General features: G+C 37.9%; 5 protein-coding genes across 5 annotated transcripts; 3 read left to right on the top strand and 2 right to left on the bottom strand.

Moving 5' to 3' along the window:
• The first annotated feature begins 31,924 nt into the window (after window positions 1-31,924).
• On the top strand, window positions 31,925-37,362 carry bet1 (Bet1 golgi vesicular membrane trafficking protein). Its single transcript, XM_036566444.1, has 4 exons — window positions 31,925-32,086; window positions 32,938-33,047; window positions 33,161-33,217; window positions 35,999-37,362. The coding sequence occupies exons 1-4, from the start codon at window positions 32,068-32,070 to the stop codon at window positions 36,152-36,154; spliced, it is 342 nt and encodes a 113-aa protein (XP_036422337.1). The 5' UTR covers window positions 31,925-32,067; the 3' UTR covers window positions 36,155-37,362.
• A 399-nt stretch (window positions 37,363-37,761) lies between these two features.
• On the bottom strand, window positions 37,762-54,462 carry zgc:85777 (uncharacterized protein LOC405871 homolog). Its single transcript, XM_036566443.1, has 9 exons — window positions 54,219-54,462; window positions 45,730-45,850; window positions 41,042-41,171; window positions 40,669-40,775; window positions 40,015-40,182; window positions 39,705-39,878; window positions 39,109-39,270; window positions 38,523-38,673; window positions 37,762-38,241 (listed from the first exon to the last, which is right to left on the bottom strand). Exons 1-9 carry the CDS (start codon window positions 54,441-54,443, stop codon window positions 38,151-38,153), a joined length of 1,329 nt encoding a protein of 442 aa, XP_036422336.1. The 5' UTR covers window positions 54,444-54,462; the 3' UTR covers window positions 37,762-38,150.
• A 1,450-nt stretch (window positions 54,463-55,912) lies between these two features.
• Window positions 55,913-56,508, bottom strand: gngt1 (guanine nucleotide binding protein (G protein), gamma transducing activity polypeptide 1). The gene is made up of 2 exons (XM_036566442.1): window positions 56,413-56,508; window positions 55,913-56,038 (listed from the first exon to the last, which is right to left on the bottom strand). The coding sequence occupies exons 1-2, from the start codon at window positions 56,506-56,508 to the stop codon at window positions 55,913-55,915; spliced, it is 222 nt and encodes a 73-aa protein (XP_036422335.1).
• Window positions 56,509-58,972: 2,464 nt separating this feature from the next.
• tfpi2 (tissue factor pathway inhibitor 2) lies at window positions 58,973-62,860 on the top strand. Its single transcript, XM_036566441.1, has 5 exons — window positions 58,973-59,170; window positions 59,363-59,533; window positions 61,165-61,344; window positions 62,028-62,201; window positions 62,315-62,860. Exons 1-5 carry the CDS (start codon window positions 59,098-59,100, stop codon window positions 62,374-62,376), a joined length of 660 nt encoding a protein of 219 aa, XP_036422334.1. The 5' UTR covers window positions 58,973-59,097; the 3' UTR covers window positions 62,377-62,860.
• A 14,039-nt stretch (window positions 62,861-76,899) lies between these two features.
• On the top strand, window positions 76,900-133,779 carry calcr (calcitonin receptor). The gene is made up of 16 exons (XM_036566440.1): window positions 76,900-77,185; window positions 114,220-114,285; window positions 117,933-118,095; window positions 118,678-118,785; window positions 120,576-120,679; window positions 120,885-121,047; window positions 121,222-121,332; window positions 121,558-121,670; window positions 122,082-122,173; window positions 125,329-125,455; window positions 128,713-128,866; window positions 129,799-129,859; window positions 129,955-130,021; window positions 130,428-130,646; window positions 130,747-130,788; window positions 133,507-133,779. The coding sequence occupies exons 2-16, from the start codon at window positions 114,241-114,243 to the stop codon at window positions 133,726-133,728; spliced, it is 1,791 nt and encodes a 596-aa protein (XP_036422333.1). The 5' UTR covers window positions 76,900-77,185; window positions 114,220-114,240; the 3' UTR covers window positions 133,729-133,779.
• The last annotated feature ends 10,400 nt before the right edge of the window (window positions 133,780-144,179 follow it).

The raw sequence follows: 144,179 nt of genomic DNA, 5'->3' as shown, positions 1-144,179 counted from the left end.
CATTTGTCAAAAGACAATATTTAATCAGATTTTTGTACATATATATTTCCTGGGCACTGCCTGCTGTTTATAGCATTTTGTTTTTCAAGTTGCGCTATTAATGCATATAAAGAAAGAGTTAATGCACAACACTTCTGGAACAAAACTAAGAAACATGAGGCCTTCAGCACCTCCCCCTATTCACAGGCTGTTCCCAAACGACTTCACCAGACAAGGGACGAGAAGGGAAAAATGAGACAATTTTTAGACTCAACACTTTTGACTTCAAAGAAAACTAGAAAAAGTACAATATAACTATAAATTATTATGAGTCCAACTAATTTCTATGAAATGTATTTTTGGGTTTACACATGAAGGGAATAAAATCAGCACATTCTAATAATAGTCAACCAGTCAATAGTATCCCATTTGATTAGAAAACATACAGTAATCATTACATTAAACATGTTGCTAATCTTGTTAATCTATGCAAAGCATTTTTCTCATTACCCGTTAAAAGCCTGTGGTGAAGCTATTGTGTGCAAATACTCAAAGCCCTGCTGCTCTCCAAAGGCTGTCTGCCCTTTTCTTCATGCTTCATGAGTGAGAGAGTAGCATCCTCTTCTGGTTAGAAACAGATCTGTGTTTAGGAGCAAAAGATCTGGAACAGCCATCTGCGCCAAACAGACTGCAGGAGGAATCCTTTTTTATGACTCTGTGGTGGATGATTGATCAGTAAAAGTATTTAACTCTCCATCGCTCTAAAACAGAGAGATAATGCCCAGAGTACAGTACTCTGAAAGGGGAAACCATTAAATCCAATGATAGACATTTTATTTGCTGTCCAAAATGACCAGTGAACTTTTAAATGTGATGTTGATAAATTGTAAAATAGCAGTAAATCCAAAAAAGTGGTAAATATTTGGGTATTTTTTTGCCTTATCATGTACCTCTCCACCAGTAATGCTTTTAAATATGTTTAGCCCAAAATCTCAAAACTATCGTAAAAAACAGTGTCGAAGGCATTATGTTTCTTACCATTCCATGCAATAGCTTTCTTTTAGCTTTTAGAGGCATTAAATACTTCAGACATCTGGTTCCTATCACCACTGCTGTGAACAATGGCCCTCGTTCTCCAATATTTTCCTCAGTTTTTCCTTAAATGTGTTCTTGAGAAAGGTCCTAAGAAAAAGTCTGCATCAGATTCTTGATGTGTTCTTAAACCGCAGAATTATTCGCACCTTTGTGCTCTTGAGTGTGTGTAGATTCTATTCTTACCTAAGAACAAATCCCAAATAAGAAAACACTGGTGAATCAGTCAGAATCTTTGTGAAAACTGTGTAAGTGGGTTTTAAGACAATTTATTTTCTTAAGAATGGTTGGTGAATGAGGCCCAATTTCTCTAGAAAGGCACATTTCCCATTAAAACAGTCTGAATGACCTTGTTTACATCTTAACAATTGAATGGTCAAATTAATGTCATTAAAAATAAAGGTGTCAGCAGGGCTTCTTTGGAGAGACACCACAGACAAACCTCTTTTTGTGCACTAAAAAGAACCTTCCAACAGATGAATTTGTCTTTGGAAAAAATCAAGTAAGGCCACTTAACTGAAAGGTTATAATGGGAACCAAACTTCAAATAACCTTTTACTGACACTTTCATTTTTAAGATTGTAGTGAAAACAGAGAAAAAAAAACGAGGCAGTTCTTTGATAGAAATTTATGTAGGTGTTGATTTTCGCATCTCTCTGATGATGCTATGTTAAATTATGGGTCAGTTTCTAAATGTATTAGGTCTAATTTTGGAGTAAGATACAAATGCTTTTTATTGTAATTCTGCATAATGAAATGGCTAAGATGCAAAGTCATTCAGAGTGGTTTGATGTGAAATGCACCATTCAATATAAACTTACCAAGTCAGAATTATTCATAGTGGTGATGATAAGAACCAGAGGTCTGACTCAGAAGACACTTGTAGGTTCACTGGTCATTTTGGATAGCAGATAAAATGACAAAATACATCTATATTTCACTCTGCAAGTTTCTCTATAGCTCACCATTTCACATTAAACCATTCTTTGTTTACGTCTTAATAGCTGAATTATGCAGATATTTTGAAAAATCTTTCCTCTTTAATCTGGGTCAGGGTCAGAGAAACTGGCCCTATATAAAGTACATTCTTGCTATGGTTCACTACAAGGGAATGCATCAGTGCTATCAAAGGCACTGGTGATGAAAAAAGCAAAAATAATGTAGTGTATCTGGTTAACTGTATCTATGACAAAGAACTGGAATAAATGCTTAGTTTGTAATGAAACTCCTTCCTAGAACATTCCATTACTGATCAGACCATAAACAAAAACTCTACAGTATAATAATGTACAATGAACACAATACAGTCATAACAGAACACATAATAATTCAAAACAGTCAGTGGTCATTTGTTTCATAAGTGGTCTCAAAGACGGTGGCGCTACTTCACCACTGGGTGGCACTCAGAGACAGGTCCTCAACTATGGAAAGAATGAAGACTGAAGTGAACTTTCCAGCTGCCATTTCAATATAAAAGCTGATGATCACTGATCAGGACGTATATGCTTTGCCCTCATAGCCATCATGTGTCCTTGGAAGATACAGCTACACATTGAACGTGTAGTCACTGACTGTGTCCATAATATGATCAACATGATTAACTCTGAATGCCCAGGGCCTGTTTTCTTCTCAGAGTAGGAGTGCTGATTTGGTATCTGCTTCTGTCAATAAAGTCATAATAAATAAGAAATGAATCTGATCCTAGATCAACCCCACCTACTCTGAGAAGCTTTGTGAAGATAGGCCTGGATCCTCTAATGTAAAAATAAAATAAAAAAATTACCATATAAATAAATATTTTGTAAAGATAAAATAAATATAGACTTATAAATTAATAAATAAATAACATACAACATATGTTCCTGTTTTTCAGTAACAGTAAATTATGCATGTATTATTTATTTTAGCTTTATTTCTGAATTTATTTTATTAATTTCTGTTCCATTTATAATATAACATATATATATATATTGTGGTGTTTGCCATGGGCTGCATCGCCAAGGGGGCTTTGGAGATGTGCCCATGAAAAGAGGCTCTTGGGAAGCACACGCTCCTAATGTGAGATGTATTTATGTGTTGTTTGTGAGTTACTATGTTGGGGTGTGGGTACAGTTAGTGTGGGTTAAGTGTCTGCCATAGTCCTATGGTTTGAGTTGATCTTCCCACAGAAGAATAATCAATACTTTAATAATTTATTCATAACAACATTCCGTTTTTAATTTATTTTTTAAATTCTGTTTTTATTTTAAGTTATTTTTGGCATATTCATTCTGCACCATAAATGTTATGGAAAGCTGATTTTTACACCAAAACAACATTTCTACAGCCTTTTTCATTCTTCACATGTTTTCAGAATACGACAATAAGGACGACTGTGTTATCGAATGTAAATGGGTTTGGAAGGACATCACATGGCGAACTTCAAATAACTAGCTTCAAAGGTACAAACAAAATCTTGCTTGAGGAGCAAAAACCCTGGAGAATTTGCATTTAATGAACCACATCTCCTTGATCACAGGCAGGTGGATGATCTGGACGCATAGCTGATTACACAAGGCTCTTCAAAAGAGACTCCTATACATAGCTACACATTTTGCACACAAATTTCCTTTCTGCACTGCAGCAAATCTGCAATGCACTGGGCATTCTGAGAAGCTGGCTTTTGTGGATGTTAATGAACCGGATGAATGGTTTAATCACAGCTAAGCTCAATGAAACAGCAGCTGGTGATAAAACGTACATGCCATGCTGATAGAAAGCATCTCTGGCCTAAACGAGGTCTCCCGAAGCCTCCCCCGGAGCTGCCAGAGCCTGATAACGTCATCAGACTCAGGGAGGAAGAAAGTAAATGTCAGTTTGAGCCCATCTCCATGAGAATCCAACCAGAGCCATGTCTGTGTGTGTGTGTGTGTGTGTGTGTGTGTGTGAGTGTGTGTGTGTAGCCAGACCTTTAAAGAATGCGGGTGCAGGTCTGGCCTCAGCTCTCTTTGTGAGTAACCAGGGCTTTGTGTGGAGGTGATTTCAGTTGGAAGACGTCTTGGATTCAGAAGGGCACGTCAAGTTCAAAGGCGTATGTTCCTTACAGCTTACTGTGATTCAGCTGTTGTCTTTCTAGAATGGAACACACTGTATTTCTTGATTGCCTAAACATATTTAGACAAACTGGGGTGCACTTAGTCTTTATTGTTTAATTCATAGCAAAAGCCTCCTCTTACAGATGTGTCATCATTTTCTCTTTGTTTTAAACATTTTGGGAAGGTTAAAGCATTTTGCAAAAAAAAAAAAAGGAAATGTGTTAGCAGGCTTCTGAACAGGAGTGTGTTACTTGCTTTGAAAATATGCAGAAAACAAAAACTGTAAAAAATAATCAAATGTCATTGCTACTGCATTCTGTAGATTAGCCATGGAGCTATTCAAAACTCAGTTCCTTTCAGTTTAACCTCAAACTAAATGTACCAACGTGAAAGCAAAATACATTTAAGTATTTTACTTTATAACATAAACTCTCCATTTTACAAAACTGTGGAAATCCACAGGAATTTTTAGAAACAGATTGTAGTGGAAGACATCTCAGCTACCTTGAGTGAAGGATCCACTTTGGCCCAAAGTGTCCCCAGAAATGGATATAAATGTTCATCACAGCTAATCATGACAAAACTGTTTCATTTTATTTAGTTATGTAATGGAGCAGTTGTATTAGAGGGCCCACGTCTGACATTTGTCTTACATATTATGTTTCTCCCAGATATCCACTTTCCATCCTCTTACAGTTAACATTACATTGTTTGTACCCTGATGTATGCAAAATGTACATTTGTGTTGTTTAAAAACCAATAGACATGACCCAAAATTATATCAAAAAAACTTTTTTATATCAATAGCCTATTCATTGAAAGTTAAGAAGTTTTTCCTTCTTCTGTATAGTACTTTGGATATAGAAGGTTTTGTTATGGCAGTGATGTGTTACTAAGCTCTGTTCTGATTGGTTGCCCTGTGTTGTGACTCATTCAAAAAGCAGTCTGGGCTGAAACATTCCTTACAACTTCAACATGAATAGGCAGAGCTAAACCGCTGTGGTCCAAAATATATCACTGCTTTCAAAACAAAACCTCGTACCTCCAAAATGGCAACTTTACAGGAGAAGGGAAAACATACTTCATCTTTAATGTAAGTCTGTATAACTAGATGTTTTTCCAACTCATTTTGGGCCTTTTCTTTTGGTCCATTTATCATTAAATTTATCCACAACGCAAAGGGAAACAGGCATTTTCAAATTATGTCAAAAACTGAATAACAATGACAAAAATGGAGATACGAGGTTTTGTTCCAACAACAACAGCGATATGTAACTGTTGTCTTTTGTGACATCACAAAAAACAAGAAATTCAAAACAGGCTGTCTTTGCTGCTTAGTTTCCATGGATGGGATGTCAGGAGTGTGGAGTAAATGATATATTTTGAAACATCTAGCAATGTTCACATACCGGTTTCCATGATATGAGCCCCTTAAGAATGAAGTGGCAGTGTTCAGTAGACTAGTCAAGGGACCGAAAACTCAATTCTTTTCACTCTGACCTTAAACCAGATTTACAAAACACAATGGCAGCATACAGTGTGTTTTATAATGAAACTCTTTATTCCACAAAACTGTGCAAATCCACATGGATTTATACTCCAATTGCACCTTGACTGAAACCATCTCACAGGACTACTGACATAAAAAACTCCACATTATTAATTGGCTCTGAAAAGCGTGCTTCTCCTCAGAGACACAAAACCTGTTTAGCATTGCTGTTTCAGGACGTCTCTCATCATTTTAAATGCGTTCAGTCATAATGTGATATTGGTGATTAATATAAAACACAACTCTTCACTTCATCATCTGAAAGCTACTGTTCGTGTGCTGTAATCATATTTTCAGCAGGGGGACAACATGATTGATGGAATGTGTTTACCTCTGTGTAGTCTCCTGCCTCACACCTTTCCTGCACACGCCACTACAGAGAATAAATGCCGATGTCATCTGCATACATCAGACTTGTAAATGGAGCAGGAGTACGTGACAGAGCTCATGAATAAAGATGAAATAAAGTGTCATCACTCTACGGAGTGACTCGAGGGAGACAAATCACAGATCAATACTCTTGAAGGACAGCAAGAGAAAGCCAAACTGAGACAGGGGATCGAGCATATGCTAATTCATTGAGACACTGAGATGTGTGGCCCCTGAAATTGTTATAGAGAAGCTTTTTGTATCTTACACTCAGGTGGACTCTTGTCTGGGATGAAATATTCTAGGATGATTCTACCTTTATATTACATGGAGATTCATTACACTTTTACACCCACATCTCATTTCTTACCCACATCCACTGGTTCTGTAAAGAATGATGCTTCTATGGCATCCCCCAAAAAATGTTTTTTTAGCTTAATTTTTAAGACTACTGTGCAAATGTCAAAGATGAAAAAGCAGAAAAAATATATTTAATGGAGAATTACACAGAAGCCTCAACAACTGATTACAATATTAACATGTTCAGTATTTAATATGTGCACCGTTTGCCTTTATTACAGCCTCTGTTCTTTTTGGCAGAGTTTCAAAGAAATCTGCAGGGATATTTTTCCACACCTCCAAAGTTCAGTCGTAGAATTTGGTTGCATTTTCTGCTTCTCACATTCCAAGTAGTCCCAAACACATTCAGTGATGTTGAGGTCTGGACTCATTGTTCTGAGAACACCAGCAGTTTCTTTGATATGCAAAAAAAAATCTTTTTGTCTGTTTTCTTTTCTCAGTAATGGCTTCTTGACAGCTACACATCCTTTCAGACTCATAGTGTTGAGTTGTCTTCTCACAGTGGAAGGATGGACAGAAACACCTGTGGATTTTTTCAGATCTCAAGAAAGAATGGAGCTTGATTTTTTCCTCTCCATCAAAGATAAAAGCTTTAAGTGCTGTTAATCTGAAAGTGACAGTTTTGGTGGTAAAATCCTAGAAATATTACATACTAAGGCTTATTTTTCAGTAAATACAGGGAGTTCAATGCAAACTGGCTGATCTAGTCCTAGGTTATAAAAGTGTGTAATAAAACTTTGGGCCTGCCAACAGGCCCTGGCCATTTAAGAGGTTAAGCATACATTGTCTTCAGAGAACAACCCTCTGCACACTGTTTATTTGTTGAATTTAACATATTGGGGAAGAAATAAAAATGAAGAAATTATGTACTAAAATCAACAAAACGTGTAACTTCACCAGGTTGTTCAAACTTTTGCAGGGTTTTTTTTTGATTACTGGTAATGGGGCTGGCACGTAATAGAACAATCCAAGTGCTCTTTCCACATGTGTACATGATTCAAATCACTGATTTTTTGAGAAGCACTTGGATTGCTATAATGTAATTATCCTGAGATGTTTTGAAACATGATGTTAAACTGAAATTTTGACATTTGATACAGGAAATCTTTAACAGCATTTCACTGCACTCGTGTTTGGTAATCAAGCTTCTTAGAAAGTATTTTGCTTTTTCAGAGTTGCTTCATTTAGATATTTCATACAAGATATGTGGTTCCAGATTTGTGTTTATAGTTTGGTTTATAATGTTCTCCTAATTCAGACCCAGACAAAAAATGCCACATTAAAAAACAACAAAAAATGTAAGTATATTTTCACAAAGTTTGAGACATTTTGAATTTGAACCTGAATTGGATTCAACTTCTCTTTCCAATCACAGACCCATCTCAAGCCTACCCTTTCTAGCTAAAGTAACGGAAAGAGTGGTTACTTCACAACTCCAGACCTTTCTCAGTGATAATGCACTCTATGTTCCAGGTCAATCTGGTTACTGTACATACCGCAGCACTGAGACAGCTCTTCTGTGTGAGGTTAATGATCTTCTCTCGTCTGCTGATAGTGGTTCTCTCAATATCCACCTTTTTCTTGACACTGTTAATCATGATATTTTTATTTCTCATCTTTTCTCTATTGTTATCACTGATACAGCCTTACAGTGGTTCAGGTTGTATCTTATAAACAGACAAATTTATCACATTATGTCCACACAAGTCCTCCATCTCTCCTGTTACATGTGGTGTTCCTCAGGGTTTGGTTTTTGGACCACTTCTTTTCCTAATCTACATCTTACCCATTGGCCAGATAAGTCATAGCCATGGCCTTAATTTTCACTACTATGCAGATGATATCTTAAGACCAGTTAAAAAATTGCAAGAATTTTCACTTTGCACTATTGGATATTAAGAAGGTTCTAAGTAGAGCTTCACAATGCTAAAAGAAGAAATAGCAGCAAAAGACAGAAGATTTTGAGCAGCCAATTTATTAAAAACAACAAGTTAACTGAAATAGGCTGTTCATCAGCTGATCAAAAGTTTAAGACCATGTCTCAAAAAAAAACGAAACCCCCCCAAAAAACAAAAATTGAAATGTCAAAAAAAGGACTCAGTAGTGAGTTGGTCCACCATTGTGGTTGATCACTTCAAACAATCGTTTAGGCATGCTTGATGCAAGTGTTTCCAGGAGGCTAGTGGGAATGTTGCTCCAGGTGTTGAAGATGGCTTCACGAAGGGTATCCACTGTCTGGAACTGATGTCCATTTTTGTAAACTTCCCTTGCCATCCATCCCCAAATGTTCTCAATCGGATTTAGATCTGGGGAACACGCAGGATGGTCCAAAAGAGTGACGTTATTCTCCTGGAAGAAGTCCTTTGTCAGTCGGGCATTGTGAACTGCAGCATTGTCCTGTTGAAAAACCCAGTCATTACCACACAGACGAGGGCCCTCCGTCATCAGGGATGCCCGCTGCAACATCTCCACATAGCCAGCTGCTGTTTGACGCCCCTGTACAACTTGAAGCTCCATTGTTCTATTGAAGGAAAAAGCACCCCAAATCATGATGGTGCCCCACTGTGCCATGTAGAAAACATCTCAGGTGGGATTTCCTTGTCATACCAGTAACGTTGGAAGCCATCAGGACCATCAAGGTTAAATTTTTTCTCATCAGAGAATAAAACTTTCTTCCACATTTCAGTGTCCTATGTTTGGTGCTCCCTTGCAAAGTCCAAACGGGCAATTTGTGGCGTTGAAGGACACGTGGCCTTTGAAGACGTTTTTTGTTTCTGAAGCCCTTCCCTTGCAGATGCCGTCTGATGGTTATTGAGCTGCAGTCAGCACCAGTAATGGCCTTAATTTGGCTCTTGCTCCTATTTCTTCTTTTAGCATTGTGAAGCTCTACTTAGAACCTTCTTGAGATCCAATAGTGCAAAGTGAAAATTCTTGCAATTTTTAACTGGTCTTAAGATTTTGATCAGTACATACTCCCACTCAGATTCCCCCCAATGTACTAACTGATTGTATTTCCGATTTACAGCTTTGGATGCATGACAACTTTTTCATGCTTAGCACTAACAAAATTTAAGTTTTAGTGGTTGGCTCTTAGTCTTCACTATTAAAAATTTTCCTATTTTTAGTATGAATAGTGTGCCTGTTAAGCCTGCACCTGTTGTCAGAAATCTTGTGGTGTTTTACTTGACCCATTACTCATTTTTGATCTATACATTAAGTCCCTCACTAAGACTGCATTCTTTCACCTGGGTCATGCCTTTATTCTGTCTTGTATTGATTACTGTCACTCCCTCTTCACTGGCCTCCCTGTAACGTCTATACAAAGGTTACAGTATATTCAGAACTCTTTAACTAGAGTTCTCACCCATACATACTCAGCTTACACCACCCCACTCTCTCTCACAGGCTACCAGTCCTGTCCAGTATAAAGTTCAAAATTTTACTTCTCACTTTCAAAGCCCTACATAACACTGCTCTCCTCAAACTCAGAAGGTAGGCCCTTCAGTGCCATGGCCCCCGATCTCTGGAACTCTCTTCTTCAATCTCTCCACTGCTCTTCTTTATCTACTTTCAAATCTGATATATATATATAGACTCTTTCATGAGCATTTCTCTTCCTCCTTTACTGCTTAGTCTTAGCTTCCTTTTTTGTGTGTGTTCTTTGATATGTAAAGTGACCTTGGGATTTTGAAATAATTATATATATATATATTATATTTTTTTATTTATTTATTTGATGCCAGCAACACATTCCAAAAAAAGTTGGGATGGGGGCATCTTTACCACTGTGCTGCATCACCTCTTCTTTAAACAACACTCTGTGAGCGTTTGGGAACCGAGAGGACCAATTGGTATAGTTTTGAAAGTGAAATGTTTTCTCATTCTTGCTTGATTTGTGATTTCAGCTGCTCAACAGCTCAGTTACCTTTGTCATGTTTTTTATTTCATAATGCGGCAAATATTTTCAACAGGTGACAGGTCTGGACTGCAGGCAGGTCAGTTTAGTACCTGGGCTCTTTTACTACAGAGCCATGCTGCTGTAATATGTGCAGAATGTGGTTTGACATTGTCTTGCTGAAATAAGCAAGGCCTCCCCTGATGGTAGCATATGTTGTTTTGGTAACATATGCTGCCATCCAGACGACATCTTTTTCAGGGAAGGCCTTGATTATTTCAGCAAGACAATGACAAATCACATTCTGCATGTATTACAACAGCATGGCTCTGTATTAAAAGAGTCCGCGTGCTAAACTGACCTGCCTGCAGTCCAGATCTGTCACCACTGAAAACATTTGGCGCATTATAAAATGAAAAATACAACAAAGGAAACTCTGAACTGTTGAGCAGCTGAAATCCTATATCAAACAAGAATGGGAAAACATTTTACTTTCAAAACTACAGCAGTTGGTCGCCTCAGTTCCTAAACGTTGTTAAAAGAAGAGGTGATGAAACACTGTGGTAAACATGCCCCCATCCCAACTTTTTTGAAATGTGTTGTTGGCATCAAATTCAAAATGGGCATATATTTTTCAAAAAACAATAACATTTCTCAGTTTTAACATTTGATAAGTTGTCTTTGAACAATTTTCAATTAAATATAGGGTTTAAATATTTGCAATCATTGCAATCTGTTTTTATTCACATTATGCACATTGTCCGAACTTTTTTTAGACACGGAGTTGTATGTTTAGGTTATTATTATCTTCAGAAATGCTTTAGTTTTATAATTTGGATAATATAATATAATCCTGGTAAAGATCTAAGGTCTGTATATTTAACTGTTTTTAAGTAGTTTTTTCACAGTTTGAACTAATTCAGTAGAACGGTTCATATCACTGGGTATAGTGCAGTACAGTATGTGAAACACTGAATAAAAATCACTGTGTTGATAGTTTTGATAGTATGTGTGTATTAAATGTAGCACTACTGGTTCTTTTTTCTGTTCCAACTTATCAAACATCAGATAAACAAAATATCATAATGCACGTTGAGTTCTGTGAATATATTGTGATGTTATGTTTTTGCTATACTGCCCACCCCTGACATGCTTACAGCTCTCACTGAGTCACCTGCAGGCTTGAATGTTGAAGAACTAATTAAAGAGTCAGTTAAGAAAGTTTAAACATGCTCAAAGTTCCAGCAAGATATTCTTGTTTTTAGCTTCATTTAGCCAAATTCACCTTCATGAACCAGCAAACAACCTGAGTGCATTTGTTCAGCATTGATACCAGTCTGTGGATTAATGTGCAAATAATCATGTGCCCCTCCATATTAAGCTTGCTTCTGTCCGTGCATCGCTCTGCTTCAAGCTTGACTACACAGAATTTAAATCAGCTAAGCTTAGCTAGAAATGCTTATGCATGTGATTAAACTGTGAAATAAACTTAAAATAACCTGCGCTGACAGCATGTCAGTGAAGAATAAGCTTTGCTCAAGTCAGCAGGGTGGGCTTAGAGACTGTTTTGTGTGTGGAACATCATGCATTGTGTTGCTTGTCACTGCTGCTGTAGAAGCGGCATCTTAATGGGATGATGTTGAGCCTGCGGTGGTATTAGCAAACAAAGTGATTAGCATGGCGAACACAGTGGTGAAAGCGTGCAGTGTAGGGTAAAGCTGTGATGATCATGGCCTGCAGGATGTGTTCCTGAAAACACATATGCTCACAGAAAGCAGAAGTGCCTCATGCCACCCTCCTCCTCCCCGTCCTTCACATCCTTACTTCACAGCTTTCCTCAAAGGAGTGAAGCACAAGAAAATCACAGCTGTGGGAGTCGAGTGCATCAGGAGCAGTACTGTTTGCTGCTCTTGATGATGAAAGTGATTTGGGATATGAGTTTCATGTCTGATCCATGACAGAAATACTAGGCTGCATTAGTGGTTCCCATTCCTGGCCCTGGAGTACCTCTTGCCCAGCGCATTTTAGCATTATCCTTCTCCCAACGAATCTACACCAACTAATCAAGCCCTTCCTGAGTTACAGCAGGAAAACAAAAATGTGCAGGGCAGGGGGTACTCAGACACCAGGGCTGGAAACCAGTGGGCTACATCTTTTTCTATCACATACATGTTGTTTCTGTTGGTTCAGAAAGGCTAAACTTATTTTGATGCAATGTACTGTGTAATCTGATTAAAGCTCACAAGATTGAATAAAATAAATGAAATTAACAGTAATTAACAGTGGTTGGTATAACATTACACCACCGTCCAGACTCGGGTTCAATTCCCTGCCCATGCAGGAACACCACTTTGTACCACTAAGAGTCCTTGGGTAAGACTTCTCATGCCACATTTGCCTACCTCTGAAACTTGCAAAATGTAATTCTACTGTGGAAGTTATCTGTTGGTAAAAACAATATTGAAAAAGAGGATTCACCTTGAGAACATCAAATATTTATTAGTGTTGTAGTACTCGAGTTCGGTCTCTGACTTAAAATAACAGTCTCTATCTTGATATCATTTACCCTCTGTCTTGTCTCTGTCTCAGATTTAGATCAGATATTGTGAGTAACTGGAGGTAGATCCCAGGTGTCTAGTTCAACCGAAAGGGCAGGTTTAAAAAACCTACTGTACACTGGGGACATTTAAAGAGGTTAAACAGTTATCTGTAGCTAATGTAGCCTATTGTTTAATATAAATCAATTTGTTTTTTCATTAAAAATAATTTTGGGATCGTTCCAGTATTCAGTGCCTATTTTTTGCTCTTGTAGTTTTGGCATATTTTGAACCATCAATGGCCAGTTGGAGTCATGGCAAAATGTTAAGTGAAAATAAAATAAAAACACAGCTGACCCACAGATTTGTTGATATTTTTTAATATGGCCCTTTTAATGGCTGAGTTTGACATCCCTGCTTTAGGTAGTGATTCTGAGCAAGTTTCAGAGAAGAAGGACAAAAAATACTATATTATGCTTCCAAAAGTTACAATGCAAAGTTGGACTAAGACTTGCGTTTTTTTAAAGTTATATTTTACAAAATGTATTAAAAAATGCATCATTATTTATTGGCATCTCTTGTAAAATGAATGATAATGAATGTACAATGAACTACAAACAAATTTAAGCTTTTTTACCCTTTCTTCTTCTTTATTTACATTTTTGATTTTTACATTTTTTTACATTTGATGTGTCCAGGTTTTGGTCTTGACTACAGCACTAATATTTATACAGTATAGATATATGTACACTATATGTCCAAAAAATTCAGAAACCCATTCATGCTTGGTACACAAAAATGAATAATAAAAAAACAGGAAATTAAAAAAAAACAGCAGTGAAGTATTAACTCAGTTAACATGGGCACACATAATGACACAATTTACTTACATTAATATCGCATACTGTACATGTCACATAGTTAATTTATGCAAATCCCATCAAAACTGACACAATATAACTGTAAATGTGCTGGCATATGAGTGACACAGTAAGCTGTGTATTTCCAACCACTGGATGTCTGCATTCAAATGTATGGGTTTGGAGAAAACTGTGTTAAATAATATTCAGTACAGCTTGTAGCACAGTGGGAGAAATGCAGACAGCTTTTGGCAGGTATTCTGATGCCGCATTGAGTTTGGGGACATGTGTGTCCCTTTTGATTTTCATGGAAGTTTTCCATTTCATCTTCAGGGCTAAGGATTAACCGTCAAAGACGAGAATGTGGCTGCACAGAAAGAAAATGCCAACAGAATCACGTTGGATTTTAAAGAAACTGGATTCAACTGTGTAGGGCAGCAATTCAACTCCACTGCCCATTCAATAGCACCTAGGCAAATCTGTCAGCACCTTGTCCATCGTACTGTACATCAGCCTCTGCTTGCGACATGACCACTGTGTAACCTCAGTGTCCCTCAGGATAAATTATTCTAAAAAGCTAAAGATATACATGGCCTTTCTACGATAAAATTCACTGAAGGCTGCACTGTTGATAAAGAACCACTCTGACCACTTTTTCAAACTGGAAAAATAGAAAAACTATACAATTCATTTCAGCTTCAGGCTGCAATTTGACTTAATTCAAATTCCTAAATGGGCAACATGATAGTTTTTAGTGCTGCAAAATAGAGAGTTCTTCATGTGGAAAACCTTATTAACTGTTTGTCCCTTACAGTATATAATTTGCAGAGATTTTCAAGCATAGCAGTAAGTGTTAAACGATTTGTATGGGCTGAATCGTTGTTGAATAAACAAGCTAAATAATAAAAACCTCGTGGTGCGTGACAGAATAATTTAAATTCAAATCCAGACAAAAAAAGAGTTAGTTGAGAGGTTTTGTGACTGTCTATTTGAGCGACATTAAGGCCTTTTCACAGGCCATTAAATGGTGGAAACTTTCATTGGGTTTCTTTTGAAAAGCAGACTGATACCGTAATGGTCTTAACAAAGCCTTATGGATTTCTTCATGTGAATGCAGAGCACAGAAGCTTGTGTAAGTTGGACATTGCTGGTCATACTGTGGTCAGTATGGCTCGTCAAATATCTGACTATGAAGCCCCAGTGTCACTGGGGTCACAGCTAAAAGACAGCATCATTTTCTTAGCTCATTGACCACTGTGTGTCATAACACCTTGTCAAATACACTCTATCACCCCCTAATACTGTTGAATAGGCAAAGATAATTTCATAAATGCTTTGTTTTCACATTTAGATGGAAAGATTATCTTAGAGAGCCTCTGATCCCCAATTAAAGTCAAAATGATCACCCATTAAAAAGATGAAAATGCCCAACTCTGACTACCGAGGGATAAATGACTCTCATTTTTTTTCCTAATCTCAGCTCAGCCATAAAGTGCATGCTGTGTTATGGTGAATATAAGAGCTGGCCATTTTTTCAAATAATTCTTTTTATAAATGAGAACAAGTACAAAAGCATGATGTACATCAACAACATGCTCTTCTTTTATTTTTCTTCCCCCTCTGTTTAACCCCGCTCGCCACCTCCCATTTACAAATAAAAGGTTTGGTTTGAGGTTAAGGTTGCCTGAAATATGTGAAAAACAAGCAAACAAATAAATACTAACAAAAATAAAGAAAAGTCATTAATAAGGAACATGGGGTACAATAATAATAATAGTAATCATTGTTATTATTACAATAATAATTGTTATGACAATAAATCAAGCTAGTCATCTAATGGTTCTAGGGATGTAACAATTCAATAAATCATATTTAATCAAATAATATTAAATCATACTGCAGTGTTGTATTGTGACCAGGGTTGGGAAGGTTTCTTTAAAAATGTACTTTGTTACAGATTACTGATCACCTATTAAAATGTGATCTGTAATGTCATCTAAAGGATTATTATATTAAAGTAACATAATCTGATTACTTTTCATTACTTTTGGATTACATGTCTTTTGAAGTCATATAATTTAATAAAGACAAAAGAAAAACATTACAGGAAGACTTTTTCAACAAGAATTTCACTTAATACAAGGCAAACAGGAACACTGTGCTTATGAAACAAAATGATAGATCATAGATGAATCAATTGTCTGTGCTTTATGTGAGCTATTTGTACATCCATTCGAAAATTGGGTTTTAAAATAAAGTGAGGAGCAGCTGAAGTTTAAGCGGAGTAACATATGGAAATATTTCAAACATAAAGGTGTATATTATTAGACTTAATATTGGTGTGTCGTATTTGGAATTTGATAATTGCATTTGTAGATGCTTCCCAAACTCTCAGCCTACAGAAATTATCTTGTACTGTGAGTTTAAAAAGGCAAAAACGATGTGGGAGCTGACTGTCTTAACTACAAACAGAGTTATGGAATAACTGAAATTTGGGAGGAAGACTAAGCCTGAAACCCCTCCTCCTTGAAATCTAATACCATTTAAACTGCCATCCCTACCCTCCCTTTACTGTGATGAAGTTTTCACAATCCCCATTTCCTCCCTGTTCCTCAGTCCTATCTGAGGGGGAGGTCCGCACTTCTAGCTCCAGGCAGAAGCCGTCCAGAACTCCAACTGAAGTTCTCAGAGTTCTCTCCCCTCCCTCAGTCAGTCTTCCCTCATTCCACTATATGTTGAGGGCAAGATCTGAAGTCACAACATGACGATAATTTACACATATTAACATTTGCACCCATAATCTGAAAGCTTTTAAGGAAAAAGAAATTAAAACTGATGTTTGCCACTCACAGGACTTTGCTTTCGTTCTACATCTCAGATCTTTTAGTTAATGTTAGCTCACTTCAGCATTCAAATCTGGCAAATGCTGAATAATAGATTTCCAGATCAGTCTGCTACTGTAGAATCAGGCGAGGTGGAAATCAGGTTAAAGGCCTGATTCAAATGTCTTCAGGAACATTCTAATCTCAGTCTCAGGAAGATGCAGATCTTAGTTCCGCCAAATAAGAATAAAACAGAAAATGTCCATAGATGTGGTTTGAATGTAATCCTGCTAGGGTGATTTGTTCTGTAACTGTAATGGAATGCAGTTACGTTTTCGTATCCTGATTACATAAAAGAATGTATTTCATTACTATTTAACTCTAATCATGGCCAGCATGTTAACTTGTGACTAGTGTGTTAGCTTGGAGCTAAAATATTATCTTGTGGTTAGAGAGTGTTAGACTGGGACGCTATAAAGAACAACTTTTGCTTCAAATGTTGAAGTCTGTATTGTATAATGTTGAAAGCTCTAATAAACTGAAAATGAAAACAAGATATTAACATAGAGCACATTTTCAGCCACGCATTGATTTTGCTGTTTCAAGAAATGTATCAAATCGAATTTTTAATACTGTCAAATTTTCGTTTTAAAAGCTCCATGGCACCCCTCATAGCGGTCAGTCAGGAAGAGGATATGATATGTCATCTGGAAGCCTTTAGTCAAGTGTAAGTGTATGCAGACTGGAAAAACACATTTCTTTCAGCTTCAGGCTGTCATTTTGATTTGATTTGAATGCTCAAAATGTGCAATTTAATAATTGTGAATGCTGTAAAATGTTACCTGTAAGCCTTTAGTCCAGGATAACAGTATGCGATGATTCAACATTTGATCTCACACATGACTGTCATGGATCAGCTGGACTCCACAGTGCTTTTCCTCACTATCATTTTATTAGATGGAGTGAATCCTTTTTGGGAAAACACATGAAAGTAGATTAGATTAGACAGCCTTTGACAGCCAGAGGAGATCTGCCATCTCCAGCTTCATTTCATCAGACACACTAGTTATGTCTGTCTTGAATAACAATGACTGTGACATTTTATTCTCAAGCAGTTGGCTTTTTGCTGTGTCTTACAGGTCAGAGGGACATTTATTTTAATATTTTTCTATTTAAGGTTCTCTTCAATATCAAGAAAGTTCATATTGACAAAGTGAAATTCTGCCTGATTCAATTGTTGAGATGTAAACAAAGTCATTCAGGGTGGTTTGATGTGAAATGCTGTGTTCTATAGAAACGTAACAAGTCAGAATTGTTCATGATGGTGGTGATAGGAACCAGATATCAGAAGCGACTAACGCCTCCGAAAGCCACCTCTCTGAGTTATTACATGAAATGGTTGCATTGTTTTACGCAGAGGTGAGTAAAGTAGCCAGGGCCCATACTTAAGGAAAAGTAGTGATACTTGAAAAAATAATGATGACTCCAGTAAAAGTCCAATCAAAAAACTGAAATCACTCAGGTTTTAATCAGTTGTATCTCAATGATATCACTTTAAAAAGTCATGTAAGTCAGTGAAGCTGAGGTAGTTGAGTTATTTCAATGAATTTAACAGAGTTGTCAGATTTACTTTATAAATATTTGTTTGGTCAGTGTAATATTCCCATTGGCTCCTGCATCAACTATTTGCATATTCTTTTACTGGTTTTAGTCACACTGTTTATGTTGCCCTGGCCTACATGCCGTCCTCCTACTTATAGTTAACTGCCAGGACACAGTGCTGTTGAAGGTAAATGCAAGTTACCATGTAACCTACTGCAATACTGAGCGTAATTCTGTGTCAGCTCAGTAACACAGCAATCAGATATCAAAATTATATAGAATGTGTTGAATATGGTCCTATAAAGAACTTCTTTGAAAAGGGTTCAACACATTCTCAATCAATCTGAAGTCATGATGCAAAGAACTCTTCAATCATGCAAAGGGTTCTTTGAGTGTTTGTGGTTCTATGTAGAACCTTTTTTACTAAAGAACCCTTAAAGAAACCATAATTTTTAAATGTGCATGATTAAAGGTTTTTTGCATTGTGAAATGGTCCTTCAGATTGATGGAGAATCTGCTGTAGATGGTTCTATCTAGAACCTTTTTGGAAAGGGCTCTATATAACACCAAAAATCGTTCTTCTGTTGTTACAAGCTTGACACTGTTACAAAAGCAGAGCCCTTTTTTGGAGCTACCTTTCCGAAAAGGTTCTAGATATAATCATCTACAGCACATTCTCCATCAATCTGAAGATTTCATGATGCAAAGAACTCTTTAATTATGCAAAGGCTTCGTTAAGCATTAATAGTTCTATATAGAACGATTTTCTTTACTAAAGAACTCTTGAAGAATCATCTTTTTAAAGAGTGTAACTTTGTCTTTTCAGTCAGAATAAAGTGCTACACAGGCTCAGGAGACCGTACATAATACCTGCACTAATGTTAGTTTAGATAGCTCCAGTGTTGGGGATTACTCAGAAAACGTAATGCGTTACAAGTTACTAATTATTTCTCTCACATTGCAGTGAAATCACTCATTACTTCTACATTACTCTGTACCAAACGTATCTCACTATATTGGCAGATAAACAATCTTCCAGGAGGTAAAATCTTAGAGTAGCCTATTCTTACAGCAGTTTCACAATTCAGAATGTGAAATAGTAGATATACCAACTAGATTTAAGATGATTTCACTTGCCAAGATATCATTTTCTGCAGTGTGTACAGCTGCATCACTATTTTTAAAAAATGTGCATTCGGGGGCCTCATTCCTGTCTTTTGCTCAGAGCACCAGAATGACTAAATCTGCTCCTGGTTGAATCTGAATTCTTCTGAATTTCTTCTTTTTGGGATTCTTTTGGTATAAATTAATATGTTAAAGTCCCAAAGTCAGAGATGTGACTAATCACAAAGCAGTACACACACTGTCATTAAGAAAACATAATGAAATTAAACACAAAAAAGAAATTAGTAAGTAAATATGAATGGCTAAATTGTCACTGAGGATTAAGTAGATTTTCTTACTAACTAACATACTTGAGTAGCAGTAACAGTATAATGATTTGATAATACTTAGGAAAGTACAAACTCATCAGTGTGTTACTTAAGTACATGTTCTTGAGTAAATGTAACTAGTTACTACCCACCTCTGGTTTTATCATAAGGTTAGTTTTCCAATAGTTTTGAGATAATGTTTTGGCCTTAATTATGCTTTTTTAATCCACTCATAGCAGACAGACACATGCAAGGTGTTATAAGGCAAAATAGTCCTCAAAAAAAAAATAAAAAAACAATTCAAACAACACAACATTACATATAAAAACATGTACACATACAAGTTCACTTCATTTTGGTTAGTAAATAAAATGTCCATATTTCTGTACTGTTCCTTTCACCACCACTTAAGTTTCTCCGTAATGCACAATTTTTCTCAAAACGCTCTAAATGTTGTTGTTCACATCCTTACTACTAAATTATACAGGCATTTGGAAAAATAAAATGGCAGAACTGTGCAAAAGTCACAGCGAAATAGCATGTGTACAGACATTAAAGGGGAGCTACAAACTAGATGGCACTGTTGTTCCTTCTATCTGTGCGTACAAGGGACTAAATGGAGCCTCCACTGTTTGGTGCAACACACATACATTTATATAGGCCAGATTTAAAGAGATTTGTTCTGGCTTTCCAGATTCACCTAAGTGATTGTATTTGTCCTCATATAGCTTACTTTGGATTCTAGAAGAAGCAGACAGGAGTAATGCCTTTGAATTTTACATTATGAAGGTTTATGAAAACATTTTAACATTGTAATCAGTGTTCCTGCCTTCTTTTATGAGCTGATGATATAGCAGGGACCTGTGATGCACTATACACGTTACCCATGGGACATTTTGACCTTTTATATAATTGCGCCAAAAGGAAAAAGTCCTCTTAAACATGAAGAGGGCTTCCTGTGAGATGCTGGCTGATTAGAAGCACTAAAATCTCATTAAGAGTTGTCCGCATTTAATTAAGTTTTTAAATCAGGCATACTATCCTTCCAGGGTACGCATGTACTTGGGGATTATTCCAGCACGTACATATACTTAATTACTTTTGCTATTGTACACATATAATTTGAGTACTTATTCAGAACGCATGGCTAGACATTCAATCACCTGCACATTCATTTGGTGCTGTTATCGTGCCATTTGGTACCTGTGTGCTTAATACACAAAGAGAATCATTGGAGGTAATGTCATATATTCATAAAAGCAAACCTGCAGCATCCTTTCAAATGGAGAAATAAGCTTGATTATGCTCAGCAGATGGTCCTCTCCCTAGAGCGTGCACTTTCAGTAGTCAGGCAGCCCAGGGGAAATTTGTCTTGTTTGATAAAGGCCCAGCCTGTCTCAGTCAAGGCTTAAGTAAAAGCAACAAGTACAAATCCACGATGCCGTTCTCAGAATGATAAACACCCGCTTTTATAATAGAATGCGAAGTATTGGTCAAGCCACTGCTTCATGGGTTGGGGGGTATTGCAGGTAGCCAAAGCCATTTACCCTATTCAGCAGACTAAGAATAACTTGCCAAAAGCTGTTATACTGTGAATTTGCAGTGAATGTAACAGAGCTGGACCCTGGAGGAGGCATGACAGGACTCAACAACTAATATGTTCTTTATTTGTATTTTGCTGGTTTGTAACTGGCAGAAGAATAGATTTTATTTTATACTCGCAGGCAATCCTATATTTTAATGGGCCGATTTCTTATGTTGTTTTAAGTTGGGACAGTATGTATGTTAAATGCTAATAGAAACAGTGATAAGTAAATTCTGTATGAGCTGAAAACAGTACAAACATGAGATTTGTTGCTTTGCCTTGTAAATATGATTTATTTATTTATTTATATACTCTCATTCCTAATTCGATACCTGCATCACTTTCCAAAAAAAAAGGTGGGACAGCTACCACTGTGTTACATCACCTTTCCCTTTACCAACATTTAATAATGAAGACCTGATCTAATTTTGAAAGCAGAATTTTTTGCCATTCTTCCATTATACAAGTTTTAAGCTGCTAAACAATACAAGGCCTTCATTGTCACATAATGCACCATGTGTTTTAAATGGGAGACAGGTCTGGACTGCACACAGGCCAGTCATGGCACAAGCCATGATGTTGTAACATGTGCAGAATGTGGCTCGCTGATGTCATGCTGAAATAGGTATGAAAAAAGACGTTGTCCAGAAGGCAGCAGATGTTGCTTTAAAATATATATATATATATATATATATATATATATATATGTTTGAGCGTTAATGTGCAAGTTACCCATGCCGTGGTCACTAATACACCCCCACTCCATGATATACCTTGGCTTTTGAACCTTACACTGGTGTCTGAAAGGTCCTTTATGTCTTTGGCTCAGAGAACACATTTCCATCAATTAACATCCTGAAAGTATTTCGGGCTGTATTTCCATAAACAGTGCGAAAGGTGAACTGGTCAGACCACAATACATGTTTCCACTGGACATCACTCTATTTCAGACGAGCTTATTTCTGAATGTTGCTGACATATGGCTTCCACTGTGCATAGAGCAGCTATGAACAGTGCTTATGGACAAATGTGGTTATATCCACCACAGAACCATGCCGGTTTTCAATGCACTGCCATCTGACAAGTCAAAGGTCAAAGGTATTCGGTTGTGGTTTTCAGCTTCGCCCTTTACACACAGAGCTTTCTCCTGATTGGCTGAATATTTTGATGACATTATGCACAGTAGAGGGTGAAAGACCTAAAATCCTTGCAGTCGCTCATTGAGAAACATTGTTAATTGTTGGATTATTCGCTGGCACATTTTTAACAAATCCTTGCTCACAAAACACTGGGCCTTTACTGGATGCTCCTTTAATACCCAAGCATGATTGCATCACCTGTTTAAGACGTTTTGTGAGCATTTCACAATGTTCCTAGTCTTAAATTGCCTGTGTCCCAAATTTTTTGGAACACAGGCATCAATCTCAGAATGGCCATATATTTGTGAAAAACAATGAAGTTGATTGAAAACACAGTTGTTGTGCTGTTTTTGTTTTAAAACAAGTCAAAGTAGATTTAAAATCACTCCTTTCCTATTTACATTTCACATACTGTCCAAACCTTTGGGATTGAGGTATGTAATTTTAAGTTTTGAAACTTCAACAGTGTTTACATAGTCTTTTATTTAAAAAAACAAAGCAAGGAAATGTGCTTTTCCATGATTTGGCCCCTTTCAGTTTTGATTTGTGTCTGCAGCATTACTGTGTCTGCAGTGCACTTACATCATGCTCTTATTTGATCATTTTAGGCTTTTGCTTAAGATCCACAGGTTTTCTAAATGACTGAGAAGACTGTTCACTAGCCCATTGCCATTCGTCTTGTGAAGGATGTTGCATAATTAGCACGGCGAGGCATTATTAGTCATACTGCATGACGTGGGACATGGTATTGAGGCCAAATTTACCTCTGTTACATTAATTAGCTCTGATGTCAATTCATCCTCTTTTAATTAAAAGGCCTTCATACGTTCTGATCTCTGCCTGTGGCATTTCTTTTGTCTTTGATCAAGACTCGAGAAAGAGAGAGTGAGAACAATGCAAACTTTCATCTGACCTTTGCATTTAAGCAGAACTATTACAGTGTTTCCAGTCAAAGGCTGCTCTGTGGAGGTGTTGACAACAAAAAAGTATAATATGGTATAATGAGCAATAAAATGAAGTCTATTTAAGAAAATATATTTTTATAGTTGCCATGGTGCTGCTTCACTGTTTAACACCTGAACTGTTTAGCACCTTTACACATGTTTGCTCTGTACCTCATTCTCCCCAAGTGATAGCACAGTCTAAATAGAGATTATACTCAATGAAACCGAAGCCTGCAAAGCTGTACAAATATTGGCTTCAGATCTATGCTAACTGCTCTCTGGCAGCACCTATTTTGGCCCAACAGAAGCTAGCAGGCCTACTGCATAACTATGCATGAAGCTTTCTAATCATTAAGAGTGTGATTATTTTTGCTCGGTAAGGTAAGGCTCAGCGCTCAGACTGAAGGGGAATTCCACCAACTGTTTAAAATTTCTGTAAAATTCAATCACTGAGATTGAATTCAGAGTCATTCAGAGTGGTTTGATGTGAAATGGTTCATTCTGGAGAAACAAAACGACTTTCTTTAGAGTGGTGGTGATAGGAACCAAAGGTTGTGATGTCTACAACACCAAAAGAGACATTTTATTTACTGTCCATAACAACTAATAAACATACATGTGTTCTGTGAGTTTTTATATATAATGCTGATTATGGTGAAGTAGTGGTCAAATGTAAATAAATATGTTTTCTTTGAGGACTATTTTGCCTTTTGCTCTGAGACATCGAACATCGGTGTATTCGGATCCATTTCATGTAATAACTTTCTGTGAGGGAGCTTTTAGAGGCTTCAAACACTTCAGACATCTGATTCCTATCACCACCTCTGTGAACAATTCTTACTCTAAGTTTCTCTAGAAGGGAACATTTCACACTAATCCAGACAAAATTCACCAGGCCTAGGAGAAAAGCAGTCCAAGCCAATGTTTTGTTGGTGCCCGGGCCATACAAAATCAAACTGGATTTAGTTCAGAGAAGGCCAGCACACTAACCAAAAAAAAGTTTAAATAGTTTTAGTGAGATCATTACTAGAGAAAAATTGTGCAAATGTTTTGGTCATATAAGACCTTCTTCAGTGCATTGTGGCTCTGTCTGAATATTTGAATGAAACTGATTTTGCTATGAGCTTTCCTTGTTTTTTTTAGATCTAGTAGCTGTATGGATCCACATGCCTGTCAGCTCTGCCACCATATTTAGTGAGATCATTCAAAATCAAGGAAAGAATACAGGAAAGGAAGTATCATTGAAGTATTTGGGCGCTGCCGGACATTCAACATAACATGGTGGCTACATGCATGTTATGTGACAAATCATCTGACCAAGTCACATAGAATCCATCATTAAACTATCATCATAAATACCCTCACAGTGCAAAAGCCAAATGTCCTTACAAAAATGACTGCACATAAAAGACAGAACAATCATTTCACATTAAATCACTCCAAATGATTTTGGTTACATCTTAATGATTGAATTATGCAGAAAATCTGTGTAACTACCCTATAACTGAGGATCTGGACTATGTGATGTTGGGGAATATGCTGTAATTATTTTGTAACATTTCCTGCTCTGGTGCTCCTACTGTTCTATAGAATTAAAAAATGAAAATGTGCTCTGAACAGTAGAAACATAATAAAATAGATTAATATTTTCATCTCTAAATCAGATCCAGAGTGGCTTTAACATCCATCTGCACTTAAAATTAAAGGTGTCTAAAAGGGTTCTTTGGAGTGATACCTTAGACCCATGGTTTCATCTCCAGTCCGGGGACCCTCTGCCTCAACACACCTGAACCAGCTCATTAGTTATTTATGAAGGACTGTGTCCAAAACCACAAATTACTGTACCAAATAGTGCACCACCAATAGAGGTCCTTTCATTAGCATAGTATGTGTAGTAGAGTGGTGTGTGGTTTTGGACTCCAAACCAAGCTCTTCATAAGCTGGATCAGTTTTGTTGGGAGCAGAGAATACCTGAAACTGTGCAGCGCAGAGGATCATCAGAACTGAAGCTGAAAATCACAGCTATAGATGAATCTTTTGATTATTTAAATAATTTTTCAGACATGGTAGAGGTGCATCTCTGCTGATATCCTTATAATATTAGGAATATTATCTGAATATTGTGTATAACAGATCTACCAGGCCACTTCAGAACATCTCCTGAGCCTCTAACTGGTCCATTTACAAAAAAAAAATTAATTAGCAGGAATTAATGTAAGCAATAAATTATGTATAATTCTATATGGTTACATAAGAATATTACTATATGCTGGATATGCAATCGTAGTCCTTGTTTATACTGTCTTTTTGTGCTTAAGGAGCTTATACAGAAGCCTGACAGGCATGTTTTTGAATTATTTTTAAATATTCTCTCAAAATAAAACTGTAAAATGAAAATTACTGTAGAGCTTTGACCTCTGAAAAGGAATGCTAAGCTACACAAGCCACAAGCCCACAGCCTTTCAGGCCAGATTAATATGCAACAAAAGAGTCAAGTGTAGCCCAAGGTTGGGAGATTCTTTTATAAGTGCAGTTCAAAGTAATGTCAAGAGTGGGAGTGAGATTCCATCACATTACAATACAGCAATGCTATCTCCCTGCGCCTCACTCCTCTGGGATTTCATTTTTTTAATCTTCTTACATGTTTCTGACTCACTGAGAGAGATGAATGTACTCTCTGGAGAAATTAATGAAACCAGGACGTATTATAAACTATCTTAATGCCATGCTATGATCAATGAGGGTGAAAACACCATTTCCTGTTCTTCTGCCAATGCACACACTACTTGCACAACAGTTTACCCTGCAGAAATATATGCTGGCACCTGAAATCCTCTAAATCCAGTCAATGTTTCTAATATTTCTCATTGTTTAGTAAAAATATATAGGCCATATGCAAAAGTTTGGGCATCCCTGGTCAAATAAAATGTTTTGTTGATTGAAGTGAAAATAAGTTAACACACTCTACAGAGAACACACTTCAGGACATTTTCATATAATATTACTGTTTATTTGCTGGATTTAACATATTGGGGAAAAAAATTAAACATAAAATGTGGCCTGTGCCAAAGTTTTAAATTATGTGTGAAAATCTGCAGAAAAAAGGCATATTTAATTTTAAACATATATATATATATATCGCTACTGTCAGAAGAAAACTCTGAAAATGCCTGTTGCTCTTTGCATTGCACCTCCACATCATCCATATCAGCAGTCATTGGTTATGGCCAATGACAATGCGTATATTTAACATCTATAAAAGTATCCTACATGGATGCATTAAACTGAAGAATATCTTCGTATTACATAGTGCATACCAGAGAGTTCATTCCATATTCAGTAAGCCATCATACATTTTGATTGCAGTTTTTTATGTTTGTTTTATTTGCAAAAACACTACAAACAGTGTGGGCCTCAATCTCTGTATATGGGAACATGCCATTACTGCTCTGATCCCAGTGCATTAGCTATGTCAATGGCAGAATCAGCTCAAGCACTGCTTGCGATTGCACAGAGATTAATTCTGTCTTTCTTTCTGACACATTCAGGAGCCTTGTATTTGAAAGGGAATCAAACTGGTCTGATCTTGCTAATCCGAACGGAATCTTTAAGGATAGTTTGAGAACTTTCAGGGTAAACCAATGAGCCCGTCTTATAAGCATCTACAGCAGTATGGCTGGGGGAGATATAAAAGCAATGAAAGACAGGGGATATATCGAAACAACAAGACTCATTCCCTTGATCATGACTCACAGTTGATTCAGCTTCACAGCATGTAATGCAGTCAAGAAACGTTATTTGCAGCTCATTGCAAAAGATCAGCTGTGAAATTAATATCACTCACAGCATTTAATGCTGTACTCTGTATTTTTCTAATATGATGGCATGATTAGTTGTAGTATGGGACAATTAAGTGTAATTAAAACCATCTGGACAATTATACACTCTTAAAGGTGCTAAACAGTGTTCCTTGGAGCAGTGCCATTTAAGATTGCTTAAAGAAACTTTCAGTAAGTGGTTCTATAAAGAACTAGTTTTGTAAATAAGATGTACAAATATGAATAACCTTTTTAAAATTTCAAGAACCTCCACATAATGTAAAGGTTCTACATCATTTAAAGGTTTTTATTAGAACTGTAGGTCCAAAAACCATTTAGAAACCCTTTAATGAGGTTGCTTGCTAACTAGATTGTACAGGAGTGGAGTGTAATTTCTCTGCTACTGGCTTATTAAAAACACTCTGCATACAAACATAGTGCAGTACTAGCTTTCACAGCATGACTTCCTATAAAGCACCATCAGGTGCAGGAATAACACTGAAGTCTCCAGCTCAGGCCACTGTTTTTTTTCAGCCTTTAAATAAATAGTCTGCTGTCTCAGGATTCTTGGCCTGCCCTGTATCATTGTAGTCACATGTGTCTTGTTATCTGTTGTGTATATATAATCCTTATTTTCTTCATCGCATTTCTAATTCATAGTGTCTATCTGTCCACTTATCATTTGTGTATTTATTTAGATTATATTATTTATACTTATAGGAAAATTTGTCCTCTATTTGTCAGAATCTATCAATAATTTCAAAAATGGCTACAAAATCTGACAAAAACAGCATTAACAGTTTGTTGCACAAACACAATTTTTCAGCTTGTTCTAGCTACTGCACTTGCACAGATCTCCACAGTGATGTGGGGCTTTTCCCACAGTAAGTTTCCCACAGTTCAAACAGTAAGCTGATTGGCTCATCCTCATAAACAGGTACCATGTTGAGCTTTATGAGCTTTCCCATTCATATTTCATCCCCCGGATACCCTCGTACCCTCCGTCCATTTCTGTATGCTTGTTAACCCCCTCCACTCTTATGTTTATCCTTTTGATAACTGCAATATGGACTGTCACACAGTAAAAAGACTATTAAAAATCAGTATTAAGACCTTATGAGATATTTACAAGGGTTATGATCTGTTTCAACTCAAGGCATTAATTAAGATAGTTGTAATTGTTCAATTACTTATGGTCCCCTGAAATGGGACCATGAGCTCCTTCAGCATTCTGTGTGTCTGCATGGCCAGATTTCCATATGCTTTATTCAATATACATGTAAATTTCATTTCAAATCCAATGTACTATTGCACAGAGCCAAAACAACAAAAAACTGTGTCACTGCACAATTACCTATCGACTACTCAGTATCATTGGCTAATGTTATATGACGATTGAAATGCAAATCTTCTTTCAATCATTTTTGTCTCAAGATTACAAGGTAGAAATGCAGAACACAGTTACACATCCCTGTGTGGTTGTTTACCCACAGTTTCCACTGAAACAGAAGGGATTTGTGAGCATGATGATGAAAGTTGATGACAGAGGACCTGCTGTGCTGTGACTCACACTCTTCTGTACAGATGCCCTGGCCTGGTTCCTCATGATTAGACTAGGAGCCAAACTGGTTTGTGAGAATGCAGTTGGGTTCTCTCAGGCTTTACATCAGTGATAACTGAAGTGTGAGGTTTTAGTGCTTCATTGCTACATTACATGGGTTTGAATTGTGTTTATCAAAGTTTTGATTAACTTGCATTTACCTTTACAGTTGCATTTGGCAGATTCTCTTAACCAGAATGACTCACTAATTAATTATGGTTCTAGAGTCTACAGTTCTAGAGTACAAATGAATTAAACTGCAGGACTCGAAGTAATATCCAATCGTGAACCGTTACTATTAGACTAAGCCTTCAGTTTGGATCAGAAATGTCAACATTCAGTCAAAAACTAGAACAAACCTAACTCTATGATAATGCTAATTTCTGCTAGAGCCTCTATGGGAGTTCTACTAGTACGTAAGCGCTACAATAACGGTGATGCACATGAATGATTTGGGCCGGTTTAGATTAAACACACACTCAAGCTTGTAAAATACATGTTTTATTTGAAGCCTGTAAGAGGCAAATGAACACATACCTTGTATGTAGCAGCGACTACTTCAGGGCCCTGGCATACAGCTGCCACCACTGTTTTCCATGGTTAGGAATACCGCTCATATTTGCAGCCAATAGTCGTGTCTACAGCCAAATTGCCTTTCAAAACAAGCAGAAGAGGGTAGGCAGGGCAGTAACAAACAATGTTCAGTTGACACACAGACCAAAGGCATATAGTGCTCTGAAAAAGTATTCACCTCCTCCTGATTTCTTCTATTTTTGCATATTTGTCTGAATTAACTGTTTCAAAACTGCAAAAAAATTGAACATAAGACAAAAACAGAGTAAAGGCAAAATACAGTTTTTAAATTATTTCATTTATTGAAAAAAAAAGTTATCTAGGAAAAGTAATAACAAGTAATTGCATGAAAATTTAATGCCCCTTGGTTAATCAATCAACAGATTTCACTGATAATCAGGATCAATTAAACTAGGCAGACCCAGGCTCAGATACTGCCAGCCCTGTTGAATCTAAACATCACTTAAATAGAACCTTCCCAGCAATGTGAAGTAAGCTAAAAGGTCTCATCACACTATGGGAATTCAGCAACCCCCAGTCAGAGCCATTATTTCCAAATAGAGAAAACTTGGGACAGTGGTGAATCTTCCCAGAAGTGTCCAGCCTATTAAAATTCCTCCAAGAGAACAGCGATGACTCATCACAAAGAACCAAGACGAGCAGGAGTCCTGTTACTTCTGGTGTAAAGCTAACACAGCATTCTACAATAAGAATATCATACCAACAATCAAACATGATGGTGGTAGTATGATGGTGTGGAGATGCTTTGTTGCTTCAGGACCTGGGTGACTTCTCACAATTGACAGAACCATGAATTCTGCTCTCTACCAGACAATTCTACCTGAGAGATGGTCTGAAGCTCAACCTCAGTTGGGTTACACAGCAAGACAACAACCGAGAGCACAAAAGCAAGTCCCCCTCAGAATGGCTCTGAGTGGCCTAGTCACAGTCCTGACTTAATTGAATTAAAGCAGTTCTGTAACAAAGAGTTGGCCAATAGATGTATGATATTTAGGTGTTGCAAAACTTTTTTTCCTTCAATAAATGAAAGGATCTTTTAAAAACCTGTGTTTTGGGTTTCCTCATGTTCTCATTGTCTTGTATTACAATTTGCTTGAGGATCTGAAACAAATTTGTGTGACTCAAATCAGTGTTCTCTTTAAGAGGTCTCTAAAGTTCCTGAATGGAATCATATAAATTCTTGATTTACCAACAGTTGACTGCTTTGTTTTGTTGAGCCTGGCTGTGAGATATTCCATGTAAACTAAAAATGTAAATGTAAAAATTAGATGTTTTTTTAAGATGGATATCCAGAACTTTGTAAGTGAAAGTTGCGAGTTGATCCACAGTTGTACTACTTTTTTTTGTGTGTACCATTAGCAACTTTGATTCATTTCTTAGAAATCTTAAGACTCAAATGCTGTGTCATTTGAGACTTTCATTTACCCACAATCCTTTTCAACTTTGAAAAGTGTTGGAAACAACCTTTTGCGAGGCAAGATTTGTAACAAAATGTAATGAAATGTTAGATTTAATTGTTTTTAAACATTTAACCGTAGGATGCATAATAAAGGGGGTCAAACTGACCGGATAGGATGTGATTTCTGGAATATTATATTACTTGATATTCCATGTATTCCTCAATCCCTTAATTTCTTTGTCAGTTGTTTCTTGGTTAATAATACATCACCAAAACTGAAGTACCTTGCAGTGTGAATGCATAGGATGAAGGAAATTTTTAATTTTAATTGCATGTCACTTTCCCTGTGCTGTCACGTTCCTTGCAATGTTATATTCAAAGATAAGCTTCCTCGCCATATTATAACAACCATAGGAATTGGATACTGTCAGAATTTAAATCATATTATTGGACCTTTCAGAATTCAGATAGCATTAGCCTAACCACTTCAGTGTCTGTTCTTACTATCCTATAAATCTGCACCTTCTTCTATTACAGTGATCATCATGTTGAATCACTTGCTTGCAAAATTTCACAAGATCCTTTAAAGATACTCTCACAATCCATTGCTGAGCCCAGACTGTTCAACAAATGATTAATTTGTTTCATGGCTGCATGGGAATCTTTATTTATAATCTCTTATTTCAAATTATTTATAGCTCCTTGGTGATGCAAACTTGTGAAGTCATTGCTTGCACAAGCTGATACCAGTGATCTGAGGATATAAGGGCTCAGTTTGTGCGGGGCACACAAGCATTATTGTACTGAAACATTATAACTATAACATTGGATGTCACAGGTAGTAGTTACAGCTTATAAGTCTCATTCTTTTAAATGGTGATGCTTTCATGCTACAAAATGCTTTTTGCTGCACATTTTTCTGCACTAATTCTATAATACGCTGATTGCTGTTCTTAATGAGAGATATTTGTGCTTCATATAACCACCACTATTGCTCCTAATGACTACTTGTTAATAATAATAAAAATAATAATAATAATAATAATAATAATATAATAAATATAATAATAATAATAAATATAATTTGCTGCCGTGTGTAAATTTGCTACCCTTTTCAAGCGCCTTGCTTTTCAGTAGGTTGCGTCCTAATCCGGTGTGGTATGTCAAAATAGTACACTACCATTAGTAACACATTCGTTCATTAACTGAGTTAACGCTGAAAACCATAAAAACTACATTTCCCATGCCTTCTTGTAATGATGACTATCCGGGCTTCCGTAGGATGTCGTGGCGTGAGAACGTAGGCTGAACAGTTATTCACGTTCTTGTAGGAAAGAACGAGATTTTTCATTAATTTTGGGCAGTGGTGTGACTATTTAGGAAAAACGTATTTGGGACATTGTTTAAAGCAGTAAGATGAGGCGTGCAGGGTTGGGTAAGTAACTTCCATTAATGTAAGTTATTAAATGGCTCATAGTAGCTGTGTTAGCAGGCTGTGGCTACCTGCGTTTGCCAGCCGGTAAGGATCATCTGTGTAACATTAAGGGAAGGTAAAAGCATAAGCAGTGTTAACCACAGACAGACAGACGGATAAGTTGCAAATTGTTTAATGTTACCTAACAATATTTGTTTCTTGCGTATGTTGCTTCCTGTCCACATAGCGAACGCATTGATTTTAGCTATCCTACTTAGCTAACAGGCTAGCTGGCTGACAGGAACTTCATACGTGGAACTATATATCTAGCTAGCATGCTAACTAATAAATAACATTACGTGTTACGAGCAAAGATTATTAACCTTAGCCACAGTTTCTGGGTTTTCATTTGCTACCCTGTAATCTTGTTATGTAATCTGGTTTATTATTTAATGTAGGACGATTTCGGCTTGTAGTACTCCTGCTAGTTTACCTTTCTTGGCTTGCTGCTTTGCAGCTAAATAGTTAACCTAGCTAGCTAAGTGTCATCATCACAGCTGTGTCGAGCAGGTCAATTCTCATTCATCTTACCCCCTTTACAGGCACTTGCCTTTTCCTGGTGGCTACATAGAGTAGCTTAAAATGATACTCAAGTAATTTCAATAAAGTGACTCAAACAGAAGTAAAAGTACCTATTAAAAACTAAGCAGTTCTGCGTTACGTTACTTTTAGCTTGGTAGGTTAGTACATCAAGCATCTGCATAGGAAGTTTGATAGGTGCTGTTCCTCTTTTGTTGTGATGCTTTTCATCATGTAACAGAGCGAATAAAACTTTTTGCAGCCCACTTCTGTTGCATTTTAATGTTTCTCAGGTGAGGGAGCCCCTCAAGGAAATTATGTTGCAAGTGGGTACAGTGTTTATGAGGAGGAGAACGAACATCTACAGGAAGGCCTTAGAGCGAAAGTAAACGCACTAAAGCATGTAAGTTGTAACCAAATGTATAGCATTTAGCATATCACCGAAGATGCAAATTGTAGTGTTTTAAAAGCTGCTCAGTAGGTAAACTTCATTTGTTCCTCCTTGTATCCTTTCAGCTATCGATTGACATTGGGAATGAAGTCAAATACCAAAATAAAATGTTGGGAGAGATGGTAAGTTTGTGTATGTGTCACATTAACAGATGTTATGTTAAGCAGATGTTACTGGTACCATTTATTCTGAGTAACAGTTGTTTTGGAGCTCAGTTTATGCTGAAGGGATAATGGTGTTTTGGCTTACTGTAGGTAGGGCTGGGCAATATGACAGTATCGTTATTATGATAAATTACTTAACGATGTGTCACAGTATGCTTGTCTGAATATGTCATGGATATCGTTAATACTTAAAAACACTTCCCAGCTGCATGTTTGATTACAAAGATAGCATAGTTAGTCCTGTTTAATTGGATTTAGTGCAGCACAATATGTGAAAAGTTGAATGAATCATTGGGTTCATAGTTTTTATGGTATTTTTTTTTTTAGGGGTGCATCGATACTGATGCTGGTATCGGGTATCGGGCCTGTACTGCTCATGTACTCAAAGCACATTCTGATACCTACTGTGATATAAGCTGAGTGTACACTGCCATGTTAATGAACAAACAGTGAAGGAGGCTCTGCTCACACAGAGAAGAGTTACTGACTCCGTGACAGTTGGACACAAAGCCATCGGTCACTTCCACCTTGGCACATTCTCGCCAACACCGTGTGATTCTGTTTTTCTATACACACACAAACACAATCACAACCCCTTCCCCAATAAGCATTGGAGACATGCAGGTCAACTAAACGGAGGAGAAAAAAAAGTCGAAATTTTCTACCAAAGTGCCTCTATGCTGACTTTACTCTGTTTACCTGAATACAATAGTGAACTATAAATGTTAATACAGTGATTTTTCTTGAAAAATAGGCTGTAGAGAGACCGTATTGTCCTATTGTGTACCACCGCCTGGCTTTAGCTTCAGTGCAGTGTTAGCAGCATGTTGTTTTGAATGAAACAGCTTTAAGTGAAACTGTCCATAGACAGAGCTGTCTGTAGAGGCTGTGTTTCATGTATAAACTATAGGCTTTGTCTGTACATGATGGTCTATTCAAACAAATGCGAGTCACCAACAAACAAGAGTTCTAAAATCACACAGTGTATGTCTGGCTTTAGAAGACGTTCAACTACAGCTCACCCAGCCAAACAAAAGACTCTAACAAGACGTAAAACTTGAAACATGAGCTCGTCGGATATGTTAGCCTCGGATGTGACTCCTGCTGTCGCTGTGCTAAAGAGACAGTTGTTGAAAGAGAGGAGCAAAACTGACTTGTGCTTTACTTACATCTGCTTACATCTGTACAGAAGCACTTTTCTTCCTGCTCTTCTCCACTACTGTACTCAACCCAAAGCAGGACTAATGCAGCATAGCTAGCTAATGCATTACATTTAAAATAGCTAGAATTTAATGATTTAATTTTTTAAGGTTAATTGCACTTATTTAGACCAACATCTACTTAATTCTAAGAAGGTTACTCAGTATAGTATCAGACTCTGTATAGCCGAGTATTAAAAATATGTACTCAGTCTGAAAAAAAATTATGTTGATGTATCCCTAGTATTTTATTCAAATGTGGCTCTACTTTGTCTGCTACATGTTATCAGATGTCAGAAATAAAATGGGGCACCCAAATGGCACAACTGTCTAAGCACTGGCCCTGTCCTCAGGAGATTGGGAGTTCAGTTCCCAGTTTTGCTACAGCTATCTGTGGCATCTCTCCCCCATCACCCAGCACGGTGCTAGCCGGTGCAGGCGTCTGTTAGCTGACATAACAGAAATGGTGATTAGCGTTCTCCTCCAAGCACGTTCAGCAGTCCAGTGACGTTGCATTCGCGGCAGTTAGAAAAGATATGGCTTCGCATAATTTGAAGGAAGCACATGCTTGCCTTCAGCCTTCTAGCGCAGTAACTGCTTCACCATTTAAGATTTAAGGAAAATTTGAACAAGAAGCTGCTGAATAGGGAACCAACTTCAGCCTCATCCATTTCTACTATCTAGTTTTGTTATTAAATTACTGAGATGTCGCTTCGAGCAGGACTACTATTACTGAGGAGCTGAGTTTGGTGAATTGTAGAAGGTAATTTACTTTGGAATTATTACTTGGCAGACTAAAAACTAAATACATGGGAGATTCATACTGGATTAAAATCATGGACCTCTTCGGCAATCACTCAAATTACAGGACGTAGATAATACTGCTCTGGCTGGAATAGGACTTAAGTCTTATTATTAAATATAAGTGCTTTGTGAGATATTTTCAGAGTGCAACAGATACAGCAAACTTTTTCAGATTTTTTGGAATCAGTCACTGAGGTGTGAAATTGTCATTGCAGAAAAACTGACCAACTTTTCTTTACAATGTTGGTTATAAGAACCAGGGGTTGCAATGTTTACAGTGCAAACATAGTTATTTTAATTACTGTCCAGAAGAACCAATGAACCTGCTTGTGTCTTCTGAGTTTATATATGTAATTTTAATAATGGTAAAATAATGATGACTCTGAAGTTTTCTTTGGGTATCTGTATTTTAAAAATACATTGTAGGTCAATAGCTTTCCTAAGACTACAGTAAGACAATGTTTTAGGCATCAGGCTGTGTATTTAAATGTTTTGGGGAACACTATTCTGTGAGGCATTAAACGCTTCAGACGTCTGTTTCTTATCACCATCACTGTGAACAATTCTGACTCACTTTCTCTAGAAAGGCGCTTTTCATATCAAACCAGTCTAATTATTAAGTCTAATTAATTAAGTGTAACTATTTAGAAAGTCCCCTTTCAACACAACCACTTGTCTAAACGTATTCTCTGCGTCACAATTTTAATTCATTGTGCTTTTATCTGATATTTTGTAGGACACAGATTTCGATTCAACTGGCGGTCTGCTGGGAGCCACCATGGGCAGATTGAAACTGCTGTCCAGAGGAAGTCAGACCAAAATCTACTGCTACATGCTGCTTTTTGCTCTCTTCGTCTTTGTAGTCCTTTACTGGGTGATCAGACTGAGGTGATACCTAATGAATCTGACCCTTCTTTAGACCCACTCTCCCCTGTGTGCCATGGCCCACTAGATCGGATGATCAGACAGTTACGATCAGGGTAGTGATTTCAACAATAAAGATAAGGATTGAGATGATTGAGTACCATTAAAATCTTGAGAAATCTTTGTCAGTTATTGTGCAGTGCTGGAAGGAAAGAACTCTTAACATGCCAGAATTCCTCACTGCCACAAGTAAGTAATTTTAGAGTTAAAGGATTTCATTGCTTTTGGTTTCAGTATTGCTTCTGAGATACAATGATTTTGATGCAATAATCAGTGTACGTCATTGCTTATATGCAGCCTGTTCTGGGATTGATGGTCCTATATCTGACATCTGTGCCACAATTTAATGTGTGCATCATCTAAATGTGTCATTATTATGAACTGAATACAACAAAGATGTTTGTACAAGTGAGCAGATTTAGGCTACACTAATGCAGGTCGAATAGAGCACAGAGTAGAAAAACAAACTGGCAAAAGCTTTGTCTGTTTTGTCAAGGTAATTGTGGGTACTGTCAACTGCTAAGAGTAATTTGGCTTTGCATGGTGTAAACACATTAATGAGCCGGCCTTAAGGTCATCTTATACTTTCAGAATCATTAAGGAAGGTTGAGACAACAGCTACAAGAAACCTCTTTGAAATGTTTTAATACTGGATGCACAAAAGGATTTTAAGCAGTTATGGGAAGTCCAGGCTGAGACTTTTCTATTTCTCTTTTCAAGGCATATTGTCAGTGCATATTATTGAAATTCTGTTTTTGAGGCTAATGATGAGGAAACAAACTTGATATCATCTTGTTAAGCTTTCAGTTGGATTTGTTTAGCTTTTCTGTTAAATGGATTCACTTCTTGGCTATCATTGCTGTCGGAATAAAATCTCCATAATTGTTTTTAATGCTATTTGAACATTCTAGCCTCTTTTTGCATTGTGAGAATATTTTATGATGAATGGACTGAAGGAAATGGCCCAAATTTAAGACTTTTTACATTAACATACATATAAAGTTGTGTTTTTTCCCCATCTGCTGTTGCCATTTTGGAGATGTGAGGTTTTGTTCCAACAGCAGTGATATATAGAGCATCTTACAGTTATCTCTGTAATAATACATATTTTTTGTTGTATTTCTTACTTGTGAAATGTAAGTAAGGAAACAGGCATTAAATGTTAACTGAAGAGCATGAATGTTTTATATACTTTGTCTAAGGTTTTCAGAAAAACATGAAGGTGTACAGAAGATTTAGTCAGTATTATATAAAATAAATTGTTGCTGTCGAGCAAAAACCTTGTATCTCCCTCCCTTTTTTTTTGCAGTTTGAAAACTCCAGATATCTTTTGCATTGCATTCAAATTTCTTGATAAATGGAGTTACAGAAATGGTCCAAAATTACTTGGAAAAGTATTGTTACAATAACTTCTTTCCTAAAAACTTGCCTTTCCTGTAAAGTTACCATTTTGCAAAAAACAAGGTTTTGTTCTGACAGCGACAAAATATCAGTAGAGAGTGCTACTACAGGGAGTATGGAGTGTTTATGAATGTGCTCTATGGTTTTAGGTACAAAAATGAATTTCCATGGCACTCTGCTAGAAATTAAAAAGCTTTTAATGGTTTGTGTGAGTACTGTTCTGAGGTCAGAAGAACATTTCCCTTTTCTAGAAGGGAAAAACATGATCACAGAAGTTGATTTTTTTTTTCTTTAAAATAAAGGCTCATTGACCAGCTTCAGTTTATACATGGCATAAATGGCTTAATACAATAAGTACAAGGTTTACATGACAGACTACAGTAATCACAATTAACATATGTACAAGCTTGTCAGACAAGCTTATCAAGGCAACAGGTTATAAATTCATGTTCTTTCAATTTTAAATTGAATAGTCTTCACAAGTTTTTTAAACTATATTAATTTAGTTTTCTAAGCTATTTTAAGTGCACTTCGTTATCATCAACACAGATGTACCATTGGTGTCATTTTTTGGGTAGGGTGTCCATGTACTTGCAGATGATTGAGAGCATGACCTCATCGGCGCCTGCCCCGATTGACATCAGTCTGGAGTCCCTGGTGACATAAGACAAAACAGGAAGATCTGATGAATAACTATGCATTACCATGAATGTGTACCTAAACTCTACGTTCAGAAGGTCAATGGTGATGAATTGTTATATAAACTATAAAAATGTACCATTTATTATTTGGCACTAAAAACCAAGACAGTCCATTTCTGCTTTAATATGCCATATCACTAGGTGTCACTGCTGCTTAATGCACGTCAATAACAGACTGAAGGCAGAGACTCGCACTGTGTGGGATTAAATTCAAAAACCCAGCAAGAGACTGACCTATAGAATCTGCTGACCAGCACGTCACTGGTGAAGCCCATTCCTCCCCAGTACTGCAGGCAACTGTCCCCTAACTCTCTGGCTAGACGGCCTGCCTTCAGCTTTGCCATGGATGCCAACTTTGTCACATCGTTGCCTTTAATGTAGAGAGCTAAAACAACAGATAAATAATAGTGGACATCAAATCAGAGTCTTCATTTTAGTTAATGGTGACATACCTATCCACGGCTGCAGGTTTTTATTTAACGTGCAGGTAGTGAAATGTGCACGTTAAGAAATATGAATTTACATAGAATTTGCAGTTTGCTGCCCAACAAGTACATCTGCACATGATCCCAGCTCAATAGTAGCTGTTGAGTTTTAGTTAACCCTGCAGTGCAATCATCATTAGACTTGCATTTACATGCTCCAGATTCAGAAAATTAAGCGCTTGTGCTGTATGCATTTATATTTGGATATTATTTGGTTTTAGTTTAACCAAGACAAATTCATTGTACATGCAAGCCAATAGAGTGATTCTGGAAGAAAGCAAAGAAAACAGAACGAGCAGATGAAAATAGGTTGAAATGATGATGAGTGGGCCCACCTGTGCAGCGGTATAGGAGGGAGCGCAGTAGCTCAATCTCAGTCTGCAGCTCTGCCAGCCTGAAATGCACAACCTGGTGATACAGCACCGGCTGGTGGAAGATTTTCCTCTGCCGAGTGTAGTTAATCGTCTCCTGCACCACATTTTCCATTGTCGTCAGAACTTTAAATTAGAAACAAGCAAAACAGTTGAAAAACAGTTTGCATTCATACGATGAATGGCAAAAAGACAGAATGGTCTCTGACTGCAAGTTATTACAAAACTTATTTGATTATTCCAGTGACATTTAAGACGGAGATATGCAGTGGTCAAATGGGAATATTTCCAAAGTAATCAAAAGGAAATGAACAGATTTTCCACTTCAGATGATGGCTGTTCCCGCACATGCAGCCAGCTGTTTTGTTTAAACAATATCTGAAAACTCAGTGAAACATTCTGAAATTTCACTGTCATTTCACAAAGTGAAGCAATGTACACTAAAGTTCAGTGACCTACATGGCCATCATGAACGTGATGTCAGTATTACACTGGCACTGAATCATACTCCACATAACCTCAGAGTGGCGGGGGTCATAGGAAATGTCATTATAACTTACTATTTGCCACTCCCCAAAGCCGCTCTTCCTGGAATTGGAGCATTTGGTACGTGAAGCCCATTCCCTCTTGCCCAATGACGTTTTTACAGGGGACCCGGACATCATCGAAGAACACCTCTACTGTGTCTGACGACCTCATGCCCAGCTTATCAATCTTACGAGCAATTTGAATTCCTGTAAATATGATGAACATTAGCATCTACAATAGATATTGACGTCATGGCAATAAAAGAACTGCACACGCAGAAAGTTCTGCTGATGTCCATGTTAAGAGGGCACGAAAGCTTCCTGGCTTTTCCCATGTTCCTACCAGGTAGATCCATGGGTAAACAGATGAGGGACTTGTTCTTGTGTGGAGGCCCATCACTGGTGTTGGCCAGGAGACACATCCAGTCTGCTTGTGCTCCATTAGTAGTCCACATCTTTCCCCCGTTAATGATAAACTCATCTCCTTTTCGCACAGCCTTAGTCTTTATGCCTGGATCACAAAACATTTCATATTCAGCCTTACTTTAAATCAATGCTCAGTTCCCACTTGGGGAACTTAGCCCTAATTTCCAGAATGAATGAATACTTGAAATAAAACTCTCTCATTTTGCCAGGGAGCAAGGTCAGGTCGCTCGAAGCAGAAGACTTTTCCAACTATCTTATCAAAACGCTCACAGAAATAATGCCCTTATGTGAACCACAAGGGACTGAAGGCAGAAATAATTAGCCTTCACAGAAGGACCTGCATCTAATTTTGTCTTGTATAAGATAAAACATAAACAGAAATAAATAAATAAATATGATAAAATATGAATCTATTAGCTCTGCACAATATACCCATGAAATTGAGTTCTTTAATCTCAGCATGACTAAAATGCTTTGAAGTGCTCATTTTAGGAAATAATTACGTTTACATCCTCTCTTGTCCATGTTTATCCCTTGTTTAGATGTTGCCATAGGCAAAGTGAGGACTTACTCGCCACATCAGAGCCAGCGCCTATTTCACTCACTCCCAGACATGCCACTCTGTCTCCCATTATGGAGGGCAGCAAGAACTCTTTTTTTAGCTCTGCAGATCCAAACCTGGCGGCACAGAGTTCAGTTACATCCCTCATAGCAGTAATGACATGTTATGCATTATTCAGAAATTGTTTTTTTTCTTTCCCTGTGTCATAATTACATCCTTGAGAGCCTTTGCATGGTGGACTGAAGGTTTATTAAAGAATATTAATCTACAGACACACTGCATGAACGCACTTCATCAAAACAAGACAGAAAGGTATGGAATGCACTCGTTGAGTTCAGAGAGCTGTGTCCAAAATCCAAAAGCGAATACATAAAGAAGTTACCTGGCTAGCGCGGGGGTAGCCATATCACTCTGAACCCCGATGGCCATTGGAATACCTCCACAGTTGATGTTCCCCAGCTCTTCTGCCACAGCCACACTGTAGCTGAAGTCCAGTCCCAGACCTCCATATTCTGCCAACATCAAACAATGCAGCTCAAATAAGTGTTTACTTCAACCGAGTCTCCTCACATTTCACTATAGCGTAATGAGTACAATATCTTTAATATCTCAGTGCTGGCGGGGACGACGACTCTAGGAAACACTCTGAAAATCATTTTAATTTAATGATTTGGAACACTGTTCACATCTATTCAGACAATTCAATTAAGAATAAGAGTTTTAATGTTATTTATTGCATCACTACAGGCACGATGTTTGGTTCCAGCATGCACTACGCAAATAAATCATACAGCCATTGTGAATCCCTGTGGTGTCAACCAATCCTGACTGCTAGCATAGCCACTGATCTATAAGCCAATAAATACAAAGGTTTACCTCAAACTTTTAAATTAAACATCATATGATGTTTCTGTTGTTTGAATAATCCATTCTCTCAACTGTTATGATGATCTGAACAGTTACCACAGATATACGATTGTAAAATTACACCTCCTAGCAATAATGTTAACTATATGCCTTCCTTCTCATAACAAAATTCAAAACTGCCCACCACAAAGCCCTTGTATTTTTTGCAGTACCTCCCACCTTCAAGATTATTCATCAGAAGGGGGTTTAAACCATAAAATCCCACCCTAGAGACTACTGCTCATTCTCTGTAGGATTCAAGTAAGCATGTTTACAACAGGTGTAGCAATACATTTCTCATTTTCGCCAGAATGTCACTTTAATTGTTTCAGACATTAGTTGCTAATTATGTCTGGGGCAGTCATGGGCTGGAGGGTAGGGAAACAGCCCTGTGACCGGAAGCCCCTGAGCCGACAGTATGTGACTGAAGTGCCCTTGAGCAAGGCACCTAACCCCCAACTGCTCCCCAGGCACTGCGGATAGCGCTGCCCACCGCTCTGTTCACTAGTGTGTATGTGGTATTTCACTGCACGGATGGGTTAAATGTGGAGATGAAATTTCCCTGTTGTGGAACTAATGAAGGTCACTTAATTGAAACAAAACTTTGGCGATGCTACTTATTAGGCAGAGCAAGATTTCTGCTTATGCAACATCAGAAGAAAAGGGTCATCTAGCCTGGATTGTGAAAGCTTTATTGCATTTATGAAATTAGTTTCAACTGCCATGATTAAAACACAGTGGTGAAATGTCAGAACTCAGAAAATGACAGTTTGAATAATAAAGGCTGAAATCATGACCTTCAGTGTGATTTAAAAAAAGGAAAAACTTACGCCTTTTCCTCTGTCATTTAACACTTAACAGAAAACTCGCAGCCTCATTTAAGACTCTTAGTCTCTATACAAGTCCTGGAACATGTTGCATAACATCATATAGGTTAACCTACGTGGTCTTTCACTGCTAAACTCATTATTAGCACTTTTTATAAGAGTTCTTTTTGCAGACTTTGTTGAGGCTTTGCTTTACATGTTTGTCATTAGGGAAATAATGTGGATGTTTCTTGTTGGGAGATTAATGCTATGGACCTTGCAAAGTTTTCAGCATCACAATTATTTATGGACACCAGTGACAGTCAGGATCCGAAAACATGTCAAAAAGTGGCAAAAGGGAACTCGACATACATTTCCTTCACGAGCACAGGTCATTTTCTCCAGCCACTCAGGAGAGAAGAGGCAGACTTGGGGAGAGGAAAGTGAAAGCAGAGGAAACAGACACAGCTGTGGAGAGATAAGGCTATTGCAGTGATAGAGCCTCAAACAGCAACCAGACCGAAGAGGAAAGAGCACTGGCTTCAGCAAGTTCAACTGAAACAGCCAAGCAGATAACTCCCAAAGAGAGACAAACAACCACTGAGAGTGGTTCCAACTTATCTGATCCTTCCCATGTGTTCCCATGTTGGAAAAAAAAAAAACAAAGAATGTGGTTTGGCTCTGTCAGTGTTATATTTTGCAATGAGAAAGATTTACAGCAATCTTATGCTCAGTGCCAGAGAGACGGCCGGGTTGTGCCCCTCATTATGGAAACATGATTGACCATAAACTGCTTTAATGAATCATATCTGCATTTGGGAGAATATGTGTATGTGAATGAAAGCCAAGTATGTAATTAAACCTAAGTGTATTTCTTAACTAGGTCCCTGTTTCCCCAAAGAATTGTAGCATCAAGGTTATTCTATCACAGAGAGAGTTAAAAGTAACTCTCTCTGTAACATTTTATGATTCTTGCAGTGCTAGAAAGATTAGCTGCTACATAAAGTTGTTCAAACAAGAATGATCAGTAATTCACAAACAGTATTTTTATCAGATTCCATTTGATTAGCCCTGAAATGTCCCAGAATAAAAAACAGAGACACTAGACATTCAACAAGCTCTACTTTTTCATATATGTTCAAGTAACCTAACAGACTCATCCTAATGAGACAAAAACAGGCTACGCTGCCAAGTTAAGCAAGTGTCAGTTTGCACTAAATGCTTCACAGGTTGGAATAACAATTCTTTAAGCGGCAGGGAGGAGAGGTCACTGACACAATGTCCGAGCTTATCTGCGGTTTGGTAGTCAGTCTTTCCTTTTTGTGATTAGGGATTTCTGGGGACTTCTTTCTCAGTTGAGAGAGATTTTTATACGGGCATTTATCCGTTCTTCACTTTCAAGAACCTTTGCAACTACCATCCAGTTTCTGGAAGATTCCAATAACATTCCTATGCTGAGAGAAAAAGAGGAATTCCTTTTTACTTCTGTGGTGGAAGAAATAAAGCCTGAGTTTGTATTCCAGTGTTTTTAAAAAATGAATCTTATGACCTTTTAGGTAATTTAGGTAGTATTTATGTAAAAAAGCAAGAACTGTTAATGAGGAGCTTTAAATATCTTGACTGAGCACAGTAATCAAGACTCAACGAAATCTCCTACTTGTGCCCCATTGTATTTCAGAGGAAACATGACTCATATCACTTTTTCGGCTACTGAAAACTTATCCTTTAAGATCGTTTCATTTCTTTCCACTTTGTCATACTTCCTAAAAAGTATGACTATCACAATCATTTTACAATTATTGTGATAAAGTCAATGCCGAAGTACAAAATCTAAATGTGGAATCTCTGAGAAAAAACCGATGAAGTGAGACAATATCCTAGAAGGTAATCTTGTATCCAGGACATGCTTCCCAAGCTCTCGTTTAATCCTGCCTGCTAATGCAAAAGGCTCCCAGTGTCAGCACTTCTTAATGCGAGAGCCTCTCTCTCCTGACCTACAGATTTATGAGGTGATTTCCCCATTGGCCCAACAAGCTCTCAGCACTGTTCTCACCAACAAAAGCTCATCTCTCTTCAGTCCTGCAAATCCACATAACTGAAATATGATGTAAAATACGAGAATTCTTAAAGCTGTTAGAAGAATGCTGTGTGGAGGGCACCCAAAAACAGTTACATAATTCTTGCAAAGTGCAGACTGTCATTCCAGCACTTTACAATCTATAAAACTTCAGTCACAGATCAGTCAAAAATGTTATACAAATGTTCACACATTAAACATTTGTTATTTATACACAAATGTTTATACTGTGAAAAAGGCCACCCTTTATTTATTCATCTACAAGTTATAATTTTTTTTTTCAATATTATAAAAAAAGCAGAAAACATTTTCCATTCAAGGAACTTCCATTCCTCGCTTTCAGTTTTTCAAAGAAATCTGCAGGGAAAATTTTTACACAAGTCCAAAGTTCAGTCTTAGAAGTTGGTTGCATTTTCTGTTTCCCACAATCCCAACAATCTCAAATGCATTTAATGATGTTGAGGTCTGGACTCTGCAGTGGTCAGTCCATTGTCATGGGAATAATAGCAACTTTGTTGTCTGATTTGCAAATTTTCTTCTTTTTTTCCTATTTACTTTTCTAAGTAACATCTTGACAGCTACACATCCTTTCAGACTCATAGTGTTGATTTGTCTTCTCACAGTGGAAGGATAAACAGAAACACCTGTAGATTTTTCCATATCTGAAGCAAAAGTGGAGCTCGATTTTCTCCTCTCTCTCCCAGATGAAAGCTTTAAGTGTTGTTTATCTGATGTTGTCAGTTTTGGTGGTCTACCAGGTATTGCACGATTGTTCAGAGTCCCATTTTCTTATTATGTTTTAATAATTTATTGAACTTTAAAATGTATATATTCTTCACAGATTATCCCTTGTGTAATATAAATATTTTTGTACATAGCAGAGAGATTTTTTTCCCTTACATAAGTCTCTGTCTCTTAATGGAGAACCAGACTTGGCATAGATTTCATCATATACCTATATATTAGATAAATTAATGTCTGGCTGCTGCTGAGGATACATATGCTACATGAGAGTTATCTTAGTACTATTTAAGACCCTACGAGAGCAAACTTAATGCTCACTAGAGATTTATTATTTTTTGCTCAGAAATACACTGCTCTCTCTTCTTTTGTAAAGGTGGCTATTTAAAAGAGCTCATCTTTAATTAATAGTACCATTATCAAATGCTGTCTGCTTGTGTTTTAAGTGTATTCTCAATTCTCTTGTAGAAAGGTTAAATTACTTAAACAACAGTTTGTAATTCCAGGTCATTTTAAGTCAACAATTTATGGTCTGCTCACCCACAGGTTTGTTGACTCCCAAAAATCCAGCACTTCCTAGGATCTTGAAGATCTTGTGAGCTGGGAACTGGCCCTCCTCCTCCCATTTGTCCACATAAGGATTGATCTCCTGATCAATGATCTGCAAGAATAAACAAAAAACACAATATTTTGTTTAAAGATGGCTCAAGTAGATGGAAAAAAAAACGTACACATGCACAAAAGTAGCACATGAACGAAAAGATAGTAAAAGTGCAAAATTCAAAGTCTACCAAATTTCACTTTTAACATAAGTGTAACTAAACCTACTATAACTCTTGTTATAGGATGTTTACATGTTTGCAAGTAAGTCAGCACACAGTTCCAAGTAACTTTTAAATAAAGGTGTAATATGTAAGTGTGTCTCATGTACCAGCGGAACAGAGAACAGAGAAACTACTTAAGTGAATATATGGGTACTGTATCACAATGAATATGGAGACCTGCGTGAAGGTAAAAATGTATTATCATTTAACACAAATAAATGAAAGGTTTTCCTCTGTTTGGTGATGTGCGATTAATAAAAGAAAAAGAGAAAATCTCCTGGCCTTTGAGATTTAAATTTTGTACTCTGAAGAACTAAATGAAAATATAAGGAGTATAAAGTATTCTTTAGAAATGTAATTGAGTAAAAGTACAAGTATTCAATTTCATTAATACTTCTATAAATTACAAATCTTCCAAAATAAACTTAAGCACAATAACGAAGTACAACCCCATTTCCAAAAGACAAAGACAGCATATCAACTGTTGAAAAAGAAGATTTATTGCTTGTTTCAAATATGCCCATACTAAATTTGATGCCAACAAGGTGGGACAGGGGCATGTTTACCACTGTGTTTCATCACCTCCTCGTTTAACAGCACTCTGTAAGCGTTTGGGAACTGAGGAGACAGACTGCTGTAGTTCTGAAAGTGAAATGTTTTCCAGTTCTTGTTTGATATAGGATTTCAGCTGCTCAACAGTTCAGGGCTTGTTTGTCGTACTTTTCATTTAAAATGTGCCAAATGTTCTCAGTGGGTGACAGGTCTGGACTGCAGGCAGGCCAGTTTAGCACCCGGACTCTTTTACTATAGAGCCATGCTGTTGTAATACATGCAGCATGTTTGGCATCGTCTTGCTGAAATAATCAAGGCCTTCCCTGAAAAAGACGTCGTCTGGATGGCAACATATGTTGCCAAAACATGTATATATTGTTCAGCACTAATGGTGATAACAAGCTGAGTGGTCTTTAGCCCGGAGGACACAGGCCCATGATTTTCAAAAAGAATTTCTAATGTTGATTTGTCGGACCACAGGACACTTTTCCACTTCCTGTCAGTCCATTTTAAATGTGCTCGGGCCCAGAGAAGGTGGCAGCATTCCTGGATCCTGTTTATATATGTTGCATTTTAGAGTAGATGCAGCAACGAACTGTTTTCATAGACAGTGGTTTTCAGAAGTTTTTCTGAGCCCATGCAGTGATTTCCTCTACAGAATCATGTCTATTTTTAATGAGTGCTGTCTGAGGTCCCAAAGATCACAGCCAGCAAATACTGGTTTTTGGCCTTGTCAAGGTAGGGCCATTTCACAGTGTGGGTAGGGCCATTTCACAGTGTAGCCACTTAGTGAACAATTACACAATGCTACACAATGGGCTGTGATTTCTATAGTGTTCGCCCATTATAGTAATAATCAATGTAAATAATCAAATTATAGCTGACATTCAGCACTTTAACTTCAAATCCATTGACTTGTCTGAAATCCAAAGATAAAACTCTTAAACTCTACGGAGCTGGAGTACCCAAAAAATAATAGGTTCAACTAATGCTCTCCAACGATTTCTGGACTACTCTGTGTTTGCATTTTCTCAATCCTACTGAAGCGTGTAAGAGTGAAAGATGTGATTTCATAATTTTCAAGGCTGTGAAAGGATGAACAGTCATCCCTAGTGCTGAAAAAAAGTGATTTCCTCACAGCATGACACACAGAGAATTTAATGTCCCTTGCATACAGAGATTTCTCCAGATTCTCTGAATCTTTTAATCATATTATGTATTGTAGATGATGAAATCCCCAAGTTCTTTGCTACTGTACATTGAGAAATGTTATTCTTGAATTGTTGCACTATTTCCTTGTGCAGTCTTTCACAGAGTGGTGAACCCCTCCCCATCTTTACTTCTGAAAGACTCAGCCTCTCTGTGATGCCCTTTTTATATCCAATCATGTTACTGACCTGTTGCTAATCAACCACCAGGTGTTTTTTTAGCACTGCACAACTTTACCAGCCTTTTGTTGCCCCTGTCCCAACTTTTTTGGAACATGTTGGCATCAAATTTAAAATGGCCATATATTTTCCAAAAAACCATAAAATTTCTCAGTTTCAACATTTGATATGTAGTCTTTGTACTATTTTCAACTAAATAAAGGGTTTAAATGATTTGCACATCATTGCATTTTGTTTTATTTGCATTTTGCACTGTGTCCCAAATTTTTGGAAATGGGGTTGTACAAGTACTCAAGTATTTTCCTGTTAGTGGAGCATAACCAAAACCTACATGTCACCCTCCTGAAGTATTTCACTGTACAGTAAATCAGGCTGAATAACTCACAGTCCTGTTGCTAATTTTGCTCAAGTGAAAACAGCATCACATCCCTTAAAGTTTTCTACAGATGATGATGAACTCTTCAGCCGCTATCCACGTCATTTAAGGATTTCTGTCTACAGCCCTAGAATCACTTGAGAAAAAGACAAAGGCATAGAGTCACTGAGGTCTGACACCCCTCCCAGTCTGGTAAAATGAAAAATAGTTCTGTGGGAAACACACGAGTCACTACGAAGTCATCCACGATTAATATTACGGCTCTTGCACAGTCATGTTGCTCTCTAAGACAAACTTTAGGTTGGCAATTAACTACTTCCTACCATTGTTTCAGGTAAACTTATGTCAAGTGAGCTTAGTGAGTCTTTAGCATTATTTCTTATTTTAAAAAGAACCTCATAAACTCTATGGAGCTGTACACTGTAAAAAAAAAATGAAAAGTCAGCTCAACTTCAAATCGTCAGGTAACTGATTACACAGCTTTTGAGTTAACTCAACTTGAGGATGCTAGAGATCATTCAACTCAAACTTTTCCCAATTCCCTTTTCTAGCTCTGCTTTTCAATTATGTAAACAATACAGAGTTTTTTTTACTAAATTTCCCCACTTGATGGGACCCCATTTCTATCACACAATCCCATCAGACATTTTCTCTTCTTAGGCTTCCAGATATGAACAAATGTGGCATTGCTGGGCTTTGAACTTCAAACTGATGGAGTGTATTAAAGATTTATGGACATGATATCAGAGTTTGAACACCATCAATGCCACAGCCACCCGTAAGTGAATGCCTAAGAGGAGAAAATGAGAAAATGGGGGAACTGAGTTAAAAAAACAAATTCTATATTATTTACCTCACTGAGATGCAGAACTAAAAATTAAGACAACTTTTGACTGAACAAAGAAATTTAAGTTGGGTGACATCTAGCATTTTCAAGTGGGATTAACTCAGAAAAAGCTGTGTAATCTGTTTGCTTACAATTTTAAGTTGACTTTTATTTTTAACAGTGTAGCATTCTTCCATCCTATAACGTAAGAATAACTCAGTCAGTTTGCACTGTTTTTCAAGTAATCACCGAATAATAATCCTTAGCCTGCAAACAAAAGGCAGAGTGTAAGAGGTTACAGCTGGTAGGGCCATTTCACAGTGTAGCCACTTAGTGAACAATTACACAATGCTACACAATGGGCTGTGATTTCTATAGTGTTCGCCCATTATAGTAATAATCAATGTAAATAATCAAATTATAGCTGACATTCAGCACTTTAACTTCAAATCCATTGACTTGTCTGAAATCCAAAGATAAAACTCTTAAACTCTACGGAGCTGGAGTACCCAAAAAATAATAGGTTCAACTAATGCTCTCCAACGATTTCTGGACTACTCTGTGTTTGCATTTTCTCAATCCTACTGAAGCGTGTAAGAGTGAAAGATGTGATTTCATAATTTTCAAGGCTGTGAAAGGATGAACAGTCATCCCTAGTGCTGAAAAAAAGTGATTTCCTCACAGCATGACACACAGAGAATTCACTCTTGTCTGATCTGTTCAATTATTTTCCTGTCTTGTCCCAATCCTGTTACTATTCTATACCTCGACTTCCTGGCACTATAATTTCCTCACAAAATTTCCTGTCCTTTGATGTATTGTAGTAAACATGTTCCCCACCTGTCCTGCATTCTCAGAAAAAGGGGTTTCAGAAAGAGGGGTTTGCACAGTACACTGACCACCTACATGTTAAAAGTAGTTCAACTTTGGTTCAGATTTTGGAAAGATTCTCACTATAAATAGAGCAACTGACAACAATGGTCAGTATTGATGTTTGTATTTAATTTTGTTGACATCTAAGCTTACACTCTTGTACAACTGGAGGATAAACAGTTTTGTTTAATCCTGTCCAGGATTACTGTTGCAATGTTATTCACAATAATAGCCAAAAGGCTTCATAAACAGAGGAATCAAACCATAGCATTATTTATAAACACTGAAATAAAATCCTTTTGGGTGGTCAAAATGAGATAAAACTGCTGAATGTGAAAAGTGAGGCCACACAGTGAAGCTGTAGGTAACCATGGCATCACCATCTATGAGGCAGGCTAATAAAAAGATGCAATCTTTAAGACACCGTCTCTGACTGACCCTTTCTTTCTTATTCCTCAGTAATACAATTATAATAAATCTGACCATCAGTTTAGCTCACGTATGACGGACATTTTTAATTTTTTTTGGTAACACTTCTTGAAGCACTGTAGATGCTCACTTTGTCTTTAAACAGCTATTACATTTTAACAGAACTTTTTCTTCAATTCCTTCAAATGTAAACCTAACTCTGGTCCTAACCCTAGTCCTAACCCTAATGCTATTAATGATCATCCGAAATTCACCAGACAGTTTGTTAGTGCTTTGTGCATTTGTAGATTTCGTATAAAATAACGTTTTTTTGATTTTCAAATTATAATGGTGAACATGCTCAGTGGGAATGACTTTTTCTTAATAGATTATTTCTTGTTTCCCCTCCAGTCTTTTTTAAATTTAGCAATCAAATAATGTACAGAGTATGACAATATAATGTGTAATGCAGTACAAGGACAGCTGCTACATATTAAAAAAAAAAAATCAACAATTTAAATAAGAAACATCAGTAATAATAGCTGTAATCAATAATTAAGAATATTAATATCAAGCGTAACAGAAAAGTACAATAAGACAGTCCAAGTCATTATTATCTAATCGATTTCAACACCGTAGCACATTCCTGATGGCAGGTCTGGTGTAATCCCAGAACCCGCCCCAGGCTTAATAAAACTTCTTAATCTAAATAAGCTAGGGAGGGAGGATATTACGTGTTGTTTCATACCTACCAGTTATAGTACGTTACAGTAGGTGGAAGTCCAGTTAACCATGATGCATTTTCTTGCCACAGTGAAGAGGCCCTTTATCAATAAATCTTGATCAGAAGAGATTCCATTAAATGATGCTCCTAGAACTAAGACTAAGGGTCAAGTGGCACAGACATTTGCGATAAACGCTTAAATCTTAAACAGATCTGACCCCAAAATTTATTAATATTGGTGCAAATCCACATAGAATGCGAGAGCGAGCCTAATACCTGACATTTACTGTAATACTGTCTGTGGTTGCAACAATAATAATAATGATGATGATAATAATAATAATAATAATTATAAAGCTTTTTTGTATCAAAAAGATGTGAGGAATAGGCAGTGGACTGACATGTTCCATCATTAGCCAATGCCAACATATGGTTTCAAACCAAGAGTAAACAGAACAAACAGATCTGAAAAGAATCCTCTGCCAGTCCAGCATCACATCAATCTAAAACTGAAGAGTTTAGTGTGGAATTTACTAAAAACTTGTCAGAGAGTAGAAACTGCAGTCCAGCTTAACTCAGAACAAGAAAAGGCAGAACAAGGAACAATATAAAGGCAATTTCCAAATATCACTCACTATGAAGAGGAAGGGAGGGACTACAGAAATGCAACGAGAAAAGCGCTACAGCCTTAAGGGAGCCCAAGTCTCAAAAAAGGTCACTGTTTCAGGCGTGCATTCTGATTATGTTATGAGAGTTCAAGAGCACTGGGTTATCCGCCACTTTCAGCACATTACATAAACAGGAGACTGGCCTGGAGATTGGCCAGAGGATCATTATTTGTCTTCTGAAAAAACAGTGTATGGATTATATATTGGTTTTCACAATTTCCCTGTACATCAACCTATGAATGAACATATTACTCAAAACACTTAAGCACCGTTTCTGTGTTTTTGTTTGCTTTGCTTTTGAAACTTATCCTTACTTACCTACTCTGACCCCCTCAAAACCACTGGGGATTAAACAAAAGGCAACATCCTTCTTTTTTGTAAAAGCCATTTCCTGTTAGACACTATTTTGAGCCAACAGCACACTGATTCCATCTATATGGAAAAGTTCTTTCTTCCTTTAAAGACGAAAGGAAGTCCTCCACCACTTAAGGTCTACATTTTCACTGGCACGCGTAAAAGTATGACCAAAAATGACGCCTTCTGAGCTTTTATAACTACTTCCTGCTCTTTATACCAACCCAGGTATCTGACTTTGAAATCTGTAATGTTAAAGAGCTGTATCAAACGTGTAAATGTGAATTTCCAACAAATAGTCCAACAAATGCCCTTACGAGATCTCTGGATGTGCATATGTTAACGCATTGTCCTTCACGTCCATGCCAAACGATGAATGCGGCTATCCAATGGCACTCTTAGTATGCAGTGTAAGCTGTATAGTTTCACTATTCTGTTATGTTGACATACAGCAACAAAAATGCAAAGAGCCTTGTACATTTTTTAAACATATATTGCTATTATTTATGCCATTTTCTGAAAGAAAAATTGTGACAATTCATTATTTATGCAGTAAAGGGTTAAGACTTCGGGTTTGCAGTGTTTTATAGGTATTAAGGTACAATAATGCTACTCCCTTGTAAGCTCTTACAGGTTTAGTTTTGTAGCACAGTGAAGTATCTGACATAAACAAACACTCATTCACAGTTCACAGCTTATTTCTCTCAGGTGTGAAATGCAGATTAGTTAATCAAAATGTCTTTTTCTACCTGCTAGCCTTGATTTTGCCTGATCTAACCCATGGCCTCAATGCCAGGGCTGGCTGGCATGCGGATCCATACGGCTACGAGATCAGGAAAAATCAAGAAAAGCAGACAGCAAGAGAAGGCTGCGTCCAAAACTGTATACTACAGTACTAAATACTATGTCAAAAATGGCACACCACTGTTAGAAATGCCTGCCACAGACTGGCAACCTGTCCAGGGTGTATCCTGACCTCCACCCAATGACTGCTGGGATAGGCTCCAGCTCCACCCGCGACCCAGAAGGATAAGCAGCTTAGAAAATGTGTATGTGTGTGTGTTAGAAATGCATTTACTAGTATTGCATGTATAGTATAGTTGGGGGCCGTCTTTGCACTAGGCAGAGGGAAGCAGCCACCTAGGGCCCCTATAAGCCTCTGACTTTTAAATGATTACAGCAGTCTTTACAGGGTGACTCGCAGTTGTGCATGCACATCATATACTCAGTAAACGTACTCCTTTTAGTTTTAACAAAAAATATTACATAGTGCTCCTTCAAGATGATGACTGTCAAGATATAATTTTTTGCAGCGCACATACATCCAGGGGGCCTATTCCTGTCTTTTGCCTAGGCCCCCGCAATCCATAAATCCGCCCCTGAATAGTACTATGCAGTTTTGGACACAGCCGGAGTTTGTTCAACTACTCGGACGCAGCCTCCCTGCACAAGGTACTTCCTGGGCGTTTTACAGCTCCGTGGATCCCCGGAGCATCAGCCTGGGATCTCGGCAGAAAGGACTTCAACCTGTGCACAATTACGAAAATCTGCGTGACCTTTGGGTCAGTCAGACGCATTAAAACTCCGCAAAGAGCCACAAACATTAGATGTGCTTTTAAATGAGCCTCTGCGCCAATCAGTCGCAGCCGTTCGGTGTATGTTCGGAGTCACGTGACCACATTCATAGCGTTCTTTATGCCTTTCTAATGCAAGAAGGAAGTTGGAGCACACACATTTGAACGTCTCTGCATACGCTAAACATATCCTGTTACGGAATATAAATCCAGATATTTCATTTTAACCTAAATATAAGGCCAGGTATGTGGACGTAGCCTGCCTGCTGCTAGACTGAGCTGTATGTATGCAAGTGTGCTGTGTTATGACCTCTCACCTACACTGCAAACTGACCTTTGAGAGGTTCTTATAGCTCAGTGTCCACACTTTTACTGGGCTTGAAAGTTTTACACACGACAGCGAAGAAAAGCTCAAGCTGTCATGCGGTATGCTAACTTAGCTTGCGCTAGCTACAGCTTTACCTTTCTCAGTGAGTCCTTCAGGGCAAAGTGCTCTTGCGTGTAGAGAACATGGTCAACTGTCTGGACGGAGGCCTTAGATTTAGGAGATGAGCTTTCCGATATTTGTCGTTTGTGGCAAACCGCAGTTGGTTTGAGAATATTACGACTGAAAGCCAAACGCTTCTGCAGGGCTCTTCCACACAGAGCCATGATCACTCTAATGTACTGCTGCTCCGCAGCGCGCATGCGTGCAAGCGTCAGTTACAAATCCGAGGAACAGTACAGTGGGGTTAAAGGTAACCTTCCTTCTGTCGTTTACATTGCTTGGCCCACGGGATGCATATATATTTTCCCACAATATTCCAAGTTCACTGATTATTCACTGGTTATTCTTGTGAGTGGATGATTATAAGGTACAATCTAAAGAAGAAAAAGTGTAGACTAAAGATAACTAGAAATCTCAGTTTAATTGGATCTCATTCTGGAATCTGTTTACGGATAATGCATTGTGAAAATGAGTGGTTAATTCCAGTTAACTGCAACCTCACAATAGAGTCGTTTTGCATAGTTAAAAAATTGAGAAAATTAAGAAATTAAGCTTAAGAATCCTGAAATTGGACAGAAACAAGACCTGTATAGCAGTGCTTTGGAAAGGGAACCTGAAATATTCCACAAATATCCTTTAAATTTTCAAAATATTGTAAACAAAGTCATTCAGAGCAGTTTGATGAGAAATAGTTAATTGTAAGGAAACACTGTCTCAAATTTCTTAATGTTAGTTATAGGAACCAGGGATCGCAATGTCTACAATGCAAATACAGCTATTTTATTTACTATCCAGAACAACCAGTGAACCTACACATCTTCTACATTTTTGTATGTAACGTTGATCAATGGTAAAACAGTGGTAGGTCTAAAAAAATTTTAACATTTTTTTTTTGAGGACTAACTCTTTATGGACCCCACCCCCCACTCCTGCTGTGCATCTACGCAATGAATTGATTTTGAAAATATATTTTAGGCCAAAACCTCAAAGACTGACGTAATGTCTCATACAAACATTTGTAACCTTTTCATGGCATAACTTTCTGTGAAGTACTAAACTCTTCAGATGTCTGGTTTGTATCACTACCACTGTGAACAATTCTGACGTGGCAAGCTTCTCTTGAATTGAGCATTTCACATCAGACCACTCTGAATGTTTACATCTTAAGGATTTCACATTTTTTTTTAAATATCAGTGGAATTCCCCTTTAAGATGACATTGGAGGTACATTTCCACATCAGTAGATGGGCTTTGCCTGCTCAGCTTTGTGCAGATCATACCGATATACAGCGGCCCTAAACAGTGCCACCTTAATATTTTGTCCAGCAATGAAACAGAGGATACATTTTGACTGACCACCTATAGGATGATTTATACACTTATGCTCCATCAGACAAGGTTCTGACATCAAACAAGGCTTTGACAATCACTGCACAAACAAATCTGGATTTATTACACCATTTCATAGAGGAATGCATAACAAGTGAGAGGGTCCAGATCCAGGGGGCTTATTTACAAAGTGACATTAGCCATTTAGAATAATTTGAATATCTATCCTTCACTGTGTTTTCCCTGTCTCAGGCAGCAGAGAGGCTTAAACAGTAGCAGGCATCCATGTAGCATACCAAAGGTCTAAACAGTAAAAGGTAGGGGAGTTCCTCTGTCCACATTAGCAAATGACACATCCACCCTTTTCCTTGAATGGATTCTTCTCCTCCGGGATGCCTTTGACGAGGGGATCTTCATCTGTACCACTCTGAATGTATTCCGTGATCTCCTCACAGCATGTAGACACCTACCAAAAAAGTGTAAAAACAGCTGAGTACTTCTGTAGGATATATAATTGGGCCAATTTGGGACATTTTGGACTATTTTAACTGGATCATCCATCAAGAAATTTAAACAATGTAGACCAGTTGCCATTATCGAATGGTGAAAAATTGTTTTTAAAACAACAAAAATAAAGATACATGATGTTTTTCCACAGCGACAATTTACACAGTTTTCTACAGCGCATAATAGAGATGCATGGACAGAATGCACTTTAACTGCTACAAACTATGAAGCCCAGCCAGGGCTGATCACCCTGTATCATTTTTACTGTAATTTTATTATTAATACTTATTTTACTGACAGATATTCATGAATGGATAAAGTTCCAATACTTACCTTTGCTCTCTCTAGTTTCACCTCAGTTTTCAGCTGGGTTACTTCCATTTTTGCCTTATCCAAGTCCGTCAGATTCTCTACATCTATGACCGGCATTGTCTGAGAGATAACAAATCAGCAACAAATTTGTGAACAACACCAAACACTATCTATTACTTTCAAAACAAATCTGAAACAGTTTTACATTCTGCATAAAATTGGTGATGATGACCACACTTACTGCCACTTACGGTGAGCTCCCTTCTGCCCTGAAAGTGGCCAGAGAATCCTGCACCTCTCTCTCAATCCGGGTTATAAAGTAATCTGTATAAACATTGTAATCTCTTAATCTTATTAAAACAAACACTCTTATTCTGCAATAGCCATGTTTCATGTTGAGAATTCTTTCTTTAAAAACGTGAGGCACGGACGATGTCACTGATTTTGGTCATCACAAAAAAAATACCGAAAATGCTCGTAGATTTTAGTTTGTGGGCTGTTATGTTGGTTGCCTTGCCATGATAATATCATGGTAGCAATGTAGGTCAAGGGGACAGAGCATTACAGGCTTCTATGTAAAGCAAACTAATCTGTGTTTACCCCCAACCTATTACGCTGAATAAGGCATCATCACTCCTAATATGACAGATGTGTTCCCTCAGGAATTGTACGCGGGAGACGTGCCCTCAGACAGTGACCGCGGACATCATTCTATGAGCTGTCTTCCTAACATGGTGAGGAATCACGTAATCAGAGAAAGTTTTTTTAAGAGTCTGTGGCTGTTCAGCACATATATTCTGTAGAAAAACAGTGTGTGTTTCTTGGGGCCACATAAAAGAATAGAAGGTGTGTGGTACGTGGTTACAGAGTAGAGATTTTGAAGAATGGGTTTGTGATGTGGAAAAAATCACATCACTAAATGACCGTTGTTTTTAAACTAGCGTGGGCACTTGGAAACAACTGTTTCTGGCTCAGATTCTGTTACATTGGTTGAGATAAAGCTGAAAACCACGTCATTGTGATTGCATCATAACCTAGTGTGTAGCCTACTGAGTCAATATATTCTTTTACAGCTTATCAACATGAAACTATGCAAAGAAAAAAATCTTCTCGCTTTAAATCAACAAATGCTTATCAAGCATGTCAGAACAGGTTGATGCATTAATCGCTTTCTGCCCACATTTTTATATTTGCAATACTTGCTTATGTTGGCATATCTCCCTGCTGGGAGAACAGTGCTTGCACCAGTTATTCCACATGTCCACAAGTACGGAAACTCGCTTCAAATTGGTTAATTCAGCTACTTTGTTGAGACATATATTCAATTGTGCATTGACAGCCTGTATAATCTCCACAGAAGAGCACTGTCAATAGAATGGACACTCTAGAGCAGCCACTCATGAGCCTAAGCCTCCCAGCACTGGGTTGTGGAGGAGTCAACTGCATTCTCTAAAGTGATGGAGCTCCTCCTAATACCTTTGGGATGAGCTGAAGTGGCATTTGTGATCCAGAACTTATCATCCAACATCAGTACATGACCTCATTAATGCTCTTGCGGCTGAATAGATAGATAGATAGATAGATAGATAGATAGATAGATAAAGATAAAGGCCAAAAGCATACATATAAACACAATAACATAGTATGTCTCCTGAGTTTTTATAGGTAATGTTGTTGATGATAAAATAGTAGTAAATCTGCAAATATATGTTTTCTTTAGGGGACTATTTTGCCTTATGGCGCTCTGCATGTACCCCTCCACCATGAATGACTTTTAAAATATATATATTTTGGACCAAAACATTATCTCAAAAATGTTGTGGAACATGTCTCAGAAATCAGACAGCATATTCATAGCCATTTAATCCAATAACTTTCTGTGAGGGAGTTTCAAACGCCTGGTTCTTTTCACCCACCACTGTGAATAATTCGGACCCTGCAAGTTTCTCTAGAACGGAGCATCTCACACCAAACCACTCCGAATGACTTTGTTTACATCGTAATGATTGAATTAAGCAGAATTTTTGAAAAACCGGTGGAGTTGTCCTTTAAACCTCCCCCTGGAATGCATAATATCCCTCCACTGATTAGTCATATAGGCTTAATACCTGAGCGGGAATCCGACACATTGTCTATGGTGCACTGGAAACTGATCCCCACTGAGGGTTGAATTTGAATTACACTAAGTAACGGACATGAACCACAGTCAGGGTGTGACGGGGGCTCGGAGTGGGGTCAGTGGCAGTTAATGAACGCATCGTGACCAATGCCATTTCCTTGGAGACAGAGTAATATTTTGTTGTGTTAGATGTAATAGGGAAGGATGAAGGTGGTGTAATCTAAGATGACATGAACGAGTAGACGAAGGAAATAAAATAGGAATTCCTCACTTCTCAGTCAGAAAGTGCTTGTGGAAATGCTTTGGTGGTTGAGCAACTACAGGGACGTGCTAAAGATAATCTTGGAACTTTTCCATTTACATCACAAAACATGTCTTAATGAAACTGTCACTCTGCGAATACGTTACACTGCTATGCGGTAACGTTACTCCAGTGAGTCAAGTGAAAGCAGCCCGCCCTTTCACTACCCACCGTTCAACTTCCCCAAGAACCCTATAAAACCGCCACTGAGCCAAACCCAGACAGTTAGGCTAGGTGCTACAACACGAGACACCCCAAACTTGGACCGAGCACCTACTTTACAGTAATGGAGTGCCATCTTCTTGGAAGCCTTGTGCTCATAAGCTTACTCCAGAGCACACTGGCTCTGAAACCCACAGGTAACTTTGCTGAATGTTTCTCTTTTTTAGGTTTTCACGCTTGATGAAGGCAGATCTGCGTACTAAGTAATTTTATAACGGTCTTCTCTTTCGAAAAGAAGCGTAGTCTGGCTTAAAATACACGTTTTCTTACGCTGCGCTTTGTTACCACTGTGATTTCTTATCTGATTTTGTACTGTAACGGTTTTACAGATGTGTGCCTTCTGCAAGTGGATGAAGGACCGTGTCGAGGAGACATCCAGCGTTTCCACTACAATACAATCACCCAGCGGTGTGAGGAATTCAGCTATGGTGGCTGTGCTGGCAACGACAACAACTTCGTCTCGTTTCAGGAATGTCAGAAAACGTGTTTCAAAATACCAAGTACGTCTAACACTGTAGTTTTCGCCATATCATTCCTATGGCTTGTTAAACGTGCTGTCGATACTTTGTTTACCATGCGGTTCCTGTGCACAGAGGTGGAGATGTTAATCTTAACTGCAGGCCAGTTATCCACCCTCCATTTTGTCTAATATTTATACCTGTGAAATATGCAGGACAACACACAGATATGCTGTTGTATTCAGATTCTTGTGTTTGTTAAATTAGCCTCAGTTCAGCTGAGAACATGGGATATTTGTAGAATGGTAGGCTTAAAAGAAAGTACCAGTACCAAAGAGCTGGCTGGTATAGAGATCCTTGGCTTAAAGTTTGGAAACTGAACTTGGTAGCCGTTTTACTCCAGTTTCATTCCTGTAAGCACTCTAGATAAAAAACGTGATCTACAAGGCACAAACTGTTAATGCTATGGCTCTTAAAGGGGAATTCCACCAGTTTTTCAAAATGCCTGCATATTTTAGTGGTTGAGATGTGTGCGAAGTTATTTAGAGTGGCTTGATGTGAAATGGTTCATTGTAGAGAAACTTATCGACTGGTGGTGACAGGAATCAGGGGTCGCCTTGTCTACAACTCACATATTTTATTTACTGTCCAAAACCACCAGTGAACCTGCACGTGTCTCCTAAGTGTTTATTTGTAATGTTGATATTGGTACAATAGTGATAAATCTAGGAACAAAACGTTTATTGCCTTTTAACACCGTACATATCTATCCACCATTGACAGATTTTAAAAAGTACACTGTAGCCCTAAAGGTTATCTCAAAACTATCATAGGACAATGTCTTGGGCATCAGGCAACGTATTCATAATTTAAAAGCTTTTCAGCTTTTAGAGGCATTAAACTTTTCAGACGCATGCTTCCTATTTATTACCACCGCTGTGAACAATTCTGACTTGTTAAATTTCTCTAGAACAGAGCATTTTTCAAATTTCTGCTGATATTAACACCTATACATATCCTGGTATCTGGAATAATGACGTAATGTCATATAATTGAGACACTGTTGACCCAACCAAAGAAATCAGAATCACATTTAGCCTTGGTTTTTATGAGAGAAGGAAAGATTATTCTAGGAACCTTCCTATAGGTTCAGATTAAATACAACATTCTTTGGATTCCCTGTGCAATTATATATCATATTACTGCTGTATGTGGGATGGGATAGCCACCTTTAACACTGCAGAGAATTCAGCACTGCATATTTGTTGTCAGTAGAGCTTCGTTCAAGAACAGTGACCTCTTGTACACTTGATAGTTTTAAAGTCAATTTTAAAGTCTCAGCGTATTATGATGCCCACTGAGAAGTGTCCACAGATTTTTAGAATCTTGTCTTTTTCTATGGACTGTAAATGTGACGTTAATCTCAGGTGGGTCATCCTAATATTCCTATTGAAATATTGTATTCAAGTTTTTTTACTACTTAAGAGTAGTTTTTTTTGTAATATCAGTAATATTGAGAATGTGTTACTTCTTTATTGCAATGAATGTAAAATGTGCTATGTCTAATACAAAGATAGGCCGGCAACATATTGCAGACAGATTTATGCACTGATTTATAGACTGATAACATGGCGTAGTTATATGCTCATTTGAAAATATTTTTTCCTTTCCAGAAATCCCCCAGATCTGTCGTTTTCAGAAGGATGAGGGGTCATGCCGTGCCCTGATCATACGTTACTTTTTTAACATGACCTCCATGCAGTGTGAGCCTTTCTACTATGGAGGCTGCATGGGAAATGAGAACAACTTCCAAGACCGCCAGTCATGCATGGAATACTGCAAACCTCCAAAATGTATGTAGGTCACCGGAAAACAACTGACTAGGCAGAGATACTACCCTGTAGGGGTCTGATGGCCAATTAGTACTGAAGTGTTTTTCGGGGCATCATGCCATCATGTCTGACAAAAAAATCTGGAAAAAAAAATCATCTGATTTAGAAAAGACGAAAGAACATAGTGAATGCACAGCTTTAGCTGTTTCACTTGTGAGAAAAACTATCCATAAGAGGAATAATTAGGTTTATTTAAAGACAAGATATAAATTGGCCTTTTTTCCCTAGAAAATTGATCAATTTCATTGAAAGTTTCCTGACCATTTCAGTGGGGCTCTGAGACTTAATGGCTTAATGGAGAAAAATTGATGGCAAGAATAAAATGAGTAGAAAAATAGAACTGAGAACATGAAAGGCCTTGTGCCTGTACTGCCCGTAAAGACATTAAGGGCTGGTTCCAAACACAGACTAAAACTAGTCTTGGATTTCGTCTACTGAGTCAGTGGGGGTTCTTTTATATGACCAAATAAACATGTTTTAGATATTTCATGTGTTGCTATGAAAAGTGTTGTAAACTATACATGTATACAGTTTTGATGATTTACAAATATCACTGCTTAAAAGCATTAAAAATAGCTCAGCTTTTAAGAGTGTATACAGTGTGTTTATGAATTTTATTGAACTATTATGGTTTTGTTTTGCAGCTATCCCTGTGATTTGTTTGGATGTCCTGAATAAAGGAGGGTGCTCTGCCTCCATACCAAGATATTATTTCAACCCTGCCACAAAAATGTGTGAAGAGTTCATATACACAGGATGTGGGGGAAGCAGTAACAATTTTGTCTCCAAAAAAAGCTGTATGGATGTTTGTGGTAGAAGTGAGTATGGAGCTGTGTTTGGTATTGATTATGGGAAAAATGTTATTTCTTAATTGCTGTTTGTGAATCATGGCAGCATTAATGAGCAAATTGTTTTCATTTGCTGTTTTCAGAGAGCAATCCATGGAAACAAAGGAATAAGACACGTCAAAGAATGATCCTAAGGAGAATATAACACCCTATCGCAAATGCAGCAGGCTTTTTCAGAAAAAGGTTTGCATTTAGCACTGGACAAAGGACACATACTTAAACAGCTTCTACCCACAATGTAATGTGAATACATTGTACCAGATGTGTTCTAATGACAGTATGTAAATTAACATATGCTGATAGCAACAGAATCTCAAAATATATTTTTCAGCTATACTATTTTTAAGTTATGTACTGGAATCGCACTGTGAATTTTTTATACTCACTGAATGTACATGTGATATTCACAGAAAAGTGCTTCGTTTTGAATGGGCCTTTAAGTAAGCTTCACAGGGCTTGCTTATATGCTGTTTAACACTGTTTTACATTTCTGTATTTTTATATAATGTTTTACACATTTCAAATTTCATTTAAAAGTCTCTGATGTAAAAAGTATCTATATCTTTTATATTTTTTACATGTTTTGTGTATTTTTTTTCAAATAAACACCCACGCAATTTGTCTTGTAATAAGAGCTGTTGTCATTTTGTTTAATCTCTGTAACTCTTGTATAAAGAGTCAGGTGTTAAAGAGCATTCCTGGAAAATAGCTTGTAATCTCTAGTTTTTATCAATACCAAGAATTATAATATAGTTAAAATAAGAATTTTATAATTAGCTCCAAAGTTTAGCATGGTCAGAGCACAGGCTTGACAGATAATTCTTTGACAGACATTTTTGCATTTCCTGAAGATGTACATTCTGGTGAATACTTAAAAATTTTATGCAGTACCCCATGCAGATCAGCCCATTGAACGAGTTAGCAGCAGGTATCAATATGTTTTTAACTCCCTCGACTCCTTTGAATAAAATATAAAAAAGTATATTATTACCATTATATTGTATTACAACTATTTGATCACCTACGATAATTAAATCTTAGAATTGTCTTGCAATCATGAATACTGTTTATGAATGATTGAATGCAATGAAATGATGTCCAATAGAAGAACTGCCATCATTTTAGAACCTCGTATTAATTGAACTGAACTGCTCTCAACACTGAATTCCAAATAAAGCTCCAAATTAACATATCTCAAGTATCACTTTGACAAGATCTTTCCAGGAGGTGGTGATTTTATGCAGAGTCCAAAAAGTGATGAGTTTAAATGTAATCTAGTTTTAGCTGCAGATGCTAAAAGTCAAATTGACACTGACACTCTTAAAAAATAAAAGGTTCTTGGCTTGACCTTCAAATGCTATAGAACCGTAATATTATGAGGAGGTTCTTTAAACTTTAGAAAGGTTTTTTACACTTGCATATCCCATTACATTTTTAACAATCCCTCCATTGAAAGGTTCCTTTGGGAACCAAAACTTCTATACCTTAAAAAGTGGCTCTTCAAAGTTTCTTTAGTAAAGGCAATAGTTACAAATAGAACAATGACAACTCAAAGAACCCTTTGAATACAAAAGTTGTTCTTTGCATGGTTAAATGGTTCTTCGCTGTGATTAAAAATCTGTTGTTATAAATGGTTCTATATAACACCAAAAAATGGATTCTGCTATTGTTACAAGAGGGTTTTGCGTCACTCCAAGGACCCCTCTTCAGCACATTTATTTTTAAGTGTTTGCAGAGGAAATACATGCAGATAAGCTCATCACCAGAGTGCATACTACGATGTTAGTAGCCAGGACATGTACCAGTTACAATTCTAAAGATGTAGCACCTCCTTGTGTGCTTGTTTGACTACAAGTCAACTAAAGGCTTTGAGCTGGTGATACGATTGATGGGACAAAAATACAAAGGCTGTAACATACTATAATTAAAGTAAAGGCCGCTGTTTGGATATTTAAGACACTATATGCTTGAATGGCTACCACTGGAGTCCTTGGAAGACATAAAAAATAGGTGTTTTCAGTTCACTCAAATGTGTAAATTGGTTTCATGTGAACAAATATTTTGCATAAACACCTTTATTGTCAGTTTATTGACTTCTGGCAATCATTTGTTAATACAAATGGTTTTATTCATGTGAAACTAATGCGCATGTTTTAATCATATAATTTGAAGCACTGTGATTTTCAGTGGGCTTGTAGTGTCCGGCCCTGGTCTCATGGTTTAAGTGACCTAAACAGCCACAAGGTGGAGTTCTGGATTCATACTTTAGGGATTTTTCTGGCAAATGACATCTGAAATTTCCCTGACAGTGCTTCACTCAGCAGAACAGTTCAGTGTTGTCGTGGTCTGCTTTTGCATAATTATTCATATATAAAAACATACTCATCTATAAGACTGGAGAATATTGCTTACATATGTTTTTAACTCTAATCTGTAAAGTCAAATGAAAAAATAGATTATATGAAAGTGCATGACACACTGATTTCTTGTATAGCTGATCACGTTGAACTTAACATTTTATTTGTTGGGGATACTATACAGTTCTAAAAAATAGTTTACATTAAAGAAATACACTTTATTGTAGTTTTCCAATAAAGTCTAAAGAATCTACACATGATGATTAAGACCTCCCACACTGAAAACACTTAAAGTTCCTTTTCTGATACATTCTTTAACAACATTTAGATCCTCTGAGGAAAAAAAAGTTAGGGGAGGAAAATCTATCTCAGGTATTTTGCAGTACGCTGCATCAGCTATGCAGCAGTTTGCAAAGGTTAATGGCTTTAGATTAGAAAGAGATTCATTGGTTCTCAGAAGGTTTGGCAGGTAAACACGCTGGCACAATCTAATTTGCAGCTTAATAAAATGATATTTTATGTGTGGTTGCTGGTAGGTGGCAGCACACCTCCCCTGAGATAAATGCACTGCTGACTGCATAAAAGAAAGGTGTGCAATGTAGAACTGCAATCTCTCTGCAATGACTCTCTTCTGCAATGACATGAGAAAAAAAAAATTGCTTTTTAATAAATAGTCAATACAATCAAGGTGCATGTGCTACTGTTAAAAATTCAATTATATGATCCCTGATTAGTTTTCTCTTTATATCAAACTGGAAACAAGAGGTTTAAGTGGGGTTTAGATCCTCTAGGGAGTGATCCTGATTCTAGGACATTCACTTTGGGGCGTCTCTTCAGTGATCTGCTCTGTAAAAAATATTTTTATAAAATAATACAAAGAGCGTCTAAGATTTTTGGCTTTCAGCAGTAAATTGTAAGCATATAGCAATATGTGTATGATCATAAAACACATGTTCTGTTAATTTGAGGGGAGCTTTTACAAAAAAAATAAATAAATAAAATAAAAATGTACATTTATTTCATGCAGTTACTGAATAATTTGCCTTATGATTTGGTCATGTAAATTCAGATGGACAAACCAAAATATACCCTGGAGAATAAGAGGTTTTAATAAATGAAGATGTAATCTGCTCACAGGCAGATAGTATATCATTACTGTGATATTGGTGTTGCTGTTCAAATGGAATGTTTTAGACGGTGTGTAGGACTACATCTGTTTTTGCATTATGACAGTTCTTGTTGAAAGAAAAAGAGAAGAAAAGAGCATAAAATTGTGCAGAAAGCGTTAAGATGTAGATGCAGTAGAGCACTGCACATCAATAAGGCTCATTTTTTTTTGCTTTCAAGACAAAAAAGAAATGTGGACAAAAACACACACAAACTATTGTTTAATCTCACTTTTCAGGTCCTGAAAAGGGAGGGGTCTCCAAATACACTTGTGCCCAGAGGTTGCACAAGATCTGCCATGGTCATGCCTCTAACTTTTGAGGTTTTGAGGTTTTTCATTCATGCATTGCATTGTAAGGAATGCATTGTAAAGAGAAGAATACAACCTAAAAGCTTTTAGTTCCTGTTGATCCACTGCTGTCATGTGACATATTTCCAAATGAAGCAAAAAAGTAGTAAGGGGGTCTCTGAGCTAGCAGAATGTTTAGTTTTTAGCCTCATACTTTTTTTTACTTCTACGCAATTTTTCACTTCTATGCAATTCGTTTTCTGGAAAGCTACTTTTACTTTTACTTGGGTTTATGCTACCCTACCACCCTCTGATAGTGACAGATTAATGTACCAGTGAGTCACAACTGCAATATCATTTGATTAATTTAAAGAAATGAACGCATTCTGAAACATTACAACTGTCCAAGTAAATGATGATGCACAGATTGTTTGCATAAGTCAGAGCAGATCAATCACGCTGAGCTGAGTAGCTCCATCAGTCTGATCATTCACCATAGCCATTCTTTCAACATGATTTTCAGTTTTAATATCCCTGAATTTTTTACAAACAGCATCTAGCCTTTTGGAGATTTCCATATAGAGTGGTTGATTGTGTTAATGTCACAGAAGGCTGCTTTATAAGTGAAGGGGAGTGGTGCTAGTGAGGATTTAAACAGCTCTGAGCACAGCATAGACCATCTCTGCTTTGTTCAGTGGCTCAGTGAGTAGATGAGGCATCCTCCCCGTCAAAATGCTCATGCCAGATTTGTCTGAGCTGACATTAGACACGACAATCAGAACTCATTGTCATAAAGAGTTAGCTCTGTAAAGAGGCCTGCTCTCAACAAAGCTTACCCTACCTCAGTTCTAAGGTAAGTAGTTCAGACACTTTGTCGTCTGAAACGCAATATGGATATACAGAGCACTTCTACTGTATTGAATGCTTTCGCTTTCTCAAAGGTTTCATCAGAGAGATGAGAGAGAAGGGCCACTTTTGGCTTGCCAAAGAACCTTTCAATGGATGGTTTTTCTAAAAAATCATTTTTTGATTTTTGATGTTAAATGAGATGTGTGAGCATGAAGAGCCTTTTTAAAAGGATGGAATCAAATGTTCCGCTTAGCCTAGATACAGTCAATCAGCCAAGACATATTTTGTGTACAAATTTTGCTTCTTTAGTTTTAAACTGAGATACCAAGGCTAATGTTGCTTACAAGCCCAAGAAGTCAATAGACACCCAAATCTTTTCTAAAAATGCATCCCCAAAACTTCTCTCAACCTGCTCAAACCACATGTAGGTCTTTATTGAAGTCATGTAGGCTTCTTGATGTGGTTTCGAGCACAGTATGACTTACTGTAAACTACAAAAATGCACAAAACTTCACAGTGTAGCTGAACACAACAGGGAGCCATTTTGGACAAGAGGTGTAGTGTCAAAAATCCGACTCCTCTTCATGTGCATGCACGTCACGCGGGCATATGGATGCTATAGATTACGTTCATGATTTCTGTTGTTTCTTTTTAGAACTACCTGTTTAATCTTAAATGTTCTAACAGCAGAAATATAAAATGTAATCTAGCGTCCATCTGCCTGCGTAATGTGCGTGCACACCATGGGGAGTCGGATTCTGTGGCAGATGCAGAATTCATCACAAAATAGCTGCAGCTACGATCAGCTACACTGTGAAGTTTTGTTCATTTTTATAGCTCACATAGTAAGTCATAGTGTGTCCATAACCACACTGACAACTTTGACTGGCCTTCCTGAAGACCTGAATGAGGTTTTGATGAGTTGAAAGACGTTTTAGGGATGTATTTGCAGACAAAATTGGGTGACTATTGACTTCTTGGGCTTGTAAGCAACGTTAGCCTCATAGCTCCAGTGCTAAATTAACCCCTTACATGGCCAGGGCCTATGATACAGTTCTATAACCTAAGAATAGCTCAACCAGTTTGCAGTGAAGTCCCTTTAGTTACTGAATAATCAGCCTTGGTATGTAACTAGCCTTGGATTTTAAGCAGATAAAGAAGTGAAATTTGGACATGACCATGTCTCAGCTGACTGACTACATCTGCGGTATTTGGAAAATTATGTAAATCTGATTTTTTTATCAAACCTTTCTTTTCAATTTAAATTGTCACACCTGCACATAATGCAAAGGTTCTGTACCGATTCAAGGTTTTTCCTACTATAGATATAAACTGAGAACCACTCATTAAACTTTATTTGTAGGAGTGCTCTAACATTTTTCATTCTAAACCTCCTTCAATCTTAGATGCTCTGAGTGCACAAGCTGACAGATGGCAGAGTGCACTTCACTGTGAGCATGCGAGTAGAGAGACTGAAAAACAGCCATGGAGTACAGATAACATCTCATAATTTACAGTATCATTGACTGTTACTAAGTTTATCTTTGCAAGTTCCTCAGAACATGCAGTATGCTGGCACAGGCCAGTGATGTAGCAGTCTCTATCAGGGTCACCAAGAGTTTGTCAGATGAATTTGTATTGGAGAGAGACACTCAATACTAATGGCATTATCATCATTCACTTACGAAACAGGTAGGATATGACCTCTTTTCCATCAGGCTCTGGGTAATGCCCTGGCTATGAAGGCCTGCTTTTCTTTTCTAGGAGGGCAGATGTATTGGCCTCGCAGCACCTCAGCTTCTGTATTCAGTCATGAGGCAGTAGGAGGTTCTCTCGCTAGCTGCTATGAAGCATGGTAAGGACAGCTCGCCTTTGTATTGCCTGCTGGGCCTAACCTTTACCTCAGGTGCGTCTGCCCTTTGAAAAACATCCCTCCTGTTCGCCTAGAGGATGTATGATAGAGCACAGTTAGATTAGAACAGCCAATTATGCTGATTATAACATTTGTTTACAGCTGAATTCAGAATCACTTTATTGGCCAGTTACATTTGCAAGTATGAGGAATTTGTCTTGGCAGAACTGGTGCATACATAAATAGACAATACAGAATACAAATAATAAACAAATAACACAAGTACATACAAAAATCTATCTACACAGGCTATCACACATTAGACATTATGTAAATAAACTAAATGTACAGGGTATCCACCTTATTTTTCACATGACCACTGTTTCACCATTATGGCTGAAATATCCAATTAAGGAAAAGAAGTGTGGGTTTTAGTGAAAGTCAAAGAAAGTGTGCTTTTTAAGTTATGCTACAAGCATAAATAGCACAGCTTCAGCAGACATGCAGGGCTTCAGCAGCCATGTGACTCTTTGAAAAAGCTAAAAAGTTGTTGAAGTTAAAATCTGTGCCAATAAAATAAGGTCAGATGACAAACTGACAGTTGAACATCACTCTTTGCTTCTAACAGACTCACTTTGGTTATACAGACTTAACTGGTTATATTCTCTTTATCTCTGGATTCTCCCCACTCTAGAGTAGGCTGAGCAGGTATCAGAAAGCTAATCAGCTATCAGGCTAAAGTTACAACAATACAAGACAGACAAAGTTCAATCCTTAAATAAAGCGTTACTTAGAAACTGAAACATACAAAGTAAATAATGTTACGTACATGGCTGTTACAAGCTTAAAATGCCCATTTTAAAACTACAGCTGACATATAAATCCCATACCGCTGAACCCCACTAGTTTGATGCTAACATACCTAGCTACCATGCTGAAAATACAAGGAGCATTATCGAAGTGCTGGTGTAAAAAATAAATTTCTGCATTGGGACATTGCTATGTAATGGCACTGCTTTATGGTTTTCTGTCTATCTGACTCTCAGTATAAACACAACTGAAAAGCTTATTAACATAAGTAATTTGTGTAGGCTATAAATAGGATCCTCTGACTAAAGTGTTTCTCTGCTGCAGGTCCAGGCTAAGCTTATGCTACAAACATTGGAACACAAGTATTCAAGTATCTCAACAAGAAATTAATATTTTTTATTTATTTCCACTTTTCTATCTAGTATAAGAATTCAGTTTATAAGTCTATTTACGCTTTTTTGCAAGTTCTGTCCATAAGTCACTCAAAGCATCATGGGGTGCATAAATAAGGCGAAGTACTTTGATATAAAGCAATTCATGAAACAGATAGTCCTGGTTGCATTTAAAGCAGTCCTGGAGTCGCATTTAAAGCCATTATAAAATACTCCCTAAATGCACACCTACGAACACCTCACAACACCTTAACACTGTATTAATGCGCCAACTTACTAAAACCATCACCGTGCTGTGAATGGACTGCTATGCTGCTCACATGGACCAACAAGTGTACTGATAGAAGAAGTAAGATCCTAATTTTGTTTAAGCTGTGAGGCTGACAACTTATTTTCTGAACAGTCATGCTAAAAGATAGCAGGCTAAACAGGCTAAAGAGGCTAAACTGCTCCTCCATTAATATTCAGTGCAAGGTTTTTAAGTGTTTATGACTTACTGTAAAACTGCAATATACAAATAAAGTAAAGAATACATTACTTAAAAGACTTGCATGATTCAAATGACAATGTTTTTAGTAGATCTGATAAAAGTAGTAATAAATCTAGAGTGGGAAAACAAATGGGTAGCACTGTTAGCTTGATGCTAACACAAAACAGAAAATCGCATTGAGAAATTAGCATTATCATTGCGGTGGTAATTTGCTGGCAAAAACTATGAATAAGGCAAAACCGCATTAAACACTTCTGTATTACAATACTTTCATTATTATAAGACAGAATTGAAAATGTTCATGAAATAACTGTATAATACAGTGATGAGTGAAAGTTCTTGTCATCCTTCAGGAATTGCAGCACATTCTAAACAAACATATCTTGGCAGAAGATTGTTTATTGTAATTATTAACCATTAAACAAATATAATTTTTTTATAGAAAATGTGTGCATTTTATCATATTTCATTTTGTCACAATTTACCATGATTTTACCATGGTTAAGAGGGTTTAAGCACTCCTAAGAGGGCTCTTTACCCATCATAAAATCAGAGGCCTTTCTTGGCTTATTGCTTTAATAGAGGTAGGATTTGTCTGTAAACAGGTGCAAGTGTGCATGAATCTAACATAATATGCACATATACTGTATGTGTATACAAAAATATAAAGTACGTAAACATATAGGGTATTTACAACTGTTTAGGGTTGTAGGGTTTCACTGCAACAAGTGCAGTATGCAAAATAGGACATCAATCAATCAATCAATCAATCAAATTTATTTAAACTCGGTGGACATTGAAGAAGACCCTTATTTACAATGTGGCCAGGCCAATACAAAAACCAGGGATTGAAAAAAATGGATTGTATAAACATATCAAATGCTAAAACAAGTAATAAAAATCATAATATAAATTTAATAGTAAAAAAACAATAAACCATTACAATTGCAACAATATAATAACTTAAAATCACAGATCAAATAGAAATAAAATAAATAAAAAACAGTTATTGAAATGTTTTGTAATGATATGTCAATTGTGCTGTGCAAGATGTGCAGGTATCTAGAGGTATCTACAAGTATATACAAACATACAAGTAATTATTACAGAATTCACAATTGCTTTAATATTTACAAATAACTAAAATAATAGAGTTGAAGAAAAGAGAAAAGATGGACATACACAGTCCAATGAATTCAGGTCTGTTTTGTTTAAATCAGGACAATATATTGAACTCTATGTTCTATGTCCTTGGTTTTCACTGCCATGTAGATGATAAGCTACTGTGCTTTTTATCATTTTACTGTGCCATAAATATGCATCTTCACACTCATCACTTATCTTTGTATCTGTGTGTGTATGAGCATGAATGTGCATCTTCAGATAAGTGGTTGGGTGGGTGTGTGTGTGGGTTAGAGAATGAAGTGGTGTGTACGTGTATTTGTGTGAGGGGGGTTGTTTGTTTTGTGAGAGTCATGGTTACAGCACATCTGAATCTCATTGTTCTGATGACAGGAAATTAACCTGTTCTTCAGAGACAATACAGTGTTTGTGCGTTGCCACTAAATCAAACAATCCTGTGAGATGCAACCATTCTATATCTATACTTTTTTTAAACCCTAAAAAGGCTTTGGATGCAAACACATTTGCTCCCTGAATGCATCTTCACAGTCATATGATGTAACAGAACAAAAACATTTACAGAAATCTAGCACAATGCAACTTTTGGCAATATTGCCTTGGTAAAGTCACTAGCCCTGTGCCGATAAATTAAATGATCAAATACCTTTGTACAGTCATACTTAATTTATGGTAAGTTCAAGCATGTCTCCAACAGAAAAGATTTTACTTAATTATAGGCTACAAACAGATCATCACTAACTAATTAGCTACATACGCTATATGGACAAAAGTATTGGGAAAACCTACAAATTAGACCCACGGGAGCTTTTCTGTCATGCCATTCTAAATCCAGAAGCATTAATATGGAGTTGGTCCCCTCTTTGCAGCTATAACAGCTTCCACTCTTCCGTCATGCTGGAACTGAAAACGACCTTCCCCAAACTGTTTCCACAAAGTTGGAAGCATTCAATTGTCCAAAATGTCTTGGTCGGCTGAAGCATTAAGATTTCCCGTCACTGGAACTAAGGGGTCTAGTCCAACTCTTGAAAACCAAACTCATAGCATTATCCCTCCTCCACCAAACTTTGCAGTTGGCACAGTGCAGTTAGGCAGGAAACATTGTTCTGGCATTCGCCAAAACCCAGACTCGTCCATTAGACTGCTAGGTAGAGAAGCGTGATTTGTCACTCCACAGAACATGTTTCCACTGCTCCAGAATCCAGTGGTGGCATGCTTTACACCACTCCACCACCCCCACCACTGCCTCCTCCCCCTCCGTTTGGCATTGTGCATTTTGATATTAGGCTTGTGTGTAGCAGGTTGGCCATGGAAACAGAGGATAGGCACTGTGCGCTTCAACCCTCGCTGGCCTCACTCTTTGAGTTTGCGTGGCCTACCGCATCACTGAGCTCTGCAGTATGACCCATTCTACTGTCAGTTGAGACTGCGAGGTTATGTGCTTAATTTTATCCACCTGTTATCACTGGGTGTGGCTGAAACACCTGAACTCAATAATTAAGAGGTGTGTCTCAGTACTTTTGTCTATATTGCATACATTTTGAGCGGCATTTGAAAAGATTATAAGGTAGAGTTTCAGTTTGGCAATGAATGCAAAAGAAAACAAAGAAACTCCGGTACATGAGATCCACTCTCCAGTACAGAGTAAAATGGATGAGCTTGTCTAGAAGAACAGTGCCCACGCACCAGTTTGGAAATAATCTGGTTTCCATCCAAATAAATGAGGAGAATCCCTGAATGTTAACCGTGTTGCATGCCATCTGTGCAGAATATAGTTTATAGCATTATAAATGATTACGTAATATTAGAAGCTTGCCCAGTTGGTAATTACATGGTAATTATATCACAGTCAGGGAATATGCAAGCTATAGGTCAAGGCTCTGTAATGCTGAGAGTGATTGTTCACAACTGAATTTGGATCACAATGATACCCTTATAATTCTGCAGGCAATTATCATCTGCCCAAATGTACTTTATCATCATATATGAATGATTTAAGGTTTGATTTAAAGTGTATTTTCAAATATAACATTGGTGTACATGTTTCAATAAATTTCTTTCTTTGTTTTCTATAACTGTGTGCTTGATGCATTGAGTCTCATATATTAAAGCAATAAGCCACTTGAGGCCATGCTTTACTGCGATTTTATCACGGGTAATGGTGTTCTTAAAAAACTTCCTTCCCTGTGATAAAATCGCAGTAACGCACGCCCTCAAGTGGCTTATTGCTTTTATAAAACAGCGGCTAACATAAAATATGATAAAACACACAATTTTTAAAAAAAATAATTTACTATTAAAAACAATCGACATAAACAAGTATTCCTCAAGAAATGTCGTTCCTTTAGAGTATGGTTTGTTGCCAAGTAATAATGGACCGTTGAATTAGGAGAAGAAAGTTTGATCGCCCATCAATTGTATTGTGGTCATTTTCCATCGTATAACAATGAATATATGATAACATAGCACTTTTTAATGCAAAAACCTTCGCTTTATAAATACTTTTTGTTCATCAAGTTACCACTGCAAGTCTTATTTAGCACTAGGGGTGTGGGAAAAAATAGATTCTTAGATGCATCGTGATGCGGACGTGAATGATTCTGAATCGATTCACAAATGTCAAAAATCAATTTTCTAAATTTTTAATTTATAACAGTAATGTTGACGGAACGCAAAAGGCGGAACTTGGAAGTGGATAAGTGTAGCGCCCGGACACTCTGTGACGGCACGCAACAAAAACACTACTGGATGAGTGAGAAATCCGACAGGCACCCTCTGCATTAAAAGCCAGGTTAGGTCAGGAGTCACAACCCAAATGATAAGAAGAGCCATTTTGACCTTTCAACAAAAATCAAACATTTAATGTCCAGTATGTGTCAGTATGTGCTAGTATAGGCTAAACAATATAAACGAGAGCGCAGATTTACTTTGCTCTGCTTTAAGCTTTAGCTATAGCCGCTTTCCTCTCATTTCCGCCAGAAAACTTTTCCTCAAAACTAGATCAGTTTCTTGTAGAATGTCTCTCAACATTCGGCTGTTTTACGAGGCTGAAGTCGCTTCTCATTCTCCAGCTTCTTGTTCGAATTTCCCCGTTCCACCTTAAATTCTGACTGAGGCGCCGAATGTAAATGCGGCACCATTCAAGATGGAACAACAAAATTCGGAAGAGAAGCGACTTCATCTTTGCGATTTTTTACTGTTTGACAATCTCTCGTTTGCAGGCTTAACTTGCCAGGAAAACAACTACGCTGCTTAGAAATGCGAATAACGCATCGTTGCTAGATGACCTGCAGTCGGCACGCCAATTCTCAGTCGTTGCGAAACAGGGCTTTTGCACACGTCACGTCTCGAAGATATTTTTCTGACCCAGCGACCCCTTCTCTACAACGAGACCAAAACCGAAGTTATAAAGTCACTAAAAACAGGTAGGACGGCTGTAACGCGCTGCGTGGCTCCCTGCTTCCTATGTAGTGCATTAGGTAGGAATTTAAATAATGGATTCTGCACCCTAACAGTGCATAAAATAGCTAAATAATATTCAGCCACATCCATACTCACATCCAAACTCACACACAGCCTGGCTTTGAATCTACTTCTGACTGAAACATGAACATTTGAAGCCTATAAGCCATTCAAGTGACATTCTTTAAACTTTTATATCGCAGTTTTACAGTTAATCATATATCATATATGTTTAGTCTGTTAGCTAGCTAGCTATCTTTTAGCCTGTTAGCTAGCTGACCAACCTAGTTCTAGTTAAGGAAATAAGTTGCAAACCCCTCAGTTTAAACAAAAAAAACGGGTTCTCACTTCGTCAATGTACTCAGTGGTCCATGTGAACAGCATTAGAGTCAAAGATTATCAATTAACAACACAACATTTTTATTGTGCTGTGGCGCAGTGATACAGAGTTCAGTTGCTGTGAGGTGGTCATAGGTGTGTCTGTATATCGTGTATTTTACAACGGCTTCAAACGTGACTCAGCCAATCAGATTTTACGACCAGAACTATCCCCCGCCTATCTATCTATCTATCTATCTATCTATCTATATATATATATATATATATATATATATATATATGTATAAAAGAGTCAGGCAGGTTTAATCCTACTTTTAAGCACACTGACAGCACAGATACATGTTTTCCTGAACAGATTCATGGCAGGATTGGGGCTTAACCTCTCCTTGGATAATCTCTGACTGTCCATTCACACTTTGACATCAATTTTCCAGTTCCTTGAGCTAAAAAGGAGCCTTTAACCATCCTTCTTATCACACTCAAGAGCATCAGACTGAGTGACCGAAAATGCTTGTTGATGGCACACGGTATTCAGTCTAGTAGGATTTCATTTTAAACCTGTGGGCAACACATCTCATAAAGAAACGCATACCACCCCACCCTGCTGAAAAAAAATAGCACAGACCAGCACGGACCACGCTGCTCTAAGCTGGTTTATGCTTGTTTAGCTAGTCACCCAGGATGGTCATGCTGAATGACCAGCATACCAGCATCCAAAACACAATTTGTGCTGGTTTTGCTGGGGACCAGCCATGCTGGTCTATGCTGCTTTTTCTAGCAGGGCATACCACGACCAGCTGTAATGTACTGAGGGAAAAATCCAGGGAAACTCTTGTAATAATGCACCAATTAACACATTAGCTAACAAAATGCTGCGGACCGAAAGAAAAACAACAAAGGAAAAATGATCTCAGGAGTCTTTTATGTTGAAATCCTTGTAGACTCCACAACCTTATTAAGATGTTCAGAACATTTACAGACTGCATTATTAAAACTGTATCAATTATAGACGTTTTCTTCCATCTTTTAAATCGATATTTGCCATTACAGTCACTGAAAGCCTGCATGTCTTTACAAGAAACAACACGTTTTGTTCATTTCGATTATTAAAAAAAAACTTTATGCCCTATTCTAATTAAGTATGTGTTCAAGTTACTGATATTCTTTGATATATTTTTTTCGTAATTCCATTTTTTTCTTCTCCGCTTTCGTTCATTTAAAAAGAAGACACGACGACGAACACAAAAATCTCTCTCCCTCTCTCTCTGTCTTTCTTCTTTTTTATTTATTTTGTATGTGGACGTTTCTGTTGGGTTCCCCACTCGTACTCGGACAAGCCCCGCCCACAAGCGCAGGGATTGGTTAGTAGATCACTCTTAGAACCACAAGCCAATCATGGCGCAGGTGGCGGCATGTTCTTAGCCAATCCCCGCACGCGAGGGCGGTGTTCTCCCGAAAACGGGTGGGGGAAAAATAACGCGTGTGGCTTGGCGAGTGCTGAGGCACTTAGATGCACTTGGACTAACCGGCTCGTTGAACTGAAACGACTGCGACCTTCGCGTCCACAAAATGTCCACACAGCAGCGGTCATAAAAAAGAAAAAGCCATTAAATAGCGCCATTTTTGACGTCAGCACACCGATTTATTTTTTGAAAACGAGTGGAGATAAAGAGCAAAGTGAAGGATCAGCCACACATCAACTCATCAGAGCGCCGGATGATGGAATTCAGTTTGACTGGCTGTGCGCTGTAAGGAGCAATAAACTGAGCAGAGAACTGAAGAGGCGAGAAGTTTTAACCCTGAAACGGTAAGGCTCTGTTTCTGTTTAACTGGTGCAGTCGTCTTTTGTCTTTTTTGTCGTGTTGTATTCCAGTGATGCTGTTGGATGCTTTGAAACTAAATGCCTTTTAGTCCACGGTCACTCCTGTGGACTTGACAGTGACCTCTGGGATCAGTTAGTTGAGGCAACATTGGGACATACATGCTGGGCTGCCTTTGGAGATGGAGCTGTTTTTGCCCTGCATGAGGTTTCTGGTTTCTAAATATGCCCACCCAACTGTAAGAAATCAATGTCCAGCATCTTTTTTTTTATCCAGTAATACACTTACAAGCAAACACCAATTCACAATATCTGTGCTGTGAAATGGAGAGCGGTATGAGGCACAGCAGTTAAAAGCAGTAACAGAGCCTATTTTGGGAGCAGACGGATATGTAGGCTTTCATCTCTTAAGGTCTATTCATTATTTATAGTAATAAAACATTAGGTGTGTGTCTGTGCCCACATAACCCATTCAGTACATGGATATATGGAGTAATCAGGCTGTCTGTCAAAGCAAGGAAATTGCCAGCAGTCATGTCCCCCTTTTTTGAATCACCATACTGAATGTTCTGTGAGTTATAACCGTGCAGTAAAAACACTTAAGCATTTTTATATCCTGTACGATGGTGCAGAGTAAACGCACATTTCCTCTTCAGGCAGGAAAAGCCACCTTTTATACACACTGTGTAGGAAGCAGTGCTCTGCTGTCTCTTCTTTAAAATTGGAAGATTAAATTGGAAACACTGCAGGCTTTCTCTCTCTCTCTCTCTCTCTCTCTCTCTCTCTCTCTCTCTCTCTCTCTCTGATGCGATTAGGAAATGGTATAGGCAGGCAGAACGAATTGAACTGTTAGAGCATCTGTTATTTTAAAAGTTGAACAAGTTTCCAACCAAAACACAAAAGCAGCACTATAGGCTTCATATTAACATATTAACATTTTAATGAACCTATTTACCAAATAAAATTAATGTTTTAGTTAAAAATCATTCAGTTTATGTCCTGGAGCTACTAAGTAACAGAAGTCTGTGTTACCCAAAAAAAATATTTGATTGCATTGTTTTCAATTACTTATTGAACAGAATAGCCTCATAGCTTCAGTGCAACACTAAAGAAGCAAGCTTTGGACATCTAATATGTCTTGGCTGATCAACTACACTTGGCATAAGTAGGAAAACTGAGTACATTTCTTTATATGATTCCTTAAATTAAAAAACCCACAGCGTTCATTTTTGTTATGCTGCATGAGCCCGTTTCCAAAATGTGAAGGGAATGAGGAGTGCGCTGAGCAGAACATCAGACCGTCCTGAGATTATTTTTTGTTTATGGAGATTAATGCATGTTCCCTGGAACTGAACTGAAAAGATGCATTGCTTTGAGCTTGGTCTGAACACTGAGGTGCACTAAAGGAGAGGAACAGAGGAATCGGAGGTTTCTCGCCCTGAGCTTGACGCTGTCACCTTCTTAAAACATCAGTGCATTTATTTTTTCCCAGCGTGATTTAGATCCAGTCATCATCAGCCTGTCTGTTTCACTTGATTTCTGCCTCAATGTTACAGAAATAATCTAGCCAAGTACACAGATTAAAGTCAAGTATCCAAAACAGAGGCACTGTCCAGTGGTGCGGAACACTCCTTCAGGGGGATTTAGGCAAATAGCCTACATAAAGAAAATCATAAGGGTACCACAGCAATATTTCAATGATATCCCTAAGTCCCAGTCTGCTGGGGTGACAGGCTTTCACTTGTTGTGCTCCCGTCTTAATTGAGCTAATGGCTCATGTTTTATTCATGAGTGTTTGTACAATACGCTCCCCTGGTCTCACGCCATGTCCATAATACTTACTTCTTGTTGTCGAGTCAGTTTAGCAGGGGAGCGATACTTGCCCTGGACCTAAAGGGCTTTTGTAGAGTAAATAATTGACGTGACTGCTGCAGCAATTTGTAAATACTGTACTAGAGTCTGTTGTTGAAGTTTATATTCTGAGCTTTGCTGACCACAAAGTGGACAGCTGGATTAGTTAAAACATATTTAACTTAGATGGGGGTAGAAATATGATTAAATCTGGCAAATCTAGCGTTAATAATTGTTCTTGATCATTATATGAAATGCATCAAATAAAGCCTTGTAAATTTTATTTACATGCCTATTTTATATGACAAAAAGCTTGCGACGTTTATTCAGTGTTGTGTAGTAACTGCGTTTTTTTTCTGCTTATGGAAATCTCATCATGTTACAGTTATTTTATCGCAGCTGCTACTATGTCTTTTTCAGTCTGAGCTGGCTGTGTATATATATGCTTTCTATACTGAAGATGATGTATCAATAGGTGGAGCTACAGTACAGTTCCATGCTGTAGTATAGACTCTTCTGTACCACAAAGCTGCTGCTCTATACTACAGAGACAGCACGTCTTCAGAATGCTTTGAATAACATTGAATTTAGCATCCCTTCTGAGCAAAGCTTTCATTACCTATTCAGTTCAATTAAATTCAGTAGCCTAAAGATCAAGTTATCACAGTCTTTCCTGGATAACTGCATGTGAAGTATTTACCATAATTGCATTGATTTAGGGGGAGGTGAAGACGCTTGTTTATTAGTCTCTTCATTTATGGAGCCCGATTTAGTTTTTTAGACGAGGCTTTTGCACGGTTCTGATAAAAGCACTCATTTCCATTAGCACTCAGCTCTGAAAGCGTGTTGTGTGTTTTGTTTTGAATCACGAGTGAATTAGTTGCTCTGTAAACGTTTGCTTGAGTGAACTGTCTTAAGAGCACTGTAATGTAGATAGTGTGCTGCAGCAGATCATGAGGTTTGATGCTGTGCGTTTGCATGAGCAAAAAGTGGCAGATCTGTAGGTAGGGCTGCACGACCTGGGCAAAATTCTTAATTGCGATTTATCTGACCAATATAGTGATTGCGATCATTTTCAGTCCAGGCCTTTTTTTAGCCAGGAAGTCCAGCTGATCCATCTCTTCTGGCTTGAGGCTTGAACCATGAACATAGTGTTCCAGACTGACAGTTAGCTGTGGTTGTGGTTGTGTGGTTTTGATGCAGCACATGGTCAACCACATCTACAGGTTGTTCTCAAGCTCCATATTGTTAGGTTACATTTGCCCACTTAAAAGTTGTTAAGACAACATGGTTGAAAATTAAAACTGCAGCTCTTTTAAACTGCAAATTCATTATAAAATATGCAATAAATACTAATTAAATGAAATTAATACAATTATTAATTATTATTAAATTATTTTTTTCAGCCCTATCTATAGGTTTGGTTCCTTTGTTCCTGCTGACTTGCTTATTTTTCAGTTTACTACAAATTCCTACTAACAGTCATATGCAAAAGTTTGGGCACCCCTGGTCAAATGACATTTTGTTGGTTCTTGTGAAAATAAGTACACATCCTCTACAGAGAACACACTTTAATTTTAATACACAGATTTTTTTTTAGTTTGTTCCTTGTAGAGGATGTGGTACTTTTCACTATTTAACTATGGATCCTTGATCAATATCTGGTCATAGAGTGAATCTGACACAGTATAAGGTAGACAATGAGAGAAAGGAATACAGTGTTACATAAAGGTCTGTTGGGGGAGCGTCCGGGCGAGGGTTGGCGTTGTGATATTTTTTTTGCTGTCCAAAAAAATATCTCCAAAACAGGAACTATTATAATACTAAGGCAAATACTTTCTTAACGTTTAATGAAAGTTAATGCAAAGATATCCTAAGTCAGGTCATTTTAGAGCCTTTCTATTGGTCAATTCATCATGAGGTTTCCACACAATATAAAGAGCAGCTGCTGTGTTCATGTGTTGTTGATGGTCTCCTGCTGTTAAAAGTGTGGCCTTGTTTTTACATAACAATATAAAATATTTTGGAATTTATTAAAATGTGACAAAATGGCAATTGGAAATTGTCAAAATGGAGCATATTATGCTTGGTTGGCTGTCAACATGTTTGGGGGTGGGGGGGGCACAACAGAATAGTCTATATGTGGGAAACACTGGAACATCCCTCCAGTATTAAAGGAATAATTCAGCATTTTTCAAGATCTATCTGCCACATTTGTTGAATAGTGGATTACAATGGAAAAGTTTTTTTTCTGTATATAATCAAAGAAGAGAAAAGCCAGGGACACAAAACACACTTATAGTTACAAGTATGCTTAAGTCAAAACATTCTCTGTTCTTTAAAGGCAAATACACCAAAATGATTGTCTATGGTAAAAGACTGTAGGTTGAAAAATGCTAACATATACCTTTAACCCCAGGAACGCTCATTATTAGGCACTGCCGAATCAGCTTTAAAAGCGGTCAGAACTTTGTGATTTTGATGTCCACACTGCTTATTGTTAACCCTCACAAACTCATCCCTCTCCATGGCTTTGTCTCTCTCTTATTTGTCTTGCTTTATTGCTCCATAATCTGCTCACCCTCACATAGTGTTTAATTGTAATCTCTCATAAGATGTCGTGTTAATTTCACTTATTTTGACTCTTTGTAGTCGATTTGGTTGTTTTAGTTCTTTTTTTTCCACACAATTTTTTGCCTGGCTTGATTCTCTAGCACACGCAGGCAAGTAAATGGGAAAAGGCAATGTGTGACTGGTGTAGAGCGTATCTCTCTCTATCTTCCTTCTTTCTCTCTCCCTCTCTCTCTCTCTCTCTCTCTCTCTCTCTCATGGATAATGGGTGCGGTTTGGGATCACACAGCCTTGTCCCTTCAGGCCATTGCTGCTTGTGTCATTGCCACTAGATGATTGCTTTTTTGCAGACAGTGAGGTAGACAGCACACACATAATGGCTTCCGTAGGATAAAAGTGACGTTAAAAAGTACGGTTTAAAAAATCACAGGTCTTAACTGTCTTGTTAGTCCGGAGGTTTCCTCAAGTCTAACATTAATTTTAACGAAGGAAAGAAGGAAAGAACATTTCTGTTGGCTTTTTTGCATTGAAAAGAGAATAATTATGGATGCTGAGAGACTCACTTCAATATGATATCTCAGACAGACACTTGGTGACAGATTGAGCATTCTCCTGCTCCAGCATTTTGTCCTAATATTCCCTTCTCTGGGCACATTGTCATATCTGAACCTAAGAATTATGCCAATTGACTTTTAAAATGGCTGCAGCCTTTGTCGAGATGCTGTCAGTCTTCACTGTGCATCGTGTAATAGCCTCTATTAAGTGATCACGTTGGATTGAATTGATTTGCAATGCCGCACTGTTATTTCAAACCTCTGACTGGCAGAGCAGTTTGGATGATACCGTCTTTTAGTTAATGAGCATCCACAGTACTCCAGCAGATGTAATTAATGGTTAAAAAAAGAACTAGGAAGTGCTGAATCCGTAATGTGAGGATTATATCAAACACGTCTGTTTTGCTTTGAAAGAAGCTGACTAAAATACCGCTCTTAAATTTTATGTTCAAAAAATGTACCCAGAGAAAAATATGAAGAATTATGCAGAACTGCAAAACGTAAGAAGTGCTGTTTAAATTCTTATGTAAGCTCGTCTCTGAACTGCACGCTGGCCTTCCTCGTGCTTTATCCCGCAGCCTGTCCTGTCTGAAGCACAAGACTTATTGCAGAAGCAACTGCCTCTGATTTCTTCACTAGTATTAAATATGGACCTTCAAGCCTGTCAGCAGCTCCCTACTGGAGAGGCTGCGTCAACTACAATCAATATTTTGTCCTCTCAATAGCGCTTGCCATTACAATACGCACTGCAGGATATGATACACAATAACAATACACAGGTCGCAATATGATCAATAAAGAGATAGGATGAAAAATGATTAGCTTTTCTTTTGCAGAAAGAAGAATGTGAGATTATACTAACTCATACAATCAACTGTTTGAGCACAGTTGTAATGCAGGATGAATCAAAAAGGTACATGAAAGAAAAATAAAAATTGCTCAGAAAATATAGACTAAAATAGAAAAAGCTTACATATGAATAGGTATTTACAGGGTTAAGTAATCTTAGTTCTTGGGCCTTTCTGTTTTGACCATGTGGGAAATTTGGCTTGCAGCCTGGCTGAAGAGAAACAGACATCTCAGTCAATGGACAGTATGAGAGGAACAGCAAATGAGCACTAAAATTGAAACAGTAAAATATAAGTAGTACTTATAATAAAACGATCCAATAAGTACTGTGTTAAAGTGCTAAGCCTGTAAGGCAAAATGTACAGAATAAGCAAGTTTATTGCACATATTGAAATGGTCGTAAAATCATCGTTCTCCTTTTCTCTTAGTATTGTTTCTGATTTACACAACAACCAGATGTTGATCAAAGGACAGTAAATGTTGTGGTATATAATGTATTGTATTGAATCGTGTTGAGGCGCATTATACTGTACTGCATCATTGTGTCGGGACTAGCAATTTAGCTTGTGGCAAGTGTGTTAGGTTCGGGCTAATGTTGTGGCTTGTGGCTAGTGCATTAGATCAGGACACTGTAAAGCACAACTTTTTCCTTACTCTCTCTCTCTCTCTCTCTCTCTCTTTATATATATATATATATATATATATATATATATATATATGAATAGGACCTGTATCTGTTTTACAATGATGCTGATTTCTGTATTACACTTGCCATTATGTTAGCGGCAAGCTCCAAAGAGAGCTTGAACACTAACATCTCAAACTTGTAACATCCAAGTAACATTTTTTTATTTTGTATGTGGCATTTTTAAAGTGACTCAGTAAAGATTCAAACTTAAAGCCTGTCCTTCACTGCTGGAGCCAGTTAGCCTGTTGCCCGCTTAGGACAGTTAAAAAAACTACAGTTCATAGGTGACAGTCACAGTAACTGAGTGTTGTGTATACAGCTGTGCAGTTATTATGCAGTTATTAGCCTCACGAGGGGTTAAGATTTTACAGAATCCCCACGTGGTCCATGTTCTTTTCGGAGCCCTTTGCCAAACAAATAACTGCTCAAACAACCATAAACACAACATTCAGATATTTTTTATCACAAATAACACCAGACAATTCCTGAATTGGCTCCCTCATCTAACTGAGGTCAGTGACAGAATGCTTCGCTTCAGGTGCCAGAGTGCACACACAACTTCACAATGTCACCTTTTCTTACAAACTTTGAAGGAGTCTATAAAACACGATAATTTATAATGTTGAATACTCTAATAAACTGAAAATGGAGACATTAACATTTTAACATAAGGCACATTTCCAGCCACTCCTTATTGATTTGAGGCACCACAGTATTGAATTGTGTTTCACCGCTGTGTTGAATCTAATGCTGAATTTTGTGAGCTGTTACATCCCTACAGTAAATAGTTTAATATATTGTTTTTTATTTATTCTTCCATCTCTTGCTCTGTGAGGCCCATCAGTGCTGAATCCCTTTAAGGACTGTAACTGGAAACCACAGACCACAAAATACTGCATTGGTTGTAATAATTGTTACATTACACATAAAGTTTTATATCAGCTATTACATTACATCTGGCCTTATTTTAGTTTACAGCTTTGTGCTACTTCCTTGCTCTCTACATTCCCTCATCCATGCAGTGTAAAGGTCAGAGACCACCTTGTCTGTTTTTAAGGCGTCTTTACAGTCCAGAGGGTCCTGAGGTAGCCATGTGGATAGAAGCACTCCACTGTAAAACTTGACAGGTCCCATAGGAACAGTTTTCTGTCCTTCAGTGAAATCTCTCACTCTCTCTCCTCCTCTCTGTCTTGGTCTCTTTCTCTCTCTCTCTCTCTCTCTCTCTCTCTCTCTCTCTCTCATTTTGTCTTGGTCTCTTTCTCTTTCACTCTCTCAAAGCTGCAAAAAATGTCTCTTTCTCATAGATTACTGCCTTTCCCCAGTACACTGCACCCGCTCTCTCGCTTTCTGTCACTCTTTCTTTTATGCATTGCTCTCTAAAATGTTTGTACATTTATAGGTGTATGATTTTTTGCATAAAAGAAAAATGTACAAAAGTGATACCTAATGGTAAATTTGTTCTGAGACCTTAAGGAGCTGTGGAAGCCGGAAGCAAGCTGTGTGCGTTAGAAAGCTTTTAAGGATTTGTCTCAAAGATGCTGTGTTGATTTGCCTTTTATGTGTTTTGAGGCTCACTAGCTGACCAACTTCTTTATAAGCTGCATATTGACAGTGTGCTGTCCTTGAGCATTGCTTTGTGTTTAGTGCCTTTTGTGCATCTGCAGATGTATAGTACTGTGCAAAAGCATGGGACAAGTCCAAATTTACAGTTCAAATGGCTGTTAAGTACAAATTCATTTTTCAGGAGATAATTCTAAGCATATTAGATGCAAGATCTGGTAGACCACCAAAACTGTCACCATCAGATAAACAGCACACATTTCTATAATCTAGGAATAGCTCAGCCAGTTTGTATCGAGGTCCCTGTAGTTACTGAATAATAAGCCTTAGTATGTAAAAAAACCGGGATTTTAAGGGGTTAAAGCTTCCATCTCTGAGAGAGAGGAGAAAATCAAACTCCACTTTTGCTTAAAATCTGAAAAATCCACAGGTGTTTCTGTCCATCCTTCCACTGTGATAAGACAACTCCGTGCTATGGGTCTGAAAGGATGTGTAGCTGTCGAGAAGCCCTTACTGAGAAAAGAGAATAGGCAAAAAAACAAGAAAATGTGCAAATTAAACAAAGAAGCTGTTGGTGTTCTCAGAACAATGGACTGTCCATCCCAGAGTCCAGACCTCAACATCACTGAAAGTGTTTGGATTGTGAGAAGCAGAAAATGCAACCAAAGACTGAACAGTGTGGAAAAACATCCCTACAGACTTCTTTGAAAAACTGACAGCAAGCGTCCCAAAAAGAATGAAAGCTAAAATAAATAAATAAATAAATTTAAAAAAGCAGGCCAAAGGTTGGACACACTAAATACTGAAAAATCTGATATTATATTTAAGCTGAAGTTTCCTTTTAAATTCATGTTTTCAGCTTTTTTACTGACTCTGAAAAAATGAATAACTTCTACTTAATGACCATTTTGACTGAGAACTGAATAACGAATGAACGGTGGTCTGACTTTCACACTGTCCTGTGTATCCATGGACAAATAATATGTACCTAATTCCGAAACCTAATTTACATAATTATTACCTAATTCAGGAAAGTCTTATTAACCAGCTATAAAATTATTTGCTGTGCCATCTGTGCTTAAATTTCATGTTTAGACAGTAATGGGTTAATTTCATGTTGCCAAACCTTCATTATTTTACTCATCCAGAATATAATTTTTTAATATTCTGAAAATGAAGTTATAAAAAAGCTAAATTAGCTTTTTTTCATTTAATTTGAAGTCCATGCCATATAACACAAAGGGAAACAGAGTCTGTGATTAAAATGGATTTAGCACAATGGAACATCACAATAATGCTACCGTTTCATAATGAAACACTGAAAAAGCGAGCGAGGGGAACTCGAGAGATCGAGAGAGAGAGCGAGATAGCAGAAGATAGGTAGACACTGTCTCTGAGAGCCTGCTGTAATTGGAAGCACACACAAAAAGAATGTGTGCATGTTTTTCTGGACTTTGAGAGCAGCGTTTCCAAGGTTTGAATTATATGCCACCGCAGGATTAACATAGTATGGAGATGCTTTCACTGAGCCATATATATGTCAACTCCAGACCTGGCTTCTAACAAGCAGCCCTGGCCTGTCTCTTACCCTTTCTCAGAGGTAAACTACATCTTTTTTTTCTTTTTCTCTGCTGTGCTTGTATTCCAACGACAAAATAGTCTGTGTATTTCAAAAATATGTTGACCTTTCAATGAAAAGCCAAGCTTGGCGAACACGTTCAGTTATGCAGCTTCTACACCATGTTTTTAGGTTAAAAATCTGATGCTACCATGTGGATTTTTTGCCAGGTGTCAGTCCCACACGCCACGTTACTGATCCATCACTGAGGAAGGCTTTTATGTGGTCACTACAACTATTCCTGGCTTCTGACTTGCCCTTTAAAAAAGTGTGGAAAAACAGGACAGCGCTTATGTTTTCTGTCTGAGTAATGGTGTTACTTCTCTCATAAACTGCACAATGATTAATTGCAACTTTAAAAATAAAATGTGATTCGAATGCAAAAATTATGCCTATTCACTGAGCTTTATGAGGACATAATTTCCTTCAACTGCAAAACAAGTGTCCTCAACCATTTTATCTCTTTACACTCACTCCCACTGCGTACATCAAACACTTACATAAAAATATTTTAGATAAAAGGACAGTATTGTCACAAGCATAAGCTTGCTGTCATAGCAGAACCCTGTGACCCGCTGTGGCATTTTTTTCATGTTTTATTTTTTACACTGTTTGAAAATACCAGCTGCCCTTTACGTTGTGTGAACGCTTTATGATGAATGGGCCGATAGAATAGTCAAAATTACTTAATTACAGTACATACATTAAAGTTAACATTGTGTTTCCTCTGCTATAAAGTGACCATTTCTGATATACAGTCATATGCAAAAGTTTAAACATCCCCTGTCAAATTACATGATGTTTATTCCAAAATACTGTATATCCCCTTCTGAGAATTTTCAATATAACAAATTATAGACATATAAGGAAATACTAATAAATAATTAATTAGATTAATAGACTATTAGACTAACAAATTAGATTGTATTGTATTAATGATAATATAGCACCGATATTTCTAAACTACTCCCAACAACATTTATCTTTAACCCCTTAAATAGTCAGGGGGCCCAAAGTTTTCTTACACACTTCTATAATCTAAGAAAAGCACAGCTGGTTTGCATTATTCACCTGTAGTGAATAATGAGCCATAGTATGTAATAAGCCTGGAATTTTAACAAGAGAAAATTCTTGAGAATAGTCTGTAATGCATTTTTTAATAAAATTGTTGATTTCCTAAGTGAAAATAAGTTTATGTATATATAGTTATAATATGTATATTCTCATTATGTACATATATAATAAGAACATGGGTATAGGCTTGAAGTGATGGCCCGATCTAGAACATTAACATACTCTTCTTTATCATTCTCACAGCAAAATGGACGACAGGAGAGTAACTGTGTAATGTCTGTAGAACTTTTTTGTGACTGGTGAGAATTTCCAGTATGTAGGTCTACTGAACAGCTCCGCAGCGCAGTCGCTGTGTATGAATGGCCATCGTGTGTGAGCTGTAGAGTCACTGCCGCATCACTCATGTATGTCACACAGACGTAGTCAGTGTGGGAAAAAAAAGAACTCTCTGGCTCGCAAGATAAAGCGATACTGGAGTGATTTCTGAACAAGAGAGAACACTGATGCTTCGACTTTCTGGAAAGCCGTTCTGTGCTCTGAGCAAAGATCAGTCGTTCGGCTCCCACTCTGCACTGCTCACATGCTCTGATATATTCCATGACTTTTGTACAGGGCACAGTTGTTTTTTGCATTAAATGTGCAGAAGTGTGTTCCCTGGAGAGGGTGTGTTAACTTATTTTCATATAGAAAATCATAATTTGACAAGCGGTGTGTAAACTTTTGCATATGACTGTACAGTGCTGTGATATGATTGTGCTGGACTGATATATGCTGTGAAAATATGTGTACCAGTCAGGCTGTGGAGCATTCAGAGGAGAGGCTCTCTGAATTTGGTGTGCCTCTCGTAAAAGGCATTCGCCTCGTTTGCTCACTAATTAGTTAATAGTGGGGCACTTACCTGCCTAGGCCATTGCGGCGCTCCAAATGGCTGCTGTTCTGCCAGTGGGAGTAATGCAGGCAGATGGAGAGACCAGAGCGCACATTCTCTCTGCAGGCCAAGTGCACACGTGTGAGCAGTAAATTGAATCATTTTGTCAACTACTGATAAAAGCTGATTAAAGTAATGTGCTTTTCTTCATTGAGAACTCCACAAAGCTAAAAATCACAGTAAAGTGCTGGGATCTTTCACCACTCTTTGCTTTTATCCCTATTATATTGCAAATTTTTAAATGTACATATTTGACGTTTTTAGATTTAAAGGTACAGTAATTATATAAGCATGTACATGTATGCATTTTAATATTTTAATTTTAATTCTAAAAACATCTGGCCTGCTGTTTGAAAGGAAGGTTTTGACCATTTTTTTTGCTATTTCACAAACAGAAACACATTGAGCTGTTTACTCCGTTACATAAGCTATAATTTGGGTCTTTTTTGGTAGAGGTCTATTCTGTGGACCTGTAAAGGTCCATTCTGAGATGCAAAAGCCTGATTCCAGTCTAAATAGCATGAACGAGATGAGGTCATCTAGAGAGCACTTAAAGAACACTTTGTAATGTTTTAGCCACTAGGCAGGAGCGCAGGGGGCTTTCAACTTATCTTCCCCTGAGTTACGGAATGTGTGTGACAGCAGGCCGTACAGGAAATTTTTCAGATGCTTTTGAACATCAGTCTAAAACAAGCACACACATATGGGAGCTGTCTCTCATCCAAACCTCATGCTGGTTTTATGGCTTTATTGTTCAACAGTGAGTGAAATATCTACTGATACAAATAAATTATGCAGTGAACATTATGTCATTGATTTAGCCAGATATGGTGGACTGCTATTCTACTTTTAATGAAGGGAAGATGTCTCAGGGTAACTAAGGATGCATGAAAACATCAAAAGTTATAACTTCTGACTGGTTCTATGACACCTTTATAGGGCAGCAGTGAAGGCCGCTATAAATGTATTTTTTCATCCAACTGAGAGCAAAACAATGAGATCATGCTCACAATGAACAAGAACGCAGGTTAACCTAAACCAGAGCCAAAGCAATGCAGCATTTCTTTATAAAGCATTTGACCACTCTCGACTCTAAAAGCTTATCCAAGGTAATAGCAGATAATATAATGTTGTTAAGCAGTGAGTGGAGGAGAAATTGAGGCAGATGTTCAGGAAAGATGTGGAGAATGTCAGGATTATGATCAGCTGTAAAATAGTGACAAGGTTTATTATTTATTATTATATATATTATTATTAAGATTAGCTCCCACTGTAAGTCAAAACAGTGTTTAGATTTTTTTGAATGTGTCATGGGGGCCCACTAGTGGTTTGAGCCCCTGGCCATGTGCCCATAAAACCATGTGATTGTCCAGGCCTGAGTAATTTTTGTTTAGGGCATTGGTGAGTAATGTTTGTTTATTTGAGCTTGAGCTACATCTGTTCTCAGTTGGTAGCTAAGTGTCGACAGCTGGGGACCAAAATAGCTAATCAGTCAATTTGTCTACTTTAGGCTTTTACCTTCACATTTGATAAACATTTTATAAATGTTTCTGTATCTGCATCGATATCGGTAGATATGTACATGTAAAATTTCGGATAATGGCATCCATATTGGTGCATCCCTAATGGTCCCCTGGCTGCATAATGACTATCTTCCACTTCCTTTTGTGTCATAACTTGAGACACTTCGAAATCTTAAAGTGAATAAAAACAAATCTATTTTGCTTCTGTGCTGTTGTGCACAGACTTATCACAAATATAGCAGACGTTTTTTGGTATATTCACTGGCACTTTGAGTACAGACACATTCTACAGCCGTTCTGAAGCACATAGCGATGCTTTGCTCCTTGACACAATGGGGTAGTTAGAGGGTGTGTTTGTCTTGAAGGCCAACACTGAGGTGGATGGTTTGGTGAATATTTTGCCTGTTTTGGCCCTCATTGCAATTGAGCCCGAACGTCTACAGCATGAAAGAATCCCAGTGATTCAAATTATGGAAATGAACAGTGTGTGTGGACAGTGTGAGTGAGCACACATGTGGTGAAGCATGCGGCGAAGAGTAAAAAATGTTTTCTTTTATTAGTGTAATTAATGAGGGGGATTATTTGGCTGACGAGAGCTCTCAGTGTTGCGTGACTCTGCTCTGTCTTGTGCCAATGCAGCTGGCCTTGGTACTTTAGCATCACAAATGCTAAATTAGATGAGGCACTGCTCTTTTACGATAAGCCTGAAGCAGAAAAACACTTTTTCTGAGATTTCCCACTGGTACCCACAGACGAACTTACTTTACGAGTATCATCTAATAAAGAAAACTGTTGACTATTTTGTTTTGTCGTAACTTATATATCATATGCAGAGATGTCCCGTTGGCATTCCCATATGTAGTTAAGCCTTACCACTGATATTGAAATATACTGTAACTGCAAACTCCCATGCATTAGTCTACCTATTGATTATTAATGGGTAGTGGCTCACAATGTATGAAGCAGAAAGGGTGTCTGATTTTTTTTGTTGGAGGCTGACATTTGCATAATCTGTTTGTACAGAGATTTCTCTATGCATGATCCATTTGTATACAGATTTCTCTGTACCTTTAACCACTTCAACTGCCAGGCTTATATCCTAAATGGGAATTTAGGATGAAAGCCACTGATTTTTCATTTTTTTTAAAATGGCAAATTAAGTTTTCTTTGGCTTTCTTTCTATTTTGGCTTAAAGCACCTTGCATGTACATATCTGTCATAAAAGCATTACAAAAATCATTCAGGCCAAAAACTTCTCAAAACTATCATAAAAGGAGGTACCATGGGGTACCTTTGCATTAAAATCTTTGGATGTCTGGTTCCTATCACCACCACTGTGAACAATTCTGACTCGATAATTTCCCTAGAATGGCACATTTCACATCAAATCTCTCAAATCACTGTTTAGATGTTAATATCTTAATTCTACAGAAATTTTGCTGAACTTGCTAAACTTCCCCTCTAAGGCTTATGTAATAACTTCATGTAAAACAATGCAGATTGGCTATGAGGTATTCATGAGATACAAGGGTGAGGAATAAAAGCCTGGTCCTGCCAGACTAAAGGGTTAAGTGTTCTGTTATAATTGACCCACAAGATCAATCATCCAGAATCCACTGCTCCTGTTGAATGGATTTCAACATGGGGACCGTGCTTTTTCATATTCCATTCCAGAGTATAAGAACCTCGATAAGGAGTGAACTCAGTGTGCTATCAACTGTACTGGTAGTCACATAGTTTGAGCTACATCAGAAACTTCAAAATGTAGTTATACACCTACCACACATGCAGTCATAACGTTATTGGACTCATTGTGTGTAAGGAGATGAAAGAGCGGGCTGGGGCGGGTGGGGGTCTGGGATGGAGTGAACAGCTCCAGCCAAGCAATAAATGCAGTGCAAGTGAGCTGATGCATGAGAGTCGGCCCAGCACTGGGCTGATAACTGCTCTGCTCTTCGGGAGATCTGCCAGCAGACCTGCTTTGTTCCGCCCATATCCAATTTGTGATTGTCAAAACATTCTCTTGGCTGCTCCGCACATGTTTGACAGCTCCGTGCATGCCTGACCATTTGCATAAGAAATGGTGTTTTGCAGGTATTTATACCTTTTCCTCCATGACATTTAACAAAAAGTCACAAACAAGATCAGGGCTTTTTCAGGCTCGAGTCATTCAGTATCTGTACATTTGATAACAGTAGGCAAGGAACGTCAGGAACATGAACACTTTAATTTTGTTTGTAACTGGAAACCCTCCGTGCCTACACTGTAGGGCTCAACAGACAAAATGTTGTCAACAGTGTCCACACCGATTTTAAGGAGCTAAAAATTGTGACATCCAGTAACATTATTCCAAAGTCTGTACAATATTCACAAAAAGAAACATACTTCAGTAGTTTTAGTTAAACAGTGATTTACTGACTGATATGATTGTCAGTTGCAGGGATGTGCGATATGGCAAAAATTTCATATCACAATACTTAAAGACATTTATTAGATACACAGCATATACATATTGTGATATTTTGATCCACAGACACAATAGTATGTTAATGCTACATTTAAAAACATTTTACAGACTGCACTGCACTAAATCCAATTAAACAGGAGTAATTATGCTTTGTAATGAAACAGTTGTTCAATGTTCTTTAAGTACTGATGATATCCACAATATGCTCAGGAAGCGCATTGTTATCAGATAAAAATTTATTATGATAACAATAATATATTATCATATTGTTCACCTCTTGTTAATAGTTAACTGTAAATTGTCAAATATGACCATAAAATTTGGGGATTAACCAAAATTTCAGTAACCAAAAATGGCACTTTTGGTTTTCATGAACACTCTGAACATTTTGACCAAAAATAATAATAATAATAAATAAATAAATAAAATAAAAAAAGAATTAAGTAGGCTTACCATTAAGTATCACAATGTAAAATTTTACAAATAATTTTAACTGCAGTGAAATTAGAGTAAAAGTGCTTCTCCGCTCTTATGTGTTTTCATGTGTTGATCGGCGCAAAATGTTGGCTGTGTGGAACTATTTCATCATTTCTATTAAAAGCTTTAGATACTCTATAATCTCTGTTCATGTTTAGTATCAAGAGGCAGTACAACAGCTAAGGACGTCTTCATTACAGGTTTGTTTAAATCTCAAAATTGCAACATTGACCAGAATAAAAATCACAATTAGATATTTTCCCAAAATGACTGAGCCCTTTTATTAGTGCTTTATCAGTGGAACCTTAATATCGCCTTATGTTGTTGCCAGCACATACATCAGCTGAGCCCTAATACACAGCAGAATCCACTGTCAAATGAACTCTTACAGTGTTCATTAGTGTCCTGCTGGACCTAAATGGACACAGTAGGTGTTAATTCAACATGTCAACATTAATTCAGCAATTCAGGTGTTCATGCAACACAGGGGATTTTACTGTGAAGCCTGGAATGTTCGACTCATTGTGTTACCGTTTTCCAGAGATGGAAAATAAGATTGCATGCTGGAAAAGAAGTAAAAATCTTTGTCCATTAAGCATTATTTTATGTGTAGGACTTATTTTTCCCATGAGCCTCCATTGACTGCTTACTGCTGTCTATGATTCCTTTTCCTGTGTCTGCTCCCCGAGAGCTATTTTGGTATTGTCTTCCCTCTTCTCTGATTTACAGCTGAAATGTTTGTTCCATTAACCAAATACACCCATGTCGCCATTTTATCTTTTCATATGCCTCTATAAAGCTCATATATGGTTTCAAGATTTGCTTCCAAGGTCTCCCACACAATTTCGAGATTTAGTATTGGGATTAAGCCGGATTTCAGTCCTGCACTGTACGTAGCGAAGCTCCTGATACAAATTCCTTCATTTTTTGCAGGCACATGTTCTTCTAGAGAACTGCTGCCCTCACTGTTAACAGTGGCACATACTCCATTGCCTCAGCTGATCAATGGACACACAGATAACTCTTTAACGTTTGCCCATCTCTTCCTGTCAGAATACGCATCAATGCAGATTCTTTTTCCCTTCACTTGCTTTAGGGAAACGTGCATGACCTTTCAAAAGACCGTCTCGGCAGTATTACCTTGGATTTTTTCCTCCTTTCTATCATCTGGCTTTTTTATCTTGACTGATGCTGTCATGTTAAATCTGTCCTCAGCTGTCTGCCTCTGAAAAGCAAAGACAAATGTCATTGCTATATAACTGTAAAAGAAATCAGAGGAGACGAGCCTTTTCATATAAACAGTGAAAGAGGACTAGATAAAATAGCATTAGTCCACCCCATGACCCCCCCCCACAATAAAAAACATTCTTTTACATATCTATGAAATGATCTGTACTCAAATAGGAACAGAATATCGTCATAGTCTCCACCTCTACTTAGATGTTAACTGTGAACTGTCAAATATGACCATCAAATTTAGGGATCAACCAACCAAAAATAGTCAAAAATGGCACTGAAGACCAAAACATTTGACCAAAAAAAAGTAAAAAACAAAACAAGTAAGTAGGACTACTATTTAGTGTCACAATGTAACCCTTTACAAATAGTTTTAATAGTAATGAAAATGAGATTAAAGCTCTGTTTGTTTTCTCCTCTGCCTCTGAATAGAAAAGGCAAATGTTATTGCTATACAAATGTAAAAGAATTCAGAGGAAATGAACAGCATCTCAATATAAACAGTGAAAGAGGACTTGCTAGATAAAATAGCATCGGTCCACCCCCATAACCCTACCCCACACAATAAACAACATCCTTTTGCATATCTATGAAATGATCTGCACACAAATAGAAACAGAAATCAGTTTGTCAAGTGAAAAAAATAGCAAAAAGCGGTACAGCAAAATGTCAGGCCTGTCAAAAAGGTCTGTTCCCAAGCATGCCAGTCTCATCCAAGCAGAAGTCTACTCACATGTGTTTGCATTGTAGCTCACGCAAAGCTAATAAAAGTTCACAACATTTGAAGCAGAGGGAAAATTAATCAATATTTGACAGGCAGGCAGAGCAGAACGCTTGAACCATAAAACTGTGAACACGGGCAGAACTGTGAACGAGTTCATTTATAGACTGATCTGTCTAGAATTAAAAACAAAAGCTGAAGGTGAATGCAGGAGAAGAAGGTCCAAAATATGTGGATCCATGGACGAGCCTATGTGATGTTGAATATCTTTGAGTCGGGTATCATCCATCTGTGATCCTGTTCAGAAACCTCAGATAAAATTTGATTATGTTCTATTATCTGTTTCACAGATGTGTAGGCCAAAATGCTGTCACCATACAGTACTGGTCTACAGTGTAGCTGACCGCTGTGCTGTCTGTTCTCAGGAATGGTTAATGTAATGCTTATAGAGCGCTCGAATAGAAATATTGATTTTGCATTACACAGTATGTATGTGTATGTGCTGACATCTTCTTTGGCAGGGACTGGTGTTTTGTTACAACAGAACTTTAATCAGCACCACTGAAGTCCAAAACTGTGGAAAATAACAGCTTAAGTTCAAAACTTTGTTATTGCTTCAGTGTGAAATATGTCTTTGTAGTTGAATGCAGTGAAATGTTAATGCATGGTGCTTCAGGAGCGGGCCTGTGGGGTTGATGTGAACTGATTAAGCTCCAAATTGCACACTAACAGCCTGTATGACTCACAGCTGTTGTTCAGGGCCTCTAAACAAATGTAGAGCTCACTGCTAAAACCTGCTATTCCCGGGTTTCTAAGTGCGTTCCCTTATTACACACAGTAACAGTCAGATATCAAAGGTCTTCGTTAAGTTTTTGCCTCTGCATGAAATGGCTTTTAAAGGAAAAAAAAAACAGTGGCCAATTACTTAAAGCAGAGAGATTCGGAATTTTATGGAACCATATGGTAATTCCGTCTTCAGAAAAGGACCATCAGGAAAATGAATGTTTTCACAGCAAGCTGCCCCAGATAAGAGTGGCTTGAAACGTAGCTGGACATTTAGACGGAGCTGAGCAGCTGAGCAGCGGAGCTGAGTTGGGGCGCCCTGCCTGCTGATGATTTGTGGAGAGAACCCGGGGGTCGGACTGAATGAGATAGGAATCAAGTGCTCGCAGAGTAAGGCCAGGTGACTAGCATTGGAGAGGCTTGCCAGGGCACTTGACATCACTGCCCTCCCTATATTCTACTCCATTTTGTTGGAGATAAAGGATGGATTTCTTGCTGAAGTGTGCTCTGCAGGGATTGCTCTGATCTATATGACAAGAACCTCAATCTTTCTGGCCACTCCAAGTTCAACACACTCCAAAAGCACAAATCAATAGCTCCCTTCAAGGTTACTGTAGCTCCACTTCACCTTCTCATTCTAATCTGATATTCATACTTAAAAGGTGACACACAGAGGTTGTGGCTGTACTGCTGTGGAATTTATCCCACTAATAATCCCACTAATATATATTGTAACATATCTAACATAATTCAACATCATGATGTTTAAATTTTCTCAATATGAATATTCATTGACTTTAAGTTGGAATTTTTACCTGGGATGCATTGGAACTCTGAGCCGATCCTGTTTCTGATATTTTTAGGTACATACAGTACTGTGCCAAAGTTTTAGGCACCTAAGTAAATTGTTTAAAACCATTTTTCTCATCAGTAACTGTGTTTTTGCCTGTAAACCTCTATATGTCATTAGAATAAATACATATAAACATGAATACATCAAAAAGTAACAAAATGTATTATTTTCAATAAAGTAGCTGATTTATGAGTTGGTTTAAGGAACACAGGTTTGGTTCCAGATTTCTCCCAGATGTCCCCAGTCATCACATGGACTTAAATTCCATCAACAGCACACTAGATTCAACACTGGTTAGACAAATCAGGTATTAGAAAGGAACTACAAATAACAGTGGATGAACACTTTGACATACGTACAATCACTACTTATTGTATTAATATTTGTTGTATTTATTACGTCTTTTTCCAAGCGACTGTACACTTACTGATTTTATAATATAATATTATCAGGTGCCTAATACTTCTGCACAGTACCGCATCTGCAGATGTTAATTCTCATGCAGATACATTAACATTTATGTTACGCTATGTTTAGTGTAGAAATCAGGACTACATCTACCTGGATCCACATTACAGAGAAATATAACACACACTCTTAATGTCCAAAAGTTTTTAAACACCTGCTCATCCGTCCTTTTGAAATCAAAGGTATTAATACAGAGTTTGTGCCCTCTTTGCTGCAGCAACAGCTTCCACTCTTCGGGGAAGACTTAACACTAGATGTTCGAATATTGCCATGAGGATTTGATTGCATTCAGCCACAAGAGCATTAGTGAGGTCAGGTACTGATGTTGGATGATTACTTCTGGATCACAAACTCCATTCCCAAACTCTTCCCAAATATATATGATTTGTACCCCTCTAGCTGATGCCTGGCATTGGGCACGGCGATCTTAGACTCATATTCTGCTGCTCCAGATAGTCCAATCTATATAAAGGATATATAGTGTATCAGTAGAGGGTTAAAAGTGCAGTAAAATGAATAAAATGTGAATATTTTAGCTTAGTAGCCCAGCGTTACCCAAATTATCCTCTCTTCTGTAGCACAATACTTGCATCATATAATATCAGTTCATATTATTGCTCATGCATTGGCCTGTGGCAATGATTTATTTTGAAAAAAATAATTATCTGATGATAACAATATGATTCTGATATCATCACATATCCCTTATTACACTTTCTTGCGGCACATAGATGTATTAGCACTGGAAGCTTTAAGAGGGTGCATTTTTGCTCCATGTTCCCTTTTGAAATGATGCAATGCACTTAAAAGTCCAATCATCTGGGCACGCTGAAAGAGGCAGATAATGATTTATGTTGAAAAGATGATTGAGTATTACTATGAAAGAGTAGGAAGTGCTGTTTGGATGCAAACCAGTTTACTAAAGGAAAACAGAGATCACCATCCCAAAAGGAAGGCGTTCTTATTTTGGAATTTCTGAAAGCCTTCAAAGCTTTAATTGTCCAAGTATGTATGAACAACGGAAAAAATAGCAAGAAGTTGCTTATTTCTCATAGCACCTTTCCTACTTCCCCTGCAGTTTCATATTAGAATGTAATACTGCTTCCATTTCTCCTCCATTCAGATTACGTGATAGAGCTGTGCAATCTAGTTTGAAGATCATGCTCCTGAGACCTGATCCCATCGTTGCGTGATATCTGATTACATGTCTGATTATGCAACATCTTTGTTATGATATTTCGAGCTGACATCAAAGTAGCAGCTTTGTTCCCAGGATAGACCTGCCAGTCTTTCTTTACTCTTGACTACATGCTAAGCGTGGAAGAGCGTGGAGCAGACTTCCTTTCTGGTGCCGGGCTTCCTTGTTTTGATCTCTGAGAGATACACGCAGTGTTTTTTTTGATGAGTTCCCACCCACTGGTCAATGCCCCTCCATTTACTGTGGACACTTAAGAAGCACTGATAAACATTTTGGACACGTCAGAAAAGAGCCAGCACGTCTCAGACATGTCACGATGAAAAATCATCAGATCAACTTTCACCTGCTTGCACTACCAATGGCTATGGCAGCTGATGTGGCAGAGATATAAAGATAAAATACCACAGACTCAAAGACAAAGACATGGTTAAATGATCATGTAGTACCAGTTATGACCATTGTTTTGATGTTTAATTGTAACAAGTAAACAATTGCATACGCTTTTATGATTTTAAAAAACTTCATTATCAAAGATAAACAGAGACAATTTTAAAAGGACTATATATGAGTTCCAAAACGGATTAAAGACCACTTTCAAGCCTTTTTTTTGAAAAACATTGTTGGGAGTGAGCTGACACATAGAAGAAGCACCAATGCCACAATATGATTAATGCCACCTTTATATATATATATGTATATATATATATATATATATATATATATATATATATATATATATATATATACATATATGTATACATATATGTATACATAGGTATATATTATATTATAATATATACAGCATTTTGAAATTAAACTCTTCATGGAGGTATAGTCATGTTGATATTTGCTGTTATTCAAAAATAATGTATACAGTGTAGTTATAAGCTAGACATTATGTATTTTGGGAGCACACACATTTTCTAAGCTACTTATCCTTCTGGGTCACGGTGGGGAGCAGGAGCTTATCCTAGCTGTATTTTGGGAACATCAAGAACTTATTAAATCAAAAATAATATTCTTTAGTCATTTATTTATAATCATTTCATGATAAATATTCTGGATATTAATTTTATTATGACTTCAATCTAAAATTCCTCCATTTTCTTACAGCTTCTTTATAATTATTTACAAGAATCGTAATAGAATTATTGAAAATGTATGGCAAAAATGGTTTGATATGAATGAAATTATATGAAAAGTCTAAACTTTTGATTGATTAACAGAGAGGGTTAATTTCACCAAGCAGTCGTGCACTGTATCATTTTTTTCTTTAGTCAATATAAAAACAGTATATAACCTATAAATTGTTTAAATGATTATTTTCTATGATACCAGGGCATCGTGAGCTTGCAGACTGAGAGTGAGAGGGGTGTAAGGAGCTTCACTGAAATATTGCACAGTAGACAGGCGTACCTGTTTATTCATATAATATGAGCTCAGCTTCAGCAGATCTGTAGGTGTAGATAAATGTCATATGATGCCCACTCTGCACATTCATTATTATTGGGTGGATATATTCAAAATGTAATCTTGAATATTGTACACGTGCACAAATGACCTGTAAGTAGGAAGCTTTTTGTTAAGCGAGGAGCTTAGAAGCCAGAAGGCAGACTTTTATAACTGAAGTGTTAAACGAAAGAGAAAAGTTATGAGCTTGTCCGATGTTCTTTACAACATGTCCTGCATGACAAAACGTACAAATCCAATTTACTGTTCCCTGTGATACAGAGGCTGGTGACAGAGTTAGACAGTGGCTGCGGGGGCTCGGTCTCATAAAAGCCCCAGCTGATGCCCAAAGGCTGCTGAAGATTAGAGATCTATCACCAGAACTGTGGCTGCAGTTTATTCTGCATTTTAATCAGAGGTTGTCAGTGAGCCTCATAAAGCCACGAGGACATTGGGGCCATTTTTTATTTTATTTAACAGCGAGCGCTCTTCGTTTCCCCTTTTCTCCAGTTCCTATAATTCTCCTGTAATTCCACAGTAAAGTGTTGCAGTGGAGCGTACACTCTGGTCTAGTAGGAGACGGCAGCTGGAGCACATGTGGCACTTGGCTGGCTCAGAGCTGGACGCCTGAGATGGATTAGGTGCAAATGTGACTCGTCATGACAGAGGGCTCCGTTTGGAGCGGAAGTAGAGGCTCATGAGTCAGAAAGCTCTGGGAGGAGACGCACTGGCTTCAGTCAGACTGAAGAGAAGGTGGAGAGGTGCAGGATTCCCCTGAGTGAAATCGCACATCTTTTTAGAGGTTAGATCAGAGGTAAAGGCGCAGGAGACAGAGCAGGACAGATAATAAAGACTTCACCAGAGCAATTTATACTCTTCAAGCCAAGTGAGTGCAGCCCCAATCGCTTATCAGTTGTTTTATTAAGAAATGAAGCATAAAATAATGCAGAGCCTGGAGCAAATATTTTACTAAATATGACCAAAAGTATGAATTCGAGGACAGGTTTCTGGAAATAATCAATCATTACTTGTTGCAGTTATTGTCAGCAGTAATAAAAGCATACTGTCATTTAATATGAATTATTTCTCACTTATGGAAACTGGTATTGAGATTTTGACAGAAGTTTGGATTCTGAGCTTTCTGGTAATACCACAGTTGTAATTTGAGTAGAAAAAGAAATGTTTCTATGATTTGAATGATATTTAGATATTTTCACAGCATTGAATAATATGATCAATAAAATGTTTTTTATTCACATACTGCACTGAACAAAATACAGTTAAACAGAGCTAGTTATGCTCTCTTTGTAATAATAATACTGTTTGCTATCCGGTGTCAACCAGAGCAGGATGGGTTCCCTTTTTGAGTCTTGGTTCCTCTCAAGGCTTCTTCCTCTTGCTCTTAGGGAGTTTTTCTTGTCACTGTCGTCGCTGACTTGCTCATGGGGGCTTGGACTCTGGATTTTTCTGTAAAGCTGCTTTGTGACTACGCCTGTTGTAAAAAAACGCTAGATAAAGAAACTTTGACTTGACTTGACTTGACTTATAAAGCAATGCAGGCAGTAGGTCTGTTTTGTTTAAATTCTGATGACATCCACAATATAATCAGAAAAACATATTGTGCGGTTATTTACCACAATAAATATTATCATATTGTCCAGTCCTTTTTATGTACAGTCTTGTCTCGTAAAGAAAAACATCCTTTACATGTTTTGTCATTATCTGACATCAAATCAGAGGTGCAAACACAAACCTGTCAATACAAAATATAAATTGAATAAAGATGTTCATTACATAATAATGTAATTAGTTACAAATACATTTAGATAGTATTGCAAAAAAGTTTAGTAAGAACTCCGGATGTCTAAGGGTTAAGAAATCAAGAACACTATCCTATACACTGCAGTCCATAAGTAATGGAGCGTGAGTGTAAGTGCACTCTCAGTTGGGTTCAGGTCAGATGAGTGACTTAGCCATTCAAGAATATTCAGTTTTTGTCTGGAAAACTCAAAATTGTTTCTTAGTAGTTGGGTTCAGTCATACTAGAAGGTCTGCAAGGTAAAGTGATGTCTATTGCAATTTTTAGGCATTCAGTTGGATCTGAATTGTTAAAATGCTTTACTACACATCCTCCTGCTGCTGTCTGCAGTCACATCATCAATAAAGACTAGTCAGGCAGTTTCACTGGCGACTATATATGCTCATGCCAGCCTGTTTCACAAATGAGGTGGAAGGTTTTGGTAAGGAGCAGTTCCTTTTTTTAGCTCTAAATGCGCCCCCCCCCGCCCCCTCCCGCGCCCCCCATCAGTCTAGAAAAGTTGAATGTTTCTTATCTGTCTAATAGATTTTTACAAGAAATACTATACTTGATGTACTTTTTATTTAATTGTAAGCTGGCTTTTTTGTTTATGAGGCATATCAATGGTTTGCATATTTGTAAGCTCCTGAGGTCTCTTTAGAGCAGTCTATGCCTACATTATTATAGGAGGGCTGTTATTATCGATTATATTACTAATTGAGGAACTGACTGATTATTTTGATAATTAATTGGGTATTAATTGTATAATTATAATTGTATAATTATTTTTAATAAAATCTCAAAACCTTTAGGTCCCAGTATTGAATTTTTGGATCTATATTAACATTTTTAGCGTAACACATAGAGAATGGTTTAGTAGTGTCATAACACACCTTCATATGTAAATTGGTTGCCCTTTATGAGCTAATGTAATTTCAGCAGTATATTTTGGGTCAGAATACTAGTTTTATTCATACATATATGATTTCAATCTTCAACTGCATTATAAAATGATATCTTTTCAACTGAAACTGCATAATGTTAAATCAAGATAATATTAAATGAATACTGTAGCTGATCAGTCATTAGTCTTTCTCTAATTATGTTTGTCCCACATTTATATGTCCTTACTGCCACACTGACCAAATGACCTAAAAGTTTTTTCAAAGCTAAACAAACCTTTTTTCGAGTTAATCAAAAGATTACATGGACAAAAGTGTGGGTTAACCGGAAAGCAAAGTAAATATCTTTTCATTTTCTGTAGAATATAAAACTATTGTATTTACATTAAACTTTAAAAAAAAAAAGAGAGAAATTTTGGGCTAAATGTGGGTGAGAACAAACTGAGTATGAAATTTCTAAACCAATCCAACACTTTATGAAGGTAGAGCCCAAAGTAGTAGGCCATGCTACACTCATCAACACAGTCCAATAGACAACAAACCAGTAATTAGCCCACGGTAATAACATGAAAAAAGTCCCCCCAAAAACTACACTTAAGCATGATGCATGTCGCATGTGCAGAGAAAACATCACGTGGTACATGTAAAGGGAAAACAGCTCCGTTAGCTAACGATACCATTTCGCTAGCTGTTGACTACTCTAGATGTTAAAAGAGCATTAATAAAGTAATCCAGCACCCAAACTTGTTTTGTCCTCAAGCTGTCCCCAGATACATGTTCTTGTTATGAAATCGTGTCTGGCCTTGTGAGGCTGTGGCCATCCATGGTCTGCCAGGTCATGTGCTGTCGCTAAGCTCACCACTGCATTCTTGCAGTTTAACACTGGCATTGCTACCTCATTAGTCCTCATATTGAGAGACAACAGCCACAGACTTCAGATGCAAATCCCACTTCTAGAATCAACTCTAGACGTTAGCTGTATTGCGTATGAACTATCAAACTATCGCAAAGATGTACAGCTGGCCAACAAACAACTGAGCTGGAAATTGTCCAGTTAGCTTTAGGCCTCTAAAACGAAAACATGTATAAAAAGGGCTTTAATACATCTATGGTTCATCTTATATCAACATATATGCTCTAAAATTAAAGCTGATAATCTGCACTTGGCAGTCATGATTTTATTTTGTATCTAATGTGTTGATTTATGGATCCAATACAACTAAAACCGTGTCACTTGCAAACTTCAGGGACATCAGCCATGTATCATCAGCCAATATTTTCACTTGGAGTTTTCCTGTCACCCCTCAACCCTGCACTGACTGAGAAGTGATGGCACAGTCTCAATTTCAGTATCACTCAAGCCCTCTGAACCGCATTGTGAAATTGTTTCTGTCGTCAGATAATAAAGGCTATGAATATCCATTGTGCATCACAGGGAATGGCAGGCAGCTTGGTGATAGAATTTCTCATCACTTTAAATGAAGCTGACACTTACTCAGATAGGCCTGAAGGTGCGCCAGCGGCCATGTGAGGTAACAAGTCACAAGACGTCATTACCCCATCTGAAAGCACACAATAGAGCTGGAGATTTCAGTGAGATGATTGAAGGAGGCATTCAGCTATGGTTTCCAGACACGTGTCTAAGTTCGAACGTGAGATATTGTTGATTTGAAAGGATAAAAAATGATTTTAGTTGCACTTTTTTAACAACTCAGAAAAATGTCTTTGTTTCATGGAAAAACCTTAATAACCAGTCAGTAGAAAGGTTTCAGGAAATAGAAATTCCAGTAGTCGCCATCCAAAGGCTTCAGCAGTCAGGCATCACTTCTCCACATCTCCACTTAGCTCCATCATCTCATCTCATCTCATCTGAGAGAGATATGGCTTGATGTGAAAGTGAAAGCTCTTCTCTCAGAAAATCCCTGCAGGAGTGCTGCTGCTGTGCGGAGCAGGAATGGCGCTGGAAAGCCACTAGACGCAGCTAATCTGCACGTAGAAGCTGTATGTGCCTGTACTTGATCTGCATTACCGCTGAGAACATCCAGCCCTCAGGCAGGACCGCGCTAGCAGAGAGCAGAGCAGGGCCTGCTTAGTAATTGCGCTTTTTTAAGTGGTTGCTGAATTATGGACACTCCATTGAGTGCATTTTCCTGTCCACTTGTTGAGATTGCTCAGGTCCATTTTGGGGCTATATACATGTCACACCTATTAAAGCCAGCTAATGGCCCATTGCTGTAGAGTTGCCATACTTTTTGGCACTGCCTCAGCAGGGCTAATGCGTGGAGAAGCGAAGCACTTCATGTACCCAGACACTCTCAATCAGGTACCATCTCCTACTGTGTAGCAACCATGATGATGCTTTTCAGAAGGCCAGCTTTTTCCTTGGCAGAAAAGGCACAATAAGAAATCACATATGAAGTCAAACATTCATGCCGTCGCTGTGTCTGCAAATTGGTAATGCTTTTTTTAGTGTACGTTATTTTTTAAATGTATATTAATGTGTTAAGATTTTATTGAAAATAATTAAACAGCATTTCTATTTAGGGCTGCATGATAATGGAAATTCCATATCGAAATTGCAACATTTTGTTGATATATAAGTAGCAATAGCAATATATAAAAAAACACTTTAGTGAATCTTTGATGACATTGGCCTGCGTCATTTTTATCACATGATTTATATTTGTTGGATTGCATGAATTAATTCGTGCACCAACAGAGTACCAACTCAGGAGAGCTTGATTTGGGGAGGATACTGACAGTAAACAACAAAACATTTAATGATTAGTTAGATGACTCATTTGCATATTATAGCCCTGTATTGCAAAGTCTAATATTGCCATAAAAATTTGCAAACAATATATGGTCCAACCCTATAGGGTGAGAAGGATGGTGCTATTTTATTGCTATCGTGGTAACAGTTTGATCTGAGGGGGGCCTGGGGGGTCCTAAACTTCCCATAAGAGAGTAAGAATAAAGGGGTCCCCCATTAGGGAGACAAAATTGAACCCGTGTTATTTTCTTTTTTGTAAAAAAATGAATGTCCTGACACGAGGCCAGTCCGAATTTATAACTGTGCACCAAGCCACATTGCTTCGGTTTGAAGAAGCTTAAAGCTTAAGTGCATTTTAAATGGCTGAGAAACTTTAGATCCCTTTGACTTCAACTTGCCTGCTGGCAAACATTTTTTATTATCTAAGTTATATATATATATATATATATATATATATATATATATATATATATATATATACATACATATATATAATTATTAATTAACTAAGAAAAAGTAGGCCATTAAAACTGCTTGTCTTGTCCTCTTATCAGCTTCTAAATGCCATGTGTAGTGTCAACAGATAAGTGCAGTGTCATGTAGCAAATCGCAGCTGCACCACGTAGAAAGCTCTGCAGTGAGAGGGTTGATGTTAAGCTCATTTTTATACTCTTTTCATAGAAATTTAGTGAAAAAAAGTTTTACATAATTTATACATTTATCACATTTAGTATCAGCTCTTCATGAACTGTTCTCGAGTTGAAAGATATGAGGTGAAAAAGACGAGGCAGTAACGTTGGCTGAGGTAACAGACCATTAGTTTTTGTCTGTCTATCTAAAAGGCTTTACTGTCTTTCTCTGTGTAAATTTCAAGCCACATGTGATCTACTGTGGCTTTTTGTGGTCTCATTCTGGGTTTAATTTAAAGCAATACTGGCAAAATAAAGCCGCACTGCAGCGCTCAGAGAAACTGAGCAGAGCTCAGAGTTGCAGAGCACCGGCACATGTTGATGCCGAATGTCGACACTGGTCTGTGCAGTTTGCAGTTTGGAGTTTGTGGACATGGTGGGTTGCGGCACATCCAGTGTGCAGTAGCCTTAAGTGTAAAAATAATTTATATTGATAGAGATATGAAGTTAAAAGACTCTTGTCTAGCAATAATTGTGAAAAAAGTGCAGACATAAACCTCACAAAAATATGCTGTGAAAACTATATGCATCAATACATCGGTCACCTCAGAGTCACACTTTCCACTGGGGGACCCCGAAGACCTCAACCACAATTTGAACCCTGGTCACAGTGCGGTCTTCTGGTCATATTGTAATATTGTCAGTACTAAAAGCTAAAAGAATACTGATGAACTGCATGTTTCATTATAAAGGAAGCATAATTAGTTCTTTTTAATTGAATTAAGTGCAGCAAAGTCGAAAATGTTGAATAAAAATCACTGAACTCATAGTTTTTGGCACTACTGGTACATTCTGTCAACTCATCAAATCTCACATATCATGTATCAGGGCATCGCTAGCCCAGTTTTACGCGGGCTTAAGACCCTAAACGTTATTTAGCCCCTCTTCTCAAACAAATGTGCATGACTAGTTCAGATCATCTGTAGTTTATTCTCATTCATCCCGTGACCTAATGCAGCACTGCCTCTGCTGTGCTACTGGAGATTTACTAATGTAACATGAAAAGTGGAACCCCTGGCTTGGCCAATTACATCAGACCTTGTAAGCTGTAAACCAGTCATATCAGACCTCATAAATTGTAAGCCAATCATATCAGACCTGGGGAGGGTCTCTGGTTTCGCTTGCTCTGTAACATAATGTAAGTTGGCAACTGCTGAAGTTGAGACAAGATTTTGGCTAAAAGCTCACAAAAAACAGACGTTATTCAAAATCTGTAGTAGGCAAAGTGAAAACGTAAGTAGTTACAGATTGAAGATTCGGGGTAAATTATGGTCAGCATTGCTGGCTATCAAGTTTTTGCTTTGTTGCTTTTAGCAAGGTTAGCTAACTTTGGGTTTATGTGAGGCAGAGAAAAGGAGTTGACAAGCCAACTAGTGTAGGAATTCGAAGAAACTTCATACTGAGAGTGTGAGAGTGTGAATGAGCAACAGAGTTAGACATAACATTATTAACAGTTCTTCATAATTTTTGTTTTTATATTATTGTGATACCAGTATTTGCCAGATGTTGTTGCTTACAGTAAGTTAGTGTCAGTGAAAAGGTCATATAGTGTTAATCATAATGCAATTTTATATCCCTCAAATCCTAGACCTGTAGATGAACATTGAGGTGACAGCTCCACCAAAGGCCTATCAGAGGAGAGTTTTACCAGTTAAAACAAAAAAAAGTAAATAAAATAAATGCTAGATCTCTCATTATTTCCTTGAGTTGAATAAATAAATGTATTACTAAACACAGGAAGAGAGGGAGAGAAAGAAGCTGAAGGAGACTGACAGGACTGAAGGAGCAGATCTGATGGAGGTTAGTGATCAAGAAGAAATCGAGGGAGATTTCAGTTAAAATTAATAACGAATTTAATTGAACTTAACTGAGAAAAATATTTGCCACTGTAACCATGAAATTCTTCTAGCTTATTAAATATGCCTACAGAGCAAAAAGCTCTTTCTGATTGCACCGAGACTGAACTGTTCTATATTCTGTGTATATGAATAATGTATTTAGGACCTTGCAGCTTGTCTAAGAGTAAGGAGATAGCATTGCTTGACTTCAGTACCTTTGTTTAGTTTGTGCCTGTTGTGAGGGGATGAATACAGTGTTTAAGTCATACTAGCTCTGCAAATTACAAACTATAAAGAGATACACCTACTGTGTGCCAAATGGGCCAAATAGACATTTTTGATATATTCTCTGGCTGTTGCTACTCTAAAAGTTCATGATGAACAGACCTGTTGGGGCCATTGAAAAAATTCTCCTGTGGGTCCATGCCCCCAGACCCCCAAATAAAGGCTTAGCTCCCTTATTCCCAAACCTCTAGTGACACCTCTGTGAAAATGTCTTTAAGTATAATGCTAGATTTTTGCCATATACAACCTTAGGGCAGCGGGCATTTTCAAAAGGTGCAAGAAAATAAAACAGAAGAGAATGGAGTTGAAGCGACAATGTGCTGGATAAAATAGTTAGTAAACTTAGTGAAGCATAAAGAAATCCTGCTTGGCTCAGTGGCACAGATTAGATAGCACGCTGCCTTTGTTTACAGTTTCAGCACAGAGCACTGACCTGTAGAAGATGCATCACAGGTAACATCTCCCCAATAGCGCTTTACTGTTTGTGCTTTTTGCTTTGCTGCGTCCCAGGCATTCTATCACTGTTGACTGTAATGGCTCGCAATTCACTTACGCCACATTTTCGTAAATGGAAGATGATATCAATACACGCTGCACTGTCATTTCTCTTCCCCAAAAGACTTTCTCTGTAATGAAAAGAAGCAGGAATTCTCTAACGAGGCCCCATCCTGAGCTGCCAGGTAAGACAGAAGAACTGGAGCAAGAGCGAACCCAAAGACTCAGAGGAAATTCAAACAGCCTGAGGGGAGCCTTCCCCACTGCCTTTCATCTTTGTGTTTCAGTTTGTTGGGCAAGTGTCTTTATGCTAGACCTGTCTCTGGTGCCAGATCCACTGTGTTGAACAAGCTTAAACAACACTGAAAGCACTACATGACATGCAGTAATACACAGAGCCAGACTTGACCACAATTTATGTTAACAATAATTAATAATCTTCTTAGACATGCATATCATTGAGTGGACTCAGGAACACAAGAGCCTACAGACGGCACTTTTTAAAAATACAGCATTGTAGCGTGGCAGGATAGAGCCAGTGAAGGGCTTGGGATCACCATAAATAAAGGCTAGTAGTGAGTCACTGCTAGAGGACCACACCTGGCTGTGTTACTGAAAAGCTTTAAGGCACATCATTTTTCTCATCATGAACTACTGGTCCTGGTCCAAACAGGCTTTCTAATGAATTCAGTTATTACTGCGTTTTAGATGTGATGCTCCAGGTGTAACTATTAACAATGTGTCATATTGACTTTTAGCCACTTTTTGTGTTTTGGGAGGATCAGATAACTATCTGATTGTTAAAAAGCCAAGAGTAAACGCAACCAGGATGTTTTGGAAAAAGATTGCTGTGAGATTGCTCAGATACTTTAGGAGGCAGTTTGAGACACACTGGAGACGAAGCAGTGCCAGATCTAAATGTGTCTCTTTCTTCTAGCCGCATACGTAATCTGTACTCCTCCCGAAGGAAACTGTCTCATCAGTGAAAATCATGGATGGAAAATACTTGTACTTTTACTCAATTACATTTCCAAGAGAAAAAACATCACCGCTCATCCTCACATTTTCTCTTGTTACAAATCTGAGAGATTTTCCCACTAGAGATGGCACAATACCGATTTCCACTTATATTGAAATACTGAATATTGAAACTGATCTGATATTTTTATATAAAACTACTAAGCTTTAAAGTGAGTTATTTTTCACTGAAGATTATCTAAAAGCAGGCTACCAGGCTGCAGCACCGTACTAGGCCACAGGAAGAAACACACAGCTAACATCACATCACACAGTGTGAGAGTGTGCTATTTCAGGACGGATTTGTTACATGATCAGACCAGATTCATTCTTTGTCTGATCCAGCTTTTTCTGCTGACATTGATCCAATAATAATACTCAATACTGATATGACATCTTTAATTCCCAGTTTTTTTTATTAATACAGCCAATCAAATTCCTGTCAGTCTATGATATTGCTTTGATACACAACCATGCTAATTTGTGTGAAGTCTAGTACCACTGATCAGTCATTGCACCGCTCACTACCAGACAAATAAAAGTTTTGTAATTTATTTGTTAAAATATTTACTTTATACTTTTATACACTCAAGTACTGACAATACACACAATGTGATCTGAAAAGCTTATTTTTTATCAGTATAATAAATTTAACATGCTAATGATAAAATATTGTCATTACCCAACTCTACTTCAGTATGTTTGAATGTTGATATTTTTTATACTTTGACTGAAGCATATTTTTGGCTCTATACTTCACTTATAATTGAGTAAGATTTTGACATTTTAAGATCTTGAGTATAATTTCTCTCTACTGTTTCCACCTCTGAAGGAACAGATGAAAAAAGCAGCATACACTAGCTCCTGTCATCCTTTATACTGCAAGTGTAGCAGTAGTTTAAAAATGTATAAATGCAAAAATTGAATACATTTTCTGACACATCTGAGGATATTCGGAAGAGAATCCTTTTGACTTGTGTGTAACACAGGAAAAAGCAACCCTGATGCAAATTGTAAGTCTAACAGAAATGCACTTATGTGGCCAGGTGTGAGTCCTGAACCAGCTTCAAAATGATTACTTTATAAAACCTGGAAAATCTTTTTTATTCTAAGAAATTTGGACATTTCTTTTGGCTCACTCATGTACTGTAAACAGGGCAGCTTGCTTTTTCATATAGTTTTACAAATTAAAATAATAAAAACCACTAAGTTTTGATATGGCAGCGATGAAATGGAATGCACATAAATCCTGTCTGGACATTATGCAGATATCAGATTCAAGAAATGACCAGTGTAAATAGGCTTAGTGATGGCTGCAACCAGAATTCATTTTTCTGGGGCCACAATCTCACATTAATCCTCCTTCGCTGTGAACATTACTTCAGTTAATGGACAGAAGTGTGGTGGAGCTGAATAGCAGCACAGGCATCCATCTTCAGCCGCCATTTCCTCTCTGTTGGCACAGCTCCAAGCAACTGTGTGTAGGCATTTGAAACATGACTGCGTGCCACTCGGAGAAGCAGTGTTTCATGTGCCAGGGCTACTTTCCCTGCTTTTCCAGTGCCACTGTCCATGCCATCTGGCAAGACTGAGGCTGGCAGCAGAGATGGCCATGCTGAGCAGGGCTGTGTTCTGTCCTCCTGCTTTTTTCTCCTTGGCCAGCCAGGCAGCCTGTGCTCTATGTCATATAAAGTGATGGAAATGGCACAGCTCCCAGCGCCTTTTTTTAATCCCACAACCTTTCAGGTCCTGACACCTCAGACCCTGCTGGCACCTGCTGTGTAAATTCACTCTGTGCTTCGCTGTTAATTTGCGACAAAAAACAACTTCGCTGCCAGGAGGATAGAGACGTCATCAGAGGTGCTGTATGCGCTGAACTGCTCTTTAAAAACTGTGTTACCGTCAGAATTAAAGGCAGGTTTTGTCTTGTCTCTGTTTGCCAGCGCTGCATCTCAAGAGTCCGGAGTCAAGAAGAATTTGTCATTCCATCCAAATATAACTGTACAGTGGAATTAAACAATGTTCAGCCAGTGTCTCAGTGCCACAAGACAAATTCAGTGTTTATAGACACTCCATCCATATGTACACAGAGTGCCTGATATTTACTGGATGTGAAGATGGCCACGACTATTGGGATTTTGCTAGTTGCTTGCTGATTGGCTATCTGCACATCCTTTCCGCACAATTGCCCGCTCAGAGCACTGCTGGATTAAAAAAACTTTGCATGTTTAAAAGGTATTCAAAAGTTCTTATTGAAGAATTTAAGTAGCTACTAATGAGAAATACATGCTTTCTTACACATACCGTTTGTTCCATGCGGATGTGTTTTTGTTGCAGCTCCTTTCTTAAAAGTCACCTATCCCTACACATCCCACAAGAACAATGGTTTGTGGTTGGTTATTTTTATTTTGCATGTCAGTCAAATTATCCTTTCCACTCAGAGAAGGCAGTTCTCAGCCACATTAAGTCACAAAACACACCTGACACTCTGATGATAAGCAGAAGTCTAGCTTGCAAGAGTGTTTACTAGACCACACAGTACAAGTGACCAAGACATGGAATACACAGTGCAAGAGACAGTGCCTGTTTCAGCAGGACAACACAGCAGCTGAGATGATGCAGAGTGAAAGGACAGTCCAGATTGACTACACAGTTAGTCAACTGAGTTCAGTACAGTGTACTCATCTGCAATATAATACTACACAATAGGAATGAGACAGTATAAAAACTTCAGTAACCCTTTACTTGAACCCCGCTATATAACTTTGGCATAACCATGCCATAAACATGTCATAACAGATGGTGCATGTTGTCATGAGTTGCCATTAGATGTTATATCCAGTGATATAAAAGTTTTATGTTTCTATTACTTTTTATTATCATTACATACAAGGTGCGAAATATGGTGGGTCATGGGGGCCCAGGATCCCTAATTATCCTCTCGGACCCCCTAAATGTCTCAAAATCTAAATTCTAGGGGGTCCCGGAAAATAAGTTTATTATGACATTATGCTTTCTGCTAGGGAAAACTAAACACTCAAATACAAATTCAGGGAAAGGTCATTGTTTAGCTGCTTCAGTCCTTAATTTTCTTAACTAACTAGAGATGCAGCACTGATTTCCAAATCAGAACTTGATTAGTAAACAAACGTTTTGTTGCCATTGAAGCTAGCATTAGTGCCGTTGGCAAGTGAGTTACTCTAAGCACTAGAGTAGCCAGCCAACATGGGACCCCCTGTATACCAGGGGGTATTTCACACTGATTATATAATGTTTGACATTATATAATCTCTAGAGACTAGAGAACATTTAGCATGTGACATAAGCTCTCACAACATCAAACATTATGACATCTGTCAAGACAATTTCCAGTATTAGTAACATGATATTGTTAACTTTGTTAGCTATTTTACTGAACAAAATCTTTCATGACAACTCATGACAGCTTATGTCATGCTTATGGCATGCTTATGTCAATGTTATGTAGCAGGGTTCAAATAAATTCCTATCATGAAACTGTGACCAGCATTAGCACAGTTTTCAGTATTATGACAGTATCGTTAAATTACATTGTACAGATCGAAAAGCACAAAAACTATATGTGAAGTTATATGTATATGTATATCTATATATCTGTGTAACTGTATGATACTGATAGTATACGAGTGTCTGACTCTTGATTAACACAGAAGCCATTTTTTGGAATAGTAGGCTATACTTATTAGTTGATACTACTAAAATTGGTATAGGTGCTACACCAACACGGGTATACTTGTATAAAAAATATACTGTCCAGCACTGCATTGTGCCATATTTTCTCATTCTCAGCTCAGTCAACAGAGTGAACAGGATGTCAGAGGTCTACCATATCAACACATGATAGAGTGAATCCAGAGGCACAGTTTTGCTGGAGTGCGTGTCCATCAGCAGTACAGCCTGCTGGGGTTGAGGTGTTGAGAGCAAACAGGCGCAGAGGGAGTCTGGTTACACACAAGAGTAATTGGCTCACAAAAAGTGGATTTACAGGGTGTGAGTAAAGGGACCAATGGGAAATGGCAATTTCACAGGCAGCCAGCGGCCTGAGAAAGCCCAGCTTACTCCATGCTGGTAACACCATGACGAACAATCATTAACAATCGCATTATTTTATTAGTTTTTTTTTCTCTCACTACTCCCTCTCTTTAAATGCCGTACTGTATACAGTCAGCGTTGGAATCTCTTTGGCACAAAAGTGAAGCTTAAACATGTCAACTGTCTTATATAAGCCTGGATCTAGCATCTGTCACACACCTCTTTGGGCTATTTTAAGATTGTTTACAGTCCCGGCCTTTTCACTATCCTCCTTTTGTGTTTTCAGATAAAGACTGCATCTGAGAGCATGGCTTGGCAAGGCATCCCCTGGCTTCTGATGTCGTTTATGTTGGTGAGTATGGAAAGTTTTGCCTTGTCTTCATTGTTCTGTCAAGAAAACATGCATTCATTTTGTTCACTCGCTGTTAAATTACCACTCGGTAGATTCTTGTACTACATGGAAACAGTGCATGTTGTCAGTGTGACCTTTAGCTTATTCACACAGCTATAAAATACCACTGGAGCCTAACTTTTAGCAAGCACTTGTATTTCATTGTCTGTAGATTTTGAAGCTGAAGTTCACATTAAATCTCAAACCCTGTAAATTCTGTCCTGCTGAATTTTCTCACTCCATTTTTCATGCTTAAAATCAATGAGTAGAAAGAGATTAATTTGATGTAGTTCAGTAATCCGCTACACACTAATTGCTTCAGTTTGTTCAGTTTGGCAATTAAAAAAGGAGGTGACCCAAAAAGGGGAGAAAAGAAAAACAAAAAAGAAAAACCCCTTTAGCTACAAATCGATTGGCCCGCTGCTCAGCCTTGATGCTGATGTAGGCAGGTTTTGCAAAGACCATGGAAAGTAGGCATGTAAAGCCCTCCACATACAATGAGCTCTCTTACAGTGTGACATCCTAGCAGCATACAGTGTGCTGCCAGCAAGGCAAACAATCAGCCAAAATGTCAAGAGCTTTTCCTCGTCCTCGTCTCCTCTTTCAGTGGGCGCTGTTCAGCATGCTCTTTTATTAGCCTTTGTTTTTCTGAGACTGGTGAGATATGCATACTGAGCTGTTAGTTACTGTTTACCTATCTATCTGTCTGTCTGTCTGTCTCTATGTCTATCTGTCTGTCTGTCTATCTGTTGGTTTGTCTGTCTGTCTGTCTATGCAATTATCTATGGATCTATGTATCTATCTATACAGAAATTCTCTGTATAGATCTATTCATCTTATCTCTCTTATTTGCCCATTGAACTATCTATATAGAATCTCTATTTATATATCTATCTATATATATATCTGTCTCTATCTATCTGTCTGTCTCTCTGTCTCCAGCATGTAATTTAGTCTCTGTCTCTCTCCTCTATTCAGAATTGAAACTACTTTAATGTGGCTGCAAATAAACCTTTGTTTAATGTTAATGGGTTCACAGAACAGTCTGTCAATAGTTCATCTAATTATACATTACAGCACATCATTAATTGAACTAGAAGTGCTCAGTGACACTAAATGTAAACGTTAAACCATGCAGAAGTCAGTTTTCAGAGTGTTGTCAGAACACAGGAACTGCAGAACTACAGCGTTAAAAACAATTGCAGCACTTTACTGAAGGGTACACGAAACCTAATGAGCCCTTCATGACCACTGACATAAACCTATATAAACAATTATAAACACTGATCCCAAAACACATCATTCGTCATAAAGGTTGCAAGTGTTTAACTTCTGCTTCAAAATTAAGTAAATCAACCAATTTTATTCAACAAAGCCATCAAAATAAAATGCCCCATTATTAGTGTTTAAGCCAAGAACAGCGTCAATATGACAGTTTTCAATGAAAGTTCATTTATCTTAAAAAATAAATGTTAAAAAAAATGTATTATGTATAAGGTACAAAATCAGTTGTCATTTCAGGTAACACTTTATTTGTAGTGGTCTTTTGTAGATGATTAATAAACTCTTAACGGATCAATAACACATCAACAACATATCAGTGAAGAAGCTGCTGAATACACTGAAGTAAATGTCTTGTAGATGTACAGTGGATACATTACATTAAGTAGATGTGTTGTTAATATGTTACTTCCATTATGTAAAACCTAACCTTACCCAACCTTCCCCAGAACCTAACCCTAACCCTGGCCCTAATCCTAACCCTAACCTTAAGCTCAACCCAAAATCTAGTCCTAACCTTCATATGTTTTTCACGTTACTGAGAGTCTGTTGAGTGTGTGTTTCATCTAAAAGGACCACTGAAAATAAAGTGTCACCTTATTGAAATTGAATTCTGAAGAATTCTTTCAAATTCTTATTTGAAAGTCTGATCTGCTGCTATAAATATTTTAGCACATCATTATGAATGGAATGATATCTAAGCAGAAAGAGGAAAGACTCTAAATGATCATGTAGTATCATATAGTAAATATGTGTTGCAATGACAGTGCAATATCATTTGTGTGGGTGATGTTATGGAAAAGGTCTCCAAAATACATTAATATTATTAATATAACCAATGCAGTTTTTTCAATAATGATCTTGCGAAAAATGATCTCATGTAATTTCAAGCAGCGGAGAGGATATCCCAGTGTGTAATAGGCCAGATGCAATACACAAATTACTGTGTGGCTTATCCATGTTAATGATTGGATGAACATAATTAGCATTTATTATACTACTTTTCACTTGTTCTCCAAGAGATTTCAAAGAGCCTGAGCCACTAAAATCTGCACAGAGCTTAACACTGCACCATCAAGAGTGCTTGTGTTTTTTACACCGCTGTGTTGGTTTATATTTTGCCATTACCTTACACACATCACTTTTCAAACAGCTGTCCAAATGCTGGCAAGTTCAGAAACCTCACTTGATGAAAACGTCTGGCATTTTAGGTGTTACTTTTGGCAGTTTCATCACTACATTTAGTGACCTTGGAGCTGTTAGTGGGCATGCAGGTAGCAGGCTATAACTTTAAGTGTTCAAAACAAAGAATTATCTGATGAAGGGTTCAGTTGAACTCTGAATAATGGCTTCCTATGGGGTGACTTAACTGCCAGGTAAAATACATTATGAAAATGATTTTTGCCCACAGTAGCAGAAAACGTAAGGTAAGCCGGCTGGACTCTTTCATTTCTGTGCATTCTTTCTGCGGACTCTCGAACAATGCTGTGGAAAACGTGCCGCAGTTGCGATGCGATTAAGTATATGACATTCAGTTTGCAGAGAGGGGAAGGCTTTCTGAGCTGACGTGGGTGGTGGCCTGGTGGTCGTATGTATGACGTCATTTACTTCAATGTTTGGAGTGACATCATATGTACGGCTGCTAAACTGCTACATGGGACATCAAAAACCTCTCAGATGTTTCAGTTTTACATGCATGTTCTAAGGCGTCAGGTAAGAATGACTGCACTCGAGCAGCCTCGCTTCCTCTTGCAACAGACGAGTCTTCCAGACATTAATGTTGAATTCATTAGACGATAAAGGAGGAGAACAGCGAGATGCTTTTGAATTACCTCTTGGCTCTCTGTAGAATTCTAAGTGTGATGACTCATGCCAGTGACACAGTGGCTACAGATGCCATTTGAATCTTGATTTATCATTGTGGAAAGAGCATTATCTGCCTGCTTTAGAAAAGCCTGGGCTGGATTTGGAGCCACTCTACAGCACACAATGCTGATATGAGCCGAGCGCTCTCACCGCATTCTTATCTCCACAATCACGCTTTGCCATCTTTTGCAGCATCTGAAGTGCCTTTGAAGTGTGAAATTACTTACAAACAGAAATTGTAGATTCATGGTTTAAAAGTCTTCCCTTATTTGACTCTTAGCATTCACAGAACTTATTGTGAAGCGGTGTAATTTGTGGTTATACTAAAGCTTATCACTAGATTATTTTCACTGTGCATGCCGGGTTCAGAATATGCGTTATCAGTAATATCTGCTATAGGCAAAAGTGACTACGCCACTTCAACAGCCATACTTAATTCTTAAGTGCACCTCTTTTTGCAGAGCGTAACTACTGCGGGTGCAGGAGATCCTAAAGCTGAGCCGACGACAGACTTCTCTCTTGCTCCTGCTATGGGGGTGATGGAGGGGGAGAGACAGATCATGACCGAGTCTCAGTATAAATGCCTGGAGTTGTTGAGCAGAGACGGGCAGCGCAATAAAACAGGTAGAAGAAAAGACGTTGATTCTCTTAAATTAACCTCAAATTGAATGGCAGCTGGTGGTGCTGTTATCTGGTGATGATTTTGTCAAGTGTCAAACTCGTGCTCTCTGAGCTGTCAGTGATGGCACTGCGCAAACTAATGAGCTGCTGACGACTGAATCTGACACCTAAACCTTTATTTAGCTGTAAATGAGAGTCTGCTTTTCAAGTTAGGCAGATGAGCTGCAGCGTGTACTTGCTTCTTATTGAACCTTTTAGGGAAGTCAATATTGATCCTAACTGTAATATACTAATTATTTTGATTTAAATGGACTGATGTGAACAAAAACAGCCATCCATACCACAAAAATTTTACAATATTTTGGAAAAAGATTAATGAAAAAAAGGAAAGATGTTAAAAAGATGTGACTGAAAAATATATAAACACAATATGGCAAAATTGCATGACCAGTAGGATTAAAGTATGCAGAATCATCATTCAAGTCAAACTAATCATTGCTGATTCGAGAGGGTACATTTTACTTTTAACGTCACTCAAGCAGTCGTGATGGCCCTCAGACCTTATCTACTTTGGTGCTTTGCTAGATTCCCACTGCAGCAGGTTCTGGGACGGCTGGCTGTGTTGGGATGAAACTCCCGCTGGGACGTACGTTTCTCAGAGCTGTCCTGACTTCCCCACTTTCGACACCTCAGGTGAGGCTCACAAAGCTATCAACACACCATCTGGATCCTCTGTCAGTATCAAAGCGCTTGACCCTTCAGATCATTACCACCAGAGACCACCTTAGACAGACGTTTTATCTGTGGTGTGTTCTCAATCAGCTTGTGATATAACATCAGACGCTGTGAGAGAGTTCTAGTCCAGGGCAGGCTGCTGAAGTCCAATATAACAAAAAAGAAGACTTTTTTTCAAGGTCTCTGGGAAAGCCTGTCTGGGCTTTATTTGGAAAAATGAAAACAATTTATTAGCTGTTAGGGGAAAGCAGAGAGCAGTGCGAGAACATCTTGAGCTCTCCTCACATCAAATGACAAAACATTATAAAAAATAAAATAAATAAACCTGAAGGAAAATTGAGTTATTCTTCATTTTCTTGGAAATTCACTGAATCTCACTTTGAGGGGGTGTTGTTGTGCATTGATTTGGGTAAGTACTGAATACCTTTACCATTAAATGAATACTCTTTTGTTTTTCAGTCTTATCTCTATATTCTGAATCTGTACTATTCTTCACCACTGACAATAATTTTGAATAATTTTCTCTGTACTTACACTAAAATTTGGAGCCAATATTTTCAATAATATAAAAACAATTTGCTTGCAAATGAATGTATGAAATTAATGTGCAGTGAATGAACGTATAAATAATTAATGCATATTTAGAATGCATTATTGTACTGATTAAATCTAAAGCCCAAGAGGTTGACACAAAATTGTAAATAAATACATTATAATTACATTAACATACATTAATAAATATATTAATTAACTTGAAATACTGAATAGAACCAGTAAAATACCTTTTGGTATCTAGTTTATGACATTTAAATCTACACTGTGTAAGTTATTACAAAGATTTTTGTGACAAGTGATTACAAACTTTTGAACGATAATGTACAAAAATACAGAAAACCAGTTAAAATCATAGAGTCGCTTTGTGAATAAACATTTGAAAGACATGACTGTGCAAATTCAAAACTATAGTCATTACACTTTACAATATACGGCTTAGGATATACAGACATGAGACACTGTCTTATCAAAGCTGTTCTTTTGAACTATCAAACACTAGAGCAACACCAATAAAACACAATTCCAGTTATATTTGTGTTCCTGAAGGTTTTCAGGTATCCACTGGTAAAATACTGAATGAGTCTTACAGATCTACAGCTGAATTTACAAACTCCTTTTACTCAAGCATTCTCAAAAATAAATGTTTACTGATGGAACTGAATAAGTGCCTGCTGGCTTCTATTACTATAACTCTACTTTAGATCAGTTAATTCCCTGTTATTTCCTAAGTGGAAGAAAATGTGTTATCGTAAGAGGTAATGGACCATATTCTACAGATGTAGCAGATCAATCCTGGAGTGTTCCTTTACTACAAACAGTGATTTTAGATACAGCATGTAATGGTCTGGTATCTTAGTGCTGGTACCTTGGAGTTTGAGGACACCACACTTGCACCTCTGCTTATTACGTACAGAATCTAAAATCAGTGTTCATGTTCATGTTGTTGACACTTACGTTTTCTTGTGTGAATGAAGTGACAGTAAAATCAATGCACACTGGAAGACTGAACAGAAGGTTGTTAAAGTGATTACATATTGCCTCAATCTTCTGTTCAAACATAGTCCAGAACACAGCTATTTACTTTGACAGTCATTCTGTGTACTAATGCACTGATTGATCCCAAGGCACAGCACTGGAGTCACTACAACATGCCAGTTTGAGTGATTGCAATGTAATCTGTTCCCTTCACACAGAAAAAATAACCAAATATTGTGATGAATCTGGTAATTGGGCACACAGTGTCTCTGTTAATAACACCTGGTCCAACTGTCTCAGACCATCTAAGGACAAATCAAAGGTAATATTTTATTTTATTTGCATCTTTTAATTGATTGCATTGCTTGTTAAAGTCTAGCAGTGCTAGTTTTTGTAAAGTACATGCCTTTTTAATAAAAAAAAAAAATATTTCAATGTAATGGACACTTGATTCTCAAAGAGTTTGGCTGTAAAGTGACTTGGTCAATCTGTTCTACTCTGTTTCTAATGGCTCTACTGTACCTCAGAAGGGCTCAGCTCATGGTGTCTTGGATGCAGAGGCAGATTCCACAGTGGAGACTCTGGTTAGTCCTGTGGTCACTCAAAAAGCGGAGGAGAGGAAGAAAATCATTGACGGCCAATATAAATGCTTTGAGAAAATGAACAGGGACCTGCCATATAACAGATCAGGTAGAGATGAGCTTTGATTTTGAACAACAGCAAAATTCAACATACAACTCATATTCCTCTGGAATAAAATGTGCTAATATTAAATCCATACTTTTGAAATCCATAGCTAGCACAATCCTGAATATGAACTAGATCTACTTTTTAATTCTAAACACTTTTCTCTTTGACCTGTAGGTCCATACTGTAACAGGACATGGGATGGCTGGCTGTGTTGGGACGACACACCTGCAGGAACATACACGTCTCAAAACTGCCCCAACTACTTCCCTGACTTTGACCCCACAGGTAAGAGCAAGATAAATCAAGATGTTGCTGTTAGAATTTACACTATTTCCATGGGCCTATGATGCCTGTAGTTTAACAAGATGTGACAAGCTAAATATTACAATATCTCTTGGTGATTGTTGTCAAGTCTTTTTCTACTCAAGAAAGCTGAAAGCTTCCTTGAGAAATTATTCTTCCTCCAAACCTGCACAAAATTGGAACACATTATGTCTCTCCTTGTATTAGAAAAAGCCACAAAGTACTGCGATGAGACTGGAAACTGGTTCCGACACCCCGAGACAAACAGGACCTGGTCCAACTACACCCTCTGCATTGCCTACACTAAAGACAAGTTAAAGGTGAGACTTCATAGCATCATTCTTAAATGTCCACACCTCTAAGGAAGACTGAAATGCACATCTGAAAAGCTAGGAAACTTCAAAAATGAAGCTTGAACAATTTACTTTGAGACCAGATGGAAGCAAACACATTTGGTTACATTTGTATTCTATTAATAGAATGTGCAGGGCTTTGAGAAGAAGAAGGGTGGGGAGGGTGACTGGTTCAAATAAGTACAGAGTCAGAGTTTGAGATTTCATCCACTTTGGCATTGTACTTCTTGCTCAATGTTGTGTTTGGAAAATTATGAGTACTTTCTCTTTTTAAGTCAATATATACACTGAACAGTCCAGAAAAATCTTAGAACATTCCACTAATAGGCCAATCGCATCTGGTGAACAGAATGTGTAGTGTTATGTGTATTCTTGCAGATGGCGTACATTCTGTACTACATGGCCATTGTTGGTCACGCTTTGTCCATTGCATCCCTCCTCATCTCTTTGGCCATATTCTTTTATTTCAGGTAAGTTTATGTGCTCCTTTTTGAACATTTCTGTTGTAAACTGAGGTCTGACTGATAATGTTGTAAAGTCAGAGGAAATTCAATGACTTATACAGTCATTTCTCCAAAACACTGTCTTTAGTTGCTTACTCTTTATTCCAGCAGAGTCAGAAGAAGTGTAGAAGTGGTTTCTATTCTAAAGCAGCCGGGGTTTTGTCAGAGGTGTTAATGGTGATGAGGGGGTGAAGCGGGTTTCATTGTTGGCATCTGATATTTATTTAACTGATGAGCGCTTGCTCAGACTGCTCAGAGTAATTTACCGGGGGACTGTCGCTAACTCCATTCATCACTAGAGCCCATTCAAAGTGAATTGAAAAGATGGATATGTGTTTGCTGTGAAGTGCCACTGGCACTGTGAACCTATGGAAATACAATCAGTGCACAGCAGTTTAATGTGTTTAGTTCTAAATAATGTATAATAGCCGTTTGGATGAAGTGATTATCTGAATATAGCCCGTTTCTCATTTTTCATACTTTGTTTTACCCAAAGGCTAAGCCTCCTCAGTAATGCTTTTATGCAAAGTAAAGTTTAGTTACAGAAACCACATTTTGGATTGCGTGATGTTTTGGAGGAGTGCCTGTAATAAACATTTGTGAAAACAGTTGTAAATAAGCCCTAAAAGCTTATACTGCAGTTTGCAAGATTAAAAGTTCCATAGTTCTTTACAACTCATTTGGCTCTACGTCTGAAAGCCTGTTGTCTCGATTTCAGGCTTTATTGCCTGCTAATTCTTCATGTCCATTAGTTTGGCTGACCAGGTCCAGGGTTGTAAGCCAAATGACAGCTAAAAGTGTTTGACAGGTTTGTGACAGTGCCATTTCATGCTGACTTGGTTTGCCTTTTAACTATGGTAAGTATTCACTGAAGCAAACTCAATTTCATGGGTGGATTCACACAGGTGTAACACAGAGAGAGCTACATATACTGATTGCAGCATGTGACCACCATCAGTCACCTATGTTTACGATTCTCACCATGTAGCCAAACAGCTGTATTGTTTCATTCAGCATCATGCACTATTTGTTTGATTCCTTTTAAGAGCTGGTTTTTATCGAGTTAATCGAGGATTGTGGCTGGATTTCAGTTTCAGAGGGCTTAGTGAGAGTTGCAAACATCAAACACATGAAAGCTAATGAGGGTCATGATAATGGCCCTGCTGTGTTTACTCAGGCAAGACGACGGTGGCATTAATATTATATATTTACATTCAAATTATTTACATTCACTAAGCCAATTATGTTTTCATTGCTATTATCATTGCTATTGCCAGTTTTTCAATACACCTCGTCCTCTTTTGAAAGCATTTTTGATAGCATGAGCATTTATTCTGTATTCTAATTTGTTTGCATACAACGTTTCATCACTGAATGAAGCAGCATACAATGAAAAACTGACAATAGGATGCAATGAGAATGCATCTTTTAAAAACATGGAACAAACATTGAAATGGCTGAAAGCAATTTGGATGCATCTGTCTGTAGCTGCATCCTGCATGTGGTAAAGTTGTGATTGTGCTCTGACATATTTACAGTCGTAATTCGGTAGCGCAGCCCACATGCTGCAGTGATGATAGTGGTATGAGGAGTGATTGTGGAACTGTAGGAGGGGGGAAGAACTCAGGGAACTTGGGCTATAGTTCTAGGTGGTAGATGCTTTTCACTAGACCCCCCTTCACAACGAAGAATGGAATGGGGAGTTGGGAATATACAGCAGGAAGTTAGATAGTTTTGAATTTCAGATTTGGTCTTTTTCCCAAACTGTAGCTATTGCATAACTCCATTTAAACACCACATGCAGGGCTTAGTGGGCAAAAAAGCCCACACACTTTATTACCCCATAAATTTCATTAGTACAACCTGTACATGCACATAGCTGTACAGTATTACATGTATTTATTTAGCAGACGCTGTTATCCAAAGGGATGATAGGGAAGGGAAGACACTGTAGTCAATGTACAGTTTTGTGATACACTATTTTCAGATTGTTTTGGAAGTTTTAAAATTGTAGAAATCACAAAAAAGGACTGAAATGGCAACTTCATGTATGGTCTCAAAATGAACCACTGGAAGTTTATGGTTTTAGAGGGGCACCTTTAAGGGTGTGACATGTATTGTTTGATCGCCATAAACCTTGAGATCTTAATGTTATCTTATTGCATCCAGATGTGGTGTTTACAGAGGAATTTGATGCTGTATAGCAGCACAAGATTTTTCATTTATGCTCTTCTCTAAACAGCAGCAGAAAAGACTGGTTAGAAATGTGTGAGGCAGATTGGAAAATGAGTGCTGTTTTCCCTCAGGTCTTGCCAGTCTTCCGAGAACAGTATCACAGAAGGCAGCTGATCTCAGTGGCTTTTTGGACCCATTAGGCTGAGGTCATGTGAATGGCATGACTTTTTAAATGTGGAGAATTTGTCACATCTTTGAAATATTTTAGCCATGAAGTATTTTTGGTGTCTTGGTGAAATTTATAGAGACAACTGTTATCGAACAGACCACTGTCTGTGTAGACCACAAAAGTTGTTGCAGATGTCTTACAATTACATTACTGTGTTTTTCATTGCCCTGCTAATTGCAGAACAGCAAGGTTAATCTCTGAACAACAAGTGGCATTTCTTTTAAGCTGAAAAGAAAAACAGCTTAAGCATCAAACCTGTTTAAGCTTGTATTCAGGTTGCACAAAAAAGGGACAGGCACTATCTGGTAAACACATTATGTTAATAGAAGCCAGGATACTCCTTCCAGTGGATTGCTTCTTATTTTTCTGTTTACTTCATCAAAGCCTTAATGCCTTGTTTGCAGAATGAAATGTGGACATATTGCAGATCAATTTTTTATTCCAGAATTTTAAATGTATTTTTCATCTGTGAATATTCAGCGTTTGACAGAAGACACTGGCCCAGTGTATCCCAGTGTATATGGTGCTACTGTATTAGGTAAATAATAATGTGATGTGAAAAGGCACCAAAATGTGAAACATTAAAATGCATAGCTACACTGCACTGTGGCCTGGGATGTCTGTGTTTTATGTGCATGTGCAGTACTTCTATGAGTTTCCCTTTGCTTTAACAGATGATCAGTTGAGCCCATTGTTGTCTATGGCTGTCTCTTCCCAGGAGTCTAAGCTGCCAAAGGATCACCTTGCACAAGAATCTTTTCTGCTCCTATGTGCTCAACTCAGCCTTCACGATTATCAACCTCATATTTGTGGTCAACAACCCCAAAGTGGTGGAGAGGAACCCGGTAATATGCTCTTATATGACACTAGCACTTAGACCTTAAAAAAAGAGCCAAATTAAAGGTTCTTTAAGTGTGCCATAGAAGAACCCATTTTGGCTTCCTAAATAAGTGTTTTTTGCCATGACCCAAATTGGCTATTGTTTATCCAAAATATGCCAAAACTGCAACAGCAAAACCATTGAATACTTATTCAAAAATACTTCTTAAAAAAAAGTAAATATTTGCTTTAACTAGACACCACATATCTTTTTTTTGTGTAACTGCTGACCCATAGATTGTTGTTGGAGGAAAGGGCTCAGAACGCACACTATGCTGCAGTGCACGCTGGGGACTGTAGTGCATCACAGGGTGAAACAGGCTAATAAGAATAGATAATTACCATAATTTTGAAGGCCGATTAGGACTGTGTCCTGGGCATGACTTGGTCTGCAGGCCTTGTGTTTGACACAGAATTTAAAGGTTCTTTCACATTTTGTGGGGGTTCTCTAAAGAAGCATCCACTGAAAGGTTCTGTAAGGAACCAAAGTGGTTCTTCTGTGGCAACTTGCAAAGAACTCTTTTTGGCACCTTTATTTTTAACCTCTTTCTGCAGGTCCCCAGTGGCCATTCCACTGGCAGAATGGAAATTGACTTGTATATTTATTATTAATATAATTAAACAAAATGTTTTTTGTAACGCTGATGTGAGATTAACTGGGACACTGTTGGCTCCTTGTGTGTGAAATGTTATGACTCTATGTTGAGCTGCTAGTGAGCAATGAGGGGCAAGAACCCCCTGCTTTGAAAACAATTGATACTTTTCCACAAAGAAGGCCTTGCTGAGATAAAAAGGACACCACAGCTGCAGCTTGTTAGATGTCAAAACCAATTGTCTTAATAAAAAATGACCTTTTATAAATGTCGACATGCTTTTTCACCTACAAAGATGAAAATCCAAATCTCCTTTGGTTTTGTAAATCAAACACATTATTACCTAAATATATTCCAACAATGATATTGAAGAAAAAAGTGCATAGTGCAGAGGAAACTCCAGGTAGAAATGTTATGTTGAAATGTTATGCATGTTATGGCTACTGTGAAAAGGCCTTAAAAGTGCATTATGTATAGGCTGTAAAATAGCACATAAAAATAATGAATTCATATATATACAATACCATTTATTCTGCTTCTTTCTTGTTAAACTTGCAGTTAAAAACCTCAAATATTACAGTATTTTGGACTTTGGTTGAGTAAACGTCAGCTGTTTGAACTTGGTATGTGTTCTGTTTTTTCATCTCAAGCTCTGTACCAAGGAACACATAAATCTGCCTGTGTGGAATCTAACTGATCTAGGGGTTTGTTTGGTGTTCACAAACAGAACAGTGTTCATTTAGGAGACAATTCTTTTTGCGCACACCATGAGAACCATACTGAGAGGCCTTTCAAGGAAACTGTCAACTTTGTACTAGTGAATACAGCATGTGATGCAGGCGTGGGCAGGCTGTGCGTATGGCTGCTCTCTGAGGAAAAGTGAAATATCATTATGAGCTGAAAAAATAAGAGTAAAATGAGCTGTAGCTTTGGATTAGAAGACAGGTTGGCGTAAGGTCTAATCTACGAAAACCATTGTATAAATAAAATGGAGCATAGAATTGGGGCAGTGCTGAGGCCAGATGCTAAAATCGGCCTGGTCTGGATTTAATCTCCCATCTCTGCCGTTTTCCTCTGCTCCCTCTACTCATACTGTCACGTCCTGTCTGAGAAAAAGTCTTCACATTCAATCCATCTGGCTAATTCCACAGCCAGCTTTCACTCCTGTCTACCCTCTGCCTTCATCCAGCTGACAGGGCAGAATGACAGCCCTCACCTCCAATCAAAACAGATCTGTCTCAGCATGACTGCTGCTGTTGAGCCTCTCCTTTGCTTGTTTTGGTCTTGTTTTTAACAAATGGAGGAGTGAAAAAGATGAGGAAGATGTACAGCAAGGGTGAGCCCTGGGATGGTCCTTGCTTTAGTGATGGTTGAATAGAGATCAGCTTTGGCTTCAAAAGCTTTTCACCACTTAGGTTAGAAGCTAGAGTCCAGTTAGATGTGTGTGTTGCTTCTGTTTGCTGAGAGATGGCTGTTGAGCAATGTGGTACGTTTGTACGTATCTTGGTAAAACATGCTCATTCCATTGGGAGGCAGCTGCGTTCTTTATTTTTAATTTATGGCATCCTTGTTCAGTCACAAGAACAAACCCCCTTTGCTTTTCGATCCAACTGTAGCAGGTCCAACTTCAGCGATCAGAGGAAAGTACATTTCCAGCTTTTAGGTCATATGTAGGAGGTGAGGAGCATAATCAGACCAACTCAGACTCCCAAGTTTTTTTCCAAACCCTGCATAATCAACTTTCATTAATGTGACAAGAACCACAAGAAGTAGGTCACAATACACTTATACATTGTACTGTACTGCACTATCTACTTAAAAGAAGGAGGTTCATGAGATTTGCAGTTGTGCTTCTAGGTGTGAGAAAGCAGCAGGCAGAAGGGCATAACACTGTGGACATATGGCAAAATGATTTTTGGGATGATTGACAGGTTTTTGGGGTGTGTGATCCAAGGCTCAACGGCTTGAGTCTGAAAGTTTTGCCAGAATCCACTAATTAAATCTACACACGTTCTCACGGAGGAACGTGATGGCCCAGGAACTCTGGGTCGAAGGAACCTCTGAGCCATGGACCATTTTGTTTGTCAATTTAAATGAGTGCACGAAATCCCTATAGGGCACAAAAATACAGAGAATACCTAATGAGCAAGGAGTGTTTTATTTAACAAATTGCAAATTTTAATTTCCGTTCTAGCAAGTTTCCCCTTCTATCATACAACAGAACCTGCAAACACTACCTGCACTTCTAAAGCAGGTTTGACTCAAATGGAAATTAAAATGGCAGAAAATAAATAGAAAATGGATTTAGGGAAAGATTGCGTAAATGCATGCTTATCCTCAAGAGGAGAAAGTTTGGCAGCAGTTAGCAACGCAAGTACCCGCATGAATGTCATCCAGCTGGCGTATTCTGTTAGTCTGTTTTCAGAAGACAGACAGGTTCTATGAAGGTAACACACTTTGATGTACAAACAGATCAAAATAGTAACTGAAGCCTGTCAAAGACATTCTGCAAAAGGACATAACTCAGCAGGAGCCAACATGCCCAAAACAAACCTCCGTATACTACAGAGGAACTGAAGACTGAGATCTGCTGGGAATGTAGGGTCACTTTCCTCTTTCTGTTGTTGTAGGTTGGCTGCAAGGTGCTGCACTTCTTCCACATGTACATGCTGGGCTGTAACTATTTCTGGATGCTGTGTGAGGGGATCTATCTGCACACTCTCATCGTGGTGGCTGTGTTTGCTGAGGAGCAGCACCTTCACTGGTATTACCTGTTGGGCTGGGGTGAGTTTAAGAACTGCTGTAGCTTTCCCACTGCTGTTAAATTTTAGACCACCTATGCTTGCTCATGTCTTAGTCTTACTGCGCTGATAGTTGACAGTGATCCAGTGTTTTTGTAGGACATTGTGACTATATGTGACACTGAAAGTGCCACTAAAAGATCTTTCGTTGTCAAGTTTAAGCATTCTTTGCTGAGGTTTTCTCTTTATTTTGTGAAAGACTTCAGAAAGAACTTCCAAATCACTGATAAATCAGCTAATCCACTGACAGACCACCATTTGCATTTGTAGTTTTGACATCACTGAAGGTCAGGCTTAATTCGTCACCCTGGTTCTCTGACGCTGTCCACACTGACAGCTTTATTATGACGACTTGCCTGAGATATGGCCTGGGCTGTCTCTATTCTGCAGCTCTGAGTGCGAGAGAAGCTGAGAGGTTGTGGCAGCACTGATAAGTGGACAATATAAGCTTGAATGGTGAACAATTATTAAAGATAGTGCGATAACCTTGGACAGTATCTGTCACAGTTCCCCAAAGGGATAGGTGACAGCTCTGGACCATCTGCAGCCAATCTGCCGGCAGGCTTCATTGCCTTTTAAACTGACCTGAGGAGACTGATTGGCCTCTGCTCATTCTAACATAAAAATCTCAATATAAATGCTATTCCACTGTTTATGGATGAGGAGATTCCACTGAGCTTGCAGTGAGGGATGTTACTAGCAAGTGCGATTACGTTTAACCGAGTAGCTTTTGTTGGAGCTTGTAATTCTGTCCTTTCAGTGTCCTCTATTAATCATATGATAATCATCAGTAGTGTAGAGTGTAAGAATATGTATTGTAGAGTTATGAAACTATACAGATTAATCATACTGAGAACTACTGTTCTATTTTTGTGTTTTGTAGAAAGATAGTCAATATTTATGTATTTTTTTAAGGATTTCCTCTGGTGCCTGCCTCCATCCATGCTGTGGCAAGGAAGAAGTACTTTGATGACAAGTGAGTAATGTCCCTGTCCTTCTGCTATAAACCCTGAAGAGACACTGGCATCAGCGGTCAGGGCTCACATCAGCTTTATTGTTTTTTTCTGCTAGCTGCTGGATGAGTGTGGAGACCCATCTGCTGTATGTGGTTCACGGCCCCATCGTGGCAGCTTTATTAGTGAGTCCTCACCTAAGACTGCCACAGACACTAACACCTGGTGTACTTACATTTGTATATTAGTAGAGAACCTTTTGATAATCAGTATTCTGCAGATGAACTGATTCATTTTTGAGAAATGTTCTGTAACATTACTGATCATTACTGATATGTTCCCCTTAGTGTAAATGGCTAATTTTCTGCTAAACGTACTGGATCCTCAAATTTCATAAATTAGTGTTTTTTCATTAAAATTTCATTATAATTTTAATCACTGCCTTCAGGAGTTATTATTCACAGTTGATGAAGATTTATTACAACTATTCTGTGTGAAATTAAAATCTAAACAGAGCATGTTAGATCCCCATTCACTGTGTCAGCGATATTCTATTCATCAGTGAATACTCATTAATATTCTTTCTCGTAGGTGAATCTGTTCTTTCTGCTGAACATTGTGCGGGTTTTGGTGACTAAGCTGAGGGACACCCACCGGGCGGAGTCCAACATGTATATGAAAGCAGTGCGAGCCACCCTCATTCTCGTGCCCTTATTAGGCATCCAGTTTGTCATTTTTCCCTGGAGGCCAGAAAACCGTTTAGCTGGGGAAATATATGACTATATAATGCACATATTACTGCATTACCAGGTAAATAATATGTTTGCCTGGATTTTACTTATTGAATAGCCAAGATTTTTAAATAATGACAGCATTAATTATTTTTTTGTCATTCATTTTCATTTTCAAGGGCTTGCTGGTGGCAACAATATTCTGCTTTTTCAATGGAGAGGTAAGAACTGGAAACACAGCACAAAAACAAAACACTGGACATCACAGTCCTAGTTAAAGATGCTATTTATAGATGAGCCTGGCAGGTTGACTGAAAATGCTTTTTCGATGCTGATAACAAAGGAATGTATTCCTGTGCTTTGTCTGTGACAGCAGAATGGTAAGTTCACTATAACTTGATTCTGAAATTATCAAATGGCCTCAATTTGCAAAATGTCAGGAAAACTTTTACAAGTGTAGCTGTCTATTTTCCAAATGGATTCTCTTTAGACAGTATCTGTTTTGTAAATATTAAAGAAACTATAATAATAATAAAGTCATAAGATCTGTAAAAATTAAACTTGGATTTGAATAGAAAATAAAATAAGTCCTCATTATTAAAAAATGAATGCTAATGAATGCCATCCCTTGTTATTCTGCAAGTAGCATCAAGAGTTCCATATATATATATATATATATATATATATATATATATATATATATAAATCAGAAGCTAGACGGATTCTCTGGTCTTGTGGAGAAACGTGCGCAGCCTAGCGTCTTCCATTTATTTCCAAAGCTTTGCACGCCACAACAGTCTCACTAAACTTTACAAACGGCGAATATCTTCTGAAGCCTTGATCCTGAAAATCCCTACAGCTCCCACCAGGTTTTCTAAATAAGATTTTGCAACAACATTTCCGCTCTGCAGTCACATTGACAAAGCCATACGATTCTGGACCTTTGAACCTTTCAGCATCCTGCTTGTAGTGGAATGATATGAAAGCTGCTGCTGTTATTATTGCAGAATCCCACTGGCTATACTAACTAAAGTAAAGTAAACAAACAGATATACTTTGTAGGATAAAGCAGATAGAGCTATAAAATGTGAAAATAATGGCTGACAAATTAGGCAAACCCCATGCTTTCGAGGAAGAATCCCATTGCCATGGTAAGTAGATGGTCTGATGTTTACTAAATGCAGCGGGTCATTGCTGGCGGCGTATTGCCTGGCCAGTCAAGCGTTTACTCAGTTTCTGGGTGAATACCTGGCCATCCTGTTTAATTGACAAACCGATTCATACATGCTTGAGATCACTTTTTTCCCAGTGATTAGTCGTGACAGAATGCAAGTAAAGAGGGTTTATTTCAGTCTATTTTAGCGACAGGTTAAAAACAACTGTGGGGCATTTCAGGTGAGGTGAACACAGTTGGAAAATTTCTGTCACTATTTTGTGCCCCTGCTGTGAAATTGTCACAACTGCTCATGCACACACAAGCACATAACAGCATAGGAAGACTTTCAAAAACTAGGAGAACCACATAAATCGTTTGTGCACAAGCGTGTACCATTAGTACTTGCAAAATGATCCACTGACTTTCACCAGGGTTGCGATTACCTCATAGAAAGTGTGCTCATTTGACGGGGCATTAACCAGGCGCCTTCATTCAAAGCAAGACACATGCTTTTTGCTCAGCAAGGTGAAAGGTTGCGTGAGGAGAGCACTGAATCCTGCCATGTGTCGCCTGGCCCGTCAAAAGAAATTCCCCAGACTCTAAATTTACACATGACGAAACAAGGACAATGCAGATAGCCCTACAAATACAACAGTTACATGTGAATACTCAGTATGTGGTTCCTGGCATGGATAAGAATGCAGCAAATTAGCAGCCCTCATCAGGCTCTGGATAAGTCATGTTTTATACATGGAGAATTATTTCTGGGCCTGGAAAATGGGTCAATTATTAGCTCATGCATGAGCAGCCAACTCTCATCAGCATCAGTGCAAGCTTGTAAACTATTTGGATGTGTCCTAAAGACAGATCTTGTTTCGAGCTGAGAAAAGGTGCACTGACACATGATAATGGAGGCTTTGTGGAGATGTTTGTTTGCCTCGGCCTAATGATTTGTCCTGTACCCTTTCGTGGGACGTGTCCACCCGTTTCCTCAGTCTCTCGCTAAATCTGTGGCTGATCCCATAACCTCCTTTATTTTGCACTAAAAATATGCAGAGCAACAATTATCATTTCATAATCTGTTGTTCTCCCCTTAGCAGATAATTTGATTTAGTGCAGCAAAGACATGAGCATGAGAAAACAACACGTTCAATCCTTTTTGGGGCACTGCTATGGGGTTTAATGTGTGTCTGCAGTGAATTGTAACTAGGTACTGTTAAACACTTTGTAAAGGATGCCAAACTTTTTCCATGTGTGCCACACAGATTTATAAATGGTAACACCAAGGAAGGATTCTTCTGGCCATTATCACTGGTTAACCCTTGCAAATTTAGAGTTATTACTGTCATTTTGACTTACATTGCATAGTTATTTAAGTGTGATTACATAATTATTTGCATAGCTAGTAACATAAGGAATTACATTTACAGTCAGGTTACATTCATTCATTTTTAATTTGTTTTGACATCTAAAAAAATACAAACAGGCCAAAACTGTGAAGGATAGTGTATTCCGCTAACTTTTAGTCACAATTCATATCACAATAAAATATCTCCTATTTACAAATAGAATTGTGGGATCAATAAAAAATTCAAAATCCACAGTTTTGACAGAATTTCTCTGCTTTGTTCAGTAAAATACAAGTGACAATTAATCTAAAGTTAAAACATGCTTTTATTATTGCGAGCAATAACTGTGACATCTAAAGGTTAAGATGTGTGCAGTTGAATCTTTGCTGCCTCTAAGTGAACCCTAGCAAAATGCCACCTGTGTCCTCCTGCAGGTTCAGGCCACTCTGAAGAGGCAGTGGATGCAGTATAAGGTGCAGTGGGGTCAGCGGCGTCGTGAGCATTGTTCCATGCGTTCCACCTCATACACCACCACCTCCATCACAGAGGTGCCTGCCTTCATGTTCCATCACGACTGCAACAGCGAACACTTGAATGGTAGGCATGCAGACGACTCTGAGCTTGTGGCACTCAAGGCCAGGGAGACCTACGCCTGAGGCACCAAACATCAGAGATACGCTTGTGAGTGCCATAAGAGAGAAGAGATGAGAAGAAAAGGAGACAGAGGAAACTGGAGAATCCATTACTAGGCGATCACAAAGATAAAAGTCCTTGCAGGTTCTCCAGTCTCCGATAATGCATACAGGTCGACAGTATGACACCCAGTTCCTGCGTGTTGGCGGCAGTATCTCTGCTGAGACATGTCCTGAGGTATATCACTGTTGTTTTTTTCTTTCCTCTACAGTTCTGCTGCTCCTGCTGCATAAAACAGACAGATAGACTGAGGCGGCATTCCTGAAGAATGTGACACATTTTAGCTGCTAAACCCAGGCCCTCCTAGATCTTTCTGGGCCCAAAGTCACAAGCAGAAATGTTGCTTCGCCGAAACCAAAGGGTGTGTCGGTTTGTTGGACACAGAGAGGCTTTAGAATCATGGACATGAGCCTCCAGTGTATGCAGGCCGCTCAGCGAGAGTCTCTGAATGAAACGAAGTGGTGAATAGAAGTTCCTCTGTGCCTAAGTTCTGGAATCCTGTACATACACTCATCAGGTTCACTTTAAAAGTGTCAAAGTATGTCGTGAAGATTTTCATTTTTTCTGACGGTTGTCTTGCGACCCAAAATCACTTTTTGTCTGTGTTGTTGGACTCGTGACTTTCCTGTTTGTGCAGCTGCGCTTTTTGCTGTCTGTGTCACAAGAGGAGCGTGCAATGGGAAAACAAGAGACATTTTTAGGAGTGTTTTAAAGATAATTTATACGCTTACAGTGCAAGTGCATAAAACATGCATTGTGAAAACGCTGAGATGAAAGTCAAAGTGAACATGTGGTGAATAGCCCTTTGAGTTTCATGTTTAAGAATACAGTTTGTTTGATCAAGGCCAACACAGTCCAAAAAGCATCTTCTTCAGTGTTTAAAGTGCTACATTCTTGTCTGCAAGGTTTGACATTTATACGTTTTCTCAAAGATACAGTTTTTTTTTCTCTAGGAACAATTTAAACAGCACTATCTTTCTGTTTTCTTTCATGGTCTCATCTTGTAGTCTGGTCAATTATCCAAGGTTCTTTGGTCTTTTTTCTAGTTGGAATCCAACTTGTATGCTATAGGTGATGTGCACTTTGTGGTATGAAAATCATTTTGTCTAAACATAGTCCCTTTTTTTCATTCTTTGAAAACAACCTCAAGCTCACTGAATGTAAAATGACTGAAGTTACATAAACAATATAGTTTTAAATTCTAAAATAAATTCTAAATGAACAATATACTTTTAAATTATAAATATGCTTTACAAATATGATGAAAATGCAGATAAATCTATGCTATACAAAGATATGTAAGATAATTTTTCTCACAAATGCTATGTAAATTGTTGAATATGTCAGGAAGAACAAGATTTATATTTTATAGCTTGAGGAAACAATACAGCTATCTATTGATATACTGTCCATACTGTCTTTTTTTTTTCAAAATATTAAAAATATCATCTTTGTGATTACATTGGACTTGGAACTGTACTTTTTTATTTAAGAGTGAAGCTGAGCTTGTGTATATGTGTAATGTTTTGTAATTGGGGAGTCTGAAGTGAAATCTTGACAGGTCAGATTTCATTGTGAGTTTGTCAGTATACTGGACTTGGTATTTACCATGTAAATTTGTATGGCTTAACATGGTGTTGATTTATCATGGTGTACATATTGCCAGTCAGTCATGAAGCTCATCTGAGGTGCATTTATAAATTATATGCTGAACGTTTGTTTAAGTCCAAATTATGGCTGTTGCTTTTGGCATTTCTATTGCCTGTATGGGCCTGCTATCCTGAGGACTACAGTGCTCTTGAAGTGTCTTATTTATCTCGTTATTTTTATTCATTTTTTTCTTTGAATAATGGTGATTATCGGCATGTTACGTGTTCTGTGATCTGTCACCCTCTTAAATTCATAGAGGATACTGGATGCTAGACACATTTTAGCTCCCTACCATTAACAATACAAACTGTAATGTGATCATATCAAAAATTAAGTCCACAAACAGGGATTTAAAAAGCTATTTGTCCCCATTATATATCATATACCTGTTGATTCTTCAAGATGCTTCGTCTACAAGCACAACTTTCCAACCATAATAAGGCACACCAGTAATTACAAAAAATAAAAAAGTAGGCAAATCAGTTACGGCACTAATACACAACTTTAAATTTCTATTTAATTTTAGTCTTGCATCCGGCCCCCTCATACTGCGTTTACAACGGTTGTTGTTTGGAAATTCCAGAGTGTGGCTTTAACGCATGGCATAGGTATTTAAACCCAGATATCTCTTGGTATGTATGTAATGGCCTTGATGATGCCCGCATGTTGCAGCTGTATGCAACCAACATTCCAAGCCTGCCCAAAATGCATTATGCCTCTAAGTCTTAGCTCTGTCCACTAGTTACTTTAGGTTTCAAATTCAGACTGTAAATAAAAGATGACCCCTTCTATGTGCTGATGCATCTTCATTACAGACAGGGGGACAAACAACAGGCAACAGTATTGTAACCTCAGTATTAGGTCTGATTTTTTTTCTTACTTTGATACATTGCCAACTGGGTATCCATCAAATATCAGCCATGCCTTGACTCACATATGATCAACTCAATTTTTAACATTTACTTCATGTAGTAATGTTGTCCAATCATGCAGACAGTATATGTTGCTTCAACAAATGTATGTTGCATCAACATATATTCTTACCCATTTGTAACAGGGGTTTCATCTCCCGTAGCTAGTTATTGTGCAGTGTTTTGAAAAGTGGGCAGCAGATGCCTCTTATTTTTGACACTTTGTTGCTAATTTAAAGACCTAACATCATGACTAATCACATTGAGCTAAATGAACGTTCATGACTGAGATGCGATCTAATCTGTCCCATGGCCGTTAAACTAGAGACAGCAGCTTGTGATATTTCTGGTAGAGATGTCACTTCCACTAAGCATCTCCATGCACAGGTGCTGAACTGACAAATGCCCTCTGTTCTCTACTATCTCTGCTCTCTTTTCTCAGACTCTGTCACTTCTTTGGATGCTACGTGCCATCTGTTTACAACCAATATGAGTCCATAAAAGCAGCCATAAAATTTATACTGCTCTGGATAAACAGATACTTGTGTTTGATGTTCATCATTTAAACGGTTGTTGATGCTTTGAATAATTATGCTCTTATTCTTCAGAATGGCCTCGGAAAGAAGAAATACAATACGTTTTACTTAGAAGGCTTGGAATGTAGCCCTACTGCATCAAGTACTTTAACAATGTAGAAGAATTCCACTGCACAGATGCACTTAAAATTAACTGAAGGAAAGAGTGCAGAGAATAGTGAGTATTTGTAAACATCAGTGATGCTGTCACTTTAAACCATAAAACAGTAAAATGTCACAAAGGCACGGTTCATTTTCGAAGTAATTCAATGTTTCTTTTTGTCAATCAAAAACCATTACATGTTTATATGTGCTGGAACTGGCCAAAAGTATAAACAGTAATTGCAGGGGCAGTTCAATCCACTTTTGAAGCATCTTTTATGAACTAATTGTATGTGTGCAGATGCATATGTATGTTTATTTAGACCCTGTGAAGGCCTGGATACACTAAGGGGAAACAACAATTTCTTGCGATAAGTTACGTATGTGTATGACGCAACCAGCAAGATTAACTACAATGACAAGCAATAATTTGATTCTGATCGAAATTTAATTCTTGTAAACTTGTAATCAAGTAATGTTAATATACTCTGCAGAAATATTCAGTTGTTGATCTGCCATGACAGAAATTCCCTTCCCTTCAGTCTGGGCCAATATCTCAGCCTGTTTTTCAAAGAGATTTTTCTGTATAAAGTAATACAAAATAATAGAGTAATATGGTGTTGTGTCTCCAGGCCTTAAGAAACAAAATCAAAGTAGAACAATAAAAAAACAATTACTGGTCACCTGTAGTCTTAATAAGAAGAAGATGAAATGAAAAAAATGTCTGACGATGCAAATATTGGATCATTTTATTGAAAATAAAAAGTACTGACTGACAATCAATTTACAGCCAACCCCCACATAATGACCAAGCATGACTGAAAGAATTAAAAAGAGTGTTTCATTGCTTTAAGCATCATATGGTGTTTTCAGTTACCCCAGTTCAATGATTTTGGCAAACTAATGTTTTGTATGTGGAGACAGAAGTTTTGTGTAGTCGGTGTTACACTGTGAACATGTTTCAGGCTTTGTTTCAAAAGTATTCTTCTTACTGCATTTTCCCTTATATGTTTTATTTGCCATTTTCCAGAGATGACAGTCTGCTGTTCCTTTTTGCCAGTGGTTTGTTAAGCTATTCCAATCAGAAATATACTCATGAAAATGTTTTGCTGAGATGTGTGTTTTTTATATTTACCTATGATTTAGTTTTGTCCTACACTCTTAAAAATGGTTCCTCAAGGATTCTCCAGTGAAGACTAATGGTACCCTTAAAGACCCATCTTTTCTGAGAATGTACTGATGTTTCTGCTAACAATCATATTTTAAAAACCATATACAGGGTAACTTGTTGAAAGAAGTCCCCCAGGTTAATACACCCCTTACCCCCTTAATTTCTCTCCTGATCAAACGATGGGGCCAAATCTAATCACAATACATTTACTGAAAGTCTGTGGTCTAATAAATTTGAAATTTCTCATTTTTGATTACCACATTCCAGTGATTTATACCCCAGAAACCTTTTGGGGTCAGGTGCTCTATTTTTGGATAACAGTAATCTTTGCATTTATACTAACTTAGTTTTAAAAATCTATGATTATAGGGGTTTGTCCAGAGAGTTTGGATTTTTATCATAAAAACACAACGCTGTTCACTGGAATTTACTGGCTAGCTATCCTTCATATTACATGCTAGTTATAGCAATCATTAGCCAGAGTAGGTAACATTTTCAGTCATCTTGCTGGAGATGAGTTTGTGCGAGTTTTGCAGCATCCACACTTGATATGTTCTGACATGTCTAATAATCATTTACACTTACCTGTGAAAAAAATGCAAAACCATAAACACAATGCTGAATGATAGCTGTTTTAAATTATTGCTATTATTGTAAAAATAATAATAATAATAATAATATTAACAATACCACTAAATGAACTGACAGAATATTGACAGTGTTTCTGTTTTACTATCATTTGTCTTTTGTTATAGCTTATTAAAATGAAGTGAAATCATTGAGACATAAATAGATAGAGGCCTTCATTTCATTATGTTAATATAGATATTAATATAAAAATTGGATGACAAGTGTATGATTCACTGGGGGGGGGGCTTTTTGCTGTACTGGGGAAAATACACAACAGAGCATTTGCAACAAGAAAATTGTGTGCAAGTCTTTTATTCCTTTGCTTCTCCAGCTCAAGCAATTGTGGCAACATTTTGAGGTAATAAATTCTGTTTAATAAATCAGACTACACTCAGTCCTGCGCTTGCATGCCTAATATGTGCATATGTGTGAGGATCTCAGAAAATAAATTATTGGGTCTGTGTGGCAGAAAATCAGTTATGGCAAATGGAAACTCCTACGCCAAACAACACATGGGAGATGGCTGATGAGTTTAGGTGCAGCTGAAAAGAAGTTGTAAGGTTTTCACCAAAATGGCATGTTGCTGTGCCCCCCGTCCAGCCGCTGAGTGAACACAGGGGAGACGCTAAAGCTCTACAGCCCTGAGGAGTGCGCCAAATAAAAACGTGCCAAGTGAGGAAAAAAAAATCTGATCAACAGCCAAGCTGCGAGAAAGTCTAACAAATACTAGAGTGAATAACAAATACTGTTTTTGTTTTCACAGCATTTCTGGGCATGGGCTCGAGCACATCAACATGCAGTGAGCAAAAACAACCCAGCACCACTTTTTGAATTATATGTACAATCAACACTGGTTTTTAAATAAGCCCTCTCGGAGTCACATGCTCAACACAAAGAGTAGCATTTAGTCGTTTCGCTGGAAGTGGTGCTCTAAAAAGCATGCATGCTAATGCAAAACACAAAGTGAAAACACTAGACACAGTGAGACAATAAGCATAAACACAGCACTTGATACTGCTGTTTTTTTCATGGATTTGCATCCATTAGATCTTTTTACTTTTTCAGGGATGAAAGGAAATTATTTTCAGTAAATGTCTTTATAGCCGAATCCTCAATTTAGAATATAATAGTATTTGTATCTGCATCTAATCAAAATGACTTCTTATTACTGTCCTGTTATTTGTCAAACATGCATCTTGATACAAAATGCATCACATTTAAACAGCAAAGTGACCCAAGGGGCCCCAAAGCACCAACGTTGTAGTACTGGCCAAGTGAAATGTCTCTTTTCTCCAATGGCACACATGCATGTATCCATGGACTCTTTTCATCTAATGTGTTCAATGACACTTCTGCACACATTTGTATTATTATGGGATTTGCAAGGCAAATCATGAATGAGTGGATCCCTCTTGTATTTCTGTGTTGAGCAAAGAGCACCAAAGATGCTCTAACGTCATCATGTCTCCGCTCTGCCCTTTCCAACACTGTCATCTCAATGGGGGTACGTTTTTAGCTAATTATGCCAAACATGATGACCCAAGTTAATTGAAAAGCCCTGACAGCAAGGAAGTGGGAGACGGAATGTTCATCTCATCTGTCGTGGCAGCAAAATATAGGAAAAATTAGTTGCACAAGGTCTCTGACACAAAGGTAGAGTCATGATAACTGGTTGCCATTTGCACCCAGAGGGCCTGAAACTAAGCCAGCCCAAGAACAGGCAAACTGCTTCAGGCATGCTGAGGTGCAACGGGATGATATGATCTAATCCTTTCGGTCACAAACTCACCCGAACTCACAACATGGTATGGAGAAGCACAGCTGTTCGAGCTTATTTAGCAGTTACCTAAAATGTTCTGTGAGCTTACTCAACAAGCTGGTATAATCCACTGAGAATGTGTGTATTTTATCTCCACTGAGAGAAAAGCCTAGCAGTTCCTTCTGGTGTTTTGGCCAAGATAGCTTTTAGGACTGGCTCTAGACATTACTGGAAAACTCTCTGACCATTACAAATGGCCATAGTGACAGACATTCACTACATTCAAAGTTCAAGGGATGCTTGGTCAGTTTTGGTATACAGGCCAAGCAACTACAACTATGTGCTCTGTAGGAGAATCTCAGGAGACTGCTTTAAGAAGAGAAAAGGGAATGGAAAAGAAAGGAATTATGTTGGAAATGCTCTCCTTGTTTTCTAAAGGGGATGAAACATGCTGCATATGGCTTAATGATACAGAAAGACAAAGAACGAGCGGTCTAGGAACAGGTTTTATAGGACAGTAGTGATAGTTAAGTCCCCAAATGAGAAAACAAGACACTGTGGTACCAGTGCCAGGTTTTCTAACGTAATGCTCTGTGACATATTGCTGCATTTTAGTAAGCAAAAATGTGCTGTATTTTTATCATTAGAAGCTGTTGCTGTCAAAACTACCTTGCTCTTGCAGAGCTATTCAATCTGTTTTATAGTAATTTCCAATTACATTCAGTATAATTGCTCTAATGGTTTATAATTTTCAGAACAAACTGTTACCACCCTATGTGCTGCTAAGGCCAGCACCACGTAGAGACTTTGTCATTGTTCACACACAAGCTAATTGAAAGTAACACTGTAAATGGCATATAATGGCACTTAGGTAAATTACTATATGAGCAAAATCCATGTCTTGGGTCAACTAAAAGCAATTTCTCATGCTGTCCTGCTTTCCAGTTGAAAAGCGTAATGGGTCCTTACATTCAGGGAGCAGGGCAGCAAATAGTGAATAATTAACATTATCATAAACCCTCATAGATCAAAATGTTCATTAGCTCACAGTTCCTCTAAAGAACTGTAACTAAGGTGTGAACGGGATATATAGCTTTCACTGCTAAAGTAAAAAAGCTGGAGTGTAGGGTTTGAGATACTGGCCGCTGGGGCTGAGCACAGTCACAGTGAACACACTGTACATCTTGTAATCTTGCTAGTGAATGCTGTAGCTTGTACTAGAGATCTCACAGAGCATCATATGAAATACATTAGAGGAGAAGAACATGAGCTTACTGTGGACTACAATATAATGTAAACATTTAGTAATTTGACTGGCTTTTTGGAATGGTGGCGGCCTGAGCGTGTCATTCTGTTGTTATTCTGCTCGTCTTGCTTATTTGGTTTTCAAAGTTGTGCAAAAGGTTTCGTGCGCCTTGGGACATTTTGGAGGCACAACGTGTTGTTTTACACAAGGCTATAGTGTTTTGGGCTTTGAGTCAGCTCTTCTGAAAGGTGAAATCTATTTTGGTAATTGCATTTAGATGATTGAGTAAAAAACTGCAGCTTTAAGCATAACCCCTTCCTGCGGTTGTGATCGGGGGACAGCTATCAAGCATCCACACACACTCCACGACGGCAACGGCTCGCCGCGTGTCCTCTATTCACACCAGCAAATCTGCCAGATGGGGGGTTGCGACAGCAGAGAACACAAGTTTGGTACTTTACAGCAAATCTATTCCCTGCAAGGAGATTTTCTAAAGGCAGCACTCCATGTGCACTTGAATATTGAGTAAGATTGAGTGCTTTAAAAGACAGGGTCAGTTCTATTGAGAAACCTTGGCTTGCTAACTAAGCCATTCGAGTTCACTTGCGTGAGAAACAAACGAACAATTTCACAGTCATGGAATAGCACGTAATATGAGAGTTAAGTGCACGGAGAAGGAGCTATACTTTAGCCTGAGTGGGCAGCCTCACTTTACGGTCGTAAACACGCATTTACATTAGCAAAAGAGAGCACACAACAAGGCTGACTGCACCCACAGAAGAGTAATGAAAATGTCAAGGAAAGATTTGTTCTGTTCTCGTGGAGAAAAAGTGGAATTCGTTCAACTTTAGCAACTAAAATTTAATGATTCAGGCAGAGTTTAACCAAGTGTCTGAATAAAAGTTCTTCTCATTGCTTGTCTACAACCCTTTGTCTTCATTTTAGATCTTCCTTTCTTAGTTTTTACTATTTCTGCAAAATGATATACAAGTGCATTGCCTGCAAAAGGGTTAAAAAGAATAATCTTTCCTGTACACACTGCTTTTTCAAGAATGGAGACTGGTCCTCAGTCTTTTTTGGCCTTTTCAAGATAGATTTAGGCCTTGATCTATTAAGCTAATGCTGGAAAATTCCCATTTATAATGCCGCTTCTGATCCAGCACTCATACTTTGACTGACTATTCAAATGTCAAGGGGCTACAATGGCTACTTCATCACATCAAGGCTTAGTGATGGTAATGAGTGTGTGCAAACCATGGCACGGGAAAAGCCGTTAAGGCGCAGTTAGCAGCAGCGAGGAGAGGCACACTCAGCTGCTCGCGATTTATTGGTCAGGTCCTCTGACTGGCTATTAGCATAGAGGAAAAGTGATGTGTGGCGTCTCTGGATGCTCTGAGGCAAGCGTGGGTGCGCAACAACTGCAATCAGCACAAATAAAGTCAGAAAGGGAACTCACTGTGGAACTCACTGACTCAGAAACGTACAGATGAGCAAGAGGCTGCAGCCTAAATTACAAAAAAATCTGACTACATAATAGATGTTGTGAGGAGTTCCTCTGTGGAGAGAGTGCAGCGTGTTGCACCATCTTGGACTTAAGAATTCAAAACTGATCTGTTGCAGAGTTCCCCTGGCATGGACAAGACATTTTATGATTAACTGCTAAAACTCTCAAAATTCAGCAACTCCCCTGAATACCCAATAAAGTAAAACCAACAAAAAAACAGTAGACTGATGGGGTATGAAGGGGCTCAAAGGGTCGCAGCTTCTATATCACCTGCAACATAACGTAATAATCTCACCACAGAACATAGTGATTCTAGTTCTGGTCTTAAAAAATTACACTTATTGTCAGACATTGTCTTGCTTATTAACAGAGGTGTGCAGAATAGCCATACTCTATTATAAGTGCTGTTACTTAAGTTAAATAATGACTGAAGTAAAAGTAGTGCTGCTAAAAACAACTTGAGATCTAAACCCAAATTCTGAAGTTCAAAAGTTAGAGGTGTGACCAAGGTGCAAAATACAGGGGGTCTGTGAGGATCCATGACCCTCTAATTAACCTCTTGGACCACCTGAATGTCTCAAAATGAAAATTCTGGGGCGTCTCTGAAAACAAACTCATGACATTATGCTGGGCAATAGGGAAAAAAGGCACTCCGCTACAAATTCAGGGAAAGGTCTTTGTTTAGCTGCTTTACCCACAATCTGTGGGTAAAAAGAGCTGCAGCACTGGTCTGCCCAGGGGGGACACTGTAGCCAACTGGTTCACTCAGTTGGTCCTTCATAGCCCTGCAACTGTAACTATGCCCGGGATACCTTTGAAAAACGTTACAGTCTGCCACAGTATATTTGTAAATCTGAAAACTTGCC

Source organism: Colossoma macropomum, unplaced genomic scaffold (genome assembly GCF_904425465.1).
Source record: "Colossoma macropomum unplaced genomic scaffold, Colossoma_macropomum, whole genome shotgun sequence".
Taxonomy (NCBI): Eukaryota; Metazoa; Chordata; class Actinopteri; order Characiformes; family Serrasalmidae; genus Colossoma; species Colossoma macropomum.
This window is presented reverse-complemented; position numbering and strand designations above follow the sequence as displayed.

Excerpts from the sequence above, each read along its gene's own strand:
- bet1 (XM_036566444.1), top strand. Across the intron at positions 33,048-33,160 it reads AAGTAAACGCACTAAAGCAT|CTATCGATTGACATTGGGAA; the intron begins GTAAGTTGTAAC and ends GTATCCTTTCAG. Across the intron at positions 33,218-35,998 it reads ATAAAATGTTGGGAGAGATG|GACACAGATTTCGATTCAAC; the intron begins GTAAGTTTGTGT and ends GATATTTTGTAG.
- zgc:85777 (XM_036566443.1), bottom strand. The coding sequence starts at position 54,443 with ATGCGCGCTGCGGAGCAGCAGTACATTAGAGTGATCATGGCTCTGTGT. Across the intron at positions 40,183-40,668 it reads CGCTGGCTCTGATGTGGCGA|GCATAAAGACTAAGGCTGTG; the intron begins GTAAGTCCTCAC and ends TTTGTGATCCAG. Across the intron at positions 38,674-39,108 it reads CCTCCTATACCGCTGCACAG|CTCTCTACATTAAAGGCAAC; the intron begins GTGGGCCCACTC and ends CTGTTGTTTTAG.
- gngt1 (XM_036566442.1), bottom strand. The coding sequence starts at position 56,508 with ATGCCGGTCATAGATGTAGAGAATCTGACGGACTTGGATAAGGCAAAA. Across the intron at positions 56,039-56,412 it reads TGAAACTAGAGAGAGCAAAG|GTGTCTACATGCTGTGAGGA; the intron begins GTAAGTATTGGA and ends CTTTTTTGGTAG.
- tfpi2 (XM_036566441.1), top strand. The coding sequence starts at position 59,098 with ATGGAGTGCCATCTTCTTGGAAGCCTTGTGCTCATAAGCTTACTCCAG. Across the intron at positions 59,534-61,164 it reads AACGTGTTTCAAAATACCAA|AAATCCCCCAGATCTGTCGT; the intron begins GTACGTCTAACA and ends TTTCCTTTCCAG. Across the intron at positions 61,345-62,027 it reads ATACTGCAAACCTCCAAAAT|CTATCCCTGTGATTTGTTTG; the intron begins GTATGTAGGTCA and ends TTTGTTTTGCAG.
- calcr (XM_036566440.1), top strand. The coding sequence starts at position 114,241 with ATGGCTTGGCAAGGCATCCCCTGGCTTCTGATGTCGTTTATGTTG. Across the intron at positions 118,786-120,575 it reads CCCCACTTTCGACACCTCAG|AAAAAATAACCAAATATTGT; the intron begins GTGAGGCTCACA and ends CCCTTCACACAG. Across the intron at positions 121,333-121,557 it reads CCCTGACTTTGACCCCACAG|AAAAAGCCACAAAGTACTGC; the intron begins GTAAGAGCAAGA and ends TCCTTGTATTAG.